At 47.3% G+C, this 143,747-nt stretch overlaps 6 protein-coding genes and 1 long non-coding RNA gene across 11 annotated transcripts in view; 3 read left to right on the plus strand and 4 right to left on the minus strand.

Moving 5' to 3' along the window:
- LOC149359319 (juvenile hormone acid O-methyltransferase-like) overlaps positions 1-2,638 on the plus strand; it is a 10,609-nt gene extending 7,971 nt beyond the window's left edge. The window contains exon 3 of the mRNA XM_089569022.1: positions 2,432-2,638. Coding sequence (XP_089425148.1) covers positions 2,432-2,610 — 179 coding nt within the window. The 3' untranslated portion in view covers positions 2,611-2,638. The remainder of the gene's footprint in view (positions 1-2,431) is intronic.
- An 11,927-nt stretch (positions 2,639-14,565) lies between these two features.
- On the minus strand, positions 14,566-34,597 carry LOC149359320 (aurora kinase A-B-like). 3 transcript variants are annotated; one of them, XM_089571573.1, is made up of 8 exons: positions 34,102-34,597; positions 33,272-33,377; positions 30,800-30,917; positions 28,329-28,408; positions 24,995-25,133; positions 20,869-21,017; positions 18,350-18,581; positions 14,566-14,741 (listed from the first exon to the last, which is right to left on the minus strand). In XM_089571573.1, the coding sequence occupies exons 1-8, from the start codon at positions 34,157-34,159 to the stop codon at positions 14,637-14,639; spliced, it is 987 nt and encodes a 328-aa protein (XP_089427699.1). In that variant the 5' UTR covers positions 34,160-34,597; the 3' UTR covers positions 14,566-14,636. The 3 variants fall into 3 exon arrangements, with proteins under 3 accessions (XP_089427699.1, XP_089427700.1, XP_089427701.1); XM_089571574.1 differs by lacking the exon at positions 34,102-34,597 and adding an exon at positions 33,723-33,858 and having other exon boundaries at positions 14,567-14,741; XM_089571575.1 differs by lacking the exon at positions 34,102-34,597 and adding an exon at positions 33,723-33,813 and having other exon boundaries at positions 14,567-14,741; positions 33,272-33,340.
- Positions 34,598-34,963: 366 nt separating this feature from the next.
- On the minus strand, positions 34,964-78,435 carry LOC149359321 (low density lipoprotein receptor adapter protein 1-B-like). Of its 3 annotated transcripts, none has more exons than XM_089571577.1 (8): positions 77,856-78,433; positions 59,254-59,396; positions 54,306-54,418; positions 52,630-52,780; positions 51,122-51,178; positions 47,583-47,693; positions 45,413-45,493; positions 34,964-40,463 (listed from the first exon to the last, which is right to left on the minus strand). In XM_089571577.1, the coding sequence occupies exons 1-8, from the start codon at positions 77,920-77,922 to the stop codon at positions 40,302-40,304; spliced, it is 885 nt and encodes a 294-aa protein (XP_089427703.1). In that variant the 5' UTR covers positions 77,923-78,433; the 3' UTR covers positions 34,964-40,301. The 3 variants fall into 3 exon arrangements, with proteins under 3 accessions (XP_089427703.1, XP_089427704.1, XP_089427705.1); XM_089571579.1 differs by having other exon boundaries at positions 40,326-40,463; positions 45,336-45,493; positions 77,856-78,435; XM_089571578.1 differs by lacking the exon at positions 45,413-45,493 and having other exon boundaries at positions 77,856-78,415.
- LOC149359322 (3-dehydrosphinganine reductase-like) lies at positions 78,377-93,774 on the plus strand. The gene is made up of 4 exons (XM_089571576.1): positions 78,377-78,616; positions 85,474-85,984; positions 88,223-88,402; positions 92,126-93,774. Exons 2-4 carry the CDS (start codon positions 85,511-85,513, stop codon positions 92,504-92,506), a joined length of 1,035 nt encoding a protein of 344 aa, XP_089427702.1. The 5' UTR covers positions 78,377-78,616; positions 85,474-85,510; the 3' UTR covers positions 92,507-93,774.
- A 1,796-nt stretch (positions 93,775-95,570) lies between these two features.
- On the minus strand, positions 95,571-98,771 carry LOC149359323 (uncharacterized). Its single transcript, XM_089571580.1, has one exon. The coding sequence runs from the start codon at positions 98,363-98,365 to the stop codon at positions 95,645-95,647; it is 2,721 nt and encodes a 906-aa protein (XP_089427706.1). The 5' UTR covers positions 98,366-98,771; the 3' UTR covers positions 95,571-95,644.
- Positions 98,772-105,462: 6,691 nt separating this feature from the next.
- LOC149359324 (uncharacterized) lies at positions 105,463-110,872 on the minus strand. Its single transcript, XR_016288268.1, has 2 exons — positions 110,143-110,872; positions 105,463-109,126 (listed from the first exon to the last, which is right to left on the minus strand). It is a non-coding gene; the product is annotated as an uncharacterized LOC149359324 (long non-coding RNA).
- A 1,203-nt stretch (positions 110,873-112,075) lies between these two features.
- LOC149359325 (uncharacterized) lies at positions 112,076-114,565 on the plus strand. Its single transcript, XM_089571581.1, has one exon. The coding sequence runs from the start codon at positions 112,091-112,093 to the stop codon at positions 114,560-114,562; it is 2,472 nt and encodes an 823-aa protein (XP_089427707.1). The 5' UTR covers positions 112,076-112,090; the 3' UTR covers positions 114,563-114,565.
- The last annotated feature ends 29,182 nt before the right edge of the window (positions 114,566-143,747 follow it).

The following is a 143,747-nucleotide window of genomic DNA, read 5'->3' on the forward strand; positions in this document are numbered from 1 at the left end:
GCGCATGTGCCAGCCCGCAAGCTCAGGGGAGATTTGGTGCGAGTGAAGGACCCACTCAGAAAGGAAAAATTCCCGGGCGTCGTATACGCAATCCCATGTGCAGACTGCGCAGCCGTGTACATTGGCGAGTCAGGGGATTTTGAAAGATTGCGCGAGCACAAGAATGACGTGAGGAACCGGCGGATGGCTTCGAACGCGCTGGCCGAACATTCGGTATCTGCCGAACACAACATTGACTGGACACAGGCACGTGTGGTAGCGAAAGAGAGGAACAGAGCATCACGGCTCAATCTTGAGTCGCTGATTATTCAGACGACAGCAAATACACTGAACCGTAATCGTGGTAATCTGCCCCCTGTATACGCAAGATGTCTGGGTTCTGTGATAGGGCGTATACATATAAGGCAACGGTTCCCCGTTTCGCCTCATTGTGAACAAGGCTTCCGTGTGGGAGCCGAAACGTCATTCCATCTTTCTTTTTTGGTCGGTGCCATTTATTTTTCGTCAAGCTAAGAAAAGAAGGGCGCAGTAGCAGCCTCTGGACTGACACCAGAGCCGCGCCATGTGGAAAGCCCTTTGGTAACTTCACTTCCAATAGAGGAGTGCCCAGGGCTCCGTTCTCGCCCCCACATTATTCAATGTGGCTTTTATTCCTCTTGTTAGAGCCCTAGAGACCATCCCTTCTATCCGTGTGCTTGCGTACGCCGATGACATAACCTTGTGGTGCTGTCACCCAGATGCGTCTATCCATCAGACATGCGCTAGATGTCTTGACATCTCGCCTCCCACCTCTGGGTCTAACCCTCTCGCCTACTAAGTCATGTTTCATTCGCATTGGAAACAAAGCCGGCTTACGGAAAGCTGTCCCTTTAAACTTTAAAGTAGATATTTCTCCGATTCCTCAGGTAGAAACTGTTCGTATTCTTGGCCTCCTCCTTCATACCTCTGGGACTGGCACCCCTTGGCTGACAGCCACACGTAAATCAGCTCACGCTACTATAGGTCTGATTCGTCGCATAGCTATGCGATCTGGTGGCGCACGTGCTCATACGGCCCGCCAGCTTGTGCGCTCTATCCTTCAGCCACGGATAATATATCAGGCACAATTTCAACGTCTCACCCGCAGACAGTGGGACTCCCTTGAAGCTATCAATCGTGAGGCTATGCGCGCCATAACATTTTTGCCTCGTTTGACACCCATACCCGTGCTTCAGGAGTTCGCCCAAATTAATACTCTCAGTGAACTCATCGACCAGCGGGTGGCAAACAGAGCTCGCAAACAGTCTCTACAACTTCATCGTTTAAAGACGCTCCCTCCGTGGTCGTATTGTCAGCTCACAGACAATCGCCCCACTGTTTCCCCGTCGGTATCAGCCGCGCATTTGCCTGAAGGGTGCATATTGTACACCGATGCATCACATACTGCAGAGCGGGGAGTTACTGCTGTATACATATAGTCCCTCACATCCGCATCTGAACTCTCGTGCGACGTACACCGCTGATACATGTACACCCCTGGCATTGGAACTTCAAGCCATTTACAATGACATTGTTTCCCTTCCGCTCGTTCCCACATTCAATGCAGTTCATATTTATACAGACTCCCTCGCCGCCCTTAAACAGCTTAAGGCTGTTCGACGCACATTCCAGATTACACAATCCATTCACCTACTCTGCGCAAAATACCGATGTCCTGTACGCATACACTGGATTCGCGGTCATGCTCACGATCCACATAACATTCAAGCAGATGCTATGACTCACATTGACACATCAGACGACCCGCCACCTTCCCCTCTTCCCCCAGATCCGTTCCTCTCCCATGTCTCCGATTCACAAGCTCTACGCCAGCGAACACGCGCTCTAATTCCTCCGTGTTCGCACCCTCTCCCCCGTAGTCTAACTCGGCAGGAGGAGGTATCAGTGCGCCGGATTCGGGCAGGGGCGGCCCCGACCCCATCTGTCCGTTATCGGTGGGGTGATAAATATCTGCCAGCAACTGACAGGCGCCCTCACTGCGGCGCTGCACCGGACATTTGTGATGTGCGGCACCTGTTGTGGACTTGCCCAGCGACGGCCCCTATTAGAAAACGGCTCCTCAAGGAGGTCGGCCTGTGGTGGAACCGCGACGGGGACTATGTGAAGTGGACTATGGACAATCACTTCACCAGCAGCCTATGCGAGTACCTCGCCGAAACTGGTCTACACTCCTTCTTTTAACTTTCTGTAACCTACATTCCACTGCCCCTTTTCTCAACTTATGCCTCAAGGCAGACTTCTCGAATAAAAAAAAAAGTATAGCGTACTAACCTGAGGATACTTTGGGTAGAATTGCTGTGCGCATGATCTGCAAGCAACGGTCCTATATGACTGTTTAACGACTTTAAACTTTATGACTGCCCCAGTGACACAGTTCTTTCGCTGCGTGCAGATACCTACGTGCCGTTCTTCAAGCTGGACGCCAACGTGCCGGCGCAGAGGCGCAATGCCTTCTGGGACGACTGGCGGCGAGCGCTCGGCGAGGGATCCACGACCACAGCGTCCGGCGGCATTGCCCTCACCTACGAAATCATCCTCGCGCATTCACAGAAGCCCGGTGCTGCCGCTTAAAGGGACGCTCAACTGACATTTGTCGACTTTTTTTTTTTTTTGCGGTAATCGAAAGTTCCTTGCCCAAATAAACGAATATCCGACGGTGGCACTGAGGCATACGGCTGAACATCTCGTTTTCTCGTGGGCCCCGCCGCGGTGGCTCAGTGGTTACGACGCTCGGCTGCTGACCCGAAAGACGCGGGTTCGATCCCGGCCGCGGCGGCCGAATTTCTTTGGCGGAGAAATTCTAGAGGCCCGTGTACTGTGCGATGTCAGTGCACATTAAAGAACCCCAGGTGGTCGAAATTTCCGGAGCCCTTCACTATGGAGTCCCTCATAGCCTGAGTCGATTTGGGACGTTAAACCCCAATAAACCAAACCAATCGTTTTCTCGTGGTAGAAGGCGCCTGCGAACCCAGACGTCAGGGAAACGACGACTGCCGCGACACCTGGGCGGCGTGCAGTGAAATTAGTAAGCGTGACATTAACATAGATGCACAGGGTTTATTAAAGCTATTGTTGAAAGCACTAAGGGGGCTTTATAATAAATGACGGTCGATTTGCGTAATTAGGCCAAATCCGAATTAGGTGCGCTTTACTGTGTGTGACCATTGTTTTGCATTGTTTATGGCGGTTATCTTTTGTTATTCACGATATTGCTACATGATGAAAGAGGTATACCAAGTATATCCTATGTGTTGTCTGTGTGCACGGCATAGCTGAAGCGTAGTATTTACATGACACAATGTTTATTACGGTCGTTCTATGCATGCAATCAGTCACGGCTCCAGTTCTGTAGAAAATCCGGTGTCTTCGGAGTTGTCGCCATCGTCCTAGGCGGTGTTGCGAGCGGAAAAGCAGGTGGTTCACCTGCCACCTAGGTCATGTGATCTTGTGACGTCATCCTGGCAGGTATATATTTGTCTATATACTGGGCAGGCTGCCCACAACCTGGTGAGCAGGTTGGACAGAAGAAGGTTTCAGACAAGTAAACACATAATAGATAAATGTGGAGAGTGGCTAGCACACTAAAATGCTACTAGTCCGATGAGGCTGGTAACACCTATTAAAAATCCCAGCAACCAGAGCCATACATTCTGCCAGTTAATCGTCTCTGTTGGTGAAGCGTGCACTGCTGCCGATAGCAGAGCCAGTGGCAGCACAGTGAAAATCTGTCGTTTCAAGATATTTGCAGAGATTATGAGAAAGCAGGGTTACAACGTGCAGAAACAGTGACTAGCTGCAGAAGAAAACAACGAGGGATCTTCCAGTTTCTTCCAGCAAAATAAGGTCATCCTCGGTCCTATTCCTAAAGTTCAGTATATCAACCCTGGAGGACGTAGCCTACTTGAAAAGCCGCGAAGTTTTAACACAGCACCGTGCAGGGTTTCCTAGCCAGTTTAAAATATACATTCCAGCCCAAACCACGCATACTGGGGCGAAATACAAACTTTCCCGGCTGTTGTATAACGCCAGATGCGCACTTTAAAGAACCCCGGATGGACTAAATTAATCTGAAGCCCTCCACTACGGCGTCTCTCATTGCTTATGTGTCGCTTAGGGACGTTAAACTCCACAATTCACAAAGACCTAGAAGAATATGCCCGTGTTTTTGTGCCCGTCTGCTGTTACAGGCGAAAATGTCTGGGATTCCTAATGATATTATTTCAAATGGTCTGGTAGCACCGGAAAAATTACATTTCTACGGGTAAACCAATCGTTTAATTTACATTTTCTAACCTTTCTGAAAAGTGACAGAGAGTTGTGTAAAAGTTTCTGAATGTAAAGCACACTAAAAAAAACTTGAGGCGACACTTAAAGGTGCACTGAAGAGGAGTATGAACTCGTCTTTTTGCCGCGGGAACTCGATCTACACGTTCCCAGCATTCCTAGAAACTTCTGTTTATTGCTCTGTGCGGCCGATTTCCCTAATAAAATCAGATTAACGTCCGGCTCCATCCTTTTTTTTTTTTAATCCCCGCATACGGTCGCGTGGCGGATTTGCTTTCGCTTTTATTTTGTTTCTTCAAGGTTTCCGTGAATAAATAGGTCTAGTCAGAGACTACATAGCTGCAAATTAGGCCCACGGAAATAAAAATACGCGCGGACTCCTTGCTTTCGCCGATCACTACGTATCACTCCGCCAATGGCAGAGCGGCAAGCCGCCACGGGACTGGGTGAAAGGTTGGTCGACTCCTCTCACCGTTTGCGGGGAATTCAAAAAAGAAAAGGCGGCAGCCTGACGTTAATCCGATTTAAATTGGGGAAATCGGCCGCACAGGGCAATAATTCGAAGTTTCCAAGAAAGCTCGGAACGTGTAGATCGAGTTCCAGCGGTAAAAATACGAGTTCAGATTCTTCTTCAGTGCACCTTTAAGCTCAGCCTTAAGGGTATAACGCGATATCGTTGATGAGTTAATACCCATATATACAGAATCGATCATTCTCTACTTTACATTCACATGGGCGTCCGGAGGGGGGGGGCAAGGGGGGGCGGCTGCACCCCCCTGGAAAATCACTACTCGAACCGTGAGTGATGGCCGCACGTCAGGGGCGGCGGTGCGCTCAGCCAAAAGAGTAAAAGCGGCCCTGCTTCCACGCTTTGGGTCACATCTGCAAAGTGCCGCGTCCGGGGACGCGTCGTTGCAGACATACAGCGGCACCGGCGAGCATGTGTTTCGAGCCGTCTTGAGATGTGTGCCTGTTTCTTTGATCTCTAGAGAGATAGCGACACGGAGGCAGACAGTGCACACCCCGGCCACCGATGAATTCTTCAGGAGGGAGGGACAAATCAGCCGTGTCCATCCCCGCTTTGTCGGACTGCTCAGGGGCAAGCGGGCGATGAGTTGGCGCCGCCGCCGCTCGCTGTCTCCTCCGATCCACGGGAGAGCGCAGTTCGGTACAAGCGCCGCTTTCAGAATTTTCGGCAAAGGGGATTAGCTGCTTTTGTTCACGGCGACGCAGTCTCCAGAGGCGCCCCCATACCAGCGTTCCTTGCGTCTTCTCCGGAAACCAGCGCCTTTGGTCAAGGCAGCCCGATGGCGCCTGCCTGGCTCGCCTGTCACCTCTGGCTGGGCCTCAAATCCCAACAGCGCCCATGTACTGTGCGATGTCAGTGCATGGTAAAGAGACCGTCCGTCCCTCATAGCCTGAGTCGTTTTGGGGCTCTGAACCTCATAAAAACACACAAAACAAATTTTCCGACCGGAGTGGCGAGTGTCCCTTCCCCTCGGAAGTCGCGCGGCGTTCCTTGCGTGTGCGCGCCTCTTTGTTTGTGCTTCGGTGTTTTTAGTGGCCGGTTGTCAACGAAGCTGAGAACAACCAAGACAGCGGACGAGAAAACGACGAGCGGCGAGTAGTGTGTGTGCAAATACTCGACTGTGCGGTTGCGCGAGCAAGATGGAGCGAGGTGTATGAAGCTGCGAGCGTGCATTTATCTTGTAAATAAGTTTTCGCTGCATACATAGTCATTTTTTGTTTTCAACGTACGCATTCAACCGTTTTTCCAATCAATGTGTATATATTTTTAACACTACCAACCCCGAGGAACTCCATAGCCAGCTTTGTCTCGCGCGGTCCCGAATGATGGATATTCGACGCTTCTTCAAGCGTCAGCGGTTGTCTGACGAAGCATTATCCAAATGCGCCCCTGCAGATTCTGGTGTGACATGTGACAACGGTGTAGCATTTGAACAGAGTGATGCAAGCTTTTATCACCGGACAGTAGCTGATGTCGTCGACTCCATGGAAGGGACTCTGTCAACAGTGAGTTCAGGTGATGCAGCAGGCCGAGATGATTCCATTTCTCCTTTCTTGGGATTCAAGTCCGGATTTGACCAGAGCGATGCAACCTTTCATCACCGGACAGTAGCCGGCGTCGTCGTCTCCATGGAAGGAACTCCACCAGCGAGCTCCGGTCACGCAGTAAGCCGAAACGATTCCCTTTCTCCTTGCTTGGGATCGAAGTCCGGAGACAACATCAAGAAAACAAATAACTTGCCTCAAGAATATGACTTAGGAGAGTTTCTAGGCAAAGCTAAACTCACTGGCATACCGGACTTTTTGAAGTTACGTCTTCTTACTAAGCCATGGTCGCCAAATGTCACATATGATTTTAAGAAGGATGTAACACCTGGAAAGAGGCCTTTTCGACATCAGTGGCTGGGAGATTACGCCCCCTGGCTTGCGTACTCAGCGACAGCGAAAGGCGCCTTTTGTCGTTTTTGCGTCATTTTTCCTCCGCGTGTTCACCGGGGTACTCAAGGTAGTTTTATCGTGCGCGCTTTCAGTAACTACAGAAAAATGCACGAGGCGTGCAGGGATCACGTAAAATCCCAATGGCACCAGGAGGCAATGACGGCCTCACAGAACTTTATGGATGTGATGAAAGGCAAGCAGCTACCCGTTGTACAGCAGCTGAACAGAGCACTGCACGCGCAAGTTGAAAGGAACCGTGAGAAACTATTTCCAATAGTTTCCACCATTGTCTTTTGCGCGACGCATGACTTGCCGATTCGCGGCAAGCAGTCCGATAGTGGAGTCTTCAATGATCTGCTTGACTTTCGTGTAGAAGCTGGAGATACTCTACTTCAGGAGCACTTCGCTTCTTCTGCTGGCAATGCCAAGTACACTTCTGTCCGCGTCCAGAACGAGATCATCACAATCTGTGGCGACATCCTGAGAGAGCAGATAGTTACCGAAACTAACAAAGCGTTTGCTTTTTCCGTTCTTGCTGACGAAACTGCAGATATTTCAGGAAAAGAGCAGATGTCTATAGGCGTTCGCTTTATTGACAAGGCGGAAGTCGAAGTGTGCGTTCGAGAGCAGTTTTTGGGATTTGTAGAGCTGGAGCAATTAAACTCCGCTTGCATCGCCGCGGCAATCTTGAAGCTTTTGACGAATGTCGGACTGATTCTTTCGAACCTCGTTGGACAGGGGTACGATGGATGCTCTACAATGGCTGGAAAAGAAGCTGGAGTGAACAAAGTTATACAAAAACAGTTCCCGAAGGCACTATTTTTCCACTGTGCAAGTCACAAACTAAATCTCGTCATCAACGATTTGAACGACGTCTCTGAAATTCGAAACACAATTGGGATAATCAAACAAACCATAAACTTCTTCCGCGAGAGCGTGCTCCGGAGAAAATTGGTGCCCAACATTCCGATGCTGTGTGAGACAAGATGGTCTGCAAAGTACAAGTCTATTAGGATCTTCTCTCAGCATTACGTGGCCATAGTCGAAGCACTCGAGCAGCTCGCGTCCACGGAATCATGCTCGAACGCTGCAACTAGACAACGAGCTCACATCCTCTACTGCGCAACAACAAGCTCATCTTTCTTAGTCTGCTTGCATATTGTAGCGAAGTACAGCGCTCGGCTCGAACCAGCTACGAACATTCTGCAAGGTGTATCCATGGACTTCCATTCTGTGCATGGCCACATCACTGAGCTACAACGTATTTTTCGCGGCCACCGGACAAACGCTGTAGAGGAGTTCTCTAACATCATGAATGCAGCAAGGGAGGCAGCCAATCACTTAAATGTGGTGATATCTGTACCAAGACAAGTCTCTCGTCAGGCCCACCGAGACAGCTACGGGATTCAGTCGCCAGAGGAATACTACCGTGTGGCAATATATGTGCCGTACTTGGACTCCCTCACTGCTTCTTTAGCTCGGCGCTTTTCTGAAAGCAATGAGAGGAGCTTCAAACTTCTCCAGCTGCATCCATCAAAAATGAAGCACTTGAGCCGTGTTGAGTTCGCTGTTCTCGCCGAAGAACTCCAGTGCTTTTACGGCATCGACAACTTCAAGGAAGAGGCCATCTCTTGGTACGAGATGTGGTGCAACAAAACTGGGGACCCATCAGAAATAACTTACTGCGAGCTTCTACATCAGGCCAGGACATTCTTCCCTGGTGTTGCAAAAGCCATTGAGGTGGCTCTGGCTTTGCCAGTTACTACCTGTACGCAAGGGCGTCCGCAGAACTTTTTCCAGGGGGGTGCACCCGATGGCCACTTATGGTGGAGGTGGCAGATGTGTAGTTGTTTTCTACTAGTGCATAAATAATATCCGTAATTCCAAGGGGGGGCGGTTGCCCCCCCTTGCCCCCCCTTCCGGACGCCCATGCCTGTACGGTCGAACGCTCCTTCAGTACAATGAGGAGAGTGAAAACGTGGCTACGCTCAACGATGACAAACGACAGACTGGACGGCCTTTGTATGATGAGTGTGCACCGAGAGCGTCTAATGAAGCACAGAAATGAATTTATCACCAGTGTCATCACGCAATTCGCCCAGAAAAATCCGAGGCGTCTACAGTTTCTGTTCAAGGAAGACTGACTGAGTGACTGTCGTTGCGTGTTTGTGAACATATTGTGCTGTGTGCTGGTCATCAATCCGGGTGTGTCGAGAACCCGTATGCAGCAAGACTGAGCACTCTTCTCCACGAAGTGATAGTATCTTTTTGCATTTTTATTAATTTTAATTGTTTCTTCGTTGATAAACTCCAATGTATCTCTCCTAGCCTCGCTTTAATTTGCTGTTTGTAATTTTTCTTTCATGTGTGTATTTTACTTATTTATTTTATTTGTATATAAATAAATAAATTTACTCCGCAAATAGTGCCTTTTTGCTACGAACATACCCCCCCCCCCCCCTCCGGCGCCAACAACCAATGGGCCCCCCCCCCCTGCAAAAAATTCTGCGGACGCCCTTGTACATTCATACATCCCTGGAGAGCAAAAACGACGAATTCAGTCCGAAAGGAGGGGTCCTGCTTCAACTGTTTCGAAGGACGTCGCCGCGAGAACGCAACTTCTTCCTTGCCCTCCTATTGGGCGATGGAAATCGGCGGAGTTTTTCCACCGGCAGAAATCGGCGCTGGACCGCTCAGGCTTTCCGCTGGGAACGAAAGTGGTTTAAGCCGCGTGCTCAGGACGCCCAGGTGCCGCGGCGCGAAGTTCGAATAATTGGTGGCGGAACCGCGATTCGCGTTCGTAAAAACGGGCTATATGTTTTACGAAGACTCCAATGGAGCGTGGACGGACCAATTCGCACAATTCAAAGTATCCAGGAATTCGAATTAATGAAGTTCGCTTTACAAAGCTTCTCTGTGACAATTACCTCGAGTGCAAGCACCTTATTACACGCTGCAGGCCTCTCAATGTGTTATGGCGTCACCACCAGTGTTAACTCTCGATCTGCCTTTATATATGCTCCTCTCCTTCCCCAGAGTGTAATAGCAAGTGAAGAAACGTTTTTGTAGCTGACCTCTTCACACGAGGAAAAGAGCTATCTGGTGCTATGGTAGGCGCAACAGTGAAGTGCCGAGTTATCTCACTCGTGTTGCTTGTGTGGACAACAGGGTAGGCGAGGCTGTCGCGGGGTAGGCGAGGCTGCACCTGCGTCGCGCACGCAGTGTATTTGTGGCTTTGGAAAGTACTACACGCTCACTTCAAACGAGGCTGATTAGAGCCTTTTCACGAAGGAGACTCAAGCAAAATTACTGATAGCTTTTTTTTATTTCAATAAAGTAATGTATGTCCCACATACACCACAAAGCCCATATGTGACACGCTTTCATGTAAATTTTTCCTGAAGTATGCATGCATGCATGCATACAGGCTCACTGCACTGTTAATATGTTCACTATCAAAGGATCAGTATGGAGCGCCTGGTCCACCCAGGGACTGACGTGCCCACTCACACATCATGACACCACTGCGGAAACACTTGCAAAGACCTTCGTATGGGTTTCGCGCTCCGGCTGCCCAAGCGTTGTCACTACGGAACGTGGTCGACAAATTTGAGTGTCCTCTCTTCATTTTCCTCTGTTTGGCACACTGCCGCATACCATATTCCTGCGCCAACGGCATGATCGAGCGGCTCCATCGCCATCTCGAGGCTACGCTCACTGCACGCCTGGACAGGGAAAACACTGGACTGACCAGGCTTCCGGAGCGCTTACTGCGTACAGACATTGGCTGTTCAGCAGCCGAACTCGCCATCATCGCACCCCCGCGGCTTCCTGGAGACATCTTCGTGACTTCGGCTCCCTCATCCCAGCCTCAGCACTGCCTCCAGGCCTCCAACGCCTGTAGGACTGCATTCAGCATTTATGCCCGATCCCACCTCGATCCTCTGAAAGGGGCATCTTCTTGCATCCTGACCTTGCGTCTTTGGCGCACTATGTTTCGCGAAACGCTGTAAAGCCGCCTCTTACACCTGCCTACGCGTCATTCACAAGACGCTCAAGTCCACAACCATTCTACCTATTTATGGTCGCGAAAAGGTAGTCACGTTGGACCAACCGGTCTTCACAGAGGCGCCTCCGACCCTTACAAAAATGGCTATCAACTTTCTTTAGAATTTGTATTAACATTCTATTTACTCTAGTGACCTTGTAGTAACTTTTGCATTCTATCAACAATTGTTCATACAAAGTTGCTAAAAAGTTACTTCTTTGTATGTACTCCTGTCAGTAGAAAGTTACTAGAAAATTATTTTTACATTCTATGCACCTTTGTTAATACAAAGCTGTAGACTTGTTACTTCTCTGTTAGGCTCCTGTCAAAAGAAGGTTACTAGAAAATCTTGATGCAGTTTGACACATCGAGAGGTTGGTTGGTTTATGGGGTTTAACGTCCCAAAGCGACTAAGGCTATGAGAGACGCCGTAGTGGAGGGCTCCGGAAATTTCGACCACCTGGGGTTCTTTAACGTGCACTGACATCGCACAGTACACGGGCCTCGAATTTCTCCTCCAAAGAAATTCAGCCGCCGCGGCCGGGATCGAACCCGCGTCTTTCGGGCCAGCAGCCGAGCACCATAGCCACTGAGCCACCGCGGCGGCACACACACATCGAGAGAAATAAATGAACTACATGGTGTTTAAGGTGAATAAAACTATCTTGTTCGCATAATCGTGACAACTTGCCTGAATGCATGGTGGAATCTGTGAATGCATGGTGGAATCTTTAGCAATGCGCAGGTGCCAGAAGGAAATTTTTTCTCTTCAAGCGGGAACAAAACTTTTGACACATACAACAGCTAGATAGGGTTGAGCAGAACTCATATGAAAAAATGGCTGAGGCTTAGCTAAGGTTAAGCCTAGTCAGATGCGAAGCATATTGATGGCTAGGCTTGATAATACATGGCTTTCCTTGGTTGAATACTTGGTCATTTTAATACAACCACTAGAAGTGTAGCAAGGATTGCCGTGGCAGCTATATACGGGATCATCGGTGAATTCAATGCAGAGTGTACAACCGCTGCCCCAGCACCGGCTACAACAGCATTCTTGGCACCCATGGAAAGTATACATTGGAAACACCCTTAGTTATTCCACCACCGCCACCATTCCCTATAGACTGTATTGATGTACCCCCAGCAGCAGCAGGCAGCGCCTCTGATGTGGAGCCTCCACCGCCGCGGCCGACCGCGCGAGCCGGCAGCCCATCTCTCCTCTGCTGTGAAGTCATGTTGTCACGTGGTCAGCTGCCGCGCCTCTGATGTGGAGCCTCCACCGCCGCGGCCGACCGCGCGAGCCGGCAGCCCATCTCTCCTCTGCTGTGACGTCATGTTGTCACGTGGTGTCACGTGGTCACGGTGGTAGCTCCACCGCCGCGCTCGACGGGCTGTAGTGAAGCTCTAGTAATATGCTTCGCATAAAAAATTTTAACAGGTTACAAGAGGTTTCAACAGGTGCACTGCACCTGCTATAAAGCAACATCCTTAGAAAGCCACATGGCCTTTATCCCACAGAGCTAATACAATTTCTCACTTAAGAGCAGTAAAACATTCAAATGTGATGCACAGCAGAGTGCACTGAACAACGAACACAATACACAGAATCCCAAAAGGGGGAATTTATTGCTTCATTCCAAAAGCAACAAAAAGAAAAAACTTTAAATGGCTCATCAGCAGCAAGACCTGGCGTCGTCGTTGACCACATAGTTCCAAAATCCCAGATAACATCACCAATGCAAAGAAAAATAAAATTTCTTTCAAAGGTGCGGAACCCAGGACTTTCTGACTGAGAGGCGAGCACGCAGCCCATAGGCCACAATATTTTTTTTATCCTTCATTCCTGTTCAGAGCCAAAAAAGATTACAGCAGCAGCAGAGCAAAATAACATAACAATACAATATTTGGTAGCTGCACTGCCATTCGAAAACGTTTTAAGTTTACAACACTGGCACACCTAAGTTCTGTGAACTGAAAACAACTTGGGAAAGACTTGCTTGATGCCATGTTACCGATTCTCTTTTATTGTTCCTTATACTATGGGTGGAAAGGTAAGAATGTCTCAAGAAGGGTTCAAAGTATGCCAGTCAGATCGTCACCAAAAAGTTTCTTCTTCCTTTTACATAGCGGTACATTGCCTGTTAAACCACAGCCGACAAAAATAGGATTGTTTGTCCCATAGGCCACAAAATTGCATTGCTACTTGGCGAACAAAGGATAAAAATCAAGAAAACAGTTGGTAATGCCGGGCCACAATGCACAGCGCCCCGTAAGAGTACTCCACTTGCCAATAACAACAGTAAATGAAATCAATTTTTTAATATTTCACTACACCAAAACAAGCCAAGTATCAAAATTTTCAAGCTTATAATTTTATTCTCATGATACACAACCTGTTTAAGTAACAAGAAAAGTTTCAACACCGGACTACTTTTTTGTCGTGGAGGAATTCTGTGCGGTAGTCCTAAGTGTGGGTGGAGCTTCACTGCAGACTTAAGTTTTATCAGACTATATGCGCTGCCTTATAAGTGCATGCTAATGAGTTTGTCATTAGAAATTGAGAGAAAAATTAAAATAAAAATAAAAACAATGATTTCACATTCAAAGCATAAACTTCAGTGCCCTCTGTAATTTTTATGAAAATGAACTACCTTTTAGACTTTAATTGCAATTTATTTACCAATAATCCCGTGAAATGATTATAGACGGGAGTAGTGTCAAAAAATACAAAAGCATAAAATGCATGAAACCAAACAAAATGCAGACAAATTAACGGAAGATTATATGCACATGTGGAAAAACACAGAAGGCTATATTAACCAACAAAAAAAACTTTACACAGTTAAAATGCACATTGGCACACATGCACATCTAGCTCGTGCATTCACACATTCAAGCTGTCCGCACACACACTGCTTCTCACTCACCGCTCTGGTACACACTTCCACTGCCCTAGTTTTTTGTGAGGACCACTCATAGCTTCAGACATGCGATTTTTACTTTTAAACAAATTGTACAACACCTATGAGCAGGCATTACTAAAAAAACACAACACAATCATCTAAAATGTGGTCCAGTGTCTCAAGCGTTAGGCTAAAGTTACAGCAAAGTACAAAAGAATGCCTGTAAAAGGGACATTTCTTTCTTGAAACCTTTCAAGCAAACATTTCTACCATGCATCAATGCATGGCAAACGTACTGAAAAAATAATAATGATACCATAAATACCAAGCCCTGCAGTGCAAGAGGCAAAAAGCATAGCAGAAATCAAGCAACTTATAAAAGGATCTAGATTAAACTCAAATAGGTTTGAATTAAAAACAAAACAAACACCTTATAACATTCAATTCAGTTAGGTCCAAATTAAAAACAATAAACAACTCATTAAAATATTAACAGGTATAATTTGTATTTTTAATTGAATTTTCTGACTTGACTGTTTTTACCCCTCCCCTCTCTCTAATGTACCGTGTACTATCATGAGCAAAAAATAGACTGCTGAAAGTGTGTGCCAAATCATGCCAAACCTACTCGCCGATCTAGACACCAGGGGTGCTTCATCAGGTGGCACCCGCATGCAGTTCGGCACAGGTTTGGCATGATTCGGTACGCACTGGCTGTGGTCTCTTTATTTTGCTCATAGTATTAATTTGAAGGAATAATAAATAAATAAATAAATTGCAACTCCACATCTGTAATCAAATGATTCATTTAAAAGAAGATGCCACTGTCCTATAATACAATAAGCTCAGTGCATGTAGCATTGACCACACAAACTTGCTTACAAACTTTTTTATTTTCAAAGTGTCTTACACTCGACTGTAGTGTCTGCATTCTTGGTGACCCAGGGGTGAGCTAGCACTTCGTCCAAGGAGATGCGGTCTTTTGGACGCAGCTGGAGTAGCTGTATCAAGAAAGAAAAGAAAGCAATGCAATACTGAGCCTTATCATAAGAACCAAGCACACATCATCATCAGCCTGACTATGCCCACTGCAGGGCAAAGGCCTCTCCCATATCTCTCCAATTTGTACTTCAGCGCACCTTTTCCAGTGTCGTCTTTTTCTTTTTCTAGCGGTGCTGTTATTTATGCTCAAATTTTGCTGTTATGTGCATTGTTGCGACCCTTTCTGTGAATGCCTATTTATGATTAATATTTTGTGATTTCTATTTTATTTTAGTGCAATATTTTTAACCTTATAACAATGCTTTGTACTTACTCCCCCCCCCCCCCATGTAATACCCTCAAATGAGGGCCTTTGGGGGTATTTTGAATAAATAAATAAATAAATTAACTATCCTTTGCCAGTTGCGGCCACTGTATCCCCGCAAACTTCTTCATCTCATTCACCCACCTATCTGCCACCCCCTGCTACGCTTGCCTTCTCTTGGAATCCACTCCGTTACCCTAAAGGACCAGCGCTTATCTTGCATTCACATTACATGCCCACTTCTTCCTCTTGATTTCGACTAGGATGTCATTAACCCGCCTTTAGTTCCTCACCCACTCCGCCCGCTTCCGATCTCTTAACGTTACACCTATCATTTTTCTTTACATAGCTCGCTGCGTTGTCCTTAACATAAGCTGAACCCTCTTTGTTAGCCTCCACATTTCTGCCCCATAGGTGAGTACCGGTAAGACACAGCTGTTGTATCTGTTGCAGCTGTTGTAGTTAGCATCAAACATGGCTCACAGACTGAAACAATTGTCTTCAGCTCTGCTCGGCGTTTGGCACCCAAGTTGAAAATGTCAGAGGGAGCACGTGCAACAGTACCACATACGCACCTTCACATATTGCACACGACAGAATACAGCAATCACAAGATCTGAAGCTGTCAGGAGTGACCAGTTTTACCAAACTGGAAGAATTCTCCGGACTAACATATTTTGTATTTTTGTTGCATTATGTGCATTTACTGGGTATTTTATTCTGCATTGTTTGTTCTGTTATTTGCGCACATTACTAGCTTTATTTCATACTTCGTTATTACATGTATTTTGTTTCAAGTGCCTGTGCCGTAATTTCATGCTTGTATCGCCCCCCCCCCCTTAAGTAATACCCTCGCACGAGGGCCCTTAGGGGTATTGTAAATAAATAAATAAATAAATAACTGCAGTTTCTGCAAAGTCATCAGTTTTTCACACCACAAGTGTTGAAAGTTATTTGCGCGAGGACTCTCGAGTGCTAGATTCTGAGCAGGTTACTGAATTCAACGTCTGAAGGTTCACTTTGAAAGGCGGTACTTCACATGACTGCTATAACACGGAGGAATCCTGAAATCTACAGTACCCCAACATCAAGGTCTCGCTTCCCTGTTTCTTTCAATTTTTTAAACAGCAATTTTGCCCCAAAGCATCTCAAAATCTAACCTATAGAAGGTAACACACACCCAAGGAAGGTGCAAAACTATTTGCATGCTGTTGATTCTGAGTATTAAAGAAACACAAAAAATAATAATTTTGACAAAAAGGACTTGAACTTTCTCTTACACATGTTCAAAAATGCAGCTCAAATCAACTGTGCCACTGCACCGGCAGGAATGAGTGCTTTCAGTTATGCTCTCCTCTGTTCTCATCAAATTTCTGCTATTTGCTGCCAGGTGGCACTGCTCAACAGAAAACTGAGTTACAGTGGGAAATGGTTGAATGATTGGTGGCTTGAAAGTGCAATGACCTAAAGGTACGGGGCATGAGACGACAGGCAGTGAAAACCATTGCTCATGTCATAACCCAGGGCTTCATCATTTTAGCCTCGCGAAAACCCCAGTAGGTTTTGAAATGTGCTGAAAACACTGCACGTTTTGCTTTCCATCCGTTCCTAGCTGCCTAACAAGTGCATGAAAAAATGAGCTTGCAAAGATGTACAGCCCCCCCTCCCCTCAAAATGCCAGAGTTGAGTAGTGACTGGCTGCATAATGAAACAGCGTGTAAAGCACTGCACTTAGCTTAACAACCAACAAAATGGTGGTGCAATATGGATATATTATATAGTGCTCTGAGCCCACACAGCGACTGTTTAAACAAAAAAAAATGCATATTCAGCAGAGAAAACACGACCCACTAAAATGAATGCCTGACTGACATATGCGTCCAACACTGCAGCACCTGGACATGGTAAACAGGCAACGTAAACTTATTCCAAAATCAGCTACAAGGAAAAGGTGTGGGAAAAAGTTTCTCACATTGCAATCCACTGTCCCATTCACAATGACTTTACCAGAGCAATTCGTCTTTCGTGCCCAAGCGCATAAGAGCAGCACATCACATGTCCTCCCATGCCAATCACATGAACCGAGTTCAACAACCGACTTGTGCCCACATGAACGAATATCAAAACTCCTCACTGGCCTTGTCGATAAGAAAACGGAAAACCTTAACAGCCAGCATAGTGACTACAGTTCAATCATCTATTTTCCGCTTGTCATCACTAACATTCCTTGAATCAGAATCCACATTGCAGATGTCCTTACCTTGTTTTTGCTTTTTTTCTTTCTCTCTCTTTCCAGCTATCTTTCCTATCGTGATAATTAATACCATAATGTGTGTACGTGCATGTGCAAAACACACAGTGTATTGTGTTCTCACTGTATCTACTTAAGTGTATATGAACTTTTAATTCTACATTTTTCTTTTCCCTGAAAGCAATTCACAGTCCTGCATTAATTTGCTATAAAATATGGGTCACCACACAAGGCATAGAAGACAATCATGGCTCTAACTGAAACTCAAAAACTGAGCGGAAAAATGCCTCTTTTGTGTAAGGGCCTCATCTTGCCAAATCCTGAAAAAAAAAAAAGGAAGTGTATACCTTTCATGAGTGTATACAGCATTCTTTCTATGTAACCATTTCATGGTAATTGTATTATCAGCTGAACCCCTTCTCTCTCTCTCTCCCTCTCCCCCCCATTTAATGCCCAAACGGGCCCTTAAATAAACAATCTCAACAAGAGGGCGTGCAAGGTGTGGCACGGCGCAAACCTGAAGGCAACAGAGAGGTTGTTTGCAGCATGGACAGCAAATTCACACCAAACGCCTTGCACGTCACATCTATCAGCGCAGCACGGACACAACCTTGAAAAACTCACACAGTTTTGCTGGTGTGTTTAAAAAATACTTAATTGAAATAATTGATTCAACCTGAAATTCTTTTTCTTCATAGTTTTCTGTTATTATGTACTCTATATGTAACACGATAGTTTTTACTAACACTCGATGTCCGAAACTTATGTCATGTTTTAAAAGCTATTTTCTTTGTTTTGCATCGCCGAATGTTATCTACTAGTGTTATTTAGACTGCTTTGCTTTTAATCTTGTACTACGCTTACGCTTTTCTGTATATTCTGCCGTTTTTTAATTTGCTTTTACGTATTTTGTGTACTTGGACCCGAACTAGCCGTTGGCTATGGGTCCAAAAAGTGTTTGCATTTCCTGTAAAAGAAATTCGAAATAAATTGAAATTGAAACCTTTAGTCACACTGCCCTTACACAACTTGATGCCATCTCTGCCACTCACTTTCACAATGACGTCCCGTGCATCGGTACTGACATGGTCCGGGAACTGAACCTGCGCCTTCAGTATTTCCTCCCTGGTTTTTTTCTCAGTCTCGGCCATAAATGGTGGCTTGCCCACCAAGAACTCATAGATGAGGACACCCAGGCACCAGTGGTCGACCTTCTCGTCATATGCGCAGTGTTCGATCATCTCGGGTGGCATGTAGACTGGTGTTCCACAGAACGTCACACGTCTGCAGAACGCATTGCAAGACGCAACATACGAATGTTTGCAACTCGCACTTTGCGCTACAATTAATGTGGCCAGCTACTGTTTGCCTCAGCTCTGCCGCCTCTTTTTGCAGCCACAGAACCATGAATCACGCGGTGACGAACAAAAATTTTCTTCCCTAGATTTTCTTAAAATTTTCTTAAAGGGACATTTTCTTAAAGGCCGAAGCTGGCCTTTAAAACAGATTACTGTATTCGAATGATAACGAGACCCACTTTCACTGATAACGGACTTTTACACACCAGATATGACAAAAAATGAGATACTCATACAGTGGTCTGCAGTGATGGTGGTGATGTTTTTGGTTTGGTTTGGTTTATAGGGTTTAACGTCCCAAAGCGACTAAGCCTATGAGAGACGCCGTAGTGGAGGGCTCCGGAAATTTCGACCACCTGGGGTTCTTTAACACTGACATCGCACAGTACACGGGCCTCTAGAATTTCTCCTCCAAAGAAATTCAACCGCAGCGATCGGGATCGAACCCGCGTCTTTCAGGTCAACAGCCGAGCACCATAACCACTGAGCCACCGTGGCGGCTGGTGTTTTTGGGCAGGCAGGATAAACGTACAGTGCCTATAAACAAATGGTGCACCTGCTTTACTTACAAGAACAAAAAGTTCCTCTACCACTGCCCCATAAAGACAGCATCACACTTAAACGGATGTTTTCACTTGCAAGCTGCAATGACGTCCAGAGAGATACATTTTGTAACATGGATCACTGAGGTTATATGTTATCACCCTCTTCCAAACTGAATGGCAAACATGGAGTCCTTGTTGGTCTTCACATCGAGTTTAAATCGAATGTAAAGGAACAATGCTACATTTTTAAATCCAGTACTTACCAACAATAAATGTGTCTTTTGCTGTGAAACAAAGATTATCGCAGCCACGAAGAGCCAAGCAACAGATTTTACTGAGAACAAGAACTGGATCACACTGTCCTAAACATAATTTTAAATCTAATGCCTGATATACTTGATCTTTCCAAAATGAACAGCCGCACTCACTGAGAATACTCTTGAAGCTTTCCTCCTATAAGGCCAATAGCAACAGAACTTAATCTTTTGGTCATAAAACCCAATTTTAACGAACCCAGCTAGCGAAAATTAAGCTTTATATCATGCCCGAAGCGGTTTTATCATTATTGATGAGAAATAAACTTTTTATTGTAAGGTGTCAGCACCTCCAAAGTGCCCTGTTCCACTTCATCAACTGCCCGACAGATGGCGCCACCTATCCTGCGTCATCTCCCTTGTTTTTCCCGCTTCGAGCCGGTGGGTCGGCGGAGCGCACTGTGGGCCCATCCGCCATGTTGTGAACTTGTCAGATCCCTTTTGAGCCGCGCTCCCACGCGCTAGCCCTGCGTTTTCTTGATAATATGTGTCGACAGCAATACAGGCTGTCATTAAACCTCTCATCATCATCATCAGCCTGACTACGCCCACTACAGGGAAAAGATCTCTCCCATATCTCTCCAATTAACATCTTTATATACAAATGAGGGGGCGGGTCTGAAAAAGTGGCAGTAGAGAGCTTGCCAACTGCCAAGTAGAATTGTGGGTCTCTGCTGCACATTATATTTTGGGTATCCATGACAACACAACCTAGCAATAGAGCAAATTAGTATAATAAGCTCAAAAAATGTTGCAGGGCCCCTTTAATTGAATCTGGGCAATTTTTGAGGGGCTGCTTGTCTCCATGATCTTTTTTTTTTCAAGTGAAAATCTAACTGGCCAAACTGGTTTAAGGAACAATTCCCAGTTGATTCCAATTGGTTTCCAGCTGAGTACCGGTAGTAGTCAACTGGGAGCCAACTGGAGACCAGCTGGAATCAATTGGGAATTGTTCCTTAAACCAGCTTGACCAGTTAAGATTTTCGCCTTAGAAAAATTAGGCAGGAAGAGATGGAGATGGAAGCCAAGATACGCAGGGTTCCTCAGCACCTTCTGTAAGACAATGGGGCCATTTGAGGTCTAAAATAGTTTGAGAACCCCTGGCGTAAAGAGTTGTCATGTTCCATCTATGCATACATAGTATCTGTCCTGTGCTGCACCAAATTCCGTAATTTTAAAATAAATTATGACCCAGCTGGCTTAGACTTAACCACTGCTGAGAAAGCTATGCAACTTCTTTAGAATCTTCACAACTGATGAAAAATTCATGCCGGAGCACGGTCCAGCCTTTGTGCACATAGACCATCACGAGTGCCAAGTGAAAGCTCGCAGGTGTTGAGCCGTCTACACCCACCTGGATGAGGGTGCATGTACAGACCAGCCAAAGTCAGCGATCTTGATCTCTCCATTGAAACCAAGCAGTAGGTTTTCCGGTTTGATGTCACGGTGGATCACCTTGTGGCTGTGGCAGAACTTCAGGGCCTGGCACAGCTGATAGACGTACTGAACAAGGAGAGGGGGGAGACTACTGATTAAGCGGTGTTAACATATTCAGGTGTGCTGCACCTAAAAGTAGCTAGCTGTTCTGCCTGTCAGAAAGCTTTGGTTTCATTCCATTTCAGCTTTTTATCCCCAAAGACCCCCTGGTGGGGGGGGGGGGTGGTATTACGTAATGGGTTGAAATAAGCAAAAAAAGATGAACAGTAAAATGCCATTAAATATATAGGAGGTTATTCAGGTTTTCACTGAATGATAATGGGTAGGTGATGATGTGCTGGGGAAGACCATTCCAATCTTAAGCTGCACATGGAAAAGGAGGATGAAAAAGTAACAGTTCGGGTGCGTGGATGGAAAACCTGAAGCGGTAGCTGGTGCGGTGAGATATCTACAATGCTGGCATGATGTAAGGTGCATATCATTAAGCAATGAGCAGTAGAACTTGTCATAGAGTAATAGGGTAGCTATGCGATTGAGTAAAGCAGAAATTTGGGCAAGTTGGTACGTATTCATTTTTGAAACAGCGCAACAAAGATGGGACGTGGAAACTGAGGGGAGATTGGGTATCTGGCGTCCCATGTGGCATGAGTTTACTATAGTGGCGATTAATCTTTCCTAACCCTGTCTATATATTTGTGTGTTTTTTTTTTTTCAATAAACCCAGTTGTTAGTCAGCGCCTGTTTGTCTTTAACCCTCAGTTTCCACGTCCCGTCTTTATTGCGCTGTTTCAAAAATGAATAGCTATGCAATGATGAACAGAAAAAGGTGGTATTGCAGATCTAGTTTTTAAAGCTGAAATACTGACGTCATACGAATAAGAAAGATGGATGAATCTTGCAACGCAATTTTGGACTGCTTCTAGATCGGTTATGAAGGTAACATGGTGCAGATTGGATATAGTGGATTCATATTCCAGTTCAGGTCAAACAAGTGACTTGTAAACGAGCAATTTCATGTCACATGTGGCATATGACAAAGGTAAACAAGGGAAGGGGAATGAGGGGCTCGTTATAAATATGACAGAAGCCAACAGCCACAGAAACCAAGGGGCACAGGGGAAGCTAATCAATTAGCTTTAAGCGATAACATATTCAGTAATATTATAAATTGATCAACACCACAAAATAAATAAATTAATTAAAAAAAATTCCCCTGTGCCCCTTGGTTTCTGTGGCTGTTGGCTTCTGTCATATGACAAAGGTGACGTTTAAGAAATCCAAGTGTTTTGTTAGCTGATGATATCAAGCTGGCAACATTCGCATGCCATGTTAGGTCAATAGATAAAGTGAAGCCTAAGTATTTGAAAGATGATATGGATTCCATGGACTCATTATCGATTTTGTGCTGAAAGGTACAACTTTTGTGGTGACAAGCAATGGAAGAAGCATGCACTCGCTTGGGTCAAGGGTCATGAGCAATTCGCTTTTCAATTCGGTTAAAATTCTGTTGGAGGGCCCCTTGATCAGTAGTTAGATGAGAGTGACACTGCCAGCGCCATCCAGCTGCCATTGATTATCTGCTGCCAAGGCTAAGCTTAACGGCAGTAGGCCAGAGTGTCTGGTTTTGCTTCAAGCACAGGTTTGACACAGTTTTGTGCATACATAGTGAGGTGCCATGCATATTAATAAAGTTTGCTTGATATTACCACATGTGCTGTAATCAACACAAGATGCCTCACCCAGCCTTCGCTGAACCCTCAGCCTTCACAACATTCTCACGTAGAAAAGCTGTATGGACGCTTGTTTGAAGGAACCAAATTAAAATGTACCCATAGATTTGCTTAAGAGAAAAAAAGATGTGCATGTTTGGAGATTTCCTACACATGTGATAAAATCTGATTCCGTGTCCCTCTAAGAAGTGAAGGAGACAGCCTTCTTGACATCTTGGTTAGCTGGAGCTTCCTTCTGTGGCAGATGCCAAATTATGACACACGAGAAACTTCTTAAAGCCCAAACTTAGCTGATGTCACTGGAGTCATCAGGTTGGTACCAGAATATGGAAACTGCACTTTGCACATGTGAACAAATCATGCAGGAAGTTAGCACATCCTGGCAAGAACCTGTCTGCTTTCACGTCATCTGCCATCAGATGTCACGAAATTCGCTGACAAATCGAGAAATGTCACGTGGCCTTGTGACACCATCACAACCAGCCTTGATGGGCCACCCTAATTGGTCAAGAGAGTTCATGTGACCTTGTGATGTCATCACAACCTGCCCACTGTGGCTGGTGGAAATTTAATTAATGACTGGTCAAGAGCGGTCACATGACCTTCTGACATCATCACAACCTGCCCAGCGGGTTGTGAGCACCTAGTTCCCAAACTGGCATACTATATACGCAAATGTTGGCATTATCTAAACATAGCAGATATGTGCTACTGCAGCTATCAGTCCAAATTAACCCGTACGTTGATCAACTGAAAATTGCAAAGAAACTGACGAACATACACAGAAGTTGCAACAGAAGCTGTGACAAATGTGAAATCTAATGCTATAGCATTTCACTGCTCAGATACATGACTTAAGCATCCCCATAGCTTTCAGGATGCTTATAGCTGCCACAGCCATTCAGTCCTTTATGGCCAACCAAGCCTTGTGCCCTATTTCAGGCAGTCTTTGAGAGTAACGTAGTGTTCCCATTCATCGATAATCTCCAAACAATTAGAAGCTGAACTTCAATATAAAACACAGAAGTCATAAGGATTGCCTACCGAAACATGTGACCCATGGAGGAAGGAAAATGCAGGAGAGGCCCCAGCTATCTAGGCAGCATTGCAGAAAGCATGCCAGAAGCCACATGCTTTTTTTTTCCACAAAAGGGTACTGCAATTCATTGGCACAATGACAACATAATAATCACAAACGCACCTGCAGAAAGCTCAGCCACTCAAATGACCGAGGTGGGAGAGGTTTCCTGCAGTAGTTGTGAAATGCTCTGCACATTGTTGGGCGTTGCTATAGCAATGGAGATAATTATATAGTTGCTCTCGGCTCTCTGGTTGGTGGCCAACTGGCATGCAGGAGCCCACATTTCCGGGTCCCCCCCAAAAAAGTGACATAATTCCTTCTTCTAAATTATTTCCTTTCAACATGATGTGGCTATATGTGTATAAAAGCAATCTATCTTTGAGACTTTTTGACTACAAGCCTCAAAGAGCCTGCCATAAAAAGGCATCTAGGCTCTGCTTGCATCCTTTGGGCCAGACAAGACGGATTAAATATGCTCTGAGCTGAAGAAAAAAACAGACAAACAATGACCAACTGATGTGAGAATTTCCTGAGGCCCACGAGATAGCGCAGAACAGTGCCACATTTACAAGCCAAGCTTCAGCCTCCTTACTCGCTGGTGAGCAGCACGCATACCTCAATAAACTTTGTATGTAGACAACAGTAGGCTTTGCAACCTTTCTCTCTTTGCCTTCTAGTGGTGTTTGTCCATTTTTTTCCCTTTAATTTTGTTACGTTATGCGGGGTATAATGTCCCAAAGCTGTATGTAGGCTATGAGAGACAATCCAATAATTCCGACCACTTAGATGGGGGTCTTTAATGTGCACTGACATCGCACAGCACACCGGTGTTTCTGCATTTTGCTGACATCAAAATGCGGCTGCTGTGGTCAGGATTTGAACCCACAAGCTTGGGCTCAGCAGTCGAATGTCATAGCCACCGAGGTACAGCGATGGGTGCATTCTTTCTTCATCCCAGAGCATATTAAGACTTGCATCAGCCCTATTGTTGCGTCCAGCTTCCTTAATTCATCCATCATCTGTGAAAGCTATTCCTAGTTAAAGATGCCAAACCAACTAGCAGGATTAGCCATTATCATGCACTCCCGGTCCTTCAACTGATGGCCTGCAGCAGAATCTCTGAACAGCCACAGGCCGAGAAACAAGCCCCGTCATTAACTAATGCTGCAAAACAGCCTAAGGACTCATGCTCTGCCCCACAGCACTTTCTGTGATGAGGACAGAGCACTCACGGTCGCAGCCTGCTGGTCAGTGAATCGCCCTGCCGAAGACAGACGGCGATACAGCTCCCCCTGAGGAGCATACTCCAATATGAGGTAGACACGGGTATCATCATGGAACCAGTTGTAGAGGCACAGGATGTTTGGGTGCCTGCGAGGTGAGGCATAAAGTGGCCACTGAGCAATTGCACCAGTCTGGCATCGGTGGTCACTCGCAAAGAACATGGTATAGTCTGCGTTAGCTTGCATTGAAAGACCCAAATAACTGTGTTGTACAAACATGGGCGTCCGGAGGGGGGGGCAAGGGGGGGCGGCTGCACCCCCCTGGAAAATCACTCACTCGAACCGTGAGTGATGGCCGCACGCCAGGGGCGGTGGTGCGCTCAGTCAAAAGGGTAAAAGCAGCCCCGCATGGTCACATCTGCGAAATGCCGCGTCCGGGCGTGCGTCGTTCCGCCGTTTTCAAACCACGCCATCGTTAGCTCTACTGAAGGGCGACCTGTTCCAGACATACAGCGGCACCGGCGAGCATGTGTTTCGAGCCGCCTTGAGATGGGTGTCTGTTTCTTTGATCTCTAGAGAGATAGCGACACGGAGGCAGACAGTGCACGGGGCATCTTGTTTTCGCCTATCGTTACGCCGGTCACCGATGAATTCTTAAGGAGGGAAGGTAAAATCAGCCGTGTCCACCCCCGCTTTGTCGGGCTGCTCAGGGGCAAGCGGGCGATGAGTTGGCGCCGCCGCCGCTCGCTGTCTCCTCCGATCCACGGGTAGCGCAGTTCGGTAGAAGCGCCGCTTTCAGAATCTCCGGCAAAGGGGATTAGCTGCTTTTGTTCACGGCGACGCAGTCTCCCGAGGCGCCCCCACACCAGCGTTCTTTGCGTCTTCTGCGAAAACCAGCGCCTTTGGTCAACGCAGCCCGATGGCGCCTGCCTGGCTCGCCTGTCACCTCTGGCTGGGCCTCAAACCACAACAGCGCCCATGTACTGTGCGTGTCAGTGCATGGTAAAGAGACCCAGGTGGTCGACATTACCCGGAACTCTGTACTACTCCATCCCTCATAGCCTGAGTCGTTTTGGGGCTCTGAACCCCATAAAAACACAAAAACAAATTTTCCGACTGGAGTGGCGAGTGTCCCTTCCCCTCGGAAGTTGCGCGGCGTTCCTTTCACCACCAAAGTGCGCATTCGGGGATACTGCGGCAAGTAAGCCCTTGCACGTGTGCGCGCCTCTGTGTTTGTGCTTGGGTGTTTTTAGCGGCCGGTTGTCAGCGAAGCTGAGAACAACCAAGACAGCGGACGAGAAAACGACGAGCGGAGAGCAGTGTGTGTGCGGTTGCTCGACTGTGCGGATGCGCAAGCAAGATGGAGCGAGGTGTATGAAGCTGCGAGCGTGCATTTATCTTGTAAATAAGTTTTCGTTGTATATATAGTCATCTTTTGTTTTCAACGTACGCGTTCAACAGTTTTTCCAATCAATGTGTATGATGAGTGTGCACCGAGAGCGTGTAATGAAGCACAGAAGTGAATTTATCACACGTGTAATTACGCAATTCGCCCAGAAAAATCCGAGGCGCCTACAGTTGCTGTTCAAGGAAGACTGACTGAGTGACTGTAGTTGCGTGTTTGTGAACATATTGTGCTGTGTGCTGGTCATCAATCCGGGTGAGTCGAGAACCCGTATGCAGCAAGACTGAGCACTCTTCTCCACGAAGTGATATAGCATATTTTTGCATTTTTATTAATTTTAGTTGTTTCTTCGTTGATAAACTCCAATGTACCTCTCCTAGCCGCGCTTTAATTTGCTGTTTGTAATTTTTCTTTCATGTGTGCATTTTGTTTAATTTTTATTTATATATAAATAAATAAATTTACTCCGCAAATAGCGCCTTTCTGCTACGAACATACCCCCCCCCCCCCCCCCCCCCGGGGCACCAACGGGCCCCCCCCCCTGCAAAAAATTCTGCGGACGCCCTTGTGTACAAATAGGGAAGTCTTTAAACTACACATTTAAACCTTTATATACACATTTCCCTGGCGAAAATCTTTCCCAGCCCAAATGGTTTATGGAACAATTTCCAGTTGGTTCCATTTGGAACCATTTGGAGCCAACCAGGTTCCAGTTGGTTCCAACTGGAACCAACTGGAAATTGTTCCATAAACCAGTTGAGCTGGGAAAGATTTTCACCTGGGTTGTAAGTGCTCAAAAATACGCCCTCAGTACAGGACACACAATAGAAAGAAAAAACAGAAAGGAACGTTTAAAAGGTACACAAGGTATGCCAAGAGTGCTTAGTCATATGTCAATTTTTTGGACCTCAGCTAAAACACAGGCACACTCAATTGGTTTCCATATAGCAGGCTCACTATAGTTGTGTCTGCTTTCCTAAGCTTTAAACAAATACAATAAAAACATAGAAAGAATTGGCTGCATTGGCTTTTCAGAAAAATAAGTAAATGCAAAATATCCCCCAGACTTTCACAACTGTCTGTCACACACTAACATGTCCCCATGCAGTTCTCACCGTACACAGAAAGTGCAGTATTCACATGATAGTGGTTTCAGGTTTCATTCTCATGCATGTACTATTTTGAGCACTATGTCAAAATTCTTAGCAAAGCCCATTTCCAGCACAGTTTGCTAAAGTTCTAATCTGTATACATCTTCTGTGGTAATCGCAAAATGCTCACCTGAAATAAGAATAATTACCGTATTCACTTAACCTTAACAATGCACAAAACAATGGCATTATTTACAATTCCAGCAAGGCAAAAAATGCATTCTTCAAAACTGTGCTGAAGTTCAAACTGTTAAACCCCTCCACCTAGGAGTGCACATTTCTCAGAAGGCAGCTACCAGTTGTAGAGCGAAAAGCTCTACACCTCCCACGGTGAGCCTGAAGGTCATCTGGCCCTTAGATTTGGCCTCCAACGGGAGGCCCATGTGCAAAATCGCATATGGCAGATGCCTCATTTTTTTTTTTAATGCGATTCAGTAATGTAGGATGTCCAATTAAACAATGTCTTCTTACTTCCAACAAGATTGCGAAGTCTTGCGTACTGCAGTTTTAAGAGCTGTACAAACTACGCTCATTTAGGTTGGATCAGCGAGAACTGGAATGCACTGATTGGGTTCCAACTCAACAAGTAACACTATGCACACAAACGAGGTGACCGCTGACAAAGTGAGCAATGCATTGCAACACATAGAAACGTAAAGGAAAGAACCGGGAAGGAGATTGTATACAAAACACAAGCAGCATAAAAACCTCCTAACAAGAGTGGAGTGCTAACGATATACGAGCAGTCTGCTCTCGCCAACATAGGCAGGAAACCAAGGAAGCTTACCTGAGGTGGGATTGAATTTCTATTTCCCTCCGGAGCTGGTTCTCCATTGAGTGCTTCACCAGTTGTGACTTGAACATGATCTGCGCACACAATTTTTGCCAACAATCCTCCTAAACACAGCTTGCTCAACATTTGCAGGCCACATATTTTGAACAGCCAGTGCAAGAAAATTATGGCTGTGTTCATAAAATTTCACCAATTTGGTTCACACTGTTAACTACGGCTCTACATTGGGCACTATTTGTTGACTATTGTACAAACTGCCAATGACAGGGATGTTTAGTACAACACAAGTGCATCAAAAAAGGAATGCTTCAGTCAAGCAGTCCAGATATTTTCAATACAGCAGAGCCCATCGCCTGAAAAGGCAGCAGTTCAGTGAAGTTTTTCTCAGCTTTTGCTTCTTGTTCAACACGTTCCCTGCAGCAGTAATTTTCAGAGCCCTAATCCCCGTGCGTCGTAACCCGCCAGTGGGTCAACCTGAAATTTTGTTGGGTACGGCATGACCTGCGAGTGAGCCTCCGGCGAATCCAACATATTGGAACCAACAATAGATTACAATAGCATCCTGGCTTGTGTGTTTTTCACAGCCTATTTGAAAAACCTGATTTTTCCTACGGCTTCACTGTGCCACTCAGTATTTGTGCTGCACAGCACGTATACATAGCATGACCCACTAGTGACCCACAACGCAATCAACATGTGAATATATTCATGCACACAGAAGTAACCCTTTGACACGCCATTTTTTGTTCCCATTAGAATGAAATATTTTTCCACCTAAATAGTATATTCAGGCCTTATGAAAGGCAGTTTGTTAGTTTTCTAGTGCGAAACACTAGCGGTGATATTTGCGGGGATGTGCAAAATTTTGCACAAAGCTGATGGAAACAACATTGTAATGCTGCGACTTATCATATGAACACCCTAAGGATCATGAAACTAATTACTATTTCGAAGATGCGCACATTACGTGCGAAAAAAAAAAAAAGTTACTATTGGTGGAAAAGTGTGTCTGCACAGAAATGGCGGATGGTGTGCTACACTACTCAGTTTCACGAAATATTATTTACTGCGTTCACTGCATGGCCTTAAAAATCAGCTTAATTGTGAGAAGGATGCAAAAATCGCATGAAACAAAGAAATCTCTGTTAGGTGCAAGCCACTCTCAAGAAAAGCTGCGAGTTCGCTTTGTATACAATTGTGTACGTAGCGTGTCAAAGGGTTGAGTTGTCTGAACATGCAAGCACGAATTTCCGACAAGTAAATCACCTCATTAAATGATTACAAAGCCCACAGTCCCCACTTCATTACAAAAAAAATGGTCGATTTTAATGTAGTTCAGCCGAGTAGACGTGCTAAAGCATGTGTCTAGCCTGATTGGCTCAAGGATTTGCTTTGCTGGATTGTCGGCACATCTGGCAATGATATTAGACTCAGGTTAAGCTTTGATCGAGGTTACGCTGATTTGATCTGTTCTCGCCGCAGATGGAAGTTGATGAAGACGATGATGTGCAGTGCACAGCGTGACAGTGTGTTGCAGTTTAACACAAGGCGTGATCGGCTGCGGTGATAGCATAGCTCTCTCGAGCAGTGGCCAGTGAAGCTGATCTGTTCACGTTGCCACATGTTCGCTTCCCAGTCACCTCAATATTTATATATTTGTTCAAGGTCAAGGTCAAGGCTTCAGCGATGAATCGGCTTTTTCAGCTTTGGTCGTGCTGTAGAACTTTCGCTCTAAAATACAGCGAACTCAAAATACTTTCACATTTCTCATAGAATCTAATTTATTCACAATGTCCATTCACTTTTTCTTTTCATACTTAAGCCTTCCTAGTAACTTTACAAACCTAGCTAGACACCTGCCTAGACACCTGGAAATGGATAAGTCATATAATTAGCGAACATCAAACGAGACAAAATGCGCATTTGATTACAAGTTGTGGCCCGCTTACACACGTTCTAAAGGACGCCTCGCATGAAGCACATGCATGTGGCAGCTTATCACAGCAGCTTCTGAAGCCACAAAAAGGAAGGCAAATTGCATTAATACGTCACTGGACTATCATGGCTAGAAGCATTATATTTCTGGAGCAGCACTTGCACCAACTACCCCCTGAACACTGCAGATACATTCCTGTACAATCAAACAAAGAGGCAGGCACGACGAATAATCGACAATAACCAGTACCATTTTCATGCAGTTTTCCAGTCCCATAGTAGTTTTTGTTAATTCTTTAGTTTTTTCTTGACTAGCTTTAACAAGCCATAGAGGGCTGAATTTCAGGTGTTTTGGCCCCACCATTCCTGCTAGCAATTTTGACAGTTCTGCCCATCATGGCTCAAACTTTGAAGTTCAGATAAACACAAGGTATTAAATGCTTTGGCCAGCAAAGGATACCTCAGGACTGTTTAGTGTATTGTAATGCTTCACTGCATGGAATGATTCAGTGTTTATTCTACACACCCACCTTGAGTGCAACAATAAATTTCGTCTTTTTTTCCCGGGCAAGGTAGACACTGCCATACTGGCCCTTGCCCAGTGGTCGGCCTATCTCAAAATCTTTGAGGCACCAGGTTTTGACTTCACTGCAATTTTAAAATGAAAGAAAGAATACAGTGTTGCTATGCAGATGATGCCACAAGAAGAAAAAATTTATAATAATGCTCGTGAGTGGAATGCGCCTAATTCAAAGCGTTGCAAAACCATGTACTGACAGTACAAGAGTCTCCATCACCACCCAGATTAAATTGAAGAACAATGCATGAACCTCTCTTTTTTTCTCCTCGAACTGTCTTGAGCCACCTGCTGCTATCTCAACAAATTTTCTTTCCTCATCTCAGTCACGATCAATGCCAGCCACAGTAACATCTCTTTTTCCTTTGAGACTACCACTTATGGCCTGCACATACTTTTGCAAATTTCATTTGCATTTACGGCCAGCACATGTCATAACTCCTATTCTTCAATTCGCGTGTACTGCGTCTCTTAATATACTGTATCATTGTGAGAATGGTGCTTTCTTTTTTAAACTGAATCGAATACGAATAGTGCAGTTTCATTACCGAATCGAATATGAACACTGCAGCTGAACACCGAACTGAATAGGAAACAAATATTTTATGAATATTTGCTATTTATAAGAGGATCTGTACAATAATTGTATGAAACAGCGAAGCAATGGGGTGCTACGGACATAACTATAGCTGTCAAAATGTGTAACACTGATCTCCACCGGGGTGAACACAATGCAAAGTCAATATTTCAACTCCATAACTGTCATGTCATACGTACAGAAAAATTAGCTTTCGCTACTGATGACAAGAGAGAATAAGCTAGCATTACATCTCAGTATATGAAGGGGCAAAAGCCTGAAAAGTCATGGCCTCAAAGATTGGGCATCAAGGTAGGGTGTGGCAAAACCTTCCATCGCCCCATCGCAAGTGCACCATTTGTAATACTCTTACATGCATGTAAGAGTATTACAAACACTCCAGCAAGAACAGACTGCAGTGCAGTACTGCACCCTCCATCTCACGCACACCGATCGCAGTGGCATGCTGTGCGGTGTCGGTGTGGGCCATATTTGTAGCAGTTGTCCAAGAAAACTATGGTGCACCATAATAGAACTTTGTGCCAATTATTAAAAAACTATTTGAAATCTTGAGAACATATTCGAATCATTTTGAATCATTTTGAAAATGCACTATTTTATTTGTTCAGCGAATCACTATTTGAAAGTTTCTAATACTTGCACACCCCTAAAAGATATATAGTTTTTGTGCTGCATGTATATCGACCATTTCAGTTAGCTTCCAAGTTTCAACGCCTAAGTGAGCAAGGCAGGGAGCATCAGATACAGAGTTTCTTTTTGAAAGTACTTGAAGTTTGTCGAGCACTTTCATTGCATAACAGCACATGATACAGGCCTTGACAAATTTGTACAGCTGCACTATTAACTGTTGTTCCCTCTCATCAGACTATGGAAGAATGTTTCTTTTCTTCATACCAATCACTGAGATAGCCTGTTTGTGATCAGCAAATCAGCGGTTGCTGAGGTATTGTTCTGGAGTTAGAAAACCTTACGCTTGGCAAAAAGGACACAGAAAAACACTGAGGTGTTCCACTCTTATCCTAGCTGTGACCTAACCTCTGAAATCTAACTCTCGGAATACTGCTTTTAGACACGAATCGATTCTAACTACCTATGGCTGCCTTGATACCCTTTCTGGCTAGTAAAGGGTACCACACAATAGACGAGAGACAGTAGAGGATGGCAACAGTACTGGTGGTGATGCTCCCTTCTGTGTTTGCGTTGTTCTGTGCTATGATTAAAGATGAACACGTTTCCAAACGTCGGCTTTGCTTTCAAGTGCATCTACTTACGGAAAAATATGGTCACAATTATGTGCCATGATGAGACAACAACTATAGTTGAAGATGCTGAAAACTGCAGAAAATGTGAGGGATCACAAAAGAAATATATACACACAATATGCAGGACATTTGAAAAACAATGAAAAAAACTGCGAAATCCCAGTCATAAAACACCCCTCAGAACTTCTTTTGTTTTGTTTGTTTGTTTTTGTGGGGTTTAACGTCCCAAAGCGACTAAGGCTATGAGAGACGCCGTAGTGAAGGGCTCCGGAAATTTCGACCGCCTGGGGTTCTTTAACGTGCACTGACATCGCACAGTACACGGGCCTCTAGAATTTCCCCTCCAAAGAAATTCTAGCCGCCGCGGCCGGGATCGAACCCGCGTCTATTGGGTCAGCAGCCGAGCACCATAACCACTGAGCAAACATAGTTGGCTCAAATGAAATTTAACTGGTAGGTTTCCAGTTTGGTTCCAGTGAGCTTTGTTCCAGTCAGTTATTCCATGTGTTTGAGGAAATTCAGTTGTGTCCGCGGGCTAGAGGAAAGGTACCAAGCTAGCCCTCACGTATCTTCGGTAGCTTGCGGGTTAGTCGTGGACGGCGTCCCTGAGAGTGGCGGTTCCTCTGCCATGTCGCTGCAAGACACGCCCGAGCTCATTTGGTAGGAGAGTTCTGCAAATATGCGCAAATTCGAACATGACAACTAGAGAAGGAAAGAGACTACGGCGCTACAACACTGACACGCGTAGAGCATTAATCGGGGGCGGAAATACGGAGTACAGGTTCGCAACAAATGCGTTTCTCTTCGATGCTGACGCAGCAGTTTTGCAGCCTAGCTGTGCGCATCGCACAGCGCACGAGTTCGCACCGCTCGATATATGCTATCGCAGGCCGTTAGAGCAAGTAACCGCGCAGTTCTGTACTTTGCATAACGGCAGCATTATCCGCTGAAATCAAGAAAGTCGCACAAGAGGAACAAGCGACGAAATCAGTCAGGTGAAAACGTCGTACACTTACACGAGTCGCAGATGCTCACAGCGAACGAGAGTAGATGCGCAGTTTCGGTGAGCAGCGACCACCGCGTAACGCCCGCCAAATCGGTTGAGCGGTTGAGCAGAATTCAAATCACCCAGCCTCGTGACGTTTTTGCCGCTGATGCGTGCGCGAGACGGAAAGCACGAGGAGCGCGGCGCGGCCGCGCGGCCGCGCGGCAGGGCGCCGTTTTTGGAGGAAGACGAAGCATCGGTAAACTAGCATCGGTATGTGCTATTTCACTCAGGCAACAACTGGCGGGAGGTCGAGTGTCGCGTACACTTTTTAAAGATTACAAACACATGAACATAACCAGGCATGCTTGAAAAGAGACGCTGCGCTCATACATTTCTGCACGACTAACCGTTCCCGTTTCCGAAGCCCCCAAGGTGCACGCACGCTTCGAAAAGTATGCGTTCCATTAAGCTACAGCGCTACAGCTGCTACAGTATCGATCTCACTTGGTCGTCGCAGGCCGGGGAACCATTGAGTTAATATCGGGGAACCAAGTACGTACGCTCGGTGCAGTGATTCGCGATGCACGCAGTGCAGTCGCACACCTGCAGCCATCAAGCGAAAGTACGTTCGTATGAAATAGATGGCTCGCACGTAATTTCCTGTCATTTAAGCACATTAAGTGCGCGGCGTTACGATACACGAGCGGCATTCAATGAATCCGCATAGTTTCGGTTTCGTTTACACGCGCTAATCGCCACGTGATCCGACGTGCCCGAAACACATCTTTAATTTCCTGCAATAGCCGAGATGTAGTCGGCCGCAAAAGTTTGCAGGATCTGCAATGCGTGGCAGAGCTAAGCAAAGCTGCATTGCTGCGCCATCTGCCATCGAAGAGCATGGTGTCAATTAAGGCTCACTCACAGTCATGGAGCAGGGAAACTCGCAGTACTGCCGCAGCAGGCGTGTCGCGAGCCTCAACACCATGCTCCGTGATGGCGGATGGCCCAGCAATGTAGTTTTGCTTAGCTCCGCCATGCATCACAGATCCCAAAAACTCACGCGGCCAACAGTACAATTGCATTTATTCTGCATTTATTGTGTGAAAGACATGCAGTACAGCTCGCCTCTGTACACACTGGATCTGCAACTAACAATTAAGCTGCCATCATCAACGTTACTAGAAACGTTGGTCATCATGTCCTACTTTTTGTTTTCAAATCTAGATCTTGGTTTGTGTTGCAGCATCTCCATAATCAACAGTTAGCAAGAACTCTTTTTCATCTTTATTGCAAAACAGATCTTCGGTCACAGCCATATCCAGCCTTCACTGGCCAAACAAAACGCACGGAGAAGTCCGTCAGTCACAGCACACATGCAATATTCCACAGCTCGCATGCCGCACAACCAAAGGTGATGAGAACTTGTGGCGATAAAGACAAGATGTTACATAGAAATGTGCAAACAACATTTGCAACGCTCGTGAAATCAACAAATTATCAGCAGAGTAAATGCAAAAAAAAACAATGCATTCTAAAAATGCACACACACCCAAAAAAATCGAAATGTGAAAATTGTTCATAATTCTGCTTTAGCAGAGAACAGAGATTTCTATAGACGGATACAACTCAAGTCTGCAGTACTAGTGAAGCTCCGCCCACATTCAGGACTGCTGAACAGAATTCCTCTGCAATAAAAAGTAGATTTAAATCTTTTCTCGAGACTTAATCAAGCTAATCACAAGACGAAATTATAAGTTCAATAATTCTGACACCCTTGGCTTGTTTGATGCATTCAAACATTGAAAACTGATTTTGTTCACTGTTGTGATTGGTCAGCAGAATAATACAGGATGCTGTGGACCGTGAGCCACAGTTACCAACTGTCGTTTCTTAACTTGTATCCTACTATGGTGTGAAACAGCACAGCTCAACATTCAAGTACATGCTTTCGGACTCATCCGACAGTGTGACTTGAATGAAATCAACCACCAGCATAATACTCACAGCCTGGAAAAAAAATGGATGAAATTCCAGAATACAAAGGAAGGATTTTAAAAGAAATGCAAAGGAAGGAAGGATGCTTTACCACAGCAAACTCCATGTTCAGAGCAGAGGCCGCATATGAAGCCATATTTTATCCAATTCTAACGCAGAACATCAACATTAATCACCTTTCTTTTGAAACAGTAGTACAGCGACCTTTCGAACTTTTCAACTTGCCTTTTAACTAGTACTGTCCCTCACAGCTTCAGTCGCTTTTGGACGTTGAACACAATAAACCGAACCTTCTAAATAGTACTACAGTTGGGATGCTGTCGTGTGCCAACCATTTACTCAAAAATGCCTGCAATTTTCCAAACTTTTTTAAAAACACCAACTGAAAAAACGCATATTCTATTTACTACAGGCAACCAATGACAGCCAGCAGACAGCAGGCATCAAAAAATATTCAAGATACAACAGCAAATCCACACAACACAGTGAGGCCACAAAAGTGTGCTTGTTGAAGAATTCTCAGAAGTGATACTGAAGAAAGAAGAAAAAGAACGACATCTTTTCCATAAATGAAGTGTGCCCAATCACCATCTAGAAAATGCTGATATGCTCAAATGCCTTCCATAAGCAATGCTGACTGATGCAAATCCATGAGATAAGATTTCTTCTATGCACTAACTGCTTCATCTTGGGCCTTCATCGATTTTCAAAAAATGTTAACATGAAAATCTCCAATGACTCAAAATATGAGTTGTTGCATTCCGTTCCATGCCTTTTCGACATGTCACTCAGTGCTTTTCAACAACTTGGCACCCAGGTGAGAAAGAATTTGCATGCATTCGGCAAGCATTGCAATGCAAGCTGAACCTGCATCTGAGCCTCTCTCTCTTTCAGCTGTTCCCCTGGGCAGTGCAATGCCTTGCTAGGATCCCACTTGAGGCCACTGTTTGTAATGCTGTACGAAGCATACCACTGTGAAGTGCTTTGGCTCATGTACAAACCCCTCCCAAAAGCACATGAAATGAGTGTATGCGCATTACCCAGAGACTGAAAGACAAATCAACAGCTGGTCTACGTGAAATTAGGAATTTTTATTCTTCAGTTCATGTGCTTTTGCTTAGCTTTGCCTTGCTCTCATGTAAAAACATCAAAGAAAACAGGGAGGTTAGCTGAATGTTAATAAATGGAAAGTTTACTACAATCTACACATTAATTACTTTTCATGTGAGTGCCTCACCTGGTTACATTCGTGGCTTTAAATGTGGTGGTGGTTAAGAAGGTAATGCAAACCTAGGTGCTGCACCGCACTTATAAAGACAACAGCCCCCAACTCTGCTTTTTTTTAGTCTTTCACCGAAGCACAGACAAGTGAACACAGCCCCTTTGACGAAGGCTGCAGTAACATGAACTTGAGTTGTCCGACACTATGGTGCAGTGCATACAGCAGCTCAAAAATTACACAGGTCAGTCAAGAATAGGTGCACGACGTCACAGCGAAGGGTGCCTTGATGCAGATGGGAACATGGGTTCTGGGACACAGGTTAGCAAGTTGCAGCCAAACATTGAAAAACTGTCTCCAAAAGCATGGTCCACTTGAGACTCAAAAAGTTGCCCGGGTGGCTTAACTTGTGTTGAGCTAATTGAGCTAGCAGCATTACTGCATACGCCACCATGAACGATCATCACCACTTGGCTGTAATATGAGTGTTAAAAATACACTAAGCAATGCCTGCTTTTCACGGCAGAAATCCCATCTGGCCATCTGTTCTCATTTTAACTCTAGTCAAGCACAAGTGGATATTTCTGCAGAGTCAGCCCAGTGCATCGGGATCACGTCAGCACAGCATGGCACGTAACCAACTGTGGCAGAAAAACAATCATCGACTTACGTTATAACATACACACGTATGTGTAAATACATATATATCTTTCACAAACTTGCCTGTTCAGCCACAGGTGGAGCAACTTTGCATTACTAACCGTGACGAGTAGCTTAGATTCACTGCATGTCTATGAGGCTACACGCATCCAATTTTTGCTCTGCCCAAGAACTGGATGATGGCTCAAAAATATCCTTGTAAACAACCCTGCACACATATGAGGCACATGCACAAACAACCTTGAGCTGTGCAATGAGGCTGCATTTATCGTAACTCACCAACCAATGCAACACAGCATCGCTGCAACATGCAACATGTGTCGGTTGCAGAATTATGCACGTTATAAAATTGAAGCCAACAGCACTACACTATCAGGTGTTCCACACAGAGCAGACATAGCTTACCTTTCATCATCCATTGAACAATGTTTTTACCTAAAGACAGCATGAAAGTGCTGCATTTTGAAAGCACTGCATTTGCCAGCAAGCTCCGCGTAGGGATGTGGAGTCAGCCCCATACTGTACAAACAAGAACAAGGTTTTCATGCATTTTCTTGCAAAGAACATCAAGCATTTACTCTCAACAAATGAACGCCCTTTCAACGCACGCATTATCAAGCACCTCTGCTACAAGATGTCATCAGTGCCAGCTCCACCTAATCCTGCAAGTTCGGCGTCCCTCTGCACAAATGTGGCTGCGGGCTGGACATCACTAACCTCTAAGTGTAAAAAAATCAGGACATCACAAAACAAAAAAAAAGCATGTGTCTGATGCACCGAGCCAGAGTTTTGATGCCACTAACATCCTCAAACTTTGGCCATCATTGCAAGATGTGCACCAGCAGACATAAACAGTGACGAGTTGGTGCAGCACATCAACAGTTGTCAACAAACAATGTTGACACAACACGCGGAATCACGTCAGCCACAAAGCCTGCCACTGTAACTTCTGCGCTAACCCGTTTACCACGGGGCTACATTTGCTGATGAGCAACATAAACGAGAAACAACACTAGCTCTTGCAGAACAAAACTTGCTGGGGAATACTTTGCTGAGCGAACCTAGTAAAGAAAAACACAACCTTGAAAACAACCGAAGAAGATAAGTGTTAACATGCCACCTATGGTGGCTGATATAAATGCAGCACTAACTTTGAGACATAACAAACAATACAGCCTCAAAAAACAAAAGTAGAAAGGATATCAAACAGTACACCAGGATGCACAAGCTGTCTATAAACATACTATAAAGTTCACAAAAGGTTTTGTTCTCAAATTTTTCACTCTAGCCATTAGGTCATTAGGTCCACATTACACTCAGCTCCCCATAGAGGAACGGATAGGCAAGATGAAGCAACTTTGCCCGACGGAGGACCACGCAGCATAGTCCAAAACGGCAACGCCATGAAAAACCACAGGAATGGCGTACATGAAGGGAATTACATGGAAAAACTGTTGAAAGTAAGGAGTCCATAGCTTCTCCACAGCTGTACTCACACTCTCAACGATGTTCCTCGCACGACGATGTCCACTTGACGTGGTAAACACAACACAACAACTTTGACTTTCAAAGTGAGAGCTATGCGCGTTGTACGCAATGCCAGGGCCCACGATACTCGGGTGCCCAGGAAAAGGAGAGGCACTTCAGACAATGTCACACGGCAGTCACTAGCATGGGTGACAGTGGCGCAGTCTACGACACCATTTCGTTGGCAGTACCAGTTCTTTTTTGAAGCAGAATGCAGCACAGATCATAGAAACAAACAGGCACAGGCTCGAAATGCGCCAAACAGACCAGTCTTCCAAGTTTGACTCTGACATCTTGGACAACCTTTCCAACTATGAACCCAAGCAAAACATGTTTTGGACCCCTGTTAACGCCGTGAATATCGATGCTTAAGTGAAAAATATGAACACCAATGCATGTCACCCTTTGGTGCTTGCATCTACTTCAGGCATCATGTCTAGCACACGATCAGAGCTAAACTCAATTTTTCACGCTTACATGCTACAGCAGCTGCCAGCAATACCACAATGAGGATGGTTGTCCGCCGCTTCAATTCACCACTCTTTTCAGGCAGCAGGAAGAACCATTATGCGAGCCAAGCCAAACTTCAGAAGATGTACCCCACGCGTGCTGTACACCGACATAATTAATAAACTCCTACCCTCCTTTGGCATTAACATCAATAAAACTGGAGCAGGAGCAAGTTTAAAATACACTATGCACCTGTCTTCGAGCAAATGACAGCTCTCCTCAATGTTTTAAATGCAAAATGACCACAACTTTAGTTTCCAGCACCCAGATTATGAACACTGCTCAAGTTAGCATCATTCTGACATCACGTTCAAGCTCGCAACCAGCTATCCTTCCTTTCGATGCACTTGAACACACCATTTCCACATCGCATGGTGTTCAAAACGACGCGAAACCAAGTGCACCTTCGCAGACTGGTCCCTGTGTGGCGCATTCTGTCGCCACATGTGCAGGATTCATCTTTTATACACGGCCACCCTTTACAGGCATCGAATTCTGCCCGCCAGCGTCACTCGTGGCCACAGAGGCCGCGCGCATGACGCACTTTCACGAAACATTCCAGAACACTGCACTCGTGCCGTCAAGCCTGGACGCTAGTTGCTTCTTCAGTGCATTGGTGCAGCGGGGGGCACACGATACACTGCCCTTTCCCCAACAAACAGCGGTGCAGGCAACAAGGATGCACTGCTCCCACCCTCAGAGGGAGAGGAGGTCGTCTTCGCGATCGAGCAGCCCCGCCTCGCGGCTGCAGGCGCCCGAGGCCACGAACCGCCGCAGCTCTTCTTCCTCCTGCGGCTTGAGGCCACTCGAGAAGAGAGGCGGACTCGAACCCAGCCGCCCAAAGGCCGCCTCCATCTCCTGCCAGGGTGAAAAACAACCAACGGTGAGGTCGGAGGAAAGAAAAAAAAAAAAAAAACGCTTCGGGTGCGGACCAACCATACTCGGGGCCCTTCGTTCTCAGGTTTTTATTTTTTCCTTGAATGCGGGTAGTAAAAAATCTGCCAATACTTTTTTAGCTCAAATTCAAGCACAAATTTCTTTATTAAAAAGAAATCCACAATTCGCAGTTTTTTGGGTCTTTTTTTTTTCTGTCAAGAGACAATTTTCTATAACAGCTTTTTTTTTTTCGTGGGGCAAACTATCTGCACTTTTTCTCATTATTTTCATAAACAATATGGAAATGGCAGTTTGCACTGGAAAAAAAAATTCATCAAATCAGATATTCCTATTTTCTTATTCATCACAATCATATCACGTGCATTACAATCTCCTGCGCTTTACTACCAGTGTCCATGCAAGGCCTGCCTGCCTTTGCACTATGCAAAAACATTTATTAAAGGGACTATGCAACAAATTAAAAGTCACTTGTATATGTTTTCAGTGCTCAGAAATGATGCTAAGAAGCATTCACACCAAGTAGGAGTCTTCGGAGCTGAGCCGACAATTCATTATGAATTTTCAAAAACCGTGTTTTTTTTAAAATTTGCGGGCCAATTGATGTCTTCGTAATGACCGATTTTGAAACTAAAATCGGGAAAATCGACGTCACTAGTCCCGTGACATCGGCAGGCCACATCACACGCTGTCATTCGCTGGAGCCACGGCAGCCACGATGTCATGGGCACACTTTCGGTGGCTGTGAAAATCGTCTGCTTGTGGCGCCGTGCGACCCCCTCGGGCAAGAGTGAGCCAGGGCATTGCCTTCACGCATATGGTTTCAATTTACCTCTGCCGCCTCTTTCTGTCGTTCAAGAGCCACTCTCAGTGCCTTTGTCGCAGTGACAAGCAAAGAAATCCGACGCGCACCACAATCCAGAAAGGCGGAGAGAGACCGGAGAGGTGCTGCCGACGCTCCTGCTGGGGTGCTGAGTGCGACAACCAGAAGCCGCAAACCAAACGTCAGCGAATGACGTATTCATGGGCGGTGCCCAGTCCCAGAGCTGTTTTCTTTATTTTTTTTCTGGTGCCCGGCGTGTATGAGTTGAGGGGGGAGAGGAGGAGCCTAATTTTTAATCATCCATAACTTATTGTTATTGATGCTAGCTCAAAAATTCTTGCGCTGGGGTGACGAGTGATGGAATTCCTACCTCCCGTCTGCTTTACGTAATCTCAATTAATTTATTGCATAGTCCCTTTAAACCTTACAATGACCGTTTTAAAGGGACACTGAGGAGAAATTGAAGTTGGCTTGTATCGACAGAATACCAGCTCCTGATTACAAAAACGCCACTCATACTGACAACAAAGCTCTTGTAACGTAGAAAAGAGCAAGAACCAAAATACAGGTATCGCCGCCACAGGCCAAACTCGCAAGTACAAGCGTCATGACGTCATATAACAAAACAGTGTTGCTGGAACCAATGGTTCTAGCAACGCTAGGACACGAGAAGCACAAATCACTGAGGCGCAGCCAATGCATGCGCAAATCTCCTTGACGTTGCCAGATGGCGCCACGTGCCGGGCAGCTACGCGCTCGCCTGAAGCATCGGGACCAATCAGCGCCTGCTCGCCGGCGTTAGGCGGGCTCCCGGTATTCCGCTAGCGGTATCAAGGTACACGGTATGCTAAAGGTGTCTATTTGCGAGAACTTCGTTGACGACTTCGAGAACGAGATCCATCGTAACACTTGCAAAACGCCGGTGCAAACGTAATCGAAGCGACTGTAGCGACGGCCGCAATAGCCGATAGATGCCTTCAACGTGCGGCCGGCGGTAGCTTTCTTTTCGGCTGCTGCTAGGCCGCACTGCTGGCAGCCAGAAATCACGGAGTCTGCATCACGTCATGTTTCACGTCACTTAGTCCTCTGTCGTCATAGCCGAATCCCAAGTTTGAATCACAGCGGCGGGAAAAACCTTTCCAACTTCGAATCCAAATTTCTTAGAAATAAATGCATTTTTCGCTGCCGGCCAAGTGGCAACAAAGCCATGACATGCCGAACTATTGGATTTTGCTATAAAAAATATATTAATAGTGCTCTCCTCAGTGTCCCTTTAAAACAGGTCGCTATTAGCGTGGGCAAGTTTGATACAATTTTAATAAGACCTCTGGTTACCACCCCTGACTTGGCCTCTTGCTCTTGCTTAAAACATACTTTTTGAACTTGTCCTGGCTGCGTCATGAATAATAACTGTTAAAATGTTTGAAATCGGTCAACTGAAAACAGCCTTGCCTTCAGCTTTCAGAGCCTTCAGCTTTGCGCACTGGAAGTCTATGCTCTGTAGAAGGCATACTTTTGTATACATACTAGGTTTGACCACATTTTTGAAAAGTCTGTTCGGGGTGCAGGTATCAGTTAAACTTAGTTTTCACCCAAAAACAAAGGGCCCTAACAACAGTCGAATCACGACAATTCAAACTCCGATAATTCATACTTTCGGATAACTCCAGCAAACTTCAAAATTTCAGTTGGCCGGCTATATTTTCAATGCATTTTAGGACGCATGGGTTAGGACGTCGTTATATGTAACGGTACCATAAGTGATAATGTAATCACAAGGGCAAGTGGCTAGCGAAGACTGAAGACAATAAAACAGCTTATCTTCCAACACTTGCGTGTTCTGATATCGCTACTGATTGCGCTGATGAGTGGCAAAACGAGCTGCCATCTGCCACCAACGGTCCTGTGGTTGCTGTGGCTGCAGTTGCAGATTCCGGTGCGACATGTTCCCGAAATGCTAAAGTTTTTGCTGGCGTCTCTTATCGCTCGCTGAAAAAAATGACTGCCAGCGTTAGCACGTCATAGGCAGTGATGGTGGCAGTGATCGGTTTGGTTTGGTTTATGGGGTTCAACTGAGACTCGTGACTAGACGTCTAGACCCTGCGTCGAGATCCTCGCATGGCAGAGCTAACGCCATGCGTTAGCTGCGCCCACACTTCCAGTCACGTGGTGCCACACTTCCGAAGTTTTCAAATTTGGCGCCAGTTTTGCTCTGGCCCCGCCCACTTTTTGGACATTTTTGGCTCTAATTAATTAACTAATCAACTCAACTCAACCCCCCGATTTCCCATACGAGACTTTTTGATTAGTACCATTCTTTTTCGCGTAAACCCATTTGTTCGGATGTAAACATGTGGACAAGCTCATGATGAAAGGAAACCGCAAACATAGCCATACAATGACACGAAACCCCAAACATAGCCATACAATGCTTACGCACTAAAAATAAAAATTTCATCTCCAGCTATCCTTTCTTCTATACTCCCCCCCCCCCCCCCCCCCCCCCCCCCGTTCTTTCCCTCTCCCTGTCCTTTTATTCCCGCTAGCCGCAGCTCAGGTGCTTCAGGTTTCCATGCCAGATGCCGCGGCTAGCAACATCTTTTCCTTCCAATTTTATTTTTATTAATAATAAATAGCCACTAATAGCCTCCAAAAGTCGCATTCCCCTTAAAGGTGCACTGCTGATAATTCAAACAAAAATATCTGGTCCCTTGAAGTTAAGAATAACGAGAGTCTATTGTATACTACATTACAATTATCAATTCTCATGCTACTAAAAATGCTTCTCCTGCCTAGATCAGGGATTCTAAAACATGATTTCGCAGAACCTTTCGGTTCTCTGGAGTGCTTTTTGGTTTCCCTAAGCACCCATAAATTGATGCATGTCTTAACCTCCCCTCCACCTTTTGTGTTACCCACTTTATTTTGCCAAAAATCATAGTGTAACTGCTCACAGAAAACTTTCTCCAGTGTGCACAGCCAGACTCAGTAAATGAATTTGAACATTTTTTTTGCAAGAGGCACGCTTCTCTTTGCATGCAGGAAAGAAAGGCATGCGTTCCTCAGCACCTCTTGAAAGCCACTGAGGTTCCCCGAGGCCGAAAAGATCAAGAACCCCTGGCCTAGGATGCTGGTTAGACTGTGCTCTAAACTTTCAGGCATGGCTTCATGTACAAGGCTTTTGCCGGTGCAAAACGGCGCCGATAATGACAAGAAGGAATCACACCTGCGACCTTCCACATGATCTACTGTCCCACATGAACAGAACTGCATTTCAACTTCATACACTCCTGGATTCCTCATGTCAACTCCCGGCCAGCAGCAACTCCTTCAGCACCTCCATAAAAACAATAAGCCGCCCTCAGAACCTTATCTACAAATCCTACGTGGTACGCATTTTATACGCAGTTTTCCTCTTTGTCTTTCACCACTGCCACATCTGGAATGCTCACAAAAAGACCTTCATCGACTGCCAAAGTTGATGTCACACGCATCCAGAGTCGCAGCCAAACACCGACTACACTTGCGCTATGCGATGTAAGCCGCAAAACTAAGCAAAAGCAAGCATAAAGGTTGCTTGGAAAGTGCAACCCGGGCCTCCAAAGTCCCACTGGTGGCATCACCTGCCATCGCAGGGCAGTGACGCATTGCCTAACCGCTGCACCACTGTGCCAGGAGTGGTATGAGGACCCCCAGAGATCTATGACTGTTAAGTATAGAGAATGGCCAACTCCGCATATGTAGGCAATAACCAATGATTGCTATCCAAACAACTTCCATCCATGAACAACACATCCGAACAATGAAACCGAAGTGACAAACCCAAGTGCTAGCACACCTAATTCGCATCTGGCCCAACTACGCAAATCGACCGTCAATTTTTTAAAAATCCCTTCCTTCACAGTACAGTCCGGGTGTCCACCCACTATATAAGGGTGCTATTGGGCCTCTCCCTACAAATACTTACGACCCCAACACAGACAAGCACAGAGTGTAACAGAGATGTTTCGAACCGCTTGGCAGCGTGTCACGACCGTGTGTCCCAGCCGATGACGGCACAAGGCACAGGTGACAGGCATGGGGTGGTCACCTGATCGCGGAGAGGAGCTATACGCTGTCGGCGGGAGCTACGTGTGATCGGCGGCGGAAGGTGTCCCATCAACAGCTGTCGCTGTAAATAGAAAAGAGCACAAGGCACCAGCCTTAAGGTGGCGCAAATGGCGAATCCATGAAGCTGTGCAGATGCTTTCGCCGTGCCAAAATGAGGCTGCAGGTGCTTGTGCTGTGCAGGTGCTGTGCAGGTGAGGCACAGGTGTTCTTGCTGAACAAGTCTTCCACCAGCAAACGTGGGTGCTGTGAAGAACAATTGCACTGTGCATGATTCCCGGCTGCTCCTGCCAAAGTCTGCGTTTCCACAGATGTTGGACCACGCACAACTTCTCGACTACGGACGCATCCTAATAGGCAGCAACTTGAATTGCGTGCAACAGTTCACTACAGTCTAAGACTGTATTCCTAATGATAGCTTTGCCTGGATCCGCAACTTGTTTTGCATGACTGCGTCACCCTTTGAAAGTTTTTTTCCACACAAATGCGGTGATGGATTTCCATCACACGGGGTTTTTGTCGTACGTGTATGGCGGTGATCTTGCGTTCGAAATTTCGCACTGAACTGAAAATGTGTTCACTGGGAGGTGTTCCCACCTCCTAGGACTTGCAAGAAGCGCTACAAAAGGGTTTGTGCCACCTTCTAGCAGAAAATAAAAAAGCTGACTTTTGACCTTCAGCGCTTCGTGCGGTTTACAATGATGCAGTCGCGCGGTTTCAGCTTTTCCGCATCCATAGTCTTTTCTTGTGGAGGCACAGGAAAGTTGATTTTTTCTTGATTGGCGCTGTCCTTGGTTCTTTACTGCCGATACTCGTGGCGCATTATCGCTCTCTGCTTTTTAGTTTGGTAGCACTGCTACCCGCATTCTCGCAAAAACCCGATGTCTGAAGCCTACTTGACCTGAAATAAAATAAACTAAAACAAAAGACTTCACGGCCGCGACTGGGTTTCGAACCCAGGCAGAAACAGATCAGTTTTGCTGGCCACTGTATTAGACCACAACACCATCACCGCAGCCAAACATGCCAAGTCCTAAATTGCCAGTCTCTCGAAATGTGCTTTGGATATCGTCGTCTTCATCAACTTCCATCCGTGCGCAATAGATCTGAACACCGAAACCACAGTGAAAACCGAAGTGCTAACACACTTTGGCGTAACCACACTAAATCGCCCATAATTTTTTCACTCTGTTTCCTTCGCGTTGCTCAGATGCCTGGTGCAGTTGTGTTATGGCCGCACACACGTCGTTCTCTCTTTTTGAGGTGACAGCGATGGCTCTTCCTACTCAGATTACGCACCATTTACAGAGTCTGAATACGAGCAGGATAGCTCATCTTGAGATTAGGAACTGCATTGCACCAGCTCCAACTCTGAGCCCGACGCAGATGTAACACCCCGGAATTGTGCAAGGCACGACGACGCCCAACGGTGCTGCACCCAGCGAAGGTGCCATGTGCGATTTACACGACTAGAAGTAGAAATGTTATAGCGCAAACATAACATTTATACTTCAAGATGAACTACCAACTCGCCCAACAGGAAGTTTTCATGAATTACACAACTAGGCACCCCAAGCGGAGAGCAGACACCTGTTTTATGTGTGCAGCATGCGTCAAAGCAATGTGCATAGAGCTGTGCTCCGAGCACTATGTCACGGTGAAGGAATACTGAACATTTGAGCAGTTCTGAGCAATATTATGACTAAAATACTCTTTCAAACTTTTTTTCCTAATGATTCATATTTTTGTTCAAACTCAACTACAGAAAAAATTTGGCCGTGGGGGAAAGCTTTTATAATTTTTTTCAAGAAAATTCTATCTTTAAAGGGTTCATCTCTCTCTCTTGTATTCTTGGTGAGCACAGGGTCAGCTATGCTCACTCACGCCACTCAGCGCTCGACAAGCACGCACAAACATGGGCTCACCCACACTCACTTGAACATGCTCCAGGCAACATTGGCTCAGTCTTATCTTCTATTCACACAGATTCCATCGCACTTATGTCCCCCCTTGACTGGTCTCATACATAAACTGTGGCCTGAATAGCTCGATCATTTGACCCAAACACGGAGCCAACAAACCGAACTCCAGTGCTACACCTTTCCTGCGGCAGACAGCTGAGAGCAGGCGCCAGTGCCGGCCAAATAACGCACCGTGTCCGAGGAGAGGTCGATGAGTGGCGTGACGCGGCCTTCCTCCTTTCCCTCAGCCTCCTTGTTGCCGTTGGCCTCTGGACGGTCACCCTGCTGGCCCCCCCCACCCTCCTGCAGGGAAGAAGGAGAAAGGGCAAAGAGTGTGCTCACTTTTTTTTGGCACAGGCAGCATGATTGATTTATTCATTCATTCATTTGCACATACTATAAGCCATAGCTCAGCCCAAGCAAAAAAGCACGAAAAAAAAAAAATCAACAAACCACGACGACAGCAATGCTAGGAGCCATAACAAAAATCTTCCAGCTCCTTTGCAAAATGCTTCGATTCAAGTACGTTTCCAAGAAGAGAGCTCCAATCCACGAGAGCCCTCGGGGGAAAAGCTGCACTTGAAGCCATGTGTCCACACGAAAATTGGGGCTAATGAATGCTCATTTATGTATCGCGCTCTCCGAGTGCTTTCAGCACAATTCAGCGGATCTGTTCCAGAAATTTAACTGCAAAGAAACAAGAGGATGCTTACTTCCTCTGCAACTTCTGCAATCCTAGAATCTGTACATTATTTCGCAGCATTAGCGTAGTTGGTGAATCAGTCCTCTGTATAGCATAAATAAAATGAACTGCTTTTATCTGAACATGCTCCCGCTGGCCGGTATATTTTTTAATAAGCGGATCCCACACCGCTAGAGCACATTCCATCCTAGATCTAACCACAAGCATTACATGCACCTATCCTGGTACTGATGGAAGCGTTTCTCAGTTGTTTTTTTTTTCAATAAACCACAACCTCTTTGATGCCGTGTGCAAATATCAGATAAGTGATGACCAAGTAAGTAACAACAAAGAAAAGCCAACATTCTGGCACAAGGTGTCTGCCGTCAACCAACTCCACAGATGTCCACAATGTTTTCTATTGCTCATTAACACTTCCTTTTCCCTCCCTTTCGCACCAGCTTTTTCGTCAAGTTAAGTTCAGTTAACGCTTTCTTATCACTAACCATTCACCTCTGTTGCGGCCACCACTGCTGTTTATGAGGAGCGCATGTTAGCCATACTTTAGCCAGAGGGTGGTCCACAGTAAAGTGAAATTAATATATCCAAGGACGTGACGACCTTTCCTGCCCTGCGCTTTCAGCAGAATAATTTTTTTTTTTTTATGGGGTTTAACGTCCCAAAGCGACTGAGGCTATGAGAGACGCCGTAGTGAAGGGCTCCGGAAATTTCGACCGCCTGGGGTTCTTTAACGTGCACTGACATCGCACAGTACACGGGCCTCTAGAATTTCTCCTCCAAAGAAATTCCAGCCGCCGCGGCCGGGATCGAACCCGCGTCTTTCGGGTCAGCAGCCGAGCACCATAACCACTGAGCCACCGCGGCGGCCGCAGCAGAATAATTGACATGCCCCAATTGAACCCCATTTGCAGTTCCGAAGCTCGTCTTCTTCTGTCCTCTCATCTGTCATGCACATGACATTTATATTTGACCTCTTTCAGCTTGAATACAGCACACTACAAGGGAAATATCAAACTGCACCTGAATCTCCTCGCTGGTGTGTCAGACAAACGGCAGAAAATGTTTGAGCAAAATCATACCAAATGAAACAGATTTGTAGCTATGCTGCAAAAATAAGTATAAAAAAATGACCAAGAGCAATAGAAAAATGTTTTATTTTTCCCCAGCATCTTCATGCAGCAGCCCTCATTACTTGAGTTCACACAAAAAACGATAAAAGAGCGTTTCACAGTTTGTGTAGAATGAAGACAACTGCACTTGTAACACTGCACATTACTATTACACTAGCAGCCTCCGCGGTGACTCAGTGGTTATGGCACTCGGCTTCTGACCCGAAAGACGAGCGTTCGATCCCGGCCACAACGGTGAAGTTTCGAAGGAGGCGAAATTCTAGAGGCCCGTGTACTGTGTGATGTCAGTGCACGTTAAAGAACCCCAGGAGGTCGAAATTGGCCGGAGTTCTTCACTACGACATCTCTCATAGCCTGAGTCGCTTTGGGACGGTAAACCGCCATAAACCATATTACACTTGCAATGTTAGGCTTCAATTTCGAGGCATGTGATCAGCATGTCATCGATTTTGTGGGGACCTCACCCCACTTTGTCCCTTTGGGGTTTGTTTCCCTGCGGTGTTGTTTCTAGTTACCTTAACTAACAAGAGATGGCGCTGGCATCGCAGCTACACGAGTGCCACGGACGGCGTGTCTGCAGCGCACACACAGGAGATGACTCGCTCTTTGGCTCGGGAACTCAACGTGCACGGGCTTTTTGGCATGGCGCTCCGCTTTACACCAGCGAGGCAAGGCCTAGTGGGAACAATCTCCCACCAGCTCGTCCCATCCGGCCTCGGAGTTTCTCTCTTGCCCTAGCGTGGGCAAACGTTCGCTCGTAACCATGCTGAGGAGCAGTTTCAGTTCCTTAGCATATTTTGTTGCTAGCTGGCGCTGTTGTTGCAGCAATAAATGCCTTGTCTGTGACAGCCAAAGTGTCGTTCCTTTGTTTCCTCTCATAGCAAGGCCCGCCGTGGTCGGCTTGCGCTTGAGCAGCATGCGTGATCACAGGGTAGAGTCGGCAGTTTTGACTGTGTCTGCCATGGTCAAGTCGGAAGAAAGTTTTATCCTACAATTACAACCCCACAACTTGCAACAGCTGACTAGGAGAGATCAACACAAACGGATAAACACAATCATCACTTGATTCCTGCAGGTTCCTTACTAATATACTGCTGGAAAATGCTGCACTTCTACTGCGCTGTCACAAACAGCTTACCTTTCCTGCTTTTTTCTGCCATCAGCACATTAGTAACTTGACATCAAAAAGCATGCAATGAAAATTTAGCAACTAATAAGAGCTAGAGAGTGCTGCCTAATCCAAAAGCAAGAGGAATCCACATACTAAAACAGTATAAGTTTTCACATGTAGGTTATACTGTTACACGAGCAATTTCATCTCCCAATGAATTCAATGACAGTCATCTATGTTTGCCCGCCTCTTTCGACAAACTCTCCATCGAACCAAGTTCAACCTCTTGATGAGGCAGTCAATCCAAAGTGGCCTAAAATATTCCTTTACTTTGTTCTTGTTTTCAAGCACTCCTTTTCATAATTCATTAAATTGCTAATTCAAGAGAAGTTGTTCATTTCGCGCATCACACAAAGATAAGACTACAGAAAAGAGGTACGTTCAGTTACAGCATCTGATTACAATTATCGCAAAACCACTTGAAGTGTTTGTGTTATATGCATTTATTATGCCAGGACAACAACCTTCTAAGCTGTTAGACACGAAATCTCGACCAGAACAAGAAATTGCCCGAAGTAAGTGAATACGATGTGGTCATCAAGCACTATATTGTCAGTTGAACTGTTCCAACCAGGGCCACTCATTACAGGTCAACTAAACAGCCATGACAGTTGCTAAGCAACACCACTATGCAGCACTACCGAACCAAAATTGGAAACGGCCATTTATTTAACACTAGTCGAAAATGATCGTGCAACAAATGTGTATTAGTTACACAGCATCATACCTGTGTTGCCGGAGTGGTTGTTGCTTGCCGCGAACCTTGCCAGGCCTGGAAAGCCACCTAACAGCCAAGAAAAAAAAGGTAAATTTTTACTCGCAAAATATTATAAACCGTATCTACCTGACTCTAACGCACACCTTTTTTGCACAAAAACTTGGCCAAAAATGACAAGTATGAAAATAAAACTATGTCAGCAACACTGTACTGCTATCACCAACACAAAATGATGACTTGGTGCTTCTTGTGCGTCGATGCAGTAAAAGCTCGCTAATCGAAAATTCAGATAACTGGAACAGCTGGCAACTGGAACAGCATGCAAGTCTATGGTGTTGGACGCTCTCTAATTCGGATGCTACGCATCTCTCACTGGGTGTTTTGAACAGTTCCACGAAGGGAGATCGTGAACAGGTATGATAGGCATGGCAAGTGAACGTCAAAGTCTTACTCAAACCTGAATTGCATGCTGCAGAGTCGACAGCGGCCCTCTGACATGTGCGCAGCCGAAACCTTGAGGAAAAACGGATGGCCCCCGCCTCTGAGGCCAGCCCGACAGCTTAGTTTCAGTTTCCCTTCTCTAAGCTTTGCACCAGCCCTCAGTCAGCCAGCCAAGCAAAACTGTGCACCGTTTAGGACACTGGTTAGTGCCTGAGCATTTCTTTTGCTTCCATTCACATAGGTCCTCCAGTTTGCCAAAAATCGTGCGCTCATCCAGTGTTATTCGCTCTTTGTGCGGGAAGCATGAAAGCCTGGCGAGTATTACAATCGAAGATGTGCTTTTTTTTTTTCAGTGGACCATGAAAAACGAGTGCGCATTACAATTTGAAGGCACGTCAGAATCGAGTCAATACGGTATACAAGAAGAGACAGCAAAGTACAAAAAGAATAAAACAGAGTGATAACATTAGTAAGACCTAAAAAAACACCAATCCAACCCAAACCACCACTTAATGCTGAGAACCAGTTTTCTATGGCGGTTCTGTGCGCGAGCCAGAATAATGAAAAACTGCTTGTGGAATACCAGCTAATGCTAAGAATGTATGAATAGTGATATTTCGACTCAAGATAAATCTGAATTGGAATCTGTAAGCCTAAACCACACATGGAATGCTTAGGAAGAGGGAAACAAAAGAAAGCAGGCAGCTACTGCGCTCCACACCTGTGCATTCACTCGACCAATCACTGCAACCAATTATGCACAGCCAGGACCATCAGGAGCATAAAATATGGCCTACATTTAAGACAAGCATCTAAAGTAAAAATAAAGTAGCTCGCAGACATTGTGCAAGGTGCGCAGCTACCACTGGAGAGCTCCAATACTGAGAGGGTTTCTCCAGCTGAGATGCCGTCCACCATGGTTCCGCCTCCAGCTGAGAGCCTGTCTTCCATCACTCAGCCAGGACCACTCCCCCACAAAGTTATCACTGCACAGCCACAGTCCTGCCCGTCGCCACAGAACGACGACAACTCTTCGTTTATTTCCTTGCTTCACTCTTATTTACCCAATCACTCACCTGGAATGCCTGCGAGATGGTGAGGGCGGCTGCCTGGGCGATGCGGCGCTTGGCACAGAGGAACGCGTGGCATTCCATCACCTCATTGCTGTGCGTGCCAATGAACGCCACGACCCGGTCGAAGCTGGCGTCCGCAGAGCAGAACGAGATCCTGCAAGCGCACCCACAGGCCAAGGGTCACCAGTGCGCTCAATTTCAGCTGAACTGTGCGGTGGACAAGGCGTGGACCTTCCATGCCCCATAACTTTGTAAGTAACCGCATTTATATAATTTTATTCTTACGTTAGTTCTGTTTCTTTTACACAAACACAGTTACTACAACCTCAATACTTAGAAACTGACAGTTGCAGAGACATTTGCAGGACCCGCCAACTCTACTTATTTTGAAACAGAACGAAACAGAGCAAGTACAGCTCGAAACTTTGGAAGCCCTAGTGACTGTAGATGTCTCCTAACGCACACTAGTGACAAAATGTAATTGAAAACTGCTACTTTACTGTTCGCAGCTAGCTGAAACTAACAATACCCAACAATGCACATCCCATGCTGCCCCAACAAAGTCCCATTGCTGCTCAAATATACCCATCAAGAATTGCTTCCAAACCTTGTTTACCAGCTCCATTCATAATCTGCCCATCCTCTCTCATACTCCATCACCTGAAGTTATCCCCATACAATGTTGCCGCTTTTGTGACCACTGCTTCAGTAAATTAACCCGTGTTAATTTACTTGCAGAAAACCAAAGTAATGTTCAACAGACTAGCAAGGGAACAGCAGTTCGCAATTGGTAGCGAGGTGCTGGAAGTAGTAAGAGAATATGTCTACTTAGGGCAGGTAGTGACCGCTGATCCGGATCATGAGAGGGAAATAACTACAAGAATAATAATGGGGTGGAGTGTATACGACAGGTTCTCTCAGATCATGAATGGCAGTTTGCCAACATCCCTCAAGAGAAAAGTCTACAACAGCTGTATCTTACAGGTACTCACCTACGGGGCAGAATCGTGGAGGCTAACAAAGAATGTTCAATTTAAGTGAAGGACAACGCAGCGAGCTACGGAAAAAAAAATGATAGCTGTAATGTTAAGAGATCTTAAGAGATCAGAAGTGGGCGGAGTAGGTGAGGGAACAAACGAAGATGAATGACATCCTAGTCGAAATCAAGAGGAAGAAGCGGGCTTGGGCAGGGCATGTAATGCGAAGGCAAGATAACCGGTGGTCCTTAAGGGTAATGGAGTGGATTGCAAGAGAAGATAAGCATAGCAGAGGGTGGCAGGAAGTTAGGTGGGTGGATGAGATTAAGAAGTTTGCTGGGATACGGTGGCTGCAACTGGCAAAGGACAGCGTTAATTGGAGAGACATGGGAGAGGCCTTTGCCCTGCAGTGGGCGCAGCCAGGCTGATGATGATGATGAATTTACTTACAGGGGAGAAAAGGAAGAAGGTTTCTGAATACAACTGGAAGGAAACTGCAAGAGTATGAGCCTTCAAACAGTAACAATGCACCCAACAAACCGTGGTGCTAAACTAACACAGAGAAGAAGCATGCCCACACATGTTCCTATCTACATGTCCAGTCCTATACCACTCCAATTCAGTGGTGCGCTATGAAGGTGACACACCAAGAGCACAGCCTCACTGCATTTCAGACTCGCAAGGAGAGCACCCTTCACCCACCTGTAGATGGAAACATCCAGCTGCAGCTCCCCTGTGGCCAGGTCCCGGGTGGAGATGCCCTTGGGGGACACAGTGATGGCCACTTTGGGCAACTTCTTGCCACTTGCCTTGGCCTGTGCATGTCCACCGCCACAGAGAGAACAGGCAAAACATCAGCCAACACCACTGCGGGTAAGGGAACTAAATGATTCCAGTTGCACAGCTTTTTAGTGCTTGCACTGTGGTCTGTTACCACGATGGTGACATATGCACAAGAAATCGTTCACGCAAGTGGCACCTCAGCTAAACAAAAAGTGTGCCAGCATCACCTCTGCTTCGTTACTGGACGAAAAAAACAAAATGATTTGCGTGTTCCAGTGTTATGCCAACACATATGCATGAGAGAAGCTGCTCCCAGGATGAAATGGAAACAGCGAAGTGCAAACGGCACTGGAGAGTATGATGGGTCCCCCAGGGGTAGGAAACTCTGGTTAGTTTCGGTTTCAACTATTCCAGCGTGCACCTGGAAACTGGAGGTGAACTGATGCTTAAAACTGAATGATTCCTGCCCACGCACGTAGCGCGATAAGGATGCGGCTATGGCCGAATTGTCTGAAAGACCAGGATACGAAACTGCTCTTTTTTCAACAGCAATGTTTCGAATCCTGCTTGGGGATGTTTATTTTTTCTGCTGAATACTGTTGTCATGACGACGATACGATGCTGCAGTCTGCTTCCCTCCTGCCGCTATGGGAGGAATTGGCACTGACATCTGTATTTGCTGGACAATGGTGTATTGGAAGTTTCCTACCCCTGGGTCCCCTGCCTCTCCATTGTGGGATTGTGTGTGTGCGTGTGTGCACGTGTGCGTGTGTGTGTGCGTGTGTGTGCGCGTGCTAAAGGAAATATGTATTTGACTCGACGTTTCGATCGGAAGACCGATATATATATGTATATATATATATTGCCACATTCCTGGACATTCTCGTGGCGCCGTCTCCTTGCCGAACTGCCTTAACCGCTATCCTGGCTAGCCTTAGCCATGGTGGCAGGCAGTGCTTCTTCGTTGTCTCTTCTTCGGGTTCCGCTCGGGAGTTCGCTGCTGCCTGGTGCTGCTCTGTAAAACGTGACCTGGCTGTCCCGACTGTATAGCCGTGACATATTTGGTGGAGGTGCTGGGTATCGGTCCCAGTACCTCCCAGTATAATTTTTTAAAACAATAATGATACCGTTAAACTTCACATTTAGCAGAAAATTCGGCATCAGTGCCGCTGTGACTACAAAATCCTGATTGGTCAAGGCACTTTGGGTCCTGGGCATATTACCTCTGCACCACTGACGAACGTTCGTTCAGTCAGATAAATGGAGGCCTTGAACGAGCACCTCACATCGCACAGTAGGTGAATTACATAACACGAACACTTAATTTGCATCACTAATTAGCATCACCAATTAATACAGACAATGTGTAATAAAGCAGTATGTGAATGCAACAAGCCTGTCAATGTCTGCGAAACGGTGTACCAGGGGACCCCCAAGTATCCCTAGGGACCCTTTAACACTGCTGTGTTACACTCTTCAGGGGAACTGAAGTGTCCCCCAAGTTTTTATTCCCAAGAAATCCACCTCCCAGGAAAATCTATCCCCATCCAAAATGTGTCCTTTCAAAGCTCCACAGCTGACATTTTACTTTTCGCATATCTTTTTTCTTACTTCATTCACCCCTTTCCTTTTTTGCCCTTTCACTCCCTCACCCTCTTTCCTCACGTATGGTGGCACGTCTACAATCTACAGCAGCAGTACAGCAGCAAAAAGCACTACCCTTCATAAGAACAAAACCTTCTCCATCTCTTTCTACAGCTCGATTCTGACCACTCGGAGTTCCACAAAGAGCATTAAAATCTTACTGCACAGGCTGCTTTCATAGTCATCACTAGCATTATTAGGTAGAAAAACCTTCTGCCACTTGGCGCAAAGTGCACGTTTTTTTTCAACCACCACACACAGTAACCCATGATTTCCAGTGACAAACAATCGGAAAGTGCCTTGCATTTTCAGACTGCCTACACAATATCAGGCAAAAGCGCAGCTGTACGAAAGCTTTCGCCTGCTAGATCACTTCATGCATTCACTCGTGTTCCCCTCACAAGTCATTTTCCTCAGCACCTTTAAGTTCTAAATTCGCTGCTGCAAACATCATGAAACATTAGTATTACAGATGCACACGCAGGGCGTGTTCTCCAACAAAACTCTTCCCACTTGCACATGCAGCACTACAAAAGGCACGAAACAGCCACTGCTGTATGTTGCAACAAATATGTTCCAAGTGGAACTGGCAAAGGAAAAGAAAACCTCCAACACATTTTACCCTCCCCTAGTGCAAGGAAAGGACAGTGAGAGTCGTATGCCCCCCCCCCCCAACTCTAACCATGGGAGAGCTCATTCCATGCCCACGTAGACCACACAACCTACTTGGGACACATTTTCAAAGGTGCCCACTTCTCAGCCTATCTGGATAACATCCTTGACGGCCGCATGTGACTATGCCGAGTTTTTGGCTATGGTATAATGCTGCCATAAACACTGTATGCCGACGCCGGGCCATAAACATAAATGCTGTCTGTCGGAGAAAGTCCCTTAATACAGCTCTTGTAGCCCCGCCGCGGTGGCTCAGTGGTTACGGCGCTCGGCTGCTGGCCCGAAAGACGAAGGTTCGATCCCGGCCGCGGCGGCTGAATTTCGATGGAGGCGAAATTCTGGAGGCCCGTGTACTGTGCGATGTCAGTGCACGCTAAAGAACCCCAGGTGGTCGAAATTTCCGGAGCCCTTCACTATACGGCGTCCCTCATAGCGTTAGTCGCTTTGGGACGTTAAACCCGAATAAACCAAACCAAACCAAACAGCTCTTGTAGTAAAAAGAATACTCTAGCAAAGCAGGAAACACCCAGTGGAACAGCAGAGCTGATACTAGCCCTAAAACTGGTTGCATTCTTTCATGTCACACTTGTTTATCAGTGCATTTTGTCTGCTAACCGTGAAACAATACATTCACCTGGAAATACTTGCATGTGAAACTATTTTACATTGAAGTATGATGGCATTAACTATTGAACTAGCATTCATCATACTGTAATACCAGATCCCACATCATGATTTCTAACATCTTACACTTCTATCTGGTCGCACCATATAACACGAGCTGCTAACTCATTTCAGACCCTATAACTGCATCCTTCTTACCGTGCTCACGATTGATGTCTAAGGGGGCACACAAAAGGCCACAATATGGATGTAATCATAATAAAAAATTAAAAGATATTTCTTTACCTCCGTAGTGCAAGGTCAAGCAACACTGCTCAAACAAAATTCAAAATTTTAACTGGCACAGAAAGTTGTACAGAGAGCAGAAGTGATGTTTTATGGTGAAAATTTGCCCGTAAATATCTGTTCACATAACACGGCCAAACAGCCTAGTACGTAATACAGCTTCTCTTTAACACATCAAAAAATAACAGGTAGGCATTTCAACAGGTAGGTATTTCCCATCCCTTTATCAACATTTGCAGTTTTCTTAAAGGTGCACTGAAGAGGAATCTGAACTTGTCTTTTTGCCGCGGGAATTCGATCTACACATTCCGAGCTTTCTTAGAAACTTCGATTTATTGCCCTATGTGGCCGATTTCCCTAAATAAATCGAATTAACGTCCGGCTCCCGCCTTTTTTTTTAAATCCTCCTCCGTACGGTGGGCGGAGTCAACCAACGCGTGGAGTGCCTTTCACCCAGTGCCATGGCGGCTTGCCGCTCTACCATCGACGGAGTAATACATAGTAGTCCGTAGTAGCAAATAGTCCGCGTGTATTTTTATTTATGCGGACTTATTTTGCGGCTATATTATCTGCGAATGAAACTATTTATTCATGGAATCCTAAAAAACAAAAAGCGAAAGCAAAGCCTCCACGGAGCAGGCTGAAAGGCACTTCACGCGTTGGTCGACTCCGCCCACCATACGGGGAGAATTCAAAAAATAAAGGTGGGAGCCGGACGTTAATTCGATTTAATTAGGGAAATCGGCCACACAGGGCCATAAGTCGCAGTTTCTAAGAATGCTAGGAACGTGTAGATCGAGTTCCCGCGGCAAAAAGACAAGTTCAGAATCCTCTTCAGTGCACCTTTAATGCTTCTTCTGATGCAAAGAATGCTTCACGGCAAAGTGGTGCTGCTTTTGCCTTAAAGGGAGCAGTGGAACAGTAGCACTACAACCTGAACGTAGCGACCACACTGAAGGCTTCATTCATGCGAGTGTCCATGCGAGCAACAAGCTGCTTTCTTGTCGTAACACATTAAGTGCAAAGATTATTCTTACAAGACATTTATCACACTACAACAAAAGGGACGCGAATATCGTTTAACAAAATATCAATGTCTATCGGCTGTGACTACACCAGATTTTGGACTACTACTTCTGCAAACAAACATGCTATCAACCCTGAGAAACTCCAGCACAAACTGCATTTTACAAGAGATGTCCACAGTTCGAAAATTGCAGTCAAGTATATTTCACAGCATTTTTAACTATACGCTCGAGAATTACAGCGTATTCCAATCGTTGATCCGCACCATGTTTCCTTGCTTAGCTCACTGAAAAGCGTGCTTCAATGGGCGATCTGGATTCAAATCCTCACCTGCCATCGGCAGAGACCGATTCATACACTTTAGTGGATTCAGAGCTCTGTTATGGATTGCCAATCTGGAGCACTCTGTCCTATCCGGAAACTAAGGACCAAGTAGTTGATCCGTGAAAGCTGCAACCTTGCAATTTTTTTCTCTCTCCTCAGACTCTCAAGGCTTTGCTTTGAGCCAGCCACAGGATGGCACTGGGAAGAATGCAGCGTACGATTTTAACGAGCCGACAGGGTGCACAGCAAGAATAAAGAAGAGCAGAGAGATGGCAGTGCCACCATCAATCACCATGGCAATGATGGCCTTGATGGCATCTGCGGTGGCCTTGTCCCCACTGGGCTCCTCGACCAGCGTGCTGCCCAGGTACTTGGCGTAGAAGGTGATGCCTTCAACCACCGGCTGCTGGATGTTCACCCACTCCTCGGACAGCTCTGTGAGAACAAAAGGGACAGTCATAACCCCGTCAAGCCCCTTAGCCTAACTGTGGCCACTGCAGGACAAAGGCCTCTCCCATGTCTCTCCAAATCAATCCAGTCCTGTGCCAGCCGCAGCCACCGTATCCCAACAAACTTCTTATTCTCATCTGCCCAGCTAATTTTCTGCCGCCTCCTGTTACATTTGCCTTTTCTTGGAGTCTACTCTGTTGCCCTGTAACACCATTGGTTATCTGTTCTTTGCACTACACGCCCTGCCTACATTCACTTCCTCTCCTTGATCTCAGCTGGAATATCACTAACTCATGCTTGTTCCCTGACCCACTCTGCTCTCTACCTCACAAACCAGTCACACTGCAGAAAAGCACCCCTGATTGGCTGAGACCACTGCCTGCTTCACCTGATTCACACTGTTCAGTGCCGTCAGGTGGAAAGGTTGCAAAGAATATCCACCAGAGAAGGCATCCTCACTTGAACGTCTGTCGGTCCAGTTGTTCAAACAAATATCAAGCGTTTACTGTAGAATGGCCAATGCACTTTCTTGGATTTGAAAAAGATGATGATTACCCTGATGCGTGCCGCTGAATAAATGCTAGGGCTGTTCTGTTGACGCTTCCTAATACCGGAGACTAGCGTGATTATACTCCTTTTGCAAGTGGATAATTGCCAATAGAGAAGACACTGCAAATGTGTTGTCCACAGAAAAATAGCTAAAAGAAGCTCCTGGCACTCTTCTTTGCATTATTTTAAAGTAAGGCTACCGTTCAGTGAAAAACTCTGCATCATCCTGTCACCATCCGGCATTGTGTCGAGAGACTCTGAATTAGTCGTAAAGGTTTTACGTCATACATGAAGCGGCAGAATTGAAAAGTAATTAAAACATTACATAAACTATGATTACAAGGTCGCAACACGACTCAAACACCATTATGACATGTAAATATATAAATAAATAAATTGCACGGAAAATAAAATTGGGGTAATTAGTGGGAAATCAAACCCCTGAGCCACGGATTGCGAGTCAGACCCCTAGGCCTACCCCTAGGCCATACACACACGTTCGTATGGGTTCCTTAAAGTGGAGTTTAATATCCATGTTAAGTGGTCTTTCAAATAACACAGTAGCTTTAAGGTTATGACTGTATGTAAGGGAGTAGTGATTAAGTGAGTAGTAAAGTGCATGTCGGTGAGGGGTTGTATGCTTGTGACACGTGATATTCATGTATCATGGGATTCGGTAACATTAGTACGGCGCGTGACTGGGCAATACGCTAGCCAGATCAAATGGAGCTGCTGACAGGCCCCATTAACGCTATCACCTCATACCCTTACAGACGAAGCTCAAGTGCCTCACAAATCTTTTTATCATATCACTCGCTTTCAGGCACAAAGGCAAAGCTGTGCTTCGTAATAAATCCCCCCAGCCACCATTGACAACAAAGCGAAAGAGAAACATGCCATTCACAGATACGCTACAATCTTTTACCTCAGAACAAATGAATAGACCATTGTTAGCTGCATGGCAGTTCCACTACAATAATCCTTTAGCTTAGACATCTTGTACACAGTTTGCTAGCATCATAGACTCATTTCTAAAGCCATTTCCACCACTACTATTGTTACCACACGAGCTCTTCTTCAAATACACAGATCCTTCATTCCTGTGTGAAGCGCCCTCCAAGAAATGTGCACCGTACTCCTCACAGTCCCACAAGACCCCCCCCCCTTTTTTTTTTCACTTTACCTATTCTTGTTTTGCTGCTACGCTGATATCTTCCGTCACCTGTCATCGTAAATCCTGCCTTCCTTTCAAACTGCTTTAATTTTTCGCCTCCTCTGTTCAGCACGACTGACACTGCACACAACTTGTTCGCGGACAATCTAAACAAAGCTCAACTGACTGATCGTTACCATCATTAACCGCTAGCACTGACAACAATGCCACGAACACAAAAGATACAGTAGAACACTCTTTGACCTTCTGTGTTTCTCACAAAATACTAGAAGCACATCTATCAAAAACAATACACACAGGATACTCCCTGTTAAAACCACTTGACATGTTAGGAATATAAAGTTAGCTCTGAACTGTTAGAGGCCACTCTGAATCGGTATAAATGGATCGGTAGAGGCCACAAAAAATAGAAAGAACAAAATTACAACAGGGTTACAGTAAACAATGAAACACCATCGATAGTTTGCAGTGCCACTGAAAGGAGTGCCACTATTTCACAACAGGCTCATTATTCTTTGCATCTAGCCTCAAAGCTTGAGCACAAAATCATGCCAGCATACACTGGAGTCATTTTATTTCAAAGTAGCATGCCACATGGCTCCTTACTGCATCACTAATCATACCACCTTTTTAATTATATCTCATGGTCCTTCACAGGGCAAAACGACATCCACGCTATGAGACATGCCACAGGAAAGGAATCTGGATTAAATCTGACCACCTGGAGTTCTGTAATATATAACGAATTCTATGCGCACAGGTGTTTTCCTCTTTTACTTCCACTGGAATGTGGCCAGAAAGAGAATCCACCAACACAAGCTTATCAGCAGAACACCGCTGTTACCAAGCCACCACCCAGCCCATGACTGACATGTAGTGAGTGCATGTGATGCACACATGGAACGGTTAGGCTTACGCCACCAAGTGAATAGCGTTGTTTTGCAGCTCGGGCATCATGCGAGCGACGGATTACCCCTACCATTTCAGTGGAACTTGGCAACAAACAACGGGAACGCCATTCCCTCCTTCTGCCAGTGTTGCTCACATGTGGGCAGCTAGCAACAAGGTGCACATTCTCAGAGCGCAAGGTGAACTATAAAACATACTACCTGACAAGAGTAAGCCAAAGCCTGGCAACTCATTTGGGCAGTTGCACACGAAGCCAATCAAAAAAAACTTCCCCGAAAGTGACACCTGTCACATGTGTCCTTTTTGATAGCCAACCACATTCCTTTCTTATGATTACATGCATGCCTGGTGGAGCGGGGAGACCATAGAAACAGTGAAAGGCATGCATTTCCCTTCGTGATGCAACCCCTTGCTGCCTACATGAGTTGGAGAAGCCACGAAGTAATTACAACACACATGAATGCATAGACTGCTTATTCAAAATCGTCAACTCCTTGGCATGCTTCTTAAATTCATACTTGATTACTACTGAATGAGAACAACAATGTCAAGGTTTTTCAAAGCAGCTCTTGCAAATACGCTACCCTTCACACCTGTACATTACGGCTGTTCCTATACATATCTTGAAGAGAAATACAATTTTGTGCAACCCACATGAGCAGCTTTAAGCTGGGACAAGCTTCCAGGTAACCAATGGGGAAGAGCTTATGCCTGTCAAATGAGGAATATGGTGGTTGCCATTTTTTGTACTCTTAAGTCAATTTGTCGAACAAATGTTCGTTGCAAATTAACAAAACTCACTAACAATGTTTATAGTTTACCATTATTGCTGGAAAATGCAACCATTAAATATTTCAGTTTTTCACCACGGTTAAACAAGTAAGAGCACAAGTGGTTTGAAATGCACGTGACTAGGCTTGAACTGAGGGTCAAACTGATGATGCACTATTCAGAGATTTCTTCAAAGCAATTGAATAGGTTTCCTACATTATGCTGTTTTTCAATTCCAATATGCAGCTTAAGAGCATAGAGCTTGTGTTTATCATTTCTAGATACCTCAAGGATTGACAGTAATTCATTCTTTTCTGTTTGACCCCAGTGTCTTGGAAGTGTAGGTACTTCGGGGTATTGCTTCTCAACAGAATACTGAAACTGTGGGGAGGATGCAACCGTATGTCAATGATTGCATTCTTCACACAAGAGTTCGAAGGCGTCTTCCTGAGCTCGTGTGCCTATTCAAACAACACAGATGCAACTTCCACTGAAAATGGAGCTGTTATAAGCTTTTTTTTTGTTTCTTTATAAAAATGAAATAACAGGTGTCGCCACCACTGGCAAATTTCACAAGTAAACTGCGGTGGATAAACACAGTTCTTTTCTGGGCACAATCCCAGAGGCTAGGCTACAGCACCATTCACTTCGAAACAGTAATCACGGAGTCTATTTTGGCGTAGACGTCGCATGTTCAAATCGTGAGGCGGGAAAATTTTTTAATGCAAACTTCTCTGCAATGAATACGTCTTTTGGTGCCAGACAAGTATCAACACACATCCAGAAAGAGCCGCAGAATCAATTTTTACAAACAAGAAAAAGTGGATGCAGCTGTACAAAGTGTGCGAGAAGTGTCTGAGAAGGCAAGTCCGTGGTCCGCCGCCAGAAAAAATGTCATTTCTCGTGCGATTCGGTCAGTGGACCGCGCGTGGACCTCGTAGACCAGAAGCTAGACCGCACGCGACCGCTAATCCACAGGCCACAACAGGTTCGTGGTCCGTCATCTGGATACACCTTAAGGGGAGACGCAGGTCTTGAAATAATAAAAAAATGCGAAAATTTCGATTTTTCAAAAATGGCACATTCGGGATCAACACCCTCTAAAGTTCCAGTCTAAAATGTTTCGAGATTCTAATTTCGACCTGCAACTATTATAATATAACATCTATATATTTCGTGTCTACGAATCCCGAAAATGATGATTTCGGAGCGAAATGAAGCAGGACTTCGCGCCCGTCGCTATACATGACAGCGTACCTGATGGCCGCCATCTTGGCTTTGTTTGAAAGCTGGGCACCTTCCCCAATACCTGGTATTACTCACTAGTGTCAAATATTTTTGGAACATCCGCATTCAACTGTTTTTTGAGGCCTGTACAATGACCTCATAATGGCTGGCACTCGCAATTCAAACGAGATTTTCTCAGCTTCGTGTTTTCTGCAACATCACTAGCCTTACGAATATTTTTATTGTGTTTTTACAGAGCAATTTCAATTAATCTTATACCGTTGAGTTTAGAAAGAACTAAATTATGGAGCTATGCTGTTTTTGTTTGGCTGAGACAAACATTTCAAATTTTGTGAATCATAATGTCACTTAACTTCATAATTATGGTGCTTGGACAAAATTTAACATTATTATATGATGATGTACTTCAAAAACAATATAATTAGCAGAGCTCCAGATGGCAGGTCTTTGACTACAGCCCCATTTCAAATGAAACCAAAAAAATGCAGAAATAAAGTGGCTCAATAACCCTTAAGAATAACTAATTAGGCCTCAGTTATTTTTCTATAATAGGGGAACTAATTGAGATATACTGAAACTAATTACATTTTTGAAAACAGGAAGAGGAAACACACACACACCTAACTTCATTACAATACCTTTTAATAATAAAAATGTTAATTTCAAGACCCACGTCTCCCCTTAATGAGTGGCTCCACTAGGTTACCTTGGTGGTTAAAGCTGAGAAAACAGTTACCATGAAACATGCAATATATTGTTGTGCCCCGCTGGACGCTGATTCCCGCTCGCCGATCGAACCTCTCGCCGCTGGCCTGTTGAACCAGCTAGAACACCCCGGCTATAAAGATTATAGCCGTAACATCTTGGTGGAGGTGCTGGGTAACGATCTCAGCAACAAAACGGCGCAGCAACAACTGGAGCAGCCCCGCCGGCGTCGTCGCCTTGCCGGCCTGGAACCGCTGACCGAAACCATGCAGTCTCCCGAAGAGCCATCCGCAGCACGAAGTGACGCTGCGATCCAAGTTTCAGACCAGCGTGTGGCCACAGCGACCGGTTCAACGCAGCACTATCGGGAGCCTCGCAGTTTCGCCGGAGCAGCAGGCGAGGACGTGGAGGAATGGCTGACCCATTACAAAAGGGTGAGCCGCTATAACCGCTGGGACGCCGCCACTCAGCTAGCCAACGTGGTCTTCTTTCTGACCCATACAGCTTTGGTGTGGTTTGAGAACCACGAGGACTCCTTCACCACCTGGGACAGCTTCGTAACTGAACTGCGACAGTGTTTTGGCGATTGCCTCGCGCGCCGCAAGCGGGCCGAACAAACGCTGGCACACAGGGCTCAGTTACCGGGCGAAACGTGCACGACCTACATAGAAGAAATACTTAAGTTATGCAAAACAACGAACGCTAATATGACCGAGGATGATAAAGTAGGACATCTTCTGAAGGGAATTGCAGAAGATGTGTACAATTTTCTAATCACCAAAGATGACTTGGGGGCCGTCTCAGACGTCATTCGGCACGTCCGCACATTCGAGACGTTGAAGACTCGTCGTATTACGCCTAAATTTGGGCGACTGGCTAACGTTCCAACTGTGGCCAGCGTCGAAGAGCGTTTTACGGATCTCTCAACGACGATCCGCCAGATCGTTTACGAGGAACTTCTGAGATTCGAGCCCCATGCACGGTGTCCTCCATCTGTGTCGTCTGAAGTTCCCGTTTATCAAAGTTCTCCATTAGTAGTCCCCTCGATGCCTGGGCTGAGTTCTGTAAACACTGCACACACGTCCAGGTTCGGTGGACCCAGTCATCCCTATCACTCCTACCCACGCTCGGCGGACTTCGAATTGAACTACGATCCAGATTATGAACATCGTTCAAGACCGCCTGCACCCTCCTTCCGGCGCCCAGCCAGAAGGCCTGAGGACGCGCGTGGGTATTCAGTGCTTCCCGCCTCGTCAGAGTCTTCAAGCGAACAAGCTCCTCGTCGCACCGCTCCCGTTTGCCGCCGCTGCGGCATCGAGGGGCACATTGCTCGCTATTGCCGCCGCCGTCCACCACCTCGATACGAGCGGCCCGTCCATCCTCCTCCGCCGGTCAACAATTCGTACGACCCTCCTTTTCAACGGCCCTTGACCTCGAGCGACTATCCTCTGCCCGACGGACAACGCAGCCACTCTCCCGTCTCCGACCGAAGTTTCTCACCACCCCCTTCCTCTTCTGTGCGCCGTTATTCGTCACCCCGGCGACGTTCCCCATCGCCTTCGCCGGGAAACTAGTCAGCGCGGCCGTGGGAGGTGAGGCCGCTGGAGACTGTGCGCTGCGTTTAGAAATTCCTCCCTCAATTGTTATGCTGAAGAACACAGTTCATGTGCTTGTAGATGGTGTGCCCACAATGGCGTTAGTGGATACGGGTGCAACTGTCTCAATTATGAGTTTGTCATTCAAGAACCAGTTAGGCCGCAAAGTTATGTTTCTTTGGGACCGCAGTGTTAATTTTCATGGCGCGGGCGGTGAGTTATTGTGCCCCTTGGGGATATGCAGTGCTGTGGTGTACCTCGGCGGAGCCATTTTTACAGCGGAGTTTGCAGTGCTTCCGAGATGTACGCATGACGTTACCTTAGGTATTGACTTTTTACGAATGTGTGGCGCAACTGTTGACTGTCGCTCTGGGGAACTCTGCGTTGATGGTTCCCTTCCATCTGGACTCTTCGAAGAGACGCCGGCTCGACAAGATGTGTTTTGTGTATCCGAGGATACCAGTGTGCCCCCGCTTTCTATCAAGTGCGTCCCAGTTTCATGTCCCAGCCGTGCTTCCGATACCTTCGATGCCACAGTGGCGCCTCTATATTCTAACTGCGCTAAGAAACTCATTCTGGTTCCACATTGCCTGGTGTCAGTGTTCCAGGGCAGGACCCAGTTGTGGGCCATCAACTGTTCTTCGCAACCAGTTGTTTTACCAGTTCACATGAAGGTCTCCACGTGTAATCAAGATGTCCCTGCCTCGGTGGCTTTGGTTGCTGACGCACCAGACGCAGTAGCTGCTACTCCAGCCACTGACTCACAGCTGCGTCGGATGATCAGCAAGTCTCTGAACAGTGTCGAGCGTGATGCCTTAGAAGCCTTGCTGGTCAAATACTCGTCTATCTTTGACTTTTCAGAGCCCAGTGGTTCCCGTAGCATTCCCGTGTCACGTACACGGCATAGGATTGACACCGGTTACTCACACCCCATTCGACAGAAGCCGTACAGAGTGTCCCCAACAGAACGACAGGTCATCAATCAACAAGTTCGGGATATGCTGCAAAAGGGTGTTATACAAGAGTCCTGCAGTCCTTGGGCCGCTCCTGTCATTCTGGTCAAAAAGAAAGATGGTACATGGCGCTTTTGTGTGGACTATCGCCGCCTGAATGCTGTAACAAAGAAAGACGTGTACCCGCTTCCTCGGATTGATGATGCCATTGACTGCCTGTTCTCTGCATCGTACTTCTCATCCGTTGACCTACGGTCGGGCTACTGGCAGATCCCTATGCATCCCGAGGACAAAGAGAAGACCGCTTTTATCACACCGGACGGCCTTTTTGAATTTAACGTAATGCCTTTTGGGCTCTGTAATGCTCCTGCAACTTTTGAGCGATTTATGGACGCGATCTTACGGGGCTTGAAATGGCATATTTGTATGTGCTATCTCGATGATGTCGTCATTTTTGGCCGGACATTCAATGAGCACAACGAACGCCTCGCCCTTGTGCTGGATTGCCTGAAACGCGCTGGTCTGGTGCTTAATTCGAAGAAATGTCGTTTCGGTGAACGTCAGACGTTGGTGCTCGGACACCTCGTCGACAGTGAAGGTGTCCGCCCTGACCCGCAGAAGACCGCGGCTGTAGCATCATTTCCAACACCTCAGACTGCAAAGGAACTTCGCAGCTTCCTCGGACTTTGTTCGTATTTTCGCCGCTTTATTCCCCGTTTCGCTGACATTGCTCACCCGCTCACGAGCTTGCTCCACAAAGACGCTCCCTATGACTGGACATCTGAGTGTGATTCTTCTTTTCGTCAGCTTAAGTTTCTCCTCACATCGCATCCAATTCTCCGCCATTTCAATCCTTCTGCCCCAACAGAAGTGCATACTGATGCCAGTGGTGTTGGCATTGGTGCCGTGTTAATTCAGCGTTATGGCGACAAGGAACACGTCATTGCTTATGCCAGCCGTTGCCTGAGCAAATCTGAGCGTAACTATACCATTACTGAGCAGGAGTGCCTTGCGGTAGTTTTTGCCGTTCAGCGGTTTCGCTGCTACCTCTATGGGCGACCTTTCACAGTGGTTACCGACCACCATTCCCTCTGTTGGCTGATCAACCTCCGTGACCCATCTGGCCGTCTTGCACGGTGGGCAATCCGTTTGCAAGAGTTTGATTATACAGTGTCGTACAAGAGTGGACGCCGACACGCTGACGCAGACTGTCTCTCTCGGTTGCCGCTTGCAACGACGGAATGTGACGCCGACGGCTTTGACCACTACATCGCATCCGTAGAACCTAAATTCCCCGATGCCCGTACATTCCACGAGGAGCAACGGAAGGATCAGCATCTCACGTCATTCTTTACCGCTGCGCAGGCCCCTACAACCTCCTGTGCATTCTGTGTATGCGATGGTCTTCTCTACAAGAAGGTCTACTCCGCAACTGGTCTCCGTTTCCTTCTGGTTGTGCCTGAAAGTCTACGCTCATCTGTTTTGCGTGTCATGCATGACGATCCCATTTCGGGACACCTGGGTTCTGCGAGGACACTCCACCGCATCCAAGAGCGCTTTTACTGACCACGTATGCGCGATACGACTGAGAAGTATGTGGCTAGTTGTGCACAGTGTGCGAGTCACAAACGTTCCACCGGTCCTCCTCCTGGTCTTCTTCACCCGGTGACGCCTCTCAGATCTCCTTTTCAGAAGGTTGGGATAGACCTCTTGGGACCTTTTCCCAAGTCCCATGGCTGCAACCGTTGGATTGTCGTCTGTACAGATTACCACACTCGTTACTGTGAGACAGCTGCTCTCCCCTCGGCTACTGCATTTAACGTCTCTGTCTTTCTGCTGCATTCTGTGATCCTGCGCCATGGACCCCCGCGAGTCGTAATCAGCGACCGTGGCCGCCAGTTCACCGCCGATATTGTTGAAGCACTCCTTTGATTGTGCACAGTGCAGTTCAGACATTCTACCCCCTATCATCCACAAACCAATGGTTTAACGGAGCGAACCAACCGAACACTCACCAACATGCTTTCCATGTACGTCGCTCCTGACCACAAAGACTGGGACTCCATCCTACCTTTTATCACATACGCATACAACACCGCTCAACACGAAACTACGGGTTACAGTCCGTTCTTCCTCCTCTATGCCCGCTCTCCACGACACACCATGGACACTATACTTCCGTTCTCCACCGACGATGACCCTGGCATCGCTGAGATCCTCTGCAATGCTGAAGAAACCCGCCAACTAGCCCGCCTGAGAACTCTCGCCTCACAGGACCGCTCCAAAGCCCGCTACGACGACCATCATCGCCGAGTCACCTACCTCCCTGGCGAGTTGGTCTGGGTTTGGCGTCCACTCAGGAAGCGTGGCTTAAGCCAGAAACTGCTCGCGAACTATACCGGTCCCTATGTCATCTTGGAGCGACTCAGTGACCTCACTTATAGGATTGCGCGCGTCACCGCAAGCGGCCGACGTTCTGCCCGCACAGAACTCACCCATGTCGCGCGGCTGAAACTTTGTCATCCACGTGCCGATGCCTGACTCGCCCAGCGGGCTTCGCCTGCGACGGGGGAAGTGTTAAGGGATTGGAGAAACGCAGGAAGGGCAAGGCCGGAGAACAAAAGAAGAAGAGGTTGAGAGTGTTGTGCCCCGCTGGACGCTGATTCCCGCTCGCCGATCGAACCTCTCGCCGCTGGCCTGTTGAACCAGCTAGAACACCCCGGCTATAAAGATTACAGACCTTATGCAAAATTGCTGCCATCTATCGGAGAAAAGAAGAACCAGCAGAAATCCGCCATATTGGAGGATGACTGAAGCCCGTTCCGTCTCTGCTCTCTGGATTTAGGCGTGCCCTGCGTTAGCTTCCTTACTGCTGTGCTGGCTCGAAAATCTTATTTCCTATCACTTGAGCCTGTAAACATGACTGAATGGTCAGTCGACCTATTTCTGCTGCCCAAGTTTCCAAGCGACTTCGCAGACACTTACTACGCGTCCAAAACACTTTCCGAACGCCACCGGGTACGGAGATACAAGTTTTTCACGGAGTCCTACGTCAGTTTGCCGACGCTGAACACCAAGAAATGTACGAAGCAAGTGTAATTTTTGTTTACGGCTAAAAATGTGCGCATTTCAGTCTAGTTTGAGTCAGTTTTTATTTGGTTGGATACTTTTTGCGAACGGGCATGCCGCTTGAATGGCTGATGTTGTGGTAGCGTTTTCTGTGTGCTGCGTCGACACCGAAAGCGAACGATAGTAAACTTCAAGCTCATGTTGGCAGTGTCGAAAAAAGTGGCCTGTCAACATGCGACGCTTTTCATTTTCCTTGAAAAGTTCATACAGCATTTGTTTGTTTGCCCTAGTGCTTTAGCGCCCAGAGCCCCTAGTTTGCCCTAGTGCCCTAGACAGAGAAAGAAAACACGTTATTATTATTACCGGGCACATAGACCCCTAGGTCCTCGCACGACTCCACTACACAACTGTTTACCATTCTTGGACTATCGCCGTTGCAGCAGTGTCTGTGGCTTTACCACGACGGGCAAGCAGTTGTGCACTGAGATTTTCGGAGGATTCTACACGCGTTATGCATTCCCGCTACTAGTTGGAACTATGGTACCGCTTGAGCGGATTCTCTTATGGTCCTTTCTTTTTTTTTACACAACGCACGGTTTCGGGGAAACCGATCGGTTAAGTGAAATCGCTACATGCAATGATGCAATCAAGCCGTCGCTCCACAAAATAGGCACACAGAAACGATTGACTGACTAGCAGTGCACAAACGTTTCGTGCCACGGGCACTTGACCCTTGCTGGTGTTTCCGTCGAAACAAATATTTGCACTAAAAACTAACGAGTGTAACCGCTGCGGCGGTTAACGCTAGGAGCGATGGTTCTGACAAAGCACGACCCGTACCACTGAACAGCTGATCACGATTACTCTCTTGTGAGGCCGATAATCGCAGCACTTCACGGGCAATCGCAGGAGAAAAGCTACTTTTGTGTGATATTTTCTTCGTGCCTACAAAGCTTATTTCTAATTTCATTTGCTACATGGCGATAACGAAATGCGTTTCGCGACGTCTCGACATGTAGCGACGGTACTGCAACATTTGTATCGCCGATGTCGGGGATAGCAGTCCAAAAATGGAAATGCGCTCAAATCAAGCGCTCTTGCCTTTTTTGCCTGGGCGTCTTTGTGACCCTTCTGCCTACAGCAAGACACTAAGCAATATGTGGGCATACTGAGGACGGTGAAACTCGAGCGCGCGCGACGAGTGTGTGCCAGTACGTGCTGTGAATCCGGCGGCTATCCTCCAACATGGCGGATCGCGCGCGGCGACCGCTAGATGGCAGTGCATTTCGCATAAGGTCTATAGCCGTAACAATATATACAGGGTGTTTCACCTAAGACTTTCTGCAATTTTTAAAAATAAGCTATTTGAATTAGATGCGCACTTTTTCTCGCATAGCATTGTCAGTGGTGTAGTACATCATAATGCAGCTAAGACGTGCTAACTAGCAGGCTTGTTAACCATTATTTAATAGTTAACTTTTAAACTATTACCGTTGGGCTCCTTAAAGGGAGACTGAAGCACTTTTTCTGAAAATCGGGCTGGCAGCGGCATCCTATAGTTTTTCATGCTGTATACTGGAATATTGCATCCAAATAAGGCAAAAACAAGCGCGAATTGCCTTTTTTAGCCGAAATATGCGACCTGTGCCGCGGGGCACGCCGCGCGGCGCGCCGCCGCCCGTGATTGGTCAAGAGAGGTCGTGACGTCACTTTGAGGACTGGAGCAGCTGCCGATGCGGATCCGGCGCTGCGTTCAGGGCAGATCGCAGCTTTCCGTGTCGTTGTAAAAGCGAATACGGCGACTATTTTTTTTTTACTGACCACCGAAGTAAAGGATACTACAGTTTGCTCATTCCACGTATCGCCTGAAACCAAAAAAGACACAAGCAAAAAATTCTATGCCTAGCACAAGCATACGCCAGCGTCAAAGACGCGATACAGACCATGCGTAAAAGGTGCCAGCACAACATCGGCTCGTATTCTCGGAAAGGAAGGGGTGCGAACAATACTCAAGTCAATTACCACCACCGGACGCCTCCTGGCTCGCCCGGAAGAGCGTCATCCTAAAGAAAAGGCCCAAAGCACTGTGTAAATCCTGTTCTCAGTACCCGGCGTTGCAGGTTGGGGCAAGAAAGTATTTCAAGTGAACGATGAAGGAGCACAAAGTTGGTGTCAAAATTAGCGAAGCGCAGTGGCCAAGCACTGCGAGGCATGTGACCACAAGATAGTGACGCAATCATGGTGCGCTGGAAACCAAGCCAAATACGCGCACAAATACGCTTCACTCCTGGCGCGTTCAGCAGATGCCAGAAAATATTAATCGCTGCCTCGGAAACGTTCGCCCTTCCTAGATTTGCAGTTTAGGTTCAGTGAAGTATACGTGTGTTTGAACTATATGCGTGTTTAAAAGCCAAGCTAGCTGCAACTCGCCCGCTGCCACAACTTGATGAAGAAACCGAGTAAGGTTGCGGTGTTTTTTTGCAAAAACTCGGTTGGCATTCATTTCTCTCATAAATTTGCATCCGAAATCAACGTCGAACGCTTTCATATTAATTGCTTAGCTAGGATTAAACGAGATGCCGCATATGAAGAGCTTCGATGCTTGCTTGCTTTGCTTTATTGTGCTTTGCTCTGCTTGCTTGCTTGCTTGGACACGTCGAACCGAGTATAAAATCACTAGCCGAGCCTTGCTGAGCACGTCTCAGGTGGTCTGGTCGCACCTAAGCTGAAGAGAGCAACACATGCTTAAGCCTCTATAAGGTTTCTTCAGGGGCTAAGTGAGCATGTTTCTACTTTTAAAAGAGGCGCTTCTTCGGAATGGTGACACGCCTCTTATGCGTGAGGAAATCGATGGAACTGTGTCATGGTTCAGCCGCGCCTTTTCGACAGAAATCTCCAGAGATCACACTAGGACAAGCTCTGCCTGTAGCCGCTCTTACGAAAGTGTTTCGAGCAGAGTGAGCTTGCTTTAGTCGGCTTGAATTCTTCGTCACAGCAGCGAGCGGTTGTGCTGCGAGCTTGTGGTATTGCGGAAAACAGTGGAAGACGACCCAGTCGCGGCCGTAGTTGTTCGTGGACACGAACGCAGAGTAGTACCTGTTGAATCTGATTCTCAAGATCGGCTGACACGTTTTGTACGTCGCAACGCACGCAGTACGAGGAACAACGCATGCAGCACGAGAAACAACGCGCGCTGAAAGCGCGCTCGGGTGCGCCGAAGCATCCCCGGCTCCTCAACATGACGTCACGCTGGCCGACATGGACGAGGTTTCCCTCTCCGCTGTTCCCCTCTCCTGCGCTCGCGCGGGGCGCGGGAAATTTGAACATCGCGTTTTTAATTGGTGATTGCGCCGCTGTTTTAGCCAAAATCGAAAAAATAATTTCACAGACGTGATCAGCAATGACACTACTTCAAAACCCTAGAAGGTTAGCTGATTCGAAAACCGCCTCAGTATCCCTTTAATTATTGAGAGGCATGTAGCCCACCGTAAGTGATGTCCATATCCGCTTTTAGAATTTCGAGAACGCGATTATCCTCGGCGCTGTGGAACAACAAATTTCGCCAACATCGCGCCAAAATACATGCGGTTTGAGAAGCTTGCAGGCAAAGCAACCTCTCCAGTGCACGTAACTCCTCGAAATAGCCAAAATTTGTTGGGCCACAGCGCCGAGGATAATCGCGTTCTCGAAATTCTAAAAACGGATATGGACATCACTTACGGTGGGCTACATGCCTCTCAATAATTAAGGAGCCCAAAGGTAATAGTTTAAAAGTTAACTATTAAATATTGGTTAACAATCCTGCTAGTTAGCACGTCTTAGCTGCATTATGATGTACTACACCACTGACAATGTTATGCCAGAAAAAGCGCGCATCTAATTCAAATAGCTTATTTTTAAAAATTGCAGAAAGTCTTAGGTGAAACACCCTGTATATCTGATACTCAATTACTGCATCAGTAAGAGTCTTTTCTCTACCTTCAGAGTTCGGCAATAAATGCACCCTGACTAGCAGCCTCGAATGATTTAGAATGGAATAGGAATCACAACTACCCACAAATTAACGAATCCTCTAGCCTATTTTCTCCCACAACAGCAGCACCATACCAACATACCCTTTCTATTTCCCACCTGGCCTATCACTCTTATCAAAGTTCAAACTCGCTTCCATTATTTGCGGCCCTTCCACAATGGCCAATATAGATAATACAGATAAAAAGAAAGCAGTAAAGAGGTCCCTGCTGTATCTACAAGACTCAACATGCACTCACTGCGGAGTTGTTGACCTGAGATGGCCCGTTTCTAATGCAGAGGTTTGCTCTTAGAGGACTATTGACACCAAATTTTTGCTCGCATCTTTTCTTCTTTCAAATGATGAGTTAGACATCAATATACATGGATCATCGCACAATATTAGTATACGACCGCTAAATAATTAATAAATTTCTTCTTGACGTTTTGGTTTCATCAATCAACTGATCACTGTGACATGTTGTTGACCTTTTGGTCATGTTAGGCATGAAAAAAGCAGCAATATAACTGCCGATGTGTCATTTATTGCCATTCCAGTTCTTGAGCAGGCTGATTTAATGGGGTGTAGTGAATTAAAACTACATATCAGCGTTTATGTTGCAGATTTTTCCGTGCCTCATGTGACAACTGCAAGCCACAGCCATCGTTTGGCTGATGAAACCGAAACAGCATGAGAGAAGAAATTCAATTGTAAATTATTTACCAGTTGCAGGCAAATATCACGTGGTGATCTATGTACTCTAATGACTAATGCATCATTTGAAAGAAGAAAATCTGCAACTAGAATTAGGTGTCTATAGTCCGAGTTTCCATGCAAGCTTGCTGAAGAAAGTTGGCCTCAGGGAATACTCCAATTCTAACTAAACTCTGCCATGACGCACCATAACGAATTGGGACAATAACGAGTGGCATCATTCAATTTACACATGCTTTTGCCACCCATATAGCTTCCTCATAACTGATGCAAATCATTGTCCCAGCTACTTTGGTATCACACTTCGACCAGCGTGGACTTCTTTCAATGTTGTGCTCGTTTAGACTTCAACATCCCCAGTGCTTGTGCAACTTGTCAACTTTATATTAACTATGATGTTTTTTTTCTGCAGCGATTTCAACGGGGATGCAGCAACAATGTATGCAAAAATAAACATGGTCGGCAAACAATGCAACACAAGCATCCAATCTGTTTAACCTCATCGAAGCCCTGCTTCACTGATCTCTTGCAAAATTGTTGGCATCTTCGAATGTCTTTACAGTCCATTTCCCAAAAGTGGTAAAAGGTAGCCAGTGCATGAAGTTACGCTAGTTACTTTTTCAGTACTATAATATTAGAGCAAATAACAGGACGTAGAGAAGAGAAGGGACAGCACGAGCACTTTTTGTTTCAAACACACAAAAAAAACTCACAGACGAAGATATGAAACAGTGCAAGTGAAAGGTCATGGCTAAGCCAGCTATCTCGGTAGGCCATCTCCTCTGCTAACAAGCTGACTGGAAGCGCGCTAATGCAACCTGTGCCCTTTTTGTTGATTGCAAAGGTGCCAACTATTTCGCGCGTGAGCTGCTCCTGACGTTTCGTCCAAGATTTAGCACTCATGAAGGTTTCGCCTGCACTCACACCCTTGGCAATCTCGACAGTGAAGCGCAAGATTGCTTCTGGGCACCGATGACCTCAACGACTTGACGCACTCCCTCCGGTGTAAAAGCTATGCCAGGTGTTCCCAGTGTCAAAATCTCTTGAAGGCGCTCAAAGGCAATTTCATAGACCGCTATGTCACAGATTTATTAATTATACCAGTTACTTTCACTTGTTTGCCCCCAAAGGCAATTGCCATGTCTGAAGTTCTCATGAATGAATGCACAAATTACCAGTATCAAGCAGCGCCACAATTACATGCTGAATAATAGATGCGCTCGTCTTGCCCAGCTGAGCTCAGCTTCCAATGTCCCAGCATTTGAACCACACAGCAGGCTTTCATATGGCACATGACCAATGCCATATACATACATACATACATACATATATACATATACACACAAACCCATTGCCAACCAGTTCGCTGGCTGTGTTGCTGCCAACTTCTCCGCCTCGCGACATTCGCATCATGGCCTTTTTCGGCCTTCTCTTTCTTTTCGATAACGCTCACGGCGCATTGCGCAGCCGTCCTTCGCAGCCAGCTGAGAGCGGGCCTAACCTCTCGCACGCGTACCGACCGCGTCCTAGAAGCATGCGGCGTCCACCACACGCACTCTCTCGCGCGCGTGCCGGTACATCGAAGAACCCGCTTGCTGCGACTGTGCAACTTCCGTGCTGGCTGCGGCGGCCGTTGCGTCACAACTGTATACACCACAGCCAGTTCCCTCCCCGCCGAGCCGAAGTTTAGCTTCGTTTCTTCTTCGTACGTCTCTCGCTAACGGTGACCTCGCCTCCCTGCTCGCGCCGAGCTGCGGCGCCTCTCCCACAGAGCGGCGACGTCGCGACAATGCCGTGATGCGAGAGCAACACAGCGGATACAAACAGGCCCTTCAAAAGCCCCGGCGTGGCGCCTGCCACAAACGTCCCATTATATTCTTCGCAGACACGACAAGCTGGCAGTGCGCACGCGGGTCGCCGCCGACCCGGCCGCGCGCGCACACGCGCCCAGCCCGCGTTTTATTGTATTTTCTACGACGTCGTCTTTCGTTCTTCGAGCGCGCACACACACAAAAGGCTAAATGGATAACAGTCGTGCAGCAGACAGCACGAGAGACGTTATGCGGCACAACGATGACTCGCAACGCTACCCGCGCGTGCCGGTACAGGTGCAACCACCGGTGTATATTAAATGACGCAACTTGCAAGTGTATGTTGCGTTCGTCACGCCCAGTGAAGGAATGCAAGGTGCACTGAATGCAGCCGCGCCCCGATAGAGTGCTATTCTGGATCGCGTAAGCGTTCAGAGACAATGGAGCGCGTCATTTGCATGATCGTATGACACGCGAAGCGCTTCCAAAGTGCGAGGGGATTAGTCACGCTACAAGAGCCCTAGATGCGTCGCGCGCGGTCGCTGCACCTGCCTGCGGTCTCCCGGAAACGCAGAGCTACCGATACGTGTTCTACGTCGGTTTTCTTTTTTTACTCTCACGAAAAAAACAACTGCTCGTAGATCGTCCCCGCTCAGCGTGCACGAAGTGGGCTCCCCGGCACAAATAATAGAACCGGGGACCCGCCCATTCAATCGAGTTAAAAGCGGTCGCGCTGGCTCGAGCAAAAGGAAACACACTGTGCCACCGGCACAGCGCGTGCGCTGTTTTTCTTCCCCAGAAAAGACGCCGGTTTCTCTTTCTGGTTCGTGCACAGGAAAGGAAGCGCGCGTAGGAAGCACGCGCTTCTCGAGACGGATCCGTCAACAAACACACAACCCGTCCGCCACGACGTCGAGCCTTGCTCTCAACTCACTTTTGTGCCGGAGACGACCCAGCAGGCCCATGGGCGAAGACCAGACGGATTTCCAGATCGATGTCATGTCGTCGCTGCCGTAGAAGCGCAGCTGCAAGGCGATACCGAGTTACCGTAATATGCGTGCTAAACAAACGTCAACGAAGACCAACGACGGTGCTTGGCCGCGAGCCAGACCAGTTTGTTTTCGCTCGGGGTAGTACGGCACTGGTACGGGTTTCGCCGTCGTTGCGGTCAATTCCTGTCCGTAGGCGCCTCGTAACCAGACTCGCCGCCGGGAAAAAACAGCCGTTCGCGGAAATTTTGCGGCGCGGCGCTCGCTTGACACCGTCCCCTTCCAACCTGCGGCTACTGCTACTGCGAGCTAACTTTGCGCCAGTCATGTAACGAGAGGAGAAGTGGAAAGCTAAAAGAAGCAAAAAATGCGCGTTTCCCTTTTCTGCTATTTTCACGTCGCATCGGCGCGCCTCAGTTTCGCAGAGAGAAAGAAAGCGGTTCCGAGGTTCATTCAAGAAAATGCTCAGGCGCTCACTAAACAAGTAATAAATTTGAAGTTCAACCGGGCGACAAGTGTAACGGATTCGCTCGAGTGCTACACCTTGTCCTTGGAACACAAAAATGACCTTTGGGTTACTTGACAGCTACGTGAGCTGAGCGGCGTCACATCGGCGCTATCTCCATCGCCATCAGTTGTGGCGAGAGCAGCTGAGAGGTGGAAACAGTGCGCGAACTGTGGAACCCCGGTACTTTGGTGGGAACTCGTGAGTTTTTTTTCGTTGTACACCTGCCGCTGCTCTCTGACGCCTCCTCCTGGGGCGCTAAAAAGTGTATGGTGTGTTCGTGCCGAGCATTTGTTTGGAAACCTTTTGTCGTAGGCGCTCGCGTGCGTTTCGGGGGGTGGCGTGATTTTGGAGGGCCGATGTGGCACTTGCACCGCGCGCCAAAGCGCAACGTGCGGTTCTGTTTCCATAATATTTGTGTATTTTCGCCCTATAGACAATGGTTAGGAGAAATGAGCATGTCAGCCACAAGAGGGTCTTTTTGATTCGCTTTGAGTGGTCGCGTACCCGTTATCTGGGCACTGAGTTTGCAAAGGGTGGAGCAGCTACTGGTATATTGGGCTGCTGAAAGTAGTTCGAGGTTTATTTTCTGATATGCAGTGAACTGTCTTTCCTTTAATTCGTCCCCGAAGGAAGTTACACTTGACCCGAAGTGCGCTCAGCCCTTTGCACTGAGGTCACATCTTCCTGAAAGGCGTGTCTGTGTATGCGCCGGCGGAGGGTAACAGTGCGCAGTGCTGGAGCCGTGCGGCATGCATTCAGAGTTTGGACTTTTTGCACTTACCACCAATATTTTAGTCGTTGTGCAGAGAACGAGACAATCAATGATTGCCTATGACAGTGTGATCAACTTTTGACTGAAAACTCTCACCTTTTAGCAATCGTGCAAGCTTCCAAGTTTTTTTGTGGTAAAGAGACGTCCTTCGAGAAAATATGGCTCGCGCGGTAGTGTGCACTAGGATGGGCCATATACTGGCAGATGTGACAACTGTTCATATTATTGTGTATCGGGTCTGATGGAGACAAACGAAAAACTAGCCAGGCAGTCTTTTATTGTTCCTTTTATTTTTCTCTCTCTTTGCATTTATTGTGCACCCTGGGAGCACTGTATGCTATTGCACTATGTCCTCTTTGCTAGGGTAGATAGCTTTTGGAAGGACACATTAATAGTTCGTACAAAAAGGCCAGTACCTAACACAAAAACTCTGGCGGGGGGCTGAAAGGAACTAAAAATAAATTGTCGCAGCCCGTGCTACCAGGTATAATGAGCTTAGTACCAAACACAGTTCTAGCGTGAACAGTGGCTAAAGTCTGGCTCCATCAAAGGGGGGTCTCTATAGTGATTCGAGCACAGATAGAGAGAGAAATGAAGAGGAAGATAGAGAATATGGCTGGTGCCCTTTTTTACACATCAAACAAAGAAACCATTTTTAAATATTTTTTGCTCAATTTATGACACAACCCGAAACAAGCGGTGCTCACGCTCTACCAGTGTGCTCGACGGTATCCGATGTAAAACAGCTTAGAGTGAAACGAAGCGTGGGCACTACTAACATATAAGAAATGCTCTGACCGCCACTGACAAGAAGACTAGATAATGGTTACCTGCTTCGGGTTCATGTAGTCTCTGCATTCTAGCGTGGGGGGTCTCAGATCCCTTGTCAATGCTGGTGGGAGGTCTGAGACCTCCCGAGACCCCCTTGACTTTAAGCTCTGAGTGTGGATGACATCATAATTCTGCAGGACATTTGGAGAGCTTGGGTACCATATCTGGTCATTTTGGCCCTACTTTGGCACCTCTGTGGCATTGGTATATACAAGGGCGTCCGCAGAATTTTTTGCAGGGGGGGGGGGCCCATTGGTTGTTGGCGCCGGAGGGGGGGGGGGGGGGGGGGGGGGGGCATGTTCGTAGCAAAAAGGCACTATTTGCGGTATGAATTTATTTATTTATATATAAATAAAAAATAAGTGAAATACACACATGAAATAAAAATTACAAACAGCAAATTAAAGTGTGGCTAGGAGAGATACATTGCAGTTTATCAACGAAGAAACAATTAAAATTAATAAAAAATCCAAAAATATACTGTCACTTCGTGGAGAAGAGTGCTCAGTATTGCTGCATACGGGTTCTCGACTCACCCGGATTGATGACCAGCACACAGCACAATATGGTCACAAACACGCAACTACAGTCACTCAGTCAGTCTTCCTTGAACAGCAACTGTAGACTCCACGGATTTTTCTGGGCAAATTGCGTGATTACACGGGTGATAAATTCATTTCTGTGCTTCATTACACGCTCTCGGTGCACACTCGTCACACACATTGATTGGAAAAACGGTTGAACGCGTACGTTGAAAACAAAAGATGTCCATACATACAACGAAAACTTATTTACAAGATAAATGCACGCTCGCAGCTTCATGCACCTCGCTCCATCTTGCTCGCGCATCCGCACAGTCGAGCAACCGCACGCACACTGCTCGCCGCTCGTAGTTTTCTCGTCCACTGTCTTGGTTGTTCTCAGATTCGTTGACAAACGGCCACTAAAAACACCGAAGCACAAATACAGAGGCGCGCACACGTGCAAGGGCTTACTTCCGTGCGACTTCCAAGGGGAAGGGACACTCGCCACTCCGGTAGGAAAATTTGTTTTGTGTGTTTTTATGGGGTTCAGAGCCCCAAAACGACTCAGGTTATGAGGAAAGGAGTAGTACAGAGCTCCGGATAATGTCGACCACCTGGGTCTCTTTACCGGGCACTGACCTCGCACAGTACACGGGCGCTGTTGTCATTTGAGGCCCAGCCAGAGGTGACAGGCGAGCCAGGCAGGCGCCATCGGGCTGCGTTGACCAAAGGCGCTGGTTTTCGGAGAAGACGCAAGGGACGCTGGTGTGGGGGCGCCTCTGGAGACTGCGTCGCCGTGAACAAAAGATGCTAATCTCCTTTGCCGAAGATTCTGATAGCGGCGCTTCTACCGCACTGCGCTCTCCCGTGGATCGGAGGCACAGCGAGCGGCGGCGGCGCCAACTGATCGCCCGCTTGCCCATGAGCAGCCCGACAAAGCGGGGGTGGACACGGCTGATTTGTCTTTCCGTCCTGAAGAATTGATCGGTGGCCGGCATAACGAAGGCGAAAACAAGATGCACTGTGCACTGTCTGCCTCCGTGTCGCTATCTGTCTAGAGATCAAAGAAACAGGCACCCATTTCAAGACGGCTTGAAACACATGCTCGCCGGTGCCGCTGTATGTCTGCAACAGGTCGGCCTTCAACAGAGCTAACGATGGCGTGGTTTGAAAACGGCATAAAGACGCGTGCCCGGACGCGGCATTTCGCAGATGTGACCCAAAGCGTGGAAGCGGGGCTGCTTTTACCCTTTTGGCTGAGTCCACCACGGCCCCTGGCGTGCGGCCATCACTCACGGTTCGAGGGAGTGATTTTCCAGGGGGGTGCAGCCGCCCCCCCTTGCCCCCCCCTCCGGACGCCCATGGGTATATAGAGAGGTGCTAAAAATGAATGGCATAGTGTAATTTCCCCACCTTTTCATTGCATACATCTCCGCTGTAGGTCTGGTATTGCTTTTTGAGGTGCATAGCTATCAGTTGTCAGTACTTTTTAACTTTTCATCCTTGCAGTTACTTTGCTCACAGCCCTTTCCAACTGCGCTTCTAACGCTTGCAGGAAAATTGGAACGAAGCACGGAATATGATTGGTTATCAGAAAATGAAAGGCACAGTAACTGTCTGGCTTCTCGGCGGATACCTCAACCACGCCATGAGGGAAGAGAGGAAGGCGGGAGTGAAAGAAAGAGAAAAAGGGGTGGCATATTGGAGGGCTTCGAAATAATTTTGACCACCTGGGGATGTTTATCCTGCACCGACATCGCACAGCACACCTCCATCAAAACGTGGCCGCTGCGGCCGGGTTCAAACCCGGACACTAGGGCTCAGTAGCCGAACGCGCTAACCACTGAGACGAAATATGAATTAACGAGTGGAATGCATTCTGGCAGCTTGTTTAAATGCTAATGATTCTATAACTGCCATTGTGAAGCATCATGTCATAAGCCAAAAGATGTGATGTGACAAGAGGGTAACATAATGCAGACTCTGAATTTACTCATTAATGAAGCAATACGCACTGCATTCAGTGCAGTTAGGTGAATGATTGTATTCAGTGACAGCTTTTCTTGGCAATGAAGAGACTGTAAACCATGTTTTATTTTGACACAGAAAACTCAAACGAAGAAAGAAGCACTTCACAGTTGTTCATGATAAACACGTTCCTTTCCACCCCAAGTTGCTCTTAGGCGAGAGTGCAAAAGTAGACTTATCATGAGCGCTTACATTCCTAAACGAAGGAAACGTCATCAGCAAATCATAATTCCTTTTAAGAACTAGTCTGCCTGCACAACAGTGAGATCTTACCAACCCTGTGTTTGGCACATGATAGCCTCAGCTGCTCATGCACCATAAAACTCAACTTACAACAGCGATATCATTCTGTTTGCTTACAGACTATTGAAAACAGGAGAACCAACGAGAGCTATTAGTGCAGAAAAATTTCCTAGTGTATTTGGGTGCATATGTCAGCTCTGTCATGTGCATTTAAAGTTCATAAAATCCGAGAAAGTTAGCTTAAATGAGTTGTAAAGTAAAAAGTAAGAAAGGAAAAGCTTTAAATGCTGCAGCTTTGCTTGACTAGCTAGGGTATGAAGGCCTGCAAAGTTCTAAAGTTAATTGACCGAGTCTGTATGATTATAACAGTTATAAAGAAAATGTAGAGCCTTCCTTTGGATTATTTTGAGTGTGCAGATATCTGTCAGGTGTGTGAACCAGAGCATATATTTGCATATTCTAAGGTCAGCCGTACAAGTGTAACATAAAGGTGTTTCATTTCGAGAGTCAAGTCTTCCATGGCTCCTTTAAGGACTAACAGCTTCTGCATCGCTGTCCTGGTTACTTATTTATACATGCACTGTCTAGGTCAAGTTGGAGGAATTGATGACTCTTAAATGATATTCAGTAATACTGCAGATTATGGCTATCGAGGAGGGTGTTCGCTGGGAGACTCGTCTCCTACCTGTCTCACCGAGTGACACAACATTTGATGTCCCTATGCCAGTCAGAACTTGAAAGTCAACCAGCAAGAACTTAGGGCCCTCTTAACTGCATTCTTAAAGAAGAAAATGCAATAGCATTTAGGTTACTGTGGATGTCTACAACGAGCGTCTATTGTTTTTCTTGCAATTCTCCCACCAAAATTCTGGTTGGAACCGGTTCCATTGCCCTTATATGCTATTCATGAATCATCACCTTCTAGAATGTTAGAGTTCCTTCAATTAGATAATCGTGTGGGATTGTGCTGTTCTGACCCACTAATCCACCTTAATCCGTTTTCTGATGTGGGCATACTTCTAAAAATTTGGGGGTCCTTAGGAGTTTTTGGGGGTGGGCAGACTTCCAAATTTCGGCAGTCACATTTTAAACTTTGGCAGTGCCCCATGATAGGTCACGTGGTGTTGATGACATCCCAGCCTTCTCGTTCACGTTCATAGATCGCATGGAGTTTTTTTGCCACTATTGGCACAGTAGTGCACCGGTTAAGCGATGTGCCACTGCCCCGCAGGTAGCTGTATCAAACACTTATAATGTATCATATCATATTTATCATATTTATAACGAGCCCCTCATTCCCCTTCTATTGTTTGCTTAATTGCTTAGCGAGGGCCTCGGTTCTGGCAGCCTTGACGCCATAGGAAGCATAAGAGGGTTCTCACGCAGCTTCCACCCTCTTCGTCCGATGACGTTCTACGTCACACCTGCGGTAACTCAGGACGTTCCACGTCCGCCGCTTATGAACGTGGGTGGCGCTGATGAACACTCTCAAGGTTAGATTACATGTGAACATAAATACCCCCGAAAGCAGAAGATTTGACAGCCGTCGCCGTAGCTCAGAGGTAGAGCACCGGACGCGTAATTCGGAGGTCGTGGGTTCGGATCCCACCGGCGGCATGTGGTTGTTTTTTCTTCTGCTTTTCTAATCAATTCGCATTAAGCGATAACATATTCAGTAATATTCTAAATTGATCAACACCACAAATTAAATAAATAAATTTTTAAAAAAATCCCCTGTGCCCCTTGGTTTCTGTGGCTGTTGGCTTCTATCACAGTCACCGGTGCAGCTTGTGAAAGACAAGTTGCTCTTCCCGAGCTCCCGTAAGGCTCATGTGCAGCACCGCAGTGAGCAGGTGGCAGCTGCGTTGAATTTGGCGACGGGGGCAGTTTGCTCACAATCCGATGGGCAGGTTGTCACTTTCCATGGTGGGGAGGTTGCGATGACGTCACAAGGTCACGTGACCTCTCTCGACCAATCAGGGACTTTCGTGGAGAATTTCATATTTCGTGGTGCTCTCTGATGGATCAGTTGGGGTCATGTTAACCTGGTGACATCATCAGGGAATTGGCCAATCAGAAAATTTCGTTGCAGAGAAGCAGGAAATTTTTTGCTCAATGACAGCCTGTATGCTATTGCATTAAAATAGTATTTAAGGTTTGTCAGTTTATGCAGTTTTAAGAACAGACAAAAAAAAAGGTTCTCACCTCCGAGCGTGCATTACTTTAAAAGGGGCGCCCTAAATTGTGTGTTTTTGCTGACGTAAGCTATGGTGAAGGGATATGTACAGAGTCGATCACACTTGTCTAGAGCGCTAGAGTGGGGTGCTGGGGAGCAAATGAAGTGAAACCTTATCGCAGCTCCTTTACTGGGGGTAAGGCGCTGGTGCCTGTGTGGTGCACATGTCTATTAGGCTTCTCCCCAGCACAAGTATTATCAGTGAAAGTCAATGCCTACTTCAGAATTTCACTTTATTTCCACCGGACGGCATCGCTCGAGCGCTCTAGACAAGTGTAATCGACTCTGTACAATGCATTCTGTGCTGTGTTGCATGTTGTAGCTGTGTCATGCATCCTCTATCCTTCCTAGCTGGCAGTACAGAGGCCACATATCGTTTAGATAAGGCCTAATCACCTGCTTGTTTCCTTTTGTCACGCAGCTTCTCATAAAATCATTGCTTGGTTGAAGGCGACACAATGTCTTCATCATCAGCGTCACCTACACCGTGGCATTACTATGTGCCGATCCTGCTGGCTTCTCCTGTGGCGCTGCTCATGGTATCACGGCTGTGGCGCCGGTACCAGGCCCGACGAGCATGCCTGCGGCACCGCCATTTTCTCATCACGGGCGGCTCGAGTGGCATCGGTCGCGCACTGGCTCGTGCAGTGGTACGCCGGGGCGCAAATGTGACGCTGGTGGCCCGCAATCTGGACCGACTCGAGGAAGTCAAGATAGAGCTGCTGGAAGAAGCGAGCTCACCCGAGCAGGCCATCCACACGCTGTCGGCGGACCTGACGGAGGGAGAGGTGGGAGAGGCGGCGCTGGTTCGGGGCGTCGTGGAGGCGGAGCAGGTGTGCGGCCCTGTCGACTACCTGGTGAACTGCGCAGGGGCGGCGGTCAGCCAGCGCTTTGACGAGACGCTGCTGTCCGATTTCCGACACATGATGGAGGCAAGTCTGTGTTCTTGGGCTTTAGTTTTGCTGACCTCTGTTTCAGCTTTCTTCCTGAGAGGGTAGCCCGCACCTGGGGCTCTGAACCTTGCTTTTCCTCGCGGACCTACTTAACTCGTAATAGGGCCTGCATAAAGCTGGTGTGATTTCTGTACAGTCAGGCCGGAATGAAACGCGAACAGAGCATGTCAAGAAAACAAAATATTTTACCTGCCTACTTTCAGCTGAAGTGTACAACTAGCCTGATTCATGTGTCTGGGTAAAGGGCCTACTGAAATGCATAATCGAAAATAGGTTGTAAAGGAATATCTCGCTGCAAAGCAGAAATGTATGACATATGCGTGCTCGCGTTTCATTCCGGCCTGACTGTACATGGTTCACAACTCGACCGTTAAACTCCACTATCCGACCTATGATCCCAAGTGCACTTCATCGCTCCTTCAACTCCCGGCATCAGTGAACGGACCTCTCTCAAAGGAGACATCATTGCTGTCTGTTTGCACACAGTCTATCCCTTTCCTTATTGTGTCTTCCCTCAGCTTGGCCACTTTTCCCACACGTTGGCTGCCCAACAGTTTGACATTTGCTGTGCGGGCAGCAGATATTGTCCCTTTCTTTATAAGCGCATGCAGACTGCAAGGCAGGGCACTCTAGCATTACTGTGAGAGCAGAGTCATACACATCATCTTCTGTGGTTGATCATGTACTGCATTTTAAGTTTGCTCATTTTTTGCAGTTGTACAGCAGGTTCCTAGTATTGTTCTATATTTTCTCTTCATGTTCTTGCACCAGCCCTCTCGATTGCTCCAACTGTTTCTTCTTTGTTTACTTAAAGTTTCAAACTAGAGTGCTTTAAAGGGACACTGAGGAGAATTTGAAGTTGGCTTGTATCGGCAGAATACCAGCTCCTGATTACAAAAACGCCACTCATACTGACAACAAAGCTCTTGTAACGTAGATAGAAAAGAGCAAGAACCAAAATACAGGTATCGCCGCCACAGGCCAAACTCGCAAGTACAAGCGTGGTGACGTCATAGGACAAAGCAGTGTTGCTAGAACCAATGGTTCTAGCAACTCTAGGACCCGAGAAATCACAAATCACTGAGGTGCAGCCAATGCATGCGCAAATCTCTTTGACGTTGCCAGATGGCGCCACGTGCCCGGCAGCTACGCGCGCGCCTGCAGCATCGGGACCAATCAGCACCTGCTCCCCGGCAGTAGACGGGCTCCCGGTATTCCGCTAGCGGTAACAAGGTACACGGCCATGGTACACGGTATGCTAAAGGTGTTTATTTGCGAGAACCTCGTTGACGACTTCGAGAACGAGATCCATCGAAAACGCCAGTGCAAACGTAAGCGAAGCGACTGTAGCGACGGCCGCAATAGCCGATAGATGCCTTCAACGTGCGGCCGGCGGTAGCTTTCTTTTCGGCTGCTGCTAGGCCGCACTGCTGGCCGCCAGAAATCACGGAGTCCTGTTACGTCATGTGCACGTCATGTTTCACGTCACTTAGTCCTGTGTCGTCATAGGAGAATGCCAAGTTTGAATCAGAGCGGCGGGAAAAACTTTTTCAAATTCAAATTTCTTAGAAATAAATGCATGTTTCGCTGCCGGCCAAGTGGCAACAAAGCCATGACACGCCGAACTATCGGATTTTGCTATAAAAAAAATATTTATAGTGCTCTCCTCACTGTCCCTTTAAAGAAAATTTCAGTGGCTTTGTCATTTTAATTTAGTTTTCTTGGTGAATGGAGTACTTGTACAAGGCTCTGTAAGAGCTGCATCAGGCCATCCTTGTCTCCCTCACAGCCAGGTGAGCATACATCGCAGACAACAAGCGCCACTTGCTTATGTAGGGCATGTGCTGTAAGAGTGACTTAATGCTGGCAGGCACCACAAAGCGCATGCAACTTAATGCAGCTTGTCTTTTGGCAGGGTGCTTAGCTGTTGCTTGTTTATCTTGTATTTGTGAGCAATGTTTGGGAGACTGTACTGCTATCTCTGAAGGCTATGGTTTTGCACAGTTGAGGATTATAAAAACAAGAGTTGCACATAAAAGTATTGGTCAAGAGAGAAGAAGCACACAGCACAGACCGACAGCTGGTTTACTGCGCCAATGCCTCCTTCTTTCAACATGTGCCAGCTAGCCCCTCAGCAGACTCTTCTAGACAGTTGAGGAATCGGTGTAATGCTGTGTCCCATGCCACTGTGACGGCATTGCAATGTGCATCTCGCAGCTCAACTACCTGAGTGCTGTGCACGCTACCCGTGCAGTGCTGCCTGGCATGAAGCAGCGTGGATCAGGCAGCGTGACGTTTGTGTCGTCCATTGCTGGCCTCATGGGGATTTACGGCTACACGGCCTACTGTCCGTCCAAGTTTGCCCTCGTTGGACTGGCCCAGTCGCTTCGCATGGAGGTGAGTGCTAGTTCACGGTGTTCGGGGGGGGAATCCTCTGCTGTGGAGCGGGGCCTCTGGTGTGACGGAACAGCTAGGGTTGACTTCCGCTTGGACACAGTCACTCGTGTGGCTATAAATAAATGAGGACCTCTCAATCTCTCTAGCCCCTAGGAGCACAAATTGCTTGTGAATGGTGTTGAGCCACTCTGCATGCCTTGGCTTCCATCCTTTAGTGCCTGACATGCATGCAGAAAGACGTGTTCGGAGGCATGACCCCCAAAAACATGTCCAAACTCAATTAGTAATGCCTGTCTGTACAGTGAAACAGTCTGTTAACAAGTGCAGTATGATTAGTCCCAAAATAAAGGGGGTGAAAGGAATGGTGGCGTTTGAGGCATGTGTGGGTTTATATGGTCAGGTTACCTGGAAAGCATTCCAAACATATCTGCCAGCCTTCCAGTGTCAGAATTTGGGATAATGAAGACGGGGGACGACATCAAGTGCGTGTGTATACAGGGATTGTGCTTGCCATACAAGTCATTGCTCATTTCAGAAATTTTCAGCAGTCAGTATTCTGAAGGAACTCTCAGAAATGGGCTCCCTTCACCAAAAGGTGTTTTGGACTGTCAGGCTATGCCCCAGCGGCCTGTGGTGGTCATTTTTCTTGCTTTGTATTACACGTGGTAGGAATGGCAATGAGGTCAAGATTGTCTGGTCACCGAGGCAGCTCACAGAGAACCATTTATGAGTGCCGCACAGCTTGCGACGGTTCTTCCATACTATCATGGATGATGCACGCAATGACGCGGGCAGTCCGTGCTCTGTGTTCTAACATGCACGACAGAACCACGCACCTTTTCATTCCCAAAATGAATGGGGCTCAGAAATGGCTGCCTGGCTAGCAAAGCGCATGCACGTAAACTTGGCAGTTTCAACAGTGCTTGTCTTCAGCAGCACCGATGGTGTTCTGGGCCACACAATGTCGCTTTCCTTTTTATCTGTGCTCGGATACAACTCAAGAACGAAGCCAGCATTTGCCCCTCAGAGGAGACCTTCCAGCCAATGACGTCAGCTGATTGTCATGACATCGTGGTTAAGTTGTTTACCATGGCTAATTCCCTTGCACTTGCCAGCCTACTGCTATGAAACGCTACCAGGTGCTAGGGGATCAGCCACAGCGTCATTAGAACCAGTCGGTGTCATCGGCCGAAGGGCCTCCTTTGAACGGGATTTGCCACTTTGTTCTTGAGTTGTATCTGACTGTAGTGTGAGTTCTGTGCGCATTTGTCAGGGACTCTGAAGATTTCGAGGTAGCCCATACCCTCAGGGTTTGACCCTTTCCGCCTGCCTTTCTCTTTCCAGCAGTACCTACCAATGGTCGCAAGGAAAATAGTGAACAGCCATAACAGCTGAATTAAAACACACCAGACCGACAGAGAATTCGACAAAGTGGTCCCTGCATCGCGGGATAAGCGGGAGAAACAAGCTCTTTATTTCGATAAACTGAACTTTTGGATTTCACTCCTGTCGGAAACATGTAGGAAAAAATTTGGCAGGAACGTGCATTAGTCCCATAGAAAAGCTAGCAGTTCGTCGTAATGGTATGAATAACTAAAGAAAAAAATCTGCCAGTGGCTGCTGTAGCTTGGATCTCTCTGGCTTTGGCCATGTAAACACATTTCTTAAGGAAATCCTTCCAAATAAAGCCAGGGACAATTTTCAGGAGAAATAAAGTCGTATTCGTACAGTCGGAAGGTTTGGGAGAGTTGTCAGATGTGCTCTAAGAAACACAAGGGGACCATGGAACTTGTTAAACAATCTCTGCTACAAACTGAAGCTTTCTCAAATCTTAGGAGGCGAAAATAGAAAAGTCAGCCCTCCCTCCTTGCCGCTAAAAAATGAAATGACGATTACCTGCCTGGTAGTGAAGATTTGCTTTGAATGCTGCTGCCACGCATGTGTATGTAGTGATCTGCATTTGTTTTGGGGAGAGTGCTTTTTGGTACGAGAAATGTGTTGACACAAGCTTGAGCCTCTCATCGTGCAACGTCCCGAAAACGTTCATCCCGTTTTTGCTGCACATTTTTGGCTGTGGCCTCCTGCATATGGGCTTCGTTCAGAGCACAACACTCCGTCTCGGCTGCGTCCACAGCCTTCCGGCAACACGACTGATGTGCCACATCGCCACTTGCGGCTTATCATAACTGCGGCAGCTGCTACTGCAGAGACGCGTGGAATGCTGTGCCATGCAGTCATCCCTCGCCTCACACTTTGTCTTCTTATCCACTGAAAACCAGTGCGACTCACATGATCACCCGTGACCACCCCATGATCATGGGTTGGTCAGGTGGCCTACTAGTAGTAGTAGTAGTAGTAGTAGTAGTAGTAGTAGTAGTAGTAGTAGTAGTAGTAGTCGTGACCATCTGGTCGCACCGATGGGTGCTACTTCTTGAAGGCTGGGAAACTTGGCTATAATAGCTAGTGCTGTAGAAAGAAATAAGAAGAACAGCATTTGGCAACAATAGGCCATAACTAGCACGGAGTGTTGAGTTTGTGTGGTTGTAATTGAGGATAAATGCGTTCTCCCTGTCTAACCACGGCTGACACAGTTCAAAACTGCTGACCCTGCCACGTGATCGAGTGCTGCCGAGCGCACGCCGGCCACAGCGGGCCTTGCTCTGAGGTGGTACAAAGAAACAACACTCTGGCTGACACAAACAAGGCATTTATTGCTGCAACAACTATTAATAACGCCAGCTAGCAACAAAATACGCTAAGGAATCGAGGTCGTCCAACTCGCCAGCAAGGTTACGAGCGAATGTTCGCTCATGCCAGGGCATGGTTGAAGCTCAGAGGGCAGACAGGACGAGTTCAAGGAACAAATGTTCCTCCCACGAAGCCTCACCCCGCTGGCAGAGAGCGGAGCGTCAGGCCGGAATGCCCGCGCGCTTAGAGTTCCTGAACCATAAAGAGAGAGCTATCCCTTGCGCACACGTACAGCAATCGCACCGTCTGTGGCACTCGTGTTGCTGCAACACCAGCGCCCTCCCTTGTTAGTTACAGTAACTAGAAACTAAGAGGACCCATCGCGGGGAAGAAAACCGAAGGGGACAAGACCCCACAAGTTGCATGACTAGCCAATCACAGGAGTAAACAAAATTGCCATTTTGCCCCGCCGCGGGGCTCAGTGGGTACGGCACTCGGCTGCTGGCCCGAAAGACGCGGGTTCGGTCCCGGCCGCGGCGGCTGAATTTCTTGAAGGCGAAATTCTAGAGGCCCGTGTGCTGTGCGATGTCAGTGCACGTTAAAGAACCCCAGGTGGTTGAAATTTCCGGAGCCCTCCACTACGGCGTCTCTCATAGCCTCAGTCGCTTTGGGATGTTAAACCCCAATAAACCAATAAACCAACCAAAAATTGCCATTTTAATGTTTGAACATGTTAAGCAAACCAGAGGCATAAAAACTCATGCACTTATAATTTTATCATGATTACCTTTTCGTTTATGTAACCAGAAAAGCACTACTTTCTTGTCTTGGAAGAACTCAGTGTGGTCATGAATGTGGGCGGAACTTCACCGTTTATCTGACTATAGTTTGCTGGTTAAGTGCTTTGCGGGAGCCAGGCCATGAAATAATAATATAACCAACCAGCATGCGAGCCATAGCTGGATACATGTTGTATTCTCTGTGTGGAGCAGCCTGTGCAAACATCATCTAACAGCCAGCAATCTTTTCGCGCAGGTAAAGCACCGTGGAGTGCACGTGATGGTGGCTTTCCCTCCCGACACCGACACGCCGGGCTTCGCCGAAGAGGAGCGAACCAAGCCGACCGAGACCAAGCTCATTTCTTCAGAAGGTGGTCTGTGGTCGGCCGACGCCGTGGCCAGCGCCCTGCTCCAAGACCTGCTGGAAGGCAACGTCACCTCGACCTTGGGGATGGACAGCTATGTCATCAGCACGTTGTGCGCGGGAATGATGCCACCGAGCTCACTGCTCGAGCTGATGACGCAGGCTGCGACCATGGGCGTGCTGCGCATTGTGGGATGCCTTTACCTGACACACTTCTATAGGCTTGTGGCCCGCTGTGCAGCAAAGCGCGAAGGTGGGAAGAAGGGAAGCTAACTCTCAACAGCAGAAGGACGTATGGCTGCTGGAAGGCTATCAACGTCCGAGGTGATGACATAGATTAAGTGCACAGCACTTGCATGCGGGTGTGTAAAGTGGACAATTGTGAGGCAGTCTTTTTTTTTTTTTTTCTGGTGCCTGGAGCTATGCGTATATCAGGTATGGTGAGCTATTGCTGCCCCTTGTTCAAGGAAGTGGGGCCAAGGTATACTAATGTATATAGTAATTTGAGTTTTCATCTGAAATGTTACTATACAGGGATGATGTGGGCCATGGATGATGTTGCAATAATGCTATTTTAGCAGTTCTCCTTGGTGTTTGTCACAAATACGCTAGCTTGTAGTGTGTACACTTTTCACTTTGTTGCAAGTTGCGTGTTTAGTGGGCAAGTGTTTCTACTCGGACATGAAAAGATTGCGCAAACTGTCAGCTATGCCATGCCTGTAGAACATTTGTGGAGGAACGAGAGGTGAGTTCAAGCTTCAAAATGACTTTTGTGAAGCTTGCGAAATGTCATGCGTGTTCGAGAAATGTGCTTGCCACCTCACAATGGCTGCAGCGCATTTAATTCTGAGTGATTGGTGCAAACCATTTGGGACATGGTTGACAAGCACTTGCATACGCACAAATATTGTGTAACAGTAATGCTTTGCATGTGTGGAGATTACGCGATAATTTCATCCTGACAATGCGAAAGTGACCGAACGATCAACAGGCTGTACACTTGATCAACACTTACGTTCTCGTTACTTGTGCCAGGTTTCCCACGTGTGTGTTTTCGTTCTCTAATTTCCTTACCTTTAGGTTACTCAGGTTTCTGATAGCATTATATAAGGCACAGTTAAGCATCCGTGCATTGTTGGTGGGATGCATACATTGTGTGAACAATTTGTGTCACTGGCTCACTGGCCAGACAGCATGTGTCTCATCAGCGTGGGTGGTTTTTATATGTCCTGTTGAACTATTCTTGTCGTGACAGGGTGCTGTGCAGTGCTGTGCCTTGGTCATGCTATCTTTGTTACTTAATGTGTGGGTGTGTATGCATAACTAAAGCAGACGATGCATGTGTTTGGAGAACATGTGCAATGAAATCTCTTACCGCACACGACAGCTAGTCACAGTGCCTCTCACAATGTCTGACCACTGTGCCAGGTCTTCCTTGGGTACAACCCTCTGTCCACCTGTGTCTTCATATTGATCCAAGAAAGTGAACTGGCGTGACATCTCAATGCAGCGTCGGTCAATAAACTGCTCGTAAAACAGTGGTTGTTTCAGTGCCTTGACCTGTGTGCACAAGCGTGCATGCTTCATGCTCAAGATGTTTTGTCACCTCGGGTCTTGAACTGCAAAAAAACTTCAATTATGGTCATGCGACATCCCTCAGCAATTTATTTTAAAGTGTGCCAGGTTGCTTTTCTCTGTGCAAGAGGCAACGAACTGCTTAAAAGCTTTTTATTGCAGGCAAGTGCTGGGGACTTCAGCGTTTAGATGTGGCATAACCCTTTCGGACACTCATTATGTACTGCGATCGAGAGAAATGTGAAAATTTGTGCGTACATTTCCAACCCTGTTATGCAAAAATAACTAATGGCTAAAGCACTTAAGAATTCACACTTATGCGCTTGCCGGATTTCAGCCGTATTCTTCAAGAAAACACATTTGTGCTGAATTAATTTCCTTTTTCGTCCTAAGCAGCTTCTGCAATGAAAAATTTGCTACGGTATCCTTTAGTGAGACATTCCACCCCCGCTCGAGAGAAGAAAAAAAAAGTTGCAGTACAAGGTAGCACTTCCAAGGCCTACCATAGAAATTTGCGACGTCAGTCTTTATTTCTTGTTTCTAACAAGTGATTCTTTTTTCTAGCCACGAAATGGATCTACCTTTTTGTACAGCAGGGACTTCGAATGTCTCTGGCATCATTGACTGTGAAAACGGCTGTAAATGCTTCAAAAATGTTTCAAAAGTCGCTTGCACAATTGTTGATGCCGAGCCACGAAGGGATAAATGGGGTCCTTTGTTTTTTTACGCAATTCATGCACTTTGAATAGACTTGTTAACGTCTAGGTTACACCAGATTTCTGCTTGAAAATGCTCTCAAGAGAACTCATTTTTTGCCAAGCGTAAGACACCACATGAAAATTAGCACAAATCTTACACTTATTGCAGAAGGGTTGCTGTTATCCTAACAACAAATGGCACAGTTAACTTGCGATCTTAAACCCCCTTTTAACAATTGTCATTCAAGAGTCATCTTATTTTATAGATAGGTTAGAAAAGCAGGTTTTGTAGCGTCCTGGTCGTCCAAAATTCGTCCTGGTCCGGGGTTCAAACCCAGGACCACCGCTTAGCCGTCCCGGTTAGCTCAATTGGTAGAGCGACTGCTCCGGTGAAGCGGTGGTCCCGGGTTCGAACCTCGGACCAGGACGAATTTTTCTTTAACTGCGAAGTTTCTGAGAAAGCTGTATAGCTTTCCTTTGTAGCCGTATGGCTGCGCTCGGGTGGATGTCAATGAGTAATTACTCCCTTATTACAAATTACTCCACCTTGGGGGATTCTCCTAAACATTTGACCATTCCTTGTACAAAGATTTTAACACAAGTTCAAGAACCCCAGTGCTTAAAATCGTTCCAAAGCCCTCCACTACAGTGAGCATCACCACTATAAATGCCCATGAACATGATTAGCCCTCACCCATTCACTGTAAAACAAAAGATGTGAGGCTCTTATTGTAGCTAGAGCTACACTACACCAGCTCTTCGAGCCTTCAGCGTGGCACCCCATGAGCTCCCTAGCCTTGAGCTCTTCGAGCCCGTGGTGAGAGTAGCTGCTGCTGCCGGTGAAACCGAGCTGCAACAGCTGTGCGCATGCACTGTGTGGAGTGGGTGGGGGGGGGGGGGGGGGGGGTCGCAGCTGTATAAGTAGGCGCCTCGGCGGAGCTCTAGCGTCACTCCAGGTTTAACCAGAGCTAAACCACACCCCTTTTTTTTACAGCAAAAAACCCAACAGCAGCTACAGGTAGCATTATAAAATGCACCAATAGCAGAAAAACAAGAAAGCCTCATTCACACAGCAGAACATGTATTGGTATTGCAACTAGCCGGTCCTGTACTGAATCTTGAAACATCGACCTGGGAGCTAGTTCTTAGCCTTGCTGTCGGACACACTGCGGTGAGCCTTTACCATCACACTGGCCACTGTGGGGTCAAGTTGAGGGAAGTCAGGGGGCACCTTTGTAGCGAGCGACGAGCGGCCACATTGGAGAAGAAAATCTCGAGTGTAGCACTTGCGCTTTGACTGCGTGCCGCACGATGATGAATCAGGTGCAGGTAGTTCTTGATCGTCTTGATCCAAGCTGCTTGGAAACTCTTGCGAGTTGCCGGTTGCCTTGTATCCCTCAGTCTGGAAAGCTGCATTAGCATGATCCGACATCTTGAAGCCACTTGGGAACTTCTGTGAGCTGCCGGTTGTCTGGTATCCCTTAGTCTGGAAAGCTGCATTAGCATGATCCGACATCTTGAAGCCGGTCTGCACCGGCAAGCTCTTCGTGGCGTTGGGCCGTGAAGCATGATTCAGAGCATGGGTGGCTGCCATTGTACCAACGACTGAAGAAGGCACTTGACTGCCTTGACCCAAGCCGCTTGGGAACTTCTGTGAGCTGCCAGTTGTCTGGTATCCTTTAGTCTGGAAAGCTGCATTAGCATGATCCGACATCTTGAAGCTGGTCTGCACCGGCAAGCTGTTCGTGGCGTTGGGCCGTGAAGCATGATTAAGTGCATGGGTGGCTGTCACCGTATCGACAGCCGAAGTAGGTGCCCAACTGTCTTGATCCAAGCTGCTTGGTAATTCTTGTGAACTTCCAATTGTCTTGCACTCCTTAGTCGAGAAAGGTTCACTAACAAGATCCAGTGTCTTGTAGCTGGTCTGCACTGGCAAACTCTTTGAGTCATCAGACCATGTAGCACGTTTCTGTGTACGCAAGGCTAAAGAAGGTACTTCATTGTCAACCAGGCTTGAAACTCCTTCCGAGGTCCCAGGTGTCCTGTATGCCTTAGTCCCTGTTGATGGGCCATTATGCAATGTCTCAAAGCTAGCCTGCACCCGCAAGCTCTCCATGGTGTCAGGGCATGCAGCATGCTTCAATTCATGGGTGGCTGTCAGTGTATGAACAGCTGAAGAAGGTACTTGCACGTCATCTAAGAAGCTTGAAAGTTCTTGTGAGCTCCCAGTTGCCTTGTAGCCTTTAATCTTGGCTGGTGCACTATTGTCATGCAATGTCTCTAAGCCAGACCGTACCAGCAAGCTCTTGATGTTAGGCCATGAATCATGCTTCAGTGCATTGGAGGCTACCTTCTTGGCATCCTGCTTACAGGGCAGCATTGTTTCGAAGCGTTGCATGGTTGCAGTGCAGTCGAGAGATGACATATTTGGCTCAGCAGTCCAGCTAGAACCTTGGGTCTGAAGTGGGCGAAGCTCGTCTGCTCCTTGTAGAATGTTCTTGTCGGCTGAGACACTCGTCAACATTGCATGAGGATCACCATAACCTCCTACAGCAGTTTTGTTCTCTTCCTTGCACAGAACTTCAGTGGCTGGAGTCATAGATGATTGTCCACCAGGAGGAGGGTGCGCATCATCCATTTGTGGCTCACCATTTCCAAAAGTTATTCTCAGTTTGTTCGCCACACTTCCATGCAAGCCAGTATGCTTTGGAATAGCAACCTTCTGTGCAGATGTTTCTGTATGCCGTCCAGGTGCATTGCTAGCAGCTAACAGCTTGAAACGCTCCACAGCTTCGAGAAGATTTTTGCAGGCAGGAGAAGGGACGTTCGTTGCCACTTCGTCATTGCAGGCAGATGTAGGGACGTTTGCTGCTACTTCGTCGCCAGAACTTTTCAAGTGGCCGTAGAAGTGGTTCTTCACTGCCAGAGCTGCAGTCCCAACAAGAACAGCATTCGCTCCAGTGATGTGAATAGCATCTCTACCAACAGTAACAGTGCAGGTATATTCTGAATTATTAGCATCATCCCCGCTGCCGTTTGGCATAAGTAGAAGCTTGCGGAAATCACGACTGCGGCCCAAGGCATCAGTGGTCTCGTTCAACATTTCCTGTGCAAGAGGTACAATGCGTTGGCTGATCACATCAGCTGGTGTTTTCACTGCTGTTCCGACTTTTTCAGCATGGCCTGAATTCTGCACCGACCATTTCCGGAAATTCGGCTTTCCGTTCCCGGGGTCACAGCTTGGTACAGCCATTTCATCCTTAGGAAGTCTCTGACCCAAGTCATTGGCGGACTCATAACTCATCGATGGCTCTCGAGGCTGCGGCGGCGCATGCGGTGGTGGAACTGCTGGCGCGATGGCTCTCCGCTGCCGAGGTCTGGACAGCTGGCGGGCAGCTACGTTCCTTGACTCGCTGCTCTCCGTTCCTCCAAACTTCTGGCCGAAGTCTTCTGCGGCGTCTTCGTCAAACTTCCATCCCATAGCCCGCAGTTCGATCACCTCGAGGATCTTCAATCGCGTGACGCTGCTAAGCCCATCGTCGCTGCATGCGTCGCGCAGGAGTACGTAGAACTTGTCCAGCTCCTCTTTTAAGGTCTCTTCCATACTGGCGCCCTTTTCCTTCAAAAAGTTACAGAAGTCTTCGATCTGGGTCGAAATGCTGGCACCATGATCACCGACGGGGGCGCGTAACTCTGCAAGCATTGTTCGCTGCCTGTCCGACACCATTGTTGCGTCAGCTGGACTCGCAAGGGGTGACGGCAGAGCGTCTGAACCGAGGCATGCATGTAAAGGACGTGGACGCTCGAGCTTACGTATGCCTTGCGTGCGCTTTGCAGCCGTCTCGGGGCAGAGTGGCATCTTCGAATACCGGGGCGAACGGGCTCGGAACACCGTGGCACAATCTGCACGAGCGCGGCATGTACTGCTGCACGAAATAGCACGAACGCGCAGAAGACGCGAGCTCGAAGCACGCGTTATTCGCCTTCTGCCACCAGGGAAGCAGCGCAATGAGCGAGCGATCTTCAGAATTTCGGAGGATGGCGATCGGCGTCCGTAGTCCGCAACCCCATTGGCTAATGCTGCTGCGCTGCTGCTTTTACGAAGAGTTGTCACTGGCTTCGTCGGTCACTTGTGTCCAGTACACGACCGTGACTCGCAGTCATGAAAAAAATATTTTATGTCTTTTTACCTTGCCTCTCTCGCGCTCTGATCTAGCTATATGCACCGATGTTGCTGCGCCGATTATTCGATGCGAACGCACAAGACGCGCAGAAATGACTGACAGAAAACAAGAGGGCGTTAAACAGTTTGCGCGAAATCGGTATGATACATTTTTAATGCGTCATTTTAAACATGAAACAAGCATGTAAACTTATTATTTGCCCGCAAGAGCACCGATAAAAACAAGCTTGCGCACGTGGCGCTGTTTTCAACCTTTTACGAGGGCCAACGCTTTTGTGCTAAAAGAGGGCCATTGCGCTCGCCAAGGATATAAAAGAATATGGGTACAAGGATCACATTCGACATGTGAACGCAGTTCACCAGACAGACAAATTTTCCTTCCTCAAAGAGACAGACGAATCGCCCCGCCATCTAACAGACGGAGGTATGCATAAGTACGATATGGCCTTTGAAACGGGGCAGTGGTGGGCGCCACAAGGCCTGGAATTTTTTTTTCTCTCTCTTTAAAATTTTTTCTTTATTAAGAAATGGCGTGTTGTGTTAAAATCGCGTGCGCGAATTATTTGTAGTTTCGCAGGAAAAAAAAAATGGCAGTGGCTTAGCTCTGCTATGCCAGGACATCTCGGTGGACACCTGAACCAGAGGGAAGGCGCATAACTTCCCTCTTGAAACAGTGGATACTTCAACCGTGCTTTAAAGGGGTGGAGACACCAAATTTTGAAGCTATAAAAAGCCTGCTATGGGATTCCTATGTATGCAAGGGCACTCACAGCCAGGTGTTGGACGCAACAAACGTTTAAAAAATATTTTAATTTGGTTCCAAAGATTACCTAAATGCGCACTCTCACGATCTAGACCCATCGCTAGCGCCATCAACCATGACGTCACAAGGGGTGTAGAAAAATAAACTTTTAGTGACGTCATACCAAAATACAGTGACGTACGATGAGCGGGGCACAGCCGCGTGAGCGCAGTCGACGCACCAGCGAGCCGCGTTTGCTGCTAACTGCCACTCACTCGGTTTGCGGCGCGCCGTTGCGAACAGCGTCGCAACGTCCGATTGCAGCTCGTTGCCTGCGTCCGGCCTGCTAGATGTCAACGGCGGGCCGCTCGCGGCAACAACGACGGGAAGCGGCAGCCAATGCGAGCGCGGAGAGCGGCAGCGTCATGATGACAGGGCGCACTCCTTGGAGCCGGGCGGCCTGCGCCAGTCTTCGTGCCGAACGCCGGCATCTGAAGAACGCGATAGTATTGTTTGTTCACGTTCATAGCAAACCCTGGGATATATGAATATCAAAAATGCATCGTTTCTGACGATCGTTGGCAAATACCGAGTTCCTGGTAGAAGTGATGACTGCGATGCAAGCAAATTTCATCCCATAGCCGGTTTTGTGCTGCTGCTACCTGGTGCGGTTCGCCTGCCTTCTGCTAGCTCTGTTGCTGAAGACGTCGTGGAAATCGAGCATATCTTTTATTATGGGACGAGTTCACAGTAAAGGGGTGCCGAGCGGAGCACGTTTCTGAGCGCTGGCCAGTCCCGAAGCGCCCTCAGCTGCGGAGTCGATATGCGAAAGCTGCTAGGCCTAGCGACGACTAGGGCAGTCTGGGACCAGCGCGCAGGTCGTCGGCCGGCGTTGCCGCAGGCAGTGTCGCTGCCGAAAGATCCACTTTTAGCACAGTCATCCTGTCGTATCTCGAATCTAGAAAGCATCCTTTCTGGTAGCATGGCTGTTTTGTATTTTCTTGTGCGGACGTGAAGTACGCCGAGTCTGCCGGCCGGTAGGTCAGCCTGGATACTGTCTGCCGACGTCATAAAAGCGAGCTAAAGAGTGTTCTTGACGTAAATAATAAACCATGGGACAAGAAATGTGAAAAAAGTGTCATTTTTGAGGATCGTTGTGTGCATTGGCGTTAACGTTGACGTGGACAAGTTTTACACTCCGATCATTTTATGGAACGGAAGGCGAGCGCGCGCGGCGAGGCACGCCAGCTGTGCGTCGTCACTTAATTGCTCCTCGCGCATATGTGCACTGTGGTCGTGGAGAGCACGCGAAATGGCGAGACTGTGGGCAATGTGGACGCTAAATAAACATTTATCCAAGTGCTTTCACAACTGATCAGCGCCAGTTATATATAGTAGGATACAACTTAAAAAAACAGCAGTTGCTAACACTGGGCCGCGGTCCACGGCGTCCTGTATTACTCCGCTGACCAATTGCAACTGTAAACGAAATCAGCTTTTTAATGTTAGACTATATCAAACAATCCACGTATCAAAATAATAGAGCTCATAATTCTTTTTCTTGTTATAAGCTTCTTGTTTAGGTAAGAAGAAACGCTTAAGCAGCGGACTACTTTTTGTCGTGGAGGAATTCTGTGTGCAGAGGCTGAATGTGGGCGGAGCTTCACTGCAGACTTAAGTTGTATCCGACTAAATTTAACTTAAAAAGCAGCAGTTGCTAACACTGGGGCCCGCGGCCCGCGCACTACGTGTTCATGCGTCAGCACATTGAGAGTCGCGCTGACCAGGCGCGGGCCGACAGCGCGCCTCTCAATGTGCTGACGCATGAACACGTAGTGCGCGGGCCGCGGGCGAACGGACCGTCGTGTGAATCGGCCTTAATGGTGGTCCGTGGCGGTGGTCCGTGGCCAGCGGAGTAATATATATATTACTCCGCTGGCCAATCAAATGAAATCAACTTTTTAATGTTTGAGTACATTAAACGAACCAGATGTCAAAATTCTAGAGCTTATAATTTCCTTATATAATATATAAGGACCACTTTTTGTCGTAGAATTCTGTGTGGTGGTCCTAAATTTGGGCGGAGCTTCACTGCAAGCATATAAGCGCCGCCCACAATATTAGGGACCACAGCACAGAATTCTTCCATGACAAAAAAAGTATAATCTGTTGTTAAAACTTTTCTTGTTAACTGACAAGCAGCTAATTACAAGAAAAAATTATAAGCTTTAGAATTCTGATACCTGGGTTGTTTAATAAAGTCAAACATTAAGACACTGACTTCATTTACTGCTGCAATTGGCTAGCAGCTCAGAATAGATTGAGACACATGCCGCGACCCTATCTCGCCAAAATTGGGAATCCCTCTGTAACAGGTTGGACGGCAACATGAGCCTGCCTCAGACCTGGAACCTATTCCGCCATCTCATTGATTCTACTCACTCCAAAACACATCAGCAACACAACCTCATAAAGCTCATACACACATCCAAGGCCTCCCCACAGGAACTCCTCGAGGAGCTTCGTGATCTCTACTTCCCCGCATATCCCTCCGCCGACCACCCTGACTACAAAGGCTCACCCAACGACCTCCTCGACCGACCGATCACCGAGGCGGAAGTCAGGGCAGCACCTCAACACGTCCTCAGCTCCTGGCCCCGACGGAGTGCACAAAAGGCTCTCCGCAACCTCGTTTCCCCCTCCGTCAAAGCCCTATCCGACTACTTCACTGAATGCTGGATGCGCGGCGCCCTCCCACCTCAGTGGAAAGACGCCAAAGTAGTCTGGCAAGCCCCTTCTCCCCGTTAACCTTCCCATCTCTCTTACTTCGTGTGTGGGCAAGCTCACGGAGCATGTTCTCCACACCCGGCTCAGCCGATATCTGGAGAATAACAACCTCATGCCTTCGTGCATGTTTGGTTTCCGCCCAGGCTTATCCACCCGGGACGTCTTTCTACAACTCAAACACCACATCCTTGACTCCCCCGCGGGCGACACCAAGGCTATCCTCAGTGTCGACCTGACAAAAGCTTTCGACAACGTTACCCACGCAGCCGTCCTAGAAGGCCTTCACGCCCTAGGCGTAGGTCCGCGGATGTACAATTACGTCCGCGGCTTCCTCTCCAAACGCACAGCCACACTCGCCTTGGGCATTCACCAGCTCCCCGGTGTCTCACTGGGAGCATGGGGAATGCCTCAGGGTGCTGTGCTGTATCGTATTCTCTTCAACATAGCCCTTCTCCAACTCCCTCACCAACTCGCCCAAGTTCCCGACATACATTTCAGCTTCTATGCTGACGACATCACTGCCCGGGCCAATCGAGGCAGTGACGGCAACATGGAACACAACCTACAATTGGCCCTTAACATCATCGACTCGTACGTTCACGCGCGCGGCCTAGCCTGCTCCCCTTCCAGATCGGAACTCTTCCTTTACCGCCTCAGGCCGCACGACCCCGCCAACCCTCCCATGTCACTTAAACTAGGGAATGATCCCATTCCCCTCGTCTCAAAGATTCGCATCCTGGGCCTTGTCCTTCACTCCATCCAAGCTCTCCATCCAAGCTCTCCGACACCATCCAAGCTCTCCAGACCCAAACTCATCAAGTCACCCGTCTAATCCGACGCATGGTGAACCGGCGCACAGGTCTGCGAGAGCGGAACACTCTACGCCTCACCCAAGCCTACATCACGAGCCGCACGGCGTACTCATTCCCCTACCTCCCCCTAAAGCAGAAGGAGCGAGACCGCATCAACGCGCTCCTCAGGAGCTGCATGAAGGTCGCCCTCCGCCTACCCCCCAGCACCTCTACTGCCCGGCTCCTCAACCTCGGTACCCACAACACATTTGAGGAGCTGGCAGAAGCCACTCTAACAGCAGCATAGCTGACTCGCCTGTCGGGTACCACGACAGGCCGCACTATGCTCTGTCAGCTAGGCATCACCCTGATCATCCATCCTACCGAGGAGGCCCCCATATTTCCAGACCTACGCTCCCATCTCATCATCCATCCCATCCCTAAAAACATGCACCCAGAGCACGACGGAGAATGCAGGGCAGCCCGCGCCAAAGCCTTGCACAAGTTTTACGGCGACAGTTCCGAGGTAGCCTATGTGGACGTGGCAGCGTACTCGTCGGGCTCTCGCATGGTCCTCGCCGTCGCTAACAATCAGGCCCGACTACTCGCATCAGCCTCCATCACCAGACTCATCAGAAATCGCAGAGGAAGCAGCCATTGCGCTCGCTCTCATCTCCACCTCTGCCACCAAAATTCTCTCCGACTCAAAATCTGCCCTGTCCAATTTCGCTAAAGGCTTGATATCCCGCACCGCAGCTCGGCTTCTACGCTTCTGGCACCCCACCCGCCCTGTAACCCTTCTCTGGACCCCCGCACACGCAGGCCTCCCGGGTAACAAGGAGGTCCACTCCCTCGCCTGAGGTCTCACTTTCCGGGCTGGAGTTGGACCCCCTCCAACATCCCAGGAGCGTCTGCTTACCTTCAGAGATATCCTTACCCACTACCGAGATACCCGGCGCGTTTATGCACCACCGGCTCCCTCTCTAACCCTAACCCAGGCCTCCCACTGGCGCCGACTCCAGACACGTACTGCTCCTTACCCTATTCTTCTTCATGCCCGCTACCCCGATCAGTTCCTTTCCTCCTGTAAGCTCTGTGGGAAACCGGGAGACTTTCTTCATATCCTTCTCACATGCCCCACCTTCCCACACCCTCCATCTCCAACCACGGCGGAGTCATACTGGGAGACTCTCATGGCCAGCTCCGCTGCTGCTGACCAGCGCCGGATAATTACCGATGCCTTGAAGCGGATAGCCCTCCAAGGACTGTCCTTTGCCCTTTAAGGGCTACCCCTTTAGGGTTTCCTCGTGCCACGTAAGGGGAGACAATGTTTGCCCCCTCTGCATTGCTTGGCAATAAATGTTTCAACCACCACCACCAGAGTGACCCAGTGTTAGCTGCAGGTTTTTTTTTAAGTTGTATACAACTCACCACTGGCCAATCGCCAGAGTAAACGAAATCAGCTTTCCATAGCGTTTGACTATATTAAACAAGGCAGGTATCAAAATTCTAGAGCTTGTAATTTTTTTCTTGTGATATGCTTCCTGTTTAGGTGACAAGAAGAGTTTCAACAGCAGACTACTTTTTCGTCGTGGAGGAATTCTATGCGGCAGTTCTAGATATGGGTGGAGCTTCACTGCAGACTTATAAATTCTTTCCAAGTACAGAGATGTATTATTAATGATTCTGTGAGTATAACAGTCAACCAGGAAACCTTCAGGTGTTCCGCCATTTGAATAAAAAAAATTTTAAATTGCAATACTCAATACACTGTAGCGCAGCAAGAGACGAGAGACGAACACCATGAGCCCTAACTTCCAACAAATTTTATTCTCCTGAAGCATCACATTTATACGCCAGAAAACAGGAATCACATGTGCCAACAGTATCAATTCCTTAGAAAAGTGAGCTCTTTATCTGAGAGGAGAATAGAAGGTGTGCTTACATATGTGCATCCTGACCTATATATCTTTGCAGCTTCAATGATTTCGCGCGTTGCCCTTTCTCTGCTTTTTCCTATTACCACACTTTTATCAAAGAAAGACTTACAGGTTTTTGACTTGCATGTGAGAATGTGATCAACCAGCGATCCGCCTTGCCCTTTTCTGACGTTGCAAGCGTGTTCCATTAGGCGCTCGTTCAGACATCTCCCCGTCTGGCCGATATAGTGTTTCCCGCGTGGCAAGGGAATTTTATACACAACACCTTCATCGCACGTGATGTAGGGCTTCTGGTGCCAAGTTGCGCATCCGTGAGCTTTGTTGGTGTTAATGTCTTTGTTGGTGTAAGTGTTTGCCTCTCGTCTCTTGTGTCCGCATCTTTTGCTGCGCTACAGTGTATTGGAACTATGTACCAACAAGCCCAAAAAGCCACGCTACTGTAATACTCACTCCAGCACGGCAATAACAGCGCTACAGCACTGGAGGGCATATATCTTGAACAAAAGCGAGAAATTGAAGGAAAGTATAACACAGGTCGGTTTATTATTGAATAGTCCAGTTCACGAGCAAGCACGGCTTAATTCACTGGAATAAAAACTAGAGCAGCCCCCTTTGAACACTGTGCTAGCCACCACACAATCCCTGTAGCAGATGAGAGCATATGTGCACATATAGGTGGGCTCAGGGTTCTCCATGGGGAGAAAATCAGTATCACCGTAGCGCCCCCTACCCACCGATCCCTACCATTGAGGCCCCCACAGTCATAACACTGTGCTAAGATGATGGTTGGTTTGGTTTATTGGGGTTTAACGTCCCAAAGCAACTCAGGCTATGAGGGACGTCGTAGTGAAGGGCTGTGCTAAGATGAGGAGTGGTTATAAAATTTATTTTTCAATGTGACTGGATATTGCAAAATATTTTCAAAGAATCAACCAAATTACATTGGAAAACTAAAGAAAACAGAGACAATGTTCAAGGGCACTTGTAGATGCATGCAATGGAAAGACTTGCATGAAGCAATAACAGTGAACTGCAGTATTAGACTTTCAGTGTGTAGTGACAATGTCACTACCAGGCAGATACTCAACTCAACCAAATGCGAAAAAAAAACATACAACATTGACAACAAAGCGGTTGAAGTATATTGCATTTAGTGCAGCATGCAGCAATGAAAGAGGTGTATAAAAAAAATTTGTTGGTATCATGCAGTGAAAAAAAACTGCAGGCAAGAGGGAAACTCAACATAAACAGCCAAAAACATGCAGCAGTTATGACTAACAAAAAATGTGGGAGTACACAAAATTAACCTCCTCCCTCTGAACAGCGGTTGAAAACTAAATAGAAAGCATACACACAGCTTTGTTTCCGAAGGACAGAACTTTGATGGCAAACACAAGTACAGGTGCGGACATATATTAAACGAAGCACGCTATTTAGTTCTAAATAAAATGGTGCTTTAATAAAACATGGTGCTGGGCTAGTTGGTAATCCATACTTGGTAGGAAGACAGCGCAAAAAACGACAACCACAGGGGAGGACAAGACACAAAAGAACGCTAACTAAGAATGCTGCTTGAACTATCATGGAACAAAGAAACATTGTTTGTCCTTGAGAAAGTGCACTAGCATCTACTACCTGCATGCACCATAGCTGCTACTTTCTATTAGGCAACGCATGACATGAAAAATATTGGCAGCGTGCTCCATTTACTTTTGTCCGCACCTGCACCACCTTTTAACAGCAGTTCAGAAGCCTTTCTTTAGGCACTGGTATGATAAAGCAAGTGGCCTAGCTTCTATTTTACCATAACATAGGTAGCTGCACAATTAAAACACTAAATAACTCAATGAATCTAAACTTGACGAGTGGAACAAGTGCCTTGAGCCAAAGCAGCTAGTATTATACATACAACAGCAGCTACACAAGGTGCTACCCCAGGTGGTCAAAATTTCCGGAGCCCTCCACTACGGCGTCTCTCATAGCCTTAGTCGCTTTGGGACGTTAAACCCCATAAACCAAACCATCTAATCTCCGTCTTCTTGCTAATGCAAAAACCATGTACTGCACATTTTCGTGGAAGCTTGCAAACTCACTCTGGTGACCTGTATAACTATGCCCTGTCAGCTCTGCATTAATCTTCAGCTACCAGGACACACGGCAAAGTTTCAACAAAAGATCAGCATGGCAAAAAAAAGTACCACACAAAGAGCTGATTCGAATATACATATAAATCGCACAGATCACAGTTGACATATGAGAGAATCACGCGTAGCCACTGACCAATTCTTCCCAGTTTGCGCCACAGAAGAGGGGCTATGAGCCCAAAAAAGCTTGTTGTCCTGTTTGAGTTGACATGCAAGTTTAATCTAGCTTATGCGAGGTTACAAACAAGAGTAGTTGTACACTAGCATGAACAGCTTTCCTTGAAAAAACAACTCGCACAGTCCAGCACTGACATGCATGTCCAATTAATGGGCTCCACTCAGATGCTCTGCTTTGGTGCTGGAGATGGGAGTACACAGACTTTCGCAGCTCACTTTGAGATGTGGCCGAGCATTGCAGACCACGTGATTTGTCATGGAAGGACACAAATGAGCTCACATGCATGCCTAACCTGCATTGATAGCATACAGAGGTAGCAACTACAACAGAGCTCAGATCAGGCGAAAAATGGGGCTTATCTCACATTTCGAAGCGGCATGACAAAGGAAAGTGCTTGAAAGCAGAAAAAGCACAGTACACAAGTAGGCGCACCTTCCTTCCAGAAGCAGCTTTCCATATAGGTTTTACTTTCAAGCTTTGACTTCAGGCAACAAAAGAGGTGATGACAGCCCAGAATGTACCTTTGACATGCATTTTGTTATAAACCACCTGTTTATAGTCCACCATGTAAAACCACTTAATTTGTTTATATATGCCACTGGTTGTCGTGCGATAAATGTGCCATGTGCCTTGAAACCAAGTGGCTCAGGGCTTTCAGGCCATGTATTACTGCACATGGGGAGTGAGACGGTATAGCTTTCTGTAGCATTGCAGGTGAACTGCTGGAATGCATGCACATAAGACAAACCTTTTTGTTCTGACTGTAAGAAAAAAGCCACAAAATGTTTCTTTTAAGTAAAATTTGCATTCTCACAGATCAGCAGTCTGAGCAAACTGACAGTTTTGGAGATACTGATAAGTTATGCAGTGATTATGAAAGCACAGAATTGTTTAACTAAATAAATCTGCAAACTTTTTACAAGGTTACCTCTAGGTCCAAAGAAAAGCTGGCAGAGCCAAACCAACATGCATGGCTATAGCACGCGTGTTACCTATCAGAGCCAGGTAGATATAGCCACATAGTACAGGTACACAGGGCTGTACTACGGAGCAAGCAATACTTACAATGTTTGCCCAAGACACGTCTAACCAAAGATCAAAACGTACTGCAGTTAGTAAGTCAAGTTCGCCAGAGGATTGTGCTAAGACTCCACTTTGAAAAAAAATTAAAAATAAACGTGAACTGCTGCGAGTTGAGTTTAATGTGAAGTGCCCTCACAAGAAACTGGAAACGCAAGACCTGTGCTTTAGGAGCAGCTGGTACAGTAATTCTATTCTCATTCATGGCACATGGTGACAAGTCCAGAACATTGAACGTTGCCTAGCTGTGCCTCTCGCCATGGTGCAACATTGGAGCAGAGGAAAAGCGTACTTGCAGTATCCTTTTTTTTTTTTAAGAAAACGGTGATTAAAGGAGTTACTGTTCAGCTGAAGCTACAGCCTAGGTCAGCGTACGTCTCATACTGTCAAGAGGAAAGCAGATGCCCACATTTCTCAGCACACACTGGTGTATCATTGGTTCTGGATGTTTCACGAAGAGAGTGCAGAGGCAGGCACTTTCATGCCAGGCATGAAAGAAGGGATTTAGTGAAAGCGCTAAAGTATCATAGCAACTGTCCACAGTGTGTCGCTGCAGTGCACTGTGTGGATGGCCAGCATTTTGTAGGTGCATCACAGAATGCGTGTAGTGCCTTGTAGTCGTCCAAACTGCAGAGGTCAAGATGTCAAGCAGAGACGGCAGACCGGGTGGCCAGGAGGAACTGCCAGCTGGTTTATCAGTGGCATGCACATTTGGCTATGGAATCCAGCTGCCAGGTCAGGAGGTCATGGGTGCACATTCTGGTAAAGGATGATGCTGAATATTTAAAGGAGGCGAAGCAGAGTTGGATGTCTCATGTTAGAACGCAATAAATGAGAGTGGCAGTGCCAGCATGCTATCTGCACCACATCTGATGAAAAACTCTGTGATGCCAGAGCACCACAGCAACACCTCTTGCTCGGAGGTTGCTGCCATCCACCGTGCCCTTTCTTAATCTCAAGGAAAGCGTCCAAACAGAGGCTGTCCTTGTGGAACCCGGCTACGACTTACACACTGAGTGGCGTGCCCGTGATTTGCGAGATTCCCAAGGGGTACTGATGCGATGGGCGGCAGAGCAGTTGAAGATGGCTGTGTAGGCATAGTTGAACGGCTTGAGCATTGGCTGGTAGCAGAAGGAAGCCGGCTCTGGGTGCGACAGGTAGACAAAGATGACTGTGCCTACAGTGCAGCTGTGCCACTTCCCAGCAGGGCATCGAGGGGGTCGCGCAGCATATCCACTCTCGCCGGCATGCGGACAAGTGATGGGTGTCCCGGCAATGTGTGTGGCGCGCGTTGCAGCAGCCAGCGAAGCAGCTCGTGCCACATGGACACATTATTTCCCCTAGAGCAAGGCAGCAAAGTGCTAATATCACTGCCCGGCAGACATCGATCGAGCAAGCCAGACAGAACGTACAACTTGTGTTCTGTGCCACAGGTTCAGAATCCTTTTAGCACCAGAGAACACCATGTTTCTCAAGTTTCCATCCCTTCCTAGATGTCTGACACATACACAGAAAAAAAGCACGCAGAGACATGCGCCCCTCAAAAAATGCTGACAGTCAGTTAATAATGACTCACTGTATAATGAAACTGTCTGCTGTGCGCAACCATGTGTGATTTCTTTACCCCCAAAATACTGAACAGGGAAAATAAAGGGGAGGGGGGGAGGGGGTAAATGGGTGTACCCAAAGCACTCTGTGGAACGCAGTTTGAGAATCCCTGTTCAAAAGGCAATGCATCTAGGTCATTCAGTGCAGGTGAGAGTCCGTTGTAAAAGATTCAGCTGTACTCACCTTGAGCTGTGCTAACTCTGAAGCAAAGGAAGGCACGCTTACACCAGTCAGCCATGCAGTGAACACGGGGAGTCAGAGCAGCAACAGAACTACTGTGCACAAATCTGCACCAAGAACTGGACTCGAGGTGAATATACTAGTTTTCCTTGACCCGAGTGAGTGTGCAAGATATGAGCATGATCTTCAGTATTGGTATATACTGTAGCAAATGTTTGAAAAATTTGTTACATTCCCAAATTTCATGCAACAAATCATCCTGATGGAGGGAAAAAAAGACCGTATTTTGCAGTCTACAAGCCGCATCCCCTAGCAAAGAGCAGTTCTTCAAAAAGAAAAAAAAAAATCACGCCAGTCGCACCGGTGTATAAAATGTGCCTGTTCATAATCAGTAAGCACTACAGTAAAACCTCGTTAATTCGGTTTTAAAGGGGCTCTGAAGGGGCTCCCAATAAAGTTGCGGTATGCCTAGGATGTTAAAGCACGCTGCTTCACAAATACCCTTCAGAAAGAATTTTCTTAATGCATTTTGCAGAAGCTGAGTTATCTACCGTCAAAATATGTTTACGCGCCTTCGCGCCTTTCTTTCTCCTCTCGTCACTTTTTGCACGCCGACATGTCAGCGCAACCGCCGGCCCCACCAACTCGGTCCCTTCGCCCATGGAGGAAAAAAAAAACTGCCTCCGCCGGCTGCCGACGCGCGCGGGAGGAAGGGGAAGGGGGCGGAGTTTGCGGCCGCGGCCATGGGAGCTGCATGAACACTCGGTGGCCTGTACTAGAGTGTACTATTCTAGTACACTCTACCTGTACCCTGAACACCCTTTTCAGGGACCTTTTAAGAGAACAGAAAAGGCGTCCGAATAATATTTCCAAGTTTTTTATACGAATTATTAGTGATGCGTTCATTTTCGTCGGCAAAATGACCCCGAAATTGAAATAAAATGAAATAAAAACGTAAAATAGTGGCGCCATCTAGTAAAGGCAATGTTAACTACAAGCCGTTGGAGCCATAGAGTTTCTTACTACTACCTAGAGGGAAAGCTGGCGGCGCTGCACTTCAGCCGCCATTAGAGTTACTGTATATGCTACCAAAGGTAGCAGAGTTGCGCGTCTGTTTGATCAACGCCGCTCGCGACTCCATTGGTAGAGCGCCATCACGTGGTGTCCAGGCAACCGTGTACTGCGGAGAAGACGACGCTCGATGGGCAAAATCGTTCACTTTTGGTTCTGAACCGGTTTTACCGGTGTCGAGTGCTCCCCCGCCGCCTCTGTCCCCGATTCGAGACGCCCTGCAGCCTTTCTTCTCCCTGTGAGAGCCTCCTCGGTACGGTGCATGTTTTGACCATCCGGCCAGAAACACGTGCGCTGATGACGTAGGCCGGCCGCCGCTGCAGCGAACTGGATTGACAGCCGGGCAAGTTCGAAGCGGATCCACTATCCAACGGCTGTTTACGTTCGCTGCTGTGGGGTGTAGCTCACGCGTTTTGTTTGTTTTTTTTTGGTAAAAGTTGCATTGCGGTTTCTTTACCGAAAACAGGCTGGACTTGCGGCTCTGCGCTTTTTCGTGTATACTGTTGAAACGCTAAAATATAGCTCTGCGTTGCGTATTTATGCCTGTTGGCATAAAACCTGAATGGCAAACCATTTTTTATCGAGGGAAACATGTTCAGGCATCTGATTGTTTACGTCAGATGGTAACGTTCAACCAGTTTCGAGTAAACTGTATTTTGGATTTTTATACAGTCCTTTCTATAGTTCCGGCTCATAACATTTTGCAGGGTTTCGTATTTAGTAAAGGAGACTATAAACAGTTTTTTTAATGCAGGTCCGGTGAATAAATGTTGCCGCAAAGATGAATGAATGCTGCATTTGCACGGCGTATTTAGAATACTGAGTCTGCCCTTAGGTTATCAGGTTATCAGGTAAGATTGGGCACGGCAGCAACAGCGGCATGCGGATGCATAATCCTTTCGTCTATCTTGTGCAGCTGATTGCCACTACGCTGGTGATATCGACGCCACACCACAACCCTGGCCTCGTGACACAGACCGTACTACTGCAGCCGAGGAACCACTCCTGCTGTTTCCGGCCTGTGACAGCGGTGGTCAACGACACCTTCGGCTACCTACGAGAGACGTCAACGACGCTGTGCATCGACGGGCCCTCCAGCTCTCCCCAGATGGCGCACTGGAGCCCATTCTGCATAAAGCGAGGACAGACCAGCGCGAACATCATTGGGCACGGCAGCAACAGCGGCATGCGGATGCATAATCCTTTCGTCTATCTTGTGCAGCTGATTGCCACTACGCTGGTGATATCGACGCCACACCACAACCCTGGCCTCGTGACACAGACCGTACTACTGCAGCCGAGGAACCACTCCTGCTGTTTCCGGCCTGTGACAGCGGTGGTCAACGACACCTTCGGCTACCTACGAGAGACTTCAACGACGCTGTGCATCGACGGGCCCTCCAGCTCTCCCCAGATGGCGCACTGGAGCCCATTCTGCATAAAGCGAGGACAGACCAGCGCGAACATCATTGGGCACGGCAGCAACAGCGGCATGCGGATGCATAATCCTTTCGTCTATCTTGTGCAGCTGATTGCCACTACGCTGGTGATATCGACGCCACACCACAACCCTGGCCTCGTGACACAGACCGTACTACTGCAGCCGAGGAACCACTCCTGCTGTTTCCGGCCTGTGACAGCGGTGGTCAACGACACCTTCGGCTACCTACGAGAGACGTCAACGACGCTGTGCATCGACGGGCCCTCCAGCTCTCCCCAGATGGCGCACTGGAGCCCATTCTGCATAAAGCGAGGACAGACCAGCGCGAACATCATTGGGCACGGCAGCAACAGCGGCATGCGGATGCATAATCCTTTCGTCTATCTTGTGCAGCTGATTGCCACTACGCTGGTGATATCGACGCCACACCACAACCCTGGCCTCGTGACACAGACCGTACTACTGCAGCCGAGGAACCACTCCTGCTGTTTCCGGCCTGTGACAGCGGTGGTCAACGACACCTTCGGCTACCTACGAGAGACGTCAACGACGCTGTGCATCGACGGGCCCTCCAGCTCTCCCCAGATGGCGCACTGGAGCCCATTCTGCATAAAGCGAGGACAGACCAGCGCGAACATCATTGGGCACGGCAGCAACAGCGGCATGCGGATGCATAATCCTTTCGTCTATCTTGTGCAGCTGATTGCCACTACGCTGGTGATATCGACGCCACACCACAACCCTGGCCTCGTGACACAGACCGTACTACTGCAGCCGAGGAACCACTCCTGCTGTTTCCGGCCTGTGACAGCGGTGGTCAACGACACCTTCGGCTACCTACGAGAGACGTCAACGACGCTGTGCATCGACGGGCCCTCCAGCTCTCCCCAGATGGCGCACTGGAGCCCATTCTGCATAAAGCGAGGACAGACCAGCGCGAACATCATTGGGCACGGCAGCAACAGCGGCATGCGGATGCATAATCCTTTCGTCTATCTTGTGCAGGTAAGAAGACGTTACGGCAATTGTTTTCGCTCAAATGATCCGTTTCTTCTTGTGCTGCCGTGCCCAACGCAGCTATGTCCTTTACTGTGTGATCTGGCAATGAATGTGGCGGAATTGCTGTTGTTGGCCGGGGACATCGAGACGAACCCCGGTCCAGATCTCGCTCAGATTTCCAAGCAGCTAGAGGCAATTGCCGGAGACATAAAAAGCATCAAAGAGGAACGACTAGCATCAATTGAAGCTAAATTGGAAAACGTGGCTGCCCTTGACAGAAAAATATTGGACTGCATAGACCAGGTCGCCAACATGCAAAAAGTCGTTGCCTCGCTGGAACTAAAGCTTGATGACTTGGAAAACCGATCGAGGCGGAGTAACCTTTTAGTATACGGCATTACAGAAGATCCTGATGAAAACAGTGAGTCCTTAGAACAGATTTTTAATGAAGACATTGCTAAGGATATCCTTAAAATTGAACCTGTAGCCATTGAACGCATACATAGGTTGGGAAAGCCTTCAGCTGAAAAAACCAGGCCTGTAATACTAAAACTTCTTGACTATCGCGAAAAGACACTTGTGCTAAAAAACTGTAGTAAACTCAAAGGTAGTGAATATGCGATCAGTGAAGATTTCTCAGCCCGAGTACGTGACGTAAGGAAAAAGTTGTGGACTAGTGCGAAAGCAATGAAAGATTCCGGGGCAAAGGTTGCTCTAGTGTTCGATAAAATACGCATAAACGGTGAAATGTTCCACTGGGATGAAGAAAACAACTGCCGAGTACCCGTAAAAGCACAGACAAACGCGACAACTAACTCGTGTCCCGAGACAAACGCGAGTACTAGCCAAAAAAACGAACATGGCAAAGCACCAAACCTACGCCCCCGTCATCCCACAAAACGAAACAGATAACTTTTGCAAATGTAAATGCCCGAAGTATTCTTAATAAACTTGAGTCACTAGAATCTCTTCTTATCGGCCTCGAACCTGACTTCATAGCGATCACAGAAACTTGGCTTACTAACGATATCAATGACAAAGAAATTGCCCCACCAAACTATGCTATCGTCCGAAAAGACAGGTTAACACGTGGAGGAGGTGTGGCTATACTAATAAACAAAAAAATTCCCTTCGCAATGTTACCAGAAGTTGAGGGTGCCGAGGCACTCTTTTGTAAGTTGATATTTGGAACGAACACTGTCACTGTAGGTTGTGTTTACCACAGTCCTTCGGCAGATCAGCCTGCATTGGTCTCACTATATGAATATATGCATCAACATGTTCAAAAATCCAGACTGATCCTTCTTGGGGACTTCAACCTACCAGATATAGATTGGCAAAGCATGTCGTATCGCTCCCCGTGTTCTGAAACCCTTTTTGATATTATGCTTAGTTTTGACCTGTTCCAAGTTATCAACGAGCCCACACGTGTTCAAGGTAGTGCATCTAACATTCTTGACCTCATCTTCCTCAGCAATCACTTCGCGATCGATCAAACCAACGTAGCAGTCCTCGATGGCATATCAGATCATAAGCTAACATTGTGCACCACACCCATTCAAGCAACAGCAGCTCGTACTATCTCGAAAACTACTTACCCAGACTTCACAAACGCTGATGATTCAAGCATACTTAATTACCTAATTTCGGAGTACGAATCATTTGAAGAACTCGCTAATTATCAAGGTACAAATATAGATACGCTGTGGGAAAGCTTCAAGGCCATTGTATCGCACTGCATCAAAAACTTTGTACCATTGAAGACCAAACGAACAAATACACGTAATCCCTGGATAACACGTGATATCATTCATGGGAAACGCAAAGTAAAACGACTAAGGAAATCACTAAAATCAAAAAATGACTATCAGGTAAAACATAAGCTCACGAACGCCATCCGTGAAATGAAAGCAAAAATTATGGCAGCGAAAACAAACTACTTCTCAGTTACGCTTCCTAATTTTTTAAAACACTCCCCTGGAAAATTTTGGAAATACCTCAGCCCCAAAACACAAAAAGACACCTTCAGTTGCCAAGGACAAAATCAAAACTTCGCAAATTCCTTAAATACATACTTCCAATCTGTGTTCACAGATGACGATGGCCGCACACCGGAGAGTATTCACCGCAATCAAACACCGCTAGACATGCCAACAATAACCGAGACAGGCGTTCTGAACCTACTTTTATCAATAGATACAAAAAAAGCAAATGGTCCTGATAATATTCCAAACACTTTTTTGCAAAGATATGCCGAAGTCAACGCGAAATATTTACATTTAATGTTCAATAAATCTTTATCAACCTGTAGTCTAGCTAATGAATGGAAAATCGCGAAAGTTATTCCTATACACAAAACAGGAGGCAAAGATGACGTTTCAAATTACAGACCAATATCACTAACGTGCACGGTAGGAAAATTATTGGAACACATTATACTAAAGCATATCACCAGTTATGTTGAGCAACATAACATTTTATCGCCTGTTCAACATGGATTTCGAAGGGGACTTTCAACTATCACCCAATTACTCGAACTAACACATGATTTATTCCAGAGCATTGATAACCAAAAGCAAGTTGACTTGATTGCACTTGATTTCTCTAAGGCATTTGACAGAGTAAGCCATAAAAAACTAATTAGCAAACTTACATCAACTTTAGGTGACGGCCCTATTATCAACTGGATCGAGGACTACTTAACTAACCGATCTCAGTATGTTGTAGTTAACAATGATATTTCTTCTATTGCGCTCGTTACGTCGGGAGTACCCCAAGGGTGCGTCCTTGCTCCACTTTTATTTCTCATCTTCATTAATGATCTGCCCTCTAACATACATGTTAAAATTAAACTTTTTGCCGATGACTGCATCCTTTACAACGAAATTAACTCTATAAATGACCACGATGATTTAAACAGCGCCCTTCAAGAAGTGGTAATATGGTGTCACAAATGGCAAATGGAACTGAACATTAAAAAAACAGCCTTCTTATCTGTAACCCGTAAAAAACAAAGGTCCGAATATGTGTACAGCATCAATAACATACCGCTCACCCGAGTTCACGAACACAAATACCTTGGATTAATCATTTCACATGATCTAAGGTGGGAATCACATATTAACAGCATAGTATCATCTGCTTTAAAACGATTGTTCTTCCTTAGAAGACGGCTTCGAGAAGCGCCACCGGAGACCAAACTGTTAGCATATAACACATTTATACGATCAGTTCTCGAATATGGAAATACGATTTGGTTTCCCTACACACAACAACTCATTAACAAACTAGAAGGAGTGCAGAGAAAGGCAATTAGATTTATCTTTAACAAATACAGGAGCAGTGGTTCACCATCCCAACTACTAAATCAAGCATGTATTCTTACTTTACAGAAACGCGCCAGACTAGCACGACTAAAATTATTGTTCCAATTAGTTCATAACACATTAAACATAGATACTTCGTTATATATATCTGTAGATGAATCCAGACCATCCCGGCATAAGCACCCATTAACCCTTAAAGAGTACGCATTCCGAACCGACTGTTTCAGATATTCATTTTTCCCGCTTGCCATAAAAGAATGGAATAGTTTGAACCCCTCTATTACTACTAATACATCTTTGCAGAAATTTGTAACTTTGGTAGAAGAACAGTTGAGCGATAATTAAATAGATAATTAAATCATAATTATTCAAGTACAACAGACCACTCGTATCACTGCATGTAACAGCATCTTTATGAACATATTACTTACAATGTATAAAATTGCACCCTTTTCTGTGAAAAATATTCTCTCGTTATGTGTTTTATTTTCTGTTGTCTGTGTTTTTTTTCCCATACTCATGTAATTACTTGAAAATAACAGTGTTTTTAATGTATACCATTCCATTTGTATTCGCTTTGTACCTTCTTACTATATGCCCATCCTGTAAAAATCCCAATGGGATTGACAGTATGTGAAATAAATAAATAAAAAATAAATAGTTCGGGGAAGGTGACGGGAATCGCCTGCTGCCGCAGCTCACGGCGCGCGCTAGAGCACCGTTTTTTCTTGGCCACATTTGTTTACTGGGTTACACAGTCAGCTTTTTAGGGGCTTTTTGTTTGCGATCAATCGAAAAAGTGCTTTAAAAACCTCGGAAAAGCGCTCACGGTCGATCGGTGATGCGCTAGGCATGTCGCCTGCAGAAACGGAGTGCGGCTTCGCCGCATAACTTCGGTTGCTTGGCAGGCAAGATGGCGGACCTACGCGCAACTCTGCTACCTTTGGTAGCATATACAGTAACTCTAGCCGCCATGGGCGCTCAAAGCATCATGGGGCGGTGAGCTACTTGTTGCGGCACAGTCGTAGTTTTTCGGGAACACGAAGTGGCAGTACTAAGGCGTTTCATTCCGAAAACGTAGTTCGTGTGTGCGCAGACGACTTTCGCGCGAACGCAGTGTGCAAAAGCCATAGTAGTGAAAACGCGACGACACACGACGCCAATAAAAGGTTTTACTCTTCCGAAATGACATTAAAAAACCTCTTAAAGTATCTAAACAACAACATTTTTTTGAAAACATATTTACTTTTAAAAGTGCGCCTGTTAACTACGAAATATTAGTTTTTTTAGTGTTCATCACTTGGCCAATAGGAAAGCTAGCCATCTCTTATTTTAGGCAAACTTCGCACTTAAATACTTTTCTGCTCGTTTGTTGCAATCATTGGACAAGATATTGAATGTTAGGACGTTTGTAGTTATCAAACAGCTTTATTTTTCTATTATTTTTTGGCCAAAAGTTGCAGTTCCGCAACAAGTAGCTCACCGCCCCATGATGCTTTGAGCGCCCATGGTGGCTGAGGTGGTCACGTGGGGTCTCCATGCAAACTCCCATAGACGGCTTGCCAGCTTTCCCTCTAGGTAATAGTAAGAAACTCTATGGTTGGAGCAAGAATATTTGCCATCACATGACGTATAATGTTCAAAAAACTTTTGTAAATTTAATATAAACTCTCTTTACATAATTTAAGTCCATAAAACACCGCGAAAAACCTCCAACTCTATTTTTGTCTCGTTCCATACGTTTTTGCTAGGTGTCTACTGCGTTTCGGGCCGTTGCAGACGGTAGCAGTGTAGCTGGAGGTTCCATCAGGCTTGCGCGCTCCAGAATCGAGAGCGTATCTCAAAAACTGGGCTGAATTGCAGCTTAAACTTTATCGTCGAAGCAAGGTAAGTCATAGCGAAAAGCAAAAACACCAGTAGTTGCCGGTAAACATGCCGACCGGAATCGCAAGAGCTGCTGAATCGGCTGAAGCGGGCGGCTGTCGCTTGAGAGGACGCCGCCATGTTTCCACGCTAAGGCCGCAAAAGCCGCAACGCTAAATTCTGAAAATTGCGTGCGTACGCTAACGCTATTTCCCCGTTAGCGTTCTGCGCATGCGCACTCTGGACCCGCTATTCCGCTATGCACGCAATTATGCAAAGCCCGCAATACTAAAACTCTCTATTAACCCCTCCCCCCACACACACACAAAAAAAAAACTGCCGGGAACCGTTCGTGTGAATTTTACTTCAAAGCAAAATTTATTCAGTGAAAACCTGGGCAATGGTCATGCCCTTTAAGGACGAAACCTGGATGACAACGGCGGTTTTTGCAGTTCCTTAAGTTATTTAATTCGCGCACACTATCGGGAGAGTCGGGAGCAGAACTGCGCCACAATGATAAAGGTCTCCTATAGGTCCCCTAGGAGTTGTATGAGGAGGCGTTAGCTCGCGCACAAACTGCGAACAGCACGGGGAGAGCGCGGAGTTTCGTTACTCTGAAAGAACGGAAGTGCCACGCGGACGGAAGCGAGATAGATAGATAGATAGATAGATAGAACTTTTATTCACGTCAATTGCCAGACAACATAAATCAGGCCTACCAAAGCCTCAAAGGGCTTGAGTGGCAGCGCCTGGCAGACAGCTAACATTGGCAAAACAAAGGAAAATAGAGACGTTGCAATGAACTTTGCAAAAAAAGAAAATGGTCACCAAACAGAATGAAACAAATATATAACTATTACAACATCAAGAAAGATTACAGTGATTTGAAATTAATACAGTAAATAGCTGAAATAACTACGGGGCAGGAAGCAACACGGAGACATACCGCAAAGTTTTTTTCAGGGTGTATTTAGTTTTCATGCGGAGTACAGTAGGAGGCAAGCTATTGAAACAGGCAGGTACATAGTAATGACGTGTGCGCTTACCGTACCGGGTTGAGGAGCGAGGAATGCAGTAGCGGTATTTTGGTCTTAAATCCCGAGCAGGGACATATGGAACGGTGAACTGACTGTACCAGAAGTGTTTTAGCACAATAGTTTCTGTTAATAAAGAGTTAAAACTTGGAAGCTTTAGTCTTCTAAAAATATCAATGTCATTACCAATGGACAGGTCGTAAGCAATATTCTTTAGAAGCAAACGCAAAAGCGAATTCACCCTATGTTGCCAGCGAACCGTGCAGTGACCATAAACAGTAATTCCGTACCTAAGTACACTATAGGCTAGAGCATGTACAACACATTTACGGACAGAAAAAGGCATAAAATATCTAATGTTATACAGGACACACGATACAGCACGAAGCCTTTGGCAAACAAAAGAAAGGTGCGATTTCCAAGAGAGATCACTGTCGAAGGTCAGGCCAAGATATTTGACCGAATGCGCATATTCAACTGGTACACAGTTGCAATTAAGACAAGAGGAAGTATGCAAATAAACAAGGTCAGTTAATTCAACTTGTTTTAATGGGTTATGAAAACAGATCAGTTTTGTTTTAGAAGTATTAACATTAATAAGATTAAACTTAAACCAGTCCATGGCTTTAATAGCAGCTATCTGTAATGCTGTAACAGCATCAGTGTATTTCTTTGCACATGCAACAATAACAGTGTCATCAGCATACTGAAACAGCAAAGATGGCACACTGTTAGCAAGGTCGTTAACGTATAGATTGAATAATAAAGGACTTAATATAGAACCTTGCGGGACTCCAGAGGCAATTGCCGTGAAATCGCTATGGAATCTTGAAATCGACACATATTGGCGCCTATCTTGTAAAAAGTTAGTAAGCAGTTCCAAAAACGAACCTCGAAATCCCAGCGCAGAAAGTTTATCAAGCAAAAGAACGTGGCAGATGCTATCAAAAGCCTTGCTAACGTCCAGAAAAAGAGAACATGCGACTTGATTCTTATCAAAAGCTGAATTTAGCACGTCAGAGAATTCTTCAAGAAGAACCGTTGTTCCTTTTCCTGCTATAAAGCCGTACTGACAAGGTGATAGAACACTGTGCGTATTCAAAAAATTCGTCATGGTGAGTAATAGATGCTTCTCAAAAATTTGGCCAATGCATGGTAGAATAGAGATAGGTCGGTAATTACTCATAATGTTTCTGGAGCCACCCTTGTACAAAGGTATAACTTTAGCAGTTTTCATTGAAGCAGGTATTATACCAGTAGAAATGATAGTGTTAAGGATAACTAGTAGAACACCTTTAATTACTTCAAAATTTCTGCACAATTCAGAAATCGTGAGGCCGTCATGACCAGGAGATTTGCTACGTTTAAGACTGAAAAGTATACACCTTAAATCACTTTCAGTAATATCAGGAAGGAAAGCAGATTCCATCACACTGAGAGGCATAGGACAGTCGGTAGGAGGGGTTCGAGATGCACCAGAGACCAGAGAAAAAAAATTGTTGAAGTCATTCGCAATGCTCTGTCCATCTTTATGAAAATGCGAGATGAAATATGTATCATTGTAGATAGCAGCGCTCCCTCCTTTCAGACTATTCACCAATGACCATGTTTTCTTGCTGTTAAAACGTGCGTCATTAAACTGAGACCTAAAGTGGTTGCGCTTGGCCAGACGGATCATGGCGTTGACACGGTTTCGTTCATGTTTAAACTGCAGTCGTAGCTGAGAACAGTTTGGGGCACGTCTTGATCGAGCCCAGAGCAGATCCTTCTCTTTAATGGCTGCCAATATTGCGGGAGACATCCACTTATTGTCTAAATTTCGTTGTTTAACATTCACCATGCGGGAAGATTCTGCTTTGTGTGAACGAAAAACATCGACGAACCGATCATATAGGTCCGCAGGGGACACACTGTGTATAAAAGAATCCCAATCATGCTTTGCTATTCTTTCGTCAAGACGCTTATAATCAAGTACTGAGACCTTTTGCTGGCTGTGCATAGATGCAGGATGGCTGGAACTATCTGTTAACGAGCAACAAATGAAATAGTGGTCTGCAAGCTTGACCTCAACCACAGCAGACCGCACCGACAGGTTTTGAGAACGCACGTTGATGTGGTCGATGCAAGACGCGACCAGCTGCCCAGCTAAGTATTCCTCACGTGTAGGGCTGTGGATTGTAGTCGCTAGCCCCCACTTTGATAAAGTGTCCAGATAATCTGCGACCGTTGACACAGTGGGGCGTAAAATATCGATATTCATATCACCGATAATGCACACGTGTTCTTCGCGGGAGAACGATGATAATGCAAAATCTAGCTCAGCTAAAAAGATTCGACCGTTACAACACGGAGGGCGGTAAATTGTGAGAAGAACCAGCGACAACCAAGGTGTACTTAGGCGGAGCGCAACTACTTCTGCTTGAGTGAAAGGAACACTAATTTCAGAAACGGACCAAGAATCCTTAACAAAAACTGCGATTCCTCCTCCCATTCTTTGTAAACGAGTGTAAGAATATAACTGGTAGCCTGGCAGCGAGAACTGTAGTAACACGTCTGACGAAGCGTTCACTTCCGTGAGAGCAATGACGTCAAAACTTAAGTGAAAAGGGTGAATTAACGCACAAAAATGGTCCCAGTGTTTCCGTATACTGCGAATATTAACATGAGTAAACTGAAATGAATTGCCTGTTTGATACTGAAAGAACTTCCGGACTTCAGAAAAATCGGAACACTTCACGAAACCTGTATCAGACATGGTTATGTTAGTTTCTCAAGATCCGAAAACTTGTTGATGCGAATGAGAGGTGCGCCTTCGGACCGCTTTGCAAGGACCTTCCCATTTTTGGTCCAGACGAACTCAAAACCCTTTTGTTTGCCCTGAGACCTTGCTAGTCGGAACAGCTCACGATTAACCCGAGACAGGTTATCGTTAAAAAACAGCCGAGGAGACTGGTCGTCTTGCACCAAATCAGGAAGGCCCTTCCGAGCTCCGAGCCATTTCTGCTTAACAGAAACCGACTGAGTCTGTACTAGGATCGGTGGGATATAGTCGCCTCTGGACGGTAGCCGATGGACTGCTGAGATATCTGCTGGTTGAAAATCGGTAATGTTTAGTTTGCCTGCTAAGGTACTTAAGAAAGTGTGCAAGTTTTCATCAGATTTGACCGGAAGGCAGTGAATCTCGAAGTTACATCGTCTGCTGTATTGTTCGAGATCATTTATCTCTCCACTCATCCTGTCAATCACTTCTTTCTGGGAAACTACTGTTGAAGACAGTGATTGAACTTGTGACCGAAGATCTGCAAGCTCAGCCTGATTAGTGGTCACTCCAGCAAGCACAGAGTCATACCGTGACGAAAGGAAGTCAATAGCTGACTGTATGTCCTCGACTGCTGAAGCAACCTTTTCACTAGCTTCCTTGACCAACAACAGTTCTTCCATTTTCCCCATCAGTGCTGATACAGTGGTAGTCAAAGTATCCAGCTTCACATTCAGAGCAGACAGTTGCTGCGAGAACGAACCACCATCGGGGTTGGATGCTACGTCAGGTTGCGCCACCGAATCATCCTTGCATGAAGGACACTTCCATGTTTCACGTGTTACCGTACTCATCTTCTTGTAGGCGTTATCAGTAACTGACGAGCAGTTTTTCCCCAAGTGAAATTCGCCCTCACAGGCACAGCAAGTCATAAATTTCCCATCTTTCGGTATGGCTTTTGAGCAAGAAGTACACAAAGAAGACATGGTGCAGTCAGCGGCAAAACACGAAAAGTGATGAATTACAACAGGTGTAACCAACACTCACCTGCCAAAAGCGAAGCAAACGTTTAGACCGGGACAAAGGTTTGCCGCTGACTGCAACGGTCCACGAAGTTGACGGTCTTTAAATAGTCGGTGATCGGCGCCAGGGGGACATCTTTGGCAGGTCCAGAGCGAATGAAGGCAAGGATGGCTTGCGATGTCGAAACAACAACTTTCTTGAGCCGCATGCGCAGATCAGTCACCCGAAGCAGTTGCGAAGGTGATAGCCGTTGAAGATACGAGCCGCTTTCCGGCTGATACTGTCCCCTGGCTTGCAGAGCTCACCTGCCAAAAGCGAAGCAAACGTTTAGACCGGGACAAAGGTTTGCCGCTGACTGCCCAGGGACTGAGGGAAGCCGCATTGGCGCCTGAGCGGCATGTCGCCCTCGAAAAACAAAAAAAAAGAAAAAAAAAAATCAGCGACAAGGCAGTTATCGTTCTAAATGGCGGGCTACTATGGGCAACGTTTTTTATGGGCTCGGCTGGCTGGGCGATACAGCGATCGACAGCCGCCGCCGCTGCGGGCTGGCGGCGGAGCCCAGAAAACGAAACTATGCGGACTCCGAAAACGAAACTATGCGGGGCGCCCGTCGAACGTCAACACGTATACCATAGCGCGCTCGCCAGGGCGTCGCGGGAGATATTATTGTAGCATTCCGTTCAAGTCTGAGAACGAATATCTGGCCCATGGTTTTCGAACAGGTCATACCTCGACAAGCCGCTACTTCGGGAGCCCGATCGAATGAACCGATGCCAGCCGCCACGGGCTTCCGAATAAATGAGCTTCCGACGCCATAGACATACACAAGTGTGTGGCAGGAATACGGCGACAGTCCAAATTATCCGAATTAACTGGGGTCGCATGAACGCGCTGAGGATCTCGTTGAAGAGTGTAACGAAAAAAATCTCTGCCTATCCCGTAAACGAGAGTAGAGTAAGCATGAAATGTTTACGGGCCTAATGTCATCTCGGTGGTGGTGGTGAAAACTTTTTAATAAACAACAGGAGAGTTTGCAGGCCAAAAATGGCCCTTTACATAGGTGGAGTCCTTAGTCCGGGACCCCGCTGGACGAGGCCGCTACTCGCGCCCGTTGGACTAGAGCCCTTTGAGACTCCAGCCCCGAGCAGTTGAGCAGGGCTGCCTCCCATGCCTCTCGGGAAGGGGAAGGATTGGGGGGAAGGGAAGGATTCTTTTGACAGGCCCAAACCATGTGGAAGGTATCGGAAACTTCCCCACAGTGAGGGCAGCGCCCATCAATTTTGGGGTCGAAATGTTTCACTATTGCAGGACACAACAGAGTGTTGGTCTGCAAGCGCCTCAGAGTTCGCTCATCAGCTTTACTCAGGCCCTTAGCAGGGACCGGGAAAAGACGATGGCGTTCGCAATAGTCGTCCAGAATTTCTCTGAACCGCAGAAGCGGTTGCACAATCTCCGAGCCGGAAGAGCCTGGGTGAGGTGCCCGGTAGGTAAGCGCTCGGGCAGCCGCGTCCGCAGCCTCATTACCTCTAACGCCCTGATGGCCTGGAGTCCAAACTATGCGTTTGGGCGAAGGGTCCGATTCCCTCACTGCGCGCTTTAATATACTCCAGGCTAAAGGTGAAATCTCGCCAGCCAGGTAGTGTTGACAGGCTCGACGCGAATCTGTCACGATTACCTTCGAATTCAAGTCCGAGGCGGCAAGCGCAATGGCTACTTCCTCAGCCTGTGCTGAATTTCGAGCTCGAAAGGAGAGCCCGTTAACGCATTGATCCTGGTGAACTACTGCGGCCGTGTAGAATCCATTGGGCGACGGCCCTGCCACGTCAACGTAGTATACACCCTGTTTGGATCCGTGTTGGTGTTCGAGGGCCCGAGCGCGCGCCTCTCGTCTGCCTTCGTGTGTATGTGTGTCCATGTTGCGCGGGAGTGGAGGGACCCAGAGCTTGTGACGCCATAGCTCCGGAATCCGACACGTCTCCTCTGGAGTGCACTCGTGTTGGATGTGCAAGCGGTCTAGCAGGCGGCGCCCGGATGCCGTCTGCGAGAGTCGCGTATATTGGTTCACGAGGTGGGCCTCTCGTAACTCCTGGTAGGAGTTGATCACCCCCAACGCCGACAACTTAGCATTGGAGGTGGCCACTGGAAGGCCCAGTGCTCGCTTTGTAGCCTTTCTAACGATGGTGTCGATTCTTATTTCTTGTTGTTTCGTAGTGCGAAGGTAGGGAGCGGAGTAGAGGATCCTGCTGGTCACGAAGGCATGGGCGAGCCGAAGCGCGTCCCTGCCTCGCAACCCGCCGCGCTTGTTAGAAACGCGATGGATCATGCGTCCGACCTGTTCGCCTACGCGCTTGAGTTTGGCAATAGTGGATTCCGGGCTGAGCCTGTTATGGATGAACAGACCTAGTATGCGGAGCTCCCCGACCTCTTTGATGGGGCCTCCCGTCAGAGAGATTTGCAAACTCGTGTTGTCCTTAGGATCGGATCTGATGTGCAGAAGTTCCGATTTTGCGGGAGCACATTGGAGACCACAGCCGATAGCGTAGCTGTCGGTTATGGTGGCGGCCCGCTGAAGGCGGTCCTCCATTTCCGCAAGGCTCCCTTCGGTAGTCCAAATTGTTATGTCGTCCGCGTATAGTGCGTGATGAATGCCTTCCACCCGGGCCAATTGGTGGGGAAGCTGCATCATGGCAATGTTGAAAAGAAGTGGCGACAAGACCGCCCCTTGGGGTGTACCCCGTGTACCCATCGTGTATGGTCCGTATTCGTCATCCTCAATCTTGAGGAAGGCCTGACGCTTGGAGAGAAAGTCTCTTACATATATGAATGCCTTGCGCCCACAATCAGTGGTACTCAAGTTAGCCAAGATGCTGCTATGACGAACGTTGTCAAAGGCCCCCTTAAGATCAAGGGCAAGGATGGCCTTGTCGTTGTGGCGCATGGCAGTGGGTCGTATTATGTAGCGGTGTAACTGGAGGAGGACGTCCTGCGCAGACATATGCGGTCGGAACCCGAACATAGTGTCTGCAAAGAGGCCCTTGGTCTCTATGTGTGGAGAGAGGCGATCCCTAACCATCGTCTCCATAAGCTTGCCCACACAAGAGGTTAGTGAGATGGGCCTCAGGTTGTCGGTATTCACTGGCTTGCCTGGCTTAGGGATGAAAGTGACCAAGGAGGTCTTCCATTCGGGAGGGAGTGGACTCCACTCAAACGAGAGGGGAGACGCAAAGATGTCATCTCGGTGGACACCCGAACCGCACCGTACAGGAAGGGAGGAACGCCACCACCCGTTCAGCGCGATGCCTTGCCATTTGAACGCAAGGTTGTTCGAGGAAAGGAAATGGCGCAGTAATTCTCTGCCATCTCGGTGGACACCCGAACCGCGCCGTAAAGGAAGGGAGGAACGCCACCACCCGTTCGGCGCGATGCCTTGCCCTTTGAACGCAGCGCTTCTCCCCCGGATCACGTACGACAACGAAGTGCAACATGGCATTTATGTGCTTTTTGCACGCGTTATTAGAAATCGGAAATTATAATTCCGTGCATTATCAAACCCACAGCTCCACTGATATCTTGATAAACATTGAGAAGGCACTGGCAGCAGTTATTTTTTGTCTCGTTTGGAGACCAACCGGCGCTTGCATGCCGGTCGCGTAGGAGGGCTTAGAGAGTCTCGTTAAATCTCGCTAAGTCTCGTACGGTGCCCGGATGTTCTCGTTTCAGAGCCCGGATGACTGGAATTCAGTGCCCGGATGACTGGATTTCAGTGCCCGGATGACTGGAATTCCGTGCCCGGATGACTGGATTTCAGTGCCCGGATGACTGGATTTCAGTGCCCGGATGACTGGAATTCAGTGCCCGGATGAGTGGATATCAGTGCCCGGATGAGTGGATTTCAGTGCCCGGATGAGTGGATTTCAGTGCCCGGATGTTGGCGCTCGGTCTCGGCGTGACGTCACCACACTGCCGACAACGGGAGCTAAAAGCATTTCATGCTTAATACACATTCGTAGCAGCTGCCGTGCATAGACGACCCTCCAGCTCTGGCAAACCTTCCCGCGGCCTGTTTCCTTTATCGACCAGAACGCTTTTGCGGGTTTGCACCAAGCCTGCATGGTTCGTTTTTTTCACTAACATAGAACTGCCTCGACCCCTGTTGCCCAGTTCCTATTCTCAAGTGCATAATCAACGCCACGCAACTTGAATTTTGCACCGTAGTCTCGGACTCAGCGTCATGTTCAGCAAGAACGACACCTGCAGGACGCGCCGGAAAAACGGATGCGACGGAAAGATCCTCTCCGTCGAGAATATACAGGGTGTTTCACTATATGTAAGACTTCGCACATTTTTTTTTTAAATAGGCTTCATTAGTTAGAAGGGCGCTTTTTTTCGGCATAGCATGGTCAGCAACGTTGGACATCAGAATACAGCCGACGTGCGGCACGCTGGTTAACTAATAATGAATAACAGGGGCGTAGCCAGGAGGGGGGGGGGGGGGGGGGGTTGGTGTCAGAGCACCACCCGAAATTTTCTGAGCGCTGGATACCACCCCTCCCCCCCCCCCCCCTCCCCCCGACGATTTTAAGTAATGTTCAGCTTGTAGAGTTGTAGAGGAACTCATAATTACCGCAACGGTGTTTTAATAATTGCCGCGACCCCCTACCCTTTCTATATTCCTTCCTTCAAAAGGGCTGTACACGTGCCCGGTCTTCTTCCGGCCTCCCTCGTTTGCAAGCAAAATATATCGCTTTCCCCTCAGTCCGGTCTCCTGCAGCTGCAAGGTCTTCGTATCTTATTATCATGAGAGTTATATAGTGAAATACAAAAAAGGAAGGAAAAGATTTTTCCTGGGTGCAGTATCTACCATCGTAAGCACCTGTGCTTTGGACAGCGGAGATAAAAGGGCGGGGGGAAGAGAGGGAGGGGGGTGAGAAAGAGGGGAGCTACAGCGGTTGGGCAACATCCTCATAAAAGAACTTCTTTAGAGGTGGTGGTGGTGGTGGTGAAAACTTTTAATTTCTGAAATAGAGTTTGGGAGCCACAGAGTGGCCCCGCTACATGGTCGGCGTCCCTCCGGGACACCGCATGACAATGCCCCGTCTCTCGCCCGTTTCACCAGAGCCCTTTGGGACTCGAGCGAGGAGCAGTTGAGGAGGGCAGTCTCCCATGCCTCTCTGGAAGGGGTAGGGGAAGGGGGGAGGTGGGGATTTTGAGTACATGCCCACACCATGTGGAAGATATCACAGGTCTCCCCACAGTGCGGGCATCGCCCATCCGTGTTAGGATCGTAATGCTTTACGATTGCAGGACAGAGTAGAGTACCTCTCTGCAGGCGCCTTAAAGTTCGCTCCTCCGTCTTACTCAGCCCCTTTGCAGGGGCCGGGAAAAGGCGGTGGTTGTCGGTATAATGCGTTATTATTCCCCCTGAATCACAGCAGCGGCTGGTTAGTCTCCGAGCCAGAAGAGCTGGGATGAGGAACCCGGTGAATAAGCGCTCGGGCAGCCGCGTCAGCGGCCTCATTACCTCGTAAGCCCTGATGGCCAGGAGCCCAAATGATTCTTTTCGGTGTTGGATCAGTGGCAGTCCGTCTTAGAATGCAAGCAGCTAAGGGGGAGATCTCCCCTGCCAAGTAATGATCACATGCTTTTCGGGAGTCCGTAATGATGATTCTCGAATTGGCGTGGGCGGCAGCAAGCGCTATCGCTACTTCCTCGGCTCGCATTGAATTCGGGGCTCGAAAAGAGAGTCCATCAACGTGCATTACCTGGTGAACGACAGCGGCCGTGTAAAATCCCGTGGGCGATGGCCCTGCTACGTCTACATAATATACACCGGGTCGGGAGCCGTGTTGTCTCTCAGGAGCCCGAGCCCGCGCTTGTCGTCTGTTTTCGTGCATGTCGGTGTCCATGTTACGGGGAAGCGGGGAGACCCAGAGCATATGGCGCCACAGTACTGGGATAAGCTCCGCCTCCTCTGGAGTGCAGTCGTGTTGGATGTGTAAGCGGTTTAGCAGGCGGCGCCCAGGGGCCGTCTGCATGAGCCGCGTGTATTGGTTCACGAGGTGGGCCTCCCGCAGCTCCTGGTAGGAGTTTAGCACCCCCAATGCCTTGAGTTTGGCATTAGAGGTAGCCACCGGGAGATCCAGGGCTCGCTTAGTTGCCTTGAGGATGATGGCGTCTATTCGCGCCTCGTCTTGCTTAGTAGTGCGGAGATATGGCACGGCGTAGAGGATCCGGCTAGTCACGAAGGCATAGACGAGCCGAAGCACGTCCTTGCCCCGCAGACCGCCCCGCTTGTTGGAAACGCGGCGGATCATGCGCCCTACCTGTTCGCCTACTCTCTTGAGTTTCACAATGGGTGTTGGGTAGGGTGACACTGCATGTACAGAGTATACAAAGAATACATAGGCTGAAGGGAAGAAAGTTCTGTTTGTAGAAAGTGTGTAAAAAGTCCTCTGCAGAGAATTGGGCTACTTTTTTTCGGGTTGGCGTCAAAAATATCTTTTGGCTACACGTATGTATTTCGGCTGCAGTTCGTCATGGCCAAGGGGGAAGGCGTGAGTAGTGTGACTGAAGAGTAGGGAGTGGTTGGTGGCAGCAGTGTTCCTGTATATGATCCCGCAGGGACCCTGCGGGAGCATGCGGCGGTTGAATATGTAGACACCACCGCCTGCTGGAGGAATGTGTGGACGCGCCACTCGAAGCCACCGCATTGGCGCCATCTTTTCCGGAGGCGAAACACAGTAACTGGTTCTGAAGAAATAAAAACTCTCCCGAACAGCGCTATGAAGGAAAAGATCAAGGAGGAGGTGAAAGGAGGGCGAAAGGCTTGCTGTAGTTAGGACCAAATGGAGGGCGCAGCCTTCTGACGTAGAAGTAACGCATGGGCGTTTTTTGTTGCGAAAGCAACACTACGCGAGTCGCCGAACCATTTCGCGGAGCAGACGAAAGGCCATACTGCGCATGCGCGAGGAGCAGTGACGTCACACGGCGCACAGCTGGCGCGCCGCCGCCGTCGCTGCGCGGGTGACTCGGAGGTGTCGCCGCTACAGCAGTAGCGACGCATAGCTACAGCCGCCGCTGCCGCGCGCTCTTCATCGCCTCTCTCTCCTCATTGCTTTCGCAATCCGCCATGTTTAACCAGAGCTAAACCACTGCCAATTTTTGCATTTCGTCCTCCTAAATCCAGGTGCCTTGCCCTCATGCCCCGCATGCGATAGATGCCATATGTGCATTGAACAATCCCGGCAGGTAGGTCAACTGAAACCACCAGCGGTAAAGAGTAGCATACTGATTTCCGGAATGAATCTGAATGCACTCCAGCAAACAGCGGGGCACGTGAAAGGATATTACGTACCTGCAATGGGAAAAATTCAGGGGCACTTTGACGGTCTAATGTGCGCAGAGGCGAAAGCGTTTTCCGCACCACTTTGCCTATGTGACAGTGGTGACGTCACAACTGGATGACGTCACACATAATTGGTGACGAAGTAATGACAAATTACTAATTAGTGGCTAATTACTGATGAATGACTAAATGCTAATTAACTGCTAATTAATTACGCTTAAGCTTCGCCTTTCGGAGTGGAACGCGAAAGCGTGTTGTAGAGCTGCCAGGCAGTCCATGGAACGCCACCACCCGTTCGGCGCGATGCCTTGCCCTTTGAACGCGGCGCTTTTTGAGGAGAGGAAATGGCGCAGTAATTCTCCGTCATCTCGGTGGACACCCGAACCGCACCGTACAGAAAGGGAGGGACGCCACCACCCGTTCGGCGCGATGCCTTGCCCTTTGAACGCAACGCTTTTTGAGGAGAGGAAATGGCGCAGTAATTCTCCGTCATCTCGGTGGACACCTGAACCGCACCGTACAGAAAGGGAGGGACGCCACCACCCGTTCGGCGCGATGCCTTGCCCTTTGAACGCAACGCTTTTTGAGGAGAGGAAATGGCGCAGTAATTCTCCGTCATCTCGGTGGACACCTGAACCGCACCGTACAGAAAGGGAGGGACGCCACCACCCGTTCGGCGCGATGCCTTGCCCTTTGAACGCGGCGCTTTTTGAGGAGAGGAAATGGCGCAGTAATTCTCCGTCATCTCGGTGGACACCCGAACCGCACCGTACACGAAGGGAGGGACGCCACCACCCATTCGGCGCGATGCCTTGCCCTTTGAACGCAACGCTTTTTGAGGAGAGGAAATGGCGCAGTAATTCTCCGTCATCTCGGTGCACACCCGAACCGCACCGTACAGGAAGGGAGGAAGTGGGAGTGAAAGAAGAGAAAGAGGGGCCGTAAAGAAGAAACTGAAAATTGTATTTGAAGAAAGGAAATTAAGCAGTAACCGCCTCGCATATCTCGGTGAACACCCGTCAAAACGTGGACACATCTGCCGACACGGCTGCTAACGACATTAAAGGCCGACCTGTCCGGCATTGTGGCGACAAAGCAGGGGATAAAGGAAGATTCGGTCTGCATTTATGGCACCCAACGTAGCCTTACCTTTAGCGTCATTAAAGCTGCGCACCCTTCACTAACTTGCACAAGAATTTTCCACAAATGCCAGACATAAGGTGCGGTTTCTATTTTCATAAAACTAAAGGCCATGACTAAGCATTACTGAACTCCCGCTTGTGTTCTAACTTATCGTGTCTTATTCGCAGAATTTACATTGCTTTGCACTCAATAATGAGCGCTCATTGGGACAGGCCAAAACTGTCAAAAGTTCGCGTTCAGCTAGTCGCTGGTGGTCCCACGATGCGCGTACTCGCACGATAAGAAAGCACTCTTGCCATGAGAAGTTACGATAAAGTCAGTATGCGAAAATAATTTTCGTCCGAGAAGCAATGGATTTTTTGGCACTTGAGGGAGATCTCTCTTCAATATTTTCAAGATCTCAGCTTGAAACGTTGCCACAACAGCAGTGCATGCTATGTTCGAAGCAGTCTGAAATAACCACACACGACTTCACAGGAATTGCCGCTGCGGTTTCTGGGCGGACATAGTATACTACAACTGTGCTGAATGTTGACCTAGTGGTCTGCGTGTTGGCCCACCAGAAGACTGCGGAGCATCAATAAACTAATTTTCCGCAAATCCATGAGTACGATTGCTTCATCTTCTCCTGCAGGCTCCGCATCCTCAGAAGACAGTGACCGCTGTTGAGGACGGAGGGGCCCAGCGAGTTGGGGGGGGGGGGGGGGGGTGTCGTTCAGGGCAGCAGGTCCCGGCTCCAAAGGAAGATGGTAAACTCCATTGAGGAGGAAACTGTACAGAAGGTTGCCGTCGAGGAAGCGTCGACTGTGGTAGGTGATGGTTTCTGGCCAGCCAAAGGTTCCCGCGGGTCACCGACATCTGTGGTTCATCAACAGACACCCGCCGCTCGAGGCCGAAACGCGAGGTCACGAGAAAGGCCGGAAAGTGGTCCTTTGTCCTTGCAGATGTTCGAACGATGCCCGCCAGCTCGTCGCGGTGCTTGGCACGCCAAAGAGCCACAGCAAACGAAGCCCTTTGTTCCTCCGGTACGCTCACAGCAATTGGGGAAGATAACGTCGGTCTCCCCGCGGCGGCGGCGACACTTGAAGAGACTTCGGAAAGGCGGTCTGTTTTTGCTAAAACTTCAACCCCTTCTTTATGGTTCTGCACTCCGACCGGGAAGGGCTCGGTAAATGGAATCAGCTGTCACTTGGGTCCCCTGTGTGGTCTATGACGGCAGGCTTGGGGCAACGGTCGCCGAGTAGAAAGCAGGTACTCTCAGCCACCCAGGAGACATATGTGTGCTGGCTGCCTCCTCCGCTGCTTAGCCTTCGCCGTACCTTGCTTAACGACGCGTTTGGTGGTAATTTCTCCCAGACCCGCGTTCTTCGACCCTGACACCGCATCTTGCTTCCCGATGACACACGTCGGGAAGTAGTCTTTCCAGGCCCGTGTACTAGGACCTTAACAGCTCCTCCGCTGCCAGGAGAATCTCGACCGGCCAGTGGTCACAATCACTCGCCGAGGAGAGATAGGCTTGAGTGGTAGAGTGGGATGCCTCTCTTGATTTTCTCTGCACACAGCACACATCAGAGTCCTAATCCTCGCACAAGGGAGGCATTAATCGAAACCAACAACACAACATAGCGCCGCTCCCCAGGCAGTGCAAGGAAATTCACCCGAGATCCACCAGGCTGTTAAGCAATACAAATGGGAAGCCTAAAATTGAACTCAAAATTTTGTAGTTGACAACAACAGTCGTGGCCATAAAGCGAAACTACATGTAACCTCATAACGGCCGAAGTCAAACCGCCACGCAGCACGATTTAGGCGTGATCTCTCAAAGCTTTGACCCACAACTAAAATTTTGTTCAAAACTGCAAAGCTTAAACCACCCCATTATCCTCTGTCAACTAAAAGGTTCTGCCCCAGTTCAAAATTTTCCCCAGCTCATCCTTACATGATCTTTCCGAGGAAACTCTGTCGAAAAAGCCACGTGCCCGTACAATAAGCTCTGCCGGTCAGAGACTAGGCTTCTTTCCGTCAAAGTCTATGAAAACTGCCGGCTAACAATTCTAAAAAAGAAACAACTTGTGCAAAATCGCACCTCAAATGCACTCGCCAGACACAGTTTATTCTCAATTACCTGACTTGCCGTAACATCACATGCTGTCTCAGCATGACAGTTCACTACACGTGTGAGAAGGATCTAAGCTTTTGACAAATTGAAGTAACCTTACTTTTCACAGTTGTCTGCCTTTCTTTCTACGGAAAAATCATACACAACAAAAAAGGAAGCTCTTGGTCCGAACAAATCACTCTCCAGGACCCAGCAGATACTTTCACTGAGCTGGAGCCTGTCATCGCGTGTGCAGTCAACACAACCAACTTGTTCGAAAAGCTCACAAAAAAAAAAGAAGGATAAGCACAAGTACCCTCTCTTTTGTGTTCAGGGATTAACCTTTCAGCCGCGCCCTTCGGGGTCGCGTCCATCTGACTTTCCCTCTAGCTGCGGAAGCGTGACGAATGAAGCCGCGCCTCGCGTTAGTCACTTTCTGACCACTGTCTCCGTCTGTGTGCCCCGTCCAGACACTGCGAAAGCCTCGGTAGCGCGCGCAGTGCCGAATCCTACCACACAACAATGGTCTTCCGGCAAGGGGATTGCTTGTCCCCTCTTCCCCCTTCTTACCCGTCTGTTGACACGTCAGACGCAAACGAGTTTTCCGCGCCCTTTTCAGCAGCCTGGCACCACAATGAAATAAAAAATTACCGACGATTACGTTACTTCCTAATGCGAAATTTGAGCGCAGCAAATAAGCTGTTTCACCTTTTCGATAGATTGAGGCAAAGAAATCGAGCAACACATGTATGCGCTATCACAGAATTTTTTTTTATTTTTCGCAGCAAGAGGGGGGAGGGGGGCGGCGTGTACACCCAGCGGCAAACGATGGGGGCAGAAGCGCGCGCAGCAAGCGGACAACACGATAAAGGGAGGAGGGAAGAGATAGCAGCGACTGACTGATGCCGCTGACGCCGATAGTGAGTCAACCCCAGCTGCGGAGTTGGTTTCAGGGACAACGCCGCCGATGCGGACACAAACAATATGATACCCTCGCTTCCGCAGCGCTAAGAACCAGGTCTAGCCATGGGAAGGTGGTCACGTATTCGTCGACGTGCCGGGGCCTACGTGAAATAACCGGCGCGTCGGCAACTGAAGAGCACCCTATCCGCCACACAAGAACGGGGGGGGGGGGGGGGGGACCCTTTCCTCCTCTTTCTGCATGGCAGCGACGGTGTTCTATGCAGTCACGTTATCTTGACTCTCTAGCGGCGTCAGCGGCATCCAGCGGTATCAGTCGGTCGCTGCTAGCGCTGGGGGGATGAAAGGGGGGCGGAGCTGGTTACGAGGCCGACGACAACGCCGACGACGACGCGAAACCCAGGAACGGACGCCAAAGAGCTGCGCTCTAAAACTGGTATGGCGCAAGAAACGGGGACACAGAAGGCACACAAAACACAGGACTGACGCCAACTTGCAACTGGGGTTTATTGCACCAAGCCTGCCTTTTATACCACAACCAAGCCATATCAACGAAAGCGTAAACGTTGTACATATAAAACGGCAATTCATGCGACCACTGGCAATAAAGTAACGCTGATCATTACAGAATCTAATCTAAAAAAATTACCGACGATTACGTTACTTCCTAATGCGAAATTTGAGCGCAGCAAATAAGCTGTTTCACCTTTTCGATAGATTGAGGCAAAGAAATCGAGCAACACATGTATGCGCTATCACAGATTTTTTTTTTATTTTTCACACGTATTCCTTTAACAAAGACTCCACTAACAGTTCTTGACAGTCATGAAGGAAGCTTTGTGGTCGGAGAAATAGACTGATATATGTTCGACTTGGTACACCAATGCTTGATTCTCAAAGACGAGATCTATACAAGTGCCTCGCGAGGTTGTCACAGCCGTGGGACGCGTTACGAGCGAGAGGAACGGGATGTTCGCCCGCATAAGTGTTAGGAAATTGCTGTTTGTCTTTATGTCAACATTAAAGTCCCCTACTACTAACATCGGTGTGGATCGATGGACGGTTAATGCGAGTTGCAGGAAGTGCACGACGTCTTTCGTGAGTGCGGTAGGGGCGAAGTAGGCAGCTGCTACCAGCAAGCCGTTGGGCAACTTTGCGGCGCACAGTTCGGCAACTTCATGTGACGTGCCAAACATTTCGACTGGTATTGCAGAGAGACCTGTGCGCAAGTAGATAGCGACTCCCGCCGCTCTGTTGTGGTCTCTGCGAGCACCACAGCAGTATAGGAAATCTATGATTCCGAGAGGCTCTTCGGGATCCATCCAGGTTTCAGCAAAGCAAAGTACAGAGGAATGGCGCAGAATGTGATCGTGGTGTACGTCCTTGGCATGTGCGGCAAGGGAGCGTACGTTAAGAATGTGGTTGTGAATGATGAATGAAGTGCTGCCAGCGAATGACGCGTCCATTGGCTGTCTGCGTGTGTTACTGATGTGTGGTTAACATGTTAAGCTTCGCCTGTAAGAGTGGAACGCGACAGCGTCTTGCAACGCTGCCAGGGAGTCCACAGAACGCCATCGCCAATTCGGCTGTACGCCTTGCTGGACGGTAAATTTATTTTTTGAGGAAAGGAAATGTATCTCTCTCGCATATCTGGGTGGACACCTGCACCTCGCCGTAAGGGAAAGGGGGAAGATGGGAGTGAACGAAGACGCCGTATTAGCTAGACGCGCCTTTGTTCATTCCAAACCATTCAGCTGGCATTACGGAGTGGCTAGCGGGCTCGTATCGCACTCCGGAGACCCTGGTTCGATTCCCCAACTCGACCAATTTCGTTCTCGGTTTTATTGATTTATGCGGTCTAACTAGAAAGGTTAATTAGGCTATTTCATATTTATATTGTTGTATTTCTATCCATCGTGTTCTGTCATTAACCTGTCAATTGTTGGAACTGTCTAGGATGTTCGACACAACATATATGAAACGAGCAACGTCTTACTGAGTGGGGAAGTGCGTGGTGGTGGAGGGAACGCGGCTTCGTACTTATCTGTTTTAGAGCGCAGCTCTTTGGCGTCCGTTCCTGGGTTTCGCGTCGTCGTCGGCGTCGGCCTCGTAACCAGCTCCGCCCCCAATGTAACGCTTTTCAATTGGTCGAAATGCTCGTGACGTCACAGTGCGCGAATTTCAAATGGGGCCAATTGTACTTTGGCTAGTAACCATGCAACCAATCAAAGGGATCGTATAGTGATGCTGCAACTAAGTTGGACTGAGTTTAGTTAATTGCTTAATTAATCAATTAGCTTAATTAATATAGAGGAGAATGAAGAGGTCAGAAGAAAAGAAAAGAAAGACGCGCGCCGCAGCGACAACAGCGTCCGCGGAAGGAGACGCTGCTGAAAAAAACAGATAAGTACGAAGCCGCGTTCCCTCCACCACCACGCACTTCCCCACTCAGTAAGACGTTGCTCGTTTCATATACGTTGTGTCGAACATCCTAGACAGTTCCAACAATTGACAGGTTAATGACAGAACACGATGGATAGAAATACAACAATATAAATATGAAATAGCCTAATTAACCTTTCTAGTTAGACCGCATAAATCAATAAAACCGAGAACGAAATTGGTCGAGTTGGGGAATCGAACCAGGGTCTCCGGAGTGCGATACGAGCCCGCTAGCCACTCCGTAATGCCAGCTGAATGGTTTGGAATGAACAAAGGCGCGTCTAGCTAATACGGCGTCTTCGTTCACTCCCATCTTCCCCCTTTCCCTTACGGCGAGGTGCAGGTGTCCACCCAGATATGCGAGAGAGATACATTTCCTTTCCTCAAAAAATAAATTTACCGTCCAGCAAGGCGTACAGCCGAATTGGCGATGGCGTTCTGTGGACTCCCTGGCAGCGTTGCAAGACGCTGTCGCGTTCCACTCTTACAGGCGAAGCTTAAACCACACATCAGTAACACACGCAGACAGCCAATGGACGCGTCATTCGCTGGCAGCACTTGATTCATCATTCACAACCACATTCTTAACGTACGCTCCCTTGCCGCACATGCCAAGGACGTACACCACGATCACATTCTGCGCCATTCCTCTGTACTTTGCTTTGCTGAAACCTGGATGGATCCCGAAGAGCCTCTCGAAATCATAGATTTCCTATACTGCTGTGGTGCTCGCAGAGACCACAACAGAGCGGCGGGAGTCGCTATCTACTTGCGCACAGGTCTCTCTGCAATACCAGTCGAAATGTTTGGCACGTCACATGAAGTTGCCGAACTGTGCGCCGCAAAGTTGCCCAACGGCTTGCTGGTAGTAGCTGCCTACTTCGCCCCTACCGCACTCACGAAAGACGTCGTGCACTTCCTGCAACTCGCATTAACCGTCCATCGATCCACACCGATGTTAGTAGTGGGGGACTTTAATGTTGACATAAAGACAAACAGCAATTTCCTAACACTTATGCGGGCGAACATCCCGTTCCTCTCGCTCGTAACGCGTCCCACGGCTGTGACAACCTCGCGAGGCACTTGTATAGATCTCGTCTTTGAGAATCAAGCATTGGTGTACCAAGTCGAACATATATCAGTCTATTTCTCCGACCACAAAGCTTCCTTCATGACTGTCAAGAACTGTTAGTGGAGTCTTTGTTAAAGGAATACGTGTGAAAAATAAAAAAAAAATCTGTGATAGCGCATACATGTGTTGCTCGATTTCTTTGCCTCAATCTATCGAAAAGGTGAAACAGCTTATTTGCTGCGCTCAAATTTCGCATTAGGAAGTAACGTAATCGTCGGTAATTTTTTTTTCAGCAGCGTCTCCTTCCGCGGACGCTGTTGTCGCTGCGGCGCGCGTCTTTCTTTTCTTCTGACCTCTTCATTCTCCTCTATATTAATTAGGCTAATTGATTAATTAAGCAATTAACTAAACTCAGTCCAACTTAGTTGCAGCATCACTATACGATCCCTTTGATTGGTTGCATGGTTACTAGCCAAAGTACAATTGGCCCCATTTGAAATTCGCGCACTGTGACGTCACGAGCATTTCGACCAATTGAAAAGCGTTACATTGGGGGCGGAGCTGGTTACGAGGCCGACGCCGACGACGACGCGAAACCCAGGAACGGACGCCAAAGAGCTGCGCTCTAAAAGAGCTTGGGAGGCCAACTTATTTTCTGGCCAGCAGAAACACATCAACCAAGGCAAAAAAGAAACAAGGCACTGGGGCATGACAAGTCCACACTAACGAATTATGAAACGCGTGATGAAGGCGAAACAGAGCAAAAAATCGAACGACTATGAGATAAAACCACGTGAAAAAAGATTTATTTATTTTATTTATTTATTTATTTATTACATACTGTTGGCCTCTCTTTGAGGCCGTAACAGGATTGGGTGCACATATGCATGAAAAAGTACACAATAAAAGACTGCAGAGAAGGAACTTTTCACTCTCATAGAAAGAAACATGGTGAATGACACATGGTGACAATGTTAACCGTTTTGGAAGTGGTTTGCTACCTTCGACACGAATGCTTCAGGAGTGAGCTGGCTTACAATTTCAGAAGGCAACATATTCCATTCACGGATTACATGCGGGAAGTATGAAAATTTGAATGCATCACTGTGGTATCTATATTCAGATAGATGTTTTTCATGTTTTGTTCTTGTGACACGTGTATTAGGCGTAAGCAGGTATCTAGTTTTATCAAGTTTTGTGTCGTTATTCAAGAGGAGGAACAAGAACTTGAGCCGCAACAGTCTAGCTCGTGTGTGAATTGTAGATAGGCCGGCTTTTTGTAAAAGCAGTGAGGGAGAGTCATGGCGACTGTATTTGTTATAAATGAAGCGGACAGCTTTTCGCTGAACACTTTCTAATCTATCAATATATTGTTTAGTGTAGGGCAACCAGGCAATAATACTGTATTCTATAACTGAGCGGACAAGTGAAATGTAGGCTAACAGTTTTGTTTCAGGTGAAGCAAGTCGAAGGGAACGTCTTACGGTATAAAGCGCGGAATGTGCCTTTGTGGCAATGTGTGTCACGTGCTTGTTCCAACGTAGATCGGAGCTAATAATCACACCAAGATACTTGAATTGCTCTACTTTTGTAAGGGACATCTGTTCAATTCCATAAGTGAAGTTTAATGGTTGTTTCTTTCTTGTGACGGTCATGCAGACGGTTTTCTCCAGGTTGAGGGCCATCTGCCAGTTGTCGCACCATTCCGATATGTACAGCAGGGATTTGTTAAGCAGTATTTGGTCGGCAGAGCTATTGATTTCTTTGTACATCACACAATCATCCGCAAACATACGTACTGTTGCATCAATATTCTTGCACAGATCATTAATAAAGAGAAGGAAAAGAATTGGGGCGAGCACTGACCCTTGTGGTACGCCAGATAATACTGCTGCTAAATCCGACTGGCTGTTTTCAAAACAGACAAACTGATGTCGATCAGTTAAGTAGGCTTTTATCCAATTAGTTATTGAGCCGTTTCCAAGAAAGTGAACTAGCTTGTAGTGAAGTTTAGAATGAGATACCCGGTCGAATGCTTTTGAGAAATCAAGGAATACCATATCTATTTGCCCCCCTTTGTCTATTGTCATAGCTAGGTCGTGGACAGTTTCTACTAATTGCGTTGTCGTGGACAAACCTTTTCGGAAGCCATGTTGATTGGGAATAAGTAAATTGTGGTTTTCTACAAACGTTGTAATGTGCTTCAAAATTAAATGTTCTAAGATTTTACAAGCCGTACATGTAAGGGAAATAGGGCGATAGTTGGAAGCATTTGCTGGGTCTCCTGATTTATACACCGGAATTACCTTGGCTATTTTCCACATTTCTGGGAGTTCTGCATTTTCTATTGATTTCTTGTATAAAATAAGCAAATACTTGGAAATCCATTCAGCGTAACGTTTCAGAAATGCGTTCGGTATATTGTCTGGGCCTGCCGATTTTTTCGTGTCAAGACTGAGAAGTAGGGCAAATATTCCTTCTTCAGTTAGTGTTATTTCCTCTAGTGTATTGCTGCTGTCGTTAATATGGAATTCTATCGTATGGGTGGTGCCATCATCCAGCGTAAACACAGATTTAAAGTAATTGTTAAAGGAAGTGGCTGTGATTGGTGCAACATTCGGATCAGGTATACTCTTTCTAGTCCTTGAGTTCAAGTACCGCCAGAATTTATGAGGAGCCGTCTTAATAAAGTTAGAAAGAGTGACGTTCATATACTTCTGCTTGGCCGCTTTCACAGCTTGTTTGAGTGCTCGTGAATGGATGCCGATTTTCGTAGCGTAACTTGACAAGAACAGTCTGCGTTTCAGCTTTCTTAGGCGTGCAATTTTGCGCTTCAGATGTATGATCCCTCTGGTTATCCATGGGTTTGTTCGGTGCACTGGCTTGGCTTTCTGTGGGATATACTTAGATACGCAATCTTGTACAATAGTTACGAAAGTCAGCCATAACTGGTTGACAGACATTGAGGGATCTTGGGAACTAACGCAGAAGTTTGAGTATGACAGTTCCAATTGATCAAGAATGCTGACATCATCCGCGGCTGACCAGTCAAGAATCCATGTTTTTTGCCTTTCAAAAGAAGTCGATATGCTTAACGGGAGGACACATAATGTAGCCTTGTGATCTGATAGACCATCTACTACCTCGCTTGAATAGTTTGCAAATTGAACTATATCGCTAATAAACATAAGATCAAGAGTGCTAGTACTTTCTTTTGTAACGCGCGTTGGGTCGCGGATTACTTGCATGAGACCGAAGTTAAAAGAGATGTCAAGCAGTGCTTTTGAGCTAGGTATGTCTGCATTACCGTGATGGAGTGTTTCCCAATTGATACCGGGAAGGTTAAAATCGCCTGTAAGGATAACTTTTTTTGACTCGTTTAAGTGGTGTTCCATGTAGTCTGCCATCAGGCATAACGTTTCGTCGGTATCATCAGGCGGGCGGTACATCGTGCCTAGATAAACCAAGTACTGACCCACAGTGACTTTGCACCAAAGCGCTTCAACGCCATCGATAGCTGGCATGGTCGCTGCGTGTATGCTATCTTTGACCAAGATTGCCACTCCACCGCCACGTGTACATCGGTCTTTACGCATGACAGCATAGCCAGGCGGGAAAATATCCGCATCTGATATACTGGGAGAGAGCCAGGTTTCTGTTATGGTGATAACGTCAGGGTTATGTTCGATTAAAAAGGCTTCAAGCTCAGATGCTTTATTCACGACGCTTCTGGCATTTATGTTGGCTATTGTTAGAAAGATGACCAACAATAACCCGGAAAAAAAACATGACCAACAATAACCCGGAAAAACATGACCAACAATAACAATAAGGAGGGATGAAGTCTGAAGATACAGCACCTAGCGTCAAGTTGGCCTCCTAGCGTCAAGATACAGCGCCTAGCAATAAGTTGGCCTCTGTTGAGACTGAGGCATCCCACCGCTGCCACCACTGTTGAGACTGGGGTGTCCGAGCCAGGAAACGGTCGAGGCGACGGTGAGTCAAACGAACTTTTGACAGTATGTACAAGGGCTTTTACATGATACAAGGGCCAAGAGCACCACGGGCAGGCACACAGAAGAAGGGCGGCCCCGGCGGCGAGCGTAGCTCCGGCGTGATGGCTCTTCTGCTGCCCGTCTGCTGCTCGGGTTCAGCGCGGCTCCGTTTTTATAGCCGCTGGTAACGGTTACGGCAGCCAGCCGTTCAAATCCTCCAATCACTGGCCACCGTTCAAATTAGACCAATGGTCGAGAGCCGGCGAGCGTCTGAGGAGTTCGCACCGACGGAGAGGAGGAGAGGAGGAAGGGTCCGTGTCGGCGCCGCGGTGTCGGGATGAGTCACGCTGCATGTCGCGACTTGTCCGAGAAAGTCTGGGCCTGCTTTGAGCGTCGGCGAGCGCGCAGCGCTTGTTTAGACAGGCCCGCCAGCGAAATGTGGGCGCCGGCACGACAGCACCACCGCCGCCAGACAATGCGCCACGAAGACGAGCTACTTCCGCGTGGCTCGGATGCGGGGAGCGCTCGTACGCCAGGCTCCTCCAAGTTCTCGTCCGGTGTTCAGCCGCAGGTAGCTCCAGGCTCCTTTCCGAGAACGGGTCCCGCTCGTCAGGACAGGATCACTGCTCCGCAGCTTAGTCGCCCAGGTGACTGGATCAGCTTCGCTCGGTCCTTCGGAAGAGCTTGCTTCTCAGCATCGGTCGTTTCGTTGATCGTTCTGCATGTTGCCAAGAACCGACCGACAACAGGCAACACCCAACACGAGCAAGTGCCCTCCGTCACCCGTCAAAACACCAGACTTCAATGTCACAAAACTCTGTTGGCTACATTTCTGTCCCCTTTTTGTTCCCTCTCCAACAAGAGACACATCTGGGATACAAGGACTTCAAAGTAATTAACTCAAACAAAGCGTCAAACACATGCAACACTTGGAATGAAATGAATGCAAAATAAATTCGCTCTCTTGAGATCACTCGGCCAGGAGACACTCAGCTGAGGCCACAAATGAGGATATCAATTTTTTCCCCGATCTGCGAGGGAACTCAACAGCTGTTCGCGAAGAGACAAAATGTAGGT

This window comes from Amblyomma mixtum, chromosome 2 (assembly GCF_055824585.1).
Source record: "Amblyomma mixtum isolate Tamu chromosome 2, ASM5582458v1, whole genome shotgun sequence".
NCBI lineage: Eukaryota > Metazoa > Arthropoda > Arachnida > Ixodida > Ixodidae > Amblyomma > Amblyomma mixtum.

Excerpts from the sequence above, each read along its gene's own strand:
- LOC149359320 (XM_089571573.1), bottom strand. The coding sequence starts at position 34,159 with ATGGAACGCATACTTTTCGAAGCGTGCGTGCACCTTGGGGGCTTCGGA. Across the intron at positions 25,134-28,328 it reads GAAATTCAATCCCACCTCAG|GCACCCAAACATCCTGTGCC; the intron begins GTAAGCTTCCTT and ends CTCACCTCGCAG. Across the intron at positions 14,742-18,349 it reads CACGGGACGTCATTGTGAAA|CTACTCCAGCTGCGTCCAAA; the intron begins GTGAGTGGCAGA and ends TTCTTGATACAG.
- LOC149359321 (XM_089571577.1), bottom strand. The coding sequence starts at position 77,922 with ATGACATCGATCTGGAAATCCGTCTGGTCTTCGCCCATGGGCCTGCTG. Across the intron at positions 59,397-77,855 it reads GGGTCGTCTCCGGCACAAAA|AGCTGTCCGAGGAGTGGGTG; the intron begins GTGAGTTGAGAG and ends TTGTTCTCACAG. Across the intron at positions 40,464-45,412 it reads TAGCTCCTCTCCGCGATCAG|GAGATGGAGGCGGCCTTTGG; the intron begins GTGACCACCCCA and ends TCACCCTGGCAG.
- LOC149359322 (XM_089571576.1), top strand. The coding sequence starts at position 85,511 with ATGTCTTCATCATCAGCGTCACCTACACCGTGGCATTACTATGTGCCG. Across the intron at positions 85,985-88,222 it reads ATTTCCGACACATGATGGAG|CTCAACTACCTGAGTGCTGT; the intron begins GCAAGTCTGTGT and ends TGCATCTCGCAG. Across the intron at positions 88,403-92,125 it reads CCCAGTCGCTTCGCATGGAG|GTAAAGCACCGTGGAGTGCA; the intron begins GTGAGTGCTAGT and ends CTTTTCGCGCAG.
- LOC149359323 (XM_089571580.1), bottom strand. The coding sequence starts at position 98,365 with ATGCCACTCTGCCCCGAGACGGCTGCAAAGCGCACGCAAGGCATACGT.
- LOC149359325 (XM_089571581.1), top strand. The coding sequence starts at position 112,091 with ATGCGGATGCATAATCCTTTCGTCTATCTTGTGCAGCTGATTGCCACT.